This window comes from Muntiacus reevesi, chromosome 18 (genome assembly GCF_963930625.1).
Source record: "Muntiacus reevesi chromosome 18, mMunRee1.1, whole genome shotgun sequence".
NCBI classification, from domain to species: Eukaryota; Metazoa; Chordata; class Mammalia; order Artiodactyla; family Cervidae; genus Muntiacus; species Muntiacus reevesi.
The window spans coordinates 25,312,725-25,455,054 of NC_089266.1; the positions used below are offsets into that span (position 1 = coordinate 25,312,725).

At 43.6% G+C, this 142,330-nt stretch overlaps 3 protein-coding genes and 1 non-coding gene across 7 annotated transcripts; 1 reads left to right on the top strand and 3 right to left on the bottom strand.

The window, feature by feature from the left end:
* Positions 1 to 19,030: 19,030 nt before the first annotated feature.
* NXPH3 (neurexophilin 3) lies at positions 19,031 to 23,225 on the top strand. The gene is made up of 2 exons (XM_065909719.1): positions 19,031 to 19,204; positions 21,559 to 23,225. Exons 1-2 carry the CDS (start codon positions 19,151 to 19,153, stop codon positions 22,261 to 22,263), a joined length of 759 nt encoding a protein of 252 aa, XP_065765791.1. The 5' UTR covers positions 19,031 to 19,150; the 3' UTR covers positions 22,264 to 23,225.
* A 16,918-nt stretch (positions 23,226 to 40,143) lies between these two features.
* SPOP (speckle type BTB/POZ protein) lies at positions 40,144 to 116,681 on the bottom strand. 4 transcript variants are annotated; one of them, XM_065909480.1, is made up of 12 exons: positions 116,513 to 116,681; positions 76,468 to 76,513; positions 61,815 to 61,885; positions 61,370 to 61,513; positions 60,636 to 60,757; positions 58,431 to 58,582; positions 58,184 to 58,311; positions 50,489 to 50,666; positions 47,538 to 47,593; positions 46,909 to 47,031; positions 43,094 to 43,236; positions 40,144 to 41,793 (listed from the first exon to the last, which is right to left on the bottom strand). In XM_065909480.1, the coding sequence occupies exons 4-12, from the start codon at positions 61,445 to 61,447 to the stop codon at positions 41,649 to 41,651; spliced, it is 1,125 nt and encodes a 374-aa protein (XP_065765552.1). In that variant the 5' UTR covers positions 61,448 to 61,513; positions 61,815 to 61,885; positions 76,468 to 76,513; positions 116,513 to 116,681; the 3' UTR covers positions 40,144 to 41,648. The 4 variants fall into 4 exon arrangements, with proteins under 4 accessions (XP_065765552.1, XP_065765553.1, XP_065765550.1 ...); XM_065909481.1 differs by lacking the exon at positions 61,815 to 61,885 and adding an exon at positions 76,301 to 76,334; XM_065909478.1 differs by lacking the exon at positions 61,815 to 61,885.
* Positions 116,682 to 133,720: 17,039 nt separating this feature from the next.
* Positions 133,721 to 140,530, bottom strand: SLC35B1 (solute carrier family 35 member B1). The gene is made up of 9 exons (XM_065910503.1): positions 140,303 to 140,530; positions 139,470 to 139,573; positions 138,767 to 138,897; positions 138,445 to 138,475; positions 137,702 to 137,859; positions 135,792 to 135,918; positions 134,914 to 135,020; positions 134,614 to 134,767; positions 133,721 to 133,964 (listed from the first exon to the last, which is right to left on the bottom strand). The coding sequence occupies exons 1-9, from the start codon at positions 140,503 to 140,505 to the stop codon at positions 133,912 to 133,914; spliced, it is 1,068 nt and encodes a 355-aa protein (XP_065766575.1). The 5' UTR covers positions 140,506 to 140,530; the 3' UTR covers positions 133,721 to 133,911.
* On the bottom strand, positions 137,212 to 137,346 carry LOC136150416 (small nucleolar RNA SNORA70). Its single transcript, XR_010659843.1, has one exon. It is a non-coding gene; the product is annotated as a small nucleolar RNA SNORA70 (small nucleolar RNA).
* Positions 140,531 to 142,330: the final 1,800 nt, after the last annotated feature.

Below are 142,330 nucleotides of genomic sequence, written 5' to 3' on the forward strand. Positions count from 1 at the left end.
GATGTTCAGGCCTGGGAGAGGGGCGTGCTGGCCTCTCAGTCCTCCGTGCTGGTGAGCGTGCTGCACGCAGAGGATGCACGAGGCATCGGTGAGGGTGTGACGTGCAGGTATGTGCACTGCTGGTGCAATGCGTGTGGGTGAGCCAGGATGCAGCCCACAAGGGGAGCAGGGAGGCGGGGCCAGTGTCTGCCCCATGAGGTTCGTGCTGGGTAATCTGTCCCCTGCTCCCTGGACCCCAAGGCCCTTGCACACAGGGAGGGGTCAGCAGACGTCTGTGCAGGCCTCCCCAGCTCTATTAGTCTGTGCTCTGAGCACCCGCACCAGGGGAAGCTCCAGGGGCCCTGCCCGACAAGCCTTCTGTCTCCCCTTGATCCCTCGTCTTGGCGCCCCAACAACTGTGCCTGACCAGCAAATGCAGACTGAACCAGCTGTCACTGTGACATCCATTCTCCTCGGTGGGCCTGGGCACTCCCACCCAGCTCCCCTAGGTTCTCTCACCCTTCTCCCTCCCTGCTACACCCACATCTGGGAATTAGGCAGGGTGACACCTAAAAGCCTCCAGTGGCCATGGAATCTCATGGGGTTCTGAGCCTTAATCCACGAGCTGGGAGAGACCAAGGTAACAAGAAGTTCTGCTCCCAGCATCCTCAGAGCCCCACTTTCTCTGCCCCAGGGCTCTGGGAGGATTCCTAGGGCACCAGCCCAGAACAGGAAAAAGCCTTCTTATTTGCATATCACTTTCATCTGATTTGCATGTGTCTCCTGGTTTGGCCATTTCTAAGCAACCCTAGAATTTGGATCTCATAGGATGCTGAGCTGTTTCTAGGAGCTTGCTTCTCTCCATCTCCCATGACCCAGGTGCCTCCTAAAGGACAGTCACATGAGCGTCCCTGCAAATAATTCACCTGCCAATGCAGGAGATGCAGGTTTGATCCCTAGTTCGGGAAGATCCCCTGAAGAAGGAAATGGCAGCCTACTTCAGTATTCTTGCCTAGGAAATCCCATGGACAGAAGAGCCTAGTGGGCTATAGTCCATGGGATCGCAAAGAGTCGGACACAACTTAGTGACTAAAACAACATCAAAGGACAGTCACATGCACAGAACTCTCCCTCCACTCAGCGCACTTGTACACAGGCAAAAGAGTATACCAGCCTCCACCTACATGCAAAAATGCGGAGTCCTGTGTCCCAGCCCTTTGCCTCCTCACCCTTGGCCCATGGAATATATACTGAATATACACTCACAAGTGCAACTGCACACTTCTGTCTTCACATGCACTCAAAACTCACACACATTTGTCTACACACATGCTCCCACAGCTTCAAGGCACAAGCAAACACAACTCAGCTTCACATAGGAGTTGGGTGGGTTACACACAGTCTCTGTGCCCACCTGCCAGTGAGGTGCCCTAAGCAACAGATGCCACCCAGCCCCTGAGATGGCAGGACTGGCAAGGGCACTGTTGTGTGACCGGCTGGGAGGAGACAGCACAGCTCAGGAAGCTATTTTTAGTGGTTTTACCACCAGCAGGTCCCTAGGATACACAGTCAATGTAGCACTCCTTTAGTCAGAGTTTTGTCTTCCCTGAAATATGGTTTCATCCTGCATTTTCTAAACCACTTCTGGTCCCCCAACCCCAGGCCTCCTGCCCTTATTGGTCCCCAAACAGCTTCCTTGGGTGGCCCTGCCTACTGACTTTATTCACCCTACTCCCTACCAAGAACACCTCTCTGCCTTCCTCCAACATGAACACTCAACACCTTCACTCGTGCCCTCTTCCTGGGTGGGCTTCCTTCCCTGTCCTCTCATCACTTCTATATATCCTTCAGGTCCCACCTTGAACGTCACCTCTTGGGTGAATCCTTCTCGTCTCATCAGGCAGAAGTAATCTCGCTCCTCACTCTGTAAATCCAGAGGCAGAGCAGTGGGTAGAAAGACACAGTTGGCCCTGAATATCTGTGTAGAGGATGTTTAGGGGTTTGGAGTCTTTATTTGTAAGGAAGGGCAAAGGACTTTTCAGAAAAACATAATTACATGGTGAGTGTTTGGGTTTAAATTATATTTTTTGTTTATTTTCGGTGGAAGAGCATAGGCACCAGAATCAGACAATGCTGCTTCTACCATTTCTGCTGTTTACCTTTTGGTGAGTATTGTAGCCTCTCGGGCCTCAGTTTCCTTATCTGTAAAATAGGCTCATGGAGGACCCCTTTAGAGCTTAAATATTTATGGCCTAAATTCTCATTTCATTGAACAGTACAGACTAATTTGGCTCAGAGGATATTTGCTCACTTCTCTGTCTCCCCACTGGACTAAAAGTTCCTTTACAGCAAGGGTTATATCTCCATCTACAAAATGGGGATAATAATAGGACAGACCTCATCTGCTTATTGATCTTGTTCAGTCATGAAGTCGTGTCCGACTCTTTGCGACCCCATGAACTGTAGCACTCCAGGCTTCCCTGTCTTTCACTGTCTCCCTGAGTTTGCTCACTCATGTCCATTGAGTCAGTGATGCCATCCAACCATCTCATTCTCTGTCACTCGATTCTCCTCTTGCCCTCAATCTTTCCAGCATCAGAGTCTTTTCCAAAGAGTTGGCTCTTTGCATCAGGTGGCCAAAGTATTGGAGCTTCAGCTTCAGCAACAGTCCTTCCAGTGAATATTCAGGGTTGATTTCCCTTAGGATTGACCACTTTGATCTCCTTGCTGTCCAAGGGACTCTCAAGAGTCTTCTCCAGCACCACAGTTTGAAAGCATTAATTCTTCTGCACTCGGCCTTCTTTATGGTCCAACTCTCATATCCGTACATGACTATTGGAAAAACCATAGCTTTGACTAGATAGGCCTTTGTCAGCAAAGTGATGTCTCTGCTTTTTAATATTGTTGTCCAGGTTTTTCATAGCTTTTCATCTGCTTATAGTGAGGATTAAACAAATCAATTCAAGCAATACGATTAGAAGAGTTTCCTGGCACTACTCAATATTTACTATTATGATTATTACTACATACCTGATTTAACTCCTACAACAATCTTGTGGTGTTGGAGATACTGGCTTTCCACTTTAGAAGTGGAAAGTGGACTTAGAACATTTAGGGGCTTCCCAGGTGGCACTATTAGGGGCTTCCTTGCCAAGGTCACACAAGTATCAGAATCTAGATTTTAATCTGGATTTGGCAAAGCGTTAATCATGGGTCAGGATGTGACAGTTCTGGGCAGACAGATCAAATGTCCAGCCTAAGACTTCCTGATACAGTTTATTTGCGTAAGTCCACACCCCTTACTGTGTGGCCCATAGGCCTGTTTTTAATCTGGACTCAGCAACTGATGATAGCGTGGGGTCCAGGCTCAGAGAACCAGATACTCGAGTTCTGTGGACACTAGTGTGGCCAGGGCTGTAGAGGGGAAGATCTAGTTGATGGGGAGGCAGTGATCCGCGGGGCACACCCCAAACCTCAGCTTCAGCAAACCGCTCGGGGTACGGCGATGCCGCAGCGCCCTCTGTTGGCCAGAGGGTGTGGATGTGGCCGTCTAGAGCGCTGCGATGGTGAGGGGGAGAGATCGCTTGCAGGACTCTTGTTGTCCAGTCGCTAAACCTTGTCCGACTCTTTGCGACCCCGTGGAGTGTTGCACACCAGGCTTCCCCGTCCTTCACTATCTCCTTGAGTTTGCTCAAACTCATGTCCATTGAGTCAGTGATACCATCCAATCATCTCATCCTCTGTCACTCCCTTCTCCTGCCCTCAATCTTTCCCAGCATCAGGGTCTTTTCCAATGAGTCAGTTCTTCACATCAGGTGGCCAAAGTGTTGGAGCTTCAGCTTCAACATCAGTCCTTCCAATGAATATTCAGGACTGATTCCCTTTAGGATGGACTGGTTGGATCTCCTTGCAGCCCAAGGGACTCTCAAGGACTCTGGCCCAAAGCAAGTTTCCTAGGGCCCCAGGAGTCTGTACCCATTGAAGTGGTCATCTGAGCTGGGAAAACTTTAGTGACTCCTGCATCAATCCCTATTTTGTTGCTGGGAAAACTGAAGCCAAGAGAGGGGAGATGATTGACCCCCAAAAGTGGCTGAGGCCAGGGACTGGATTGTGAGGCCGGCTACATCCCAGTGGTGGTGTCATGGAATGACCTAGTCACCCCCACCACTCAGGCTCCCCACCAACCACCCCAGCTCAACCTACATCCAGACAACTCCAGACCTCCTAGCTCTGCCTCTTCCTCCCACCCCTTCTACCCAGTCCCCTCTTATAAGAATTCTAGAACCTCCTTGTCTTGTCACTCTGCCACCATATTCTCCAGTCCTCTTCAGCAACCCGTCTCAGGAGACTACCTGTGCTCTCTCAAAACCAATTTCTCATGTAAAACCTTCTGCTTTTTTCTTATTTTCCCCCACAGGAAATGAAAACTTTAATTTCTTTCTTTTCTTTTTTTATTAACTTTATTGGATTTTCTTTTTAATTACAAACCACCATACACATGTTCTTTGTAACAACTAAACAAACCAGAGGTATCTAAAGAAAAACTTGATAAATTCCTCCCTCCCTTTCCAGCCCATACCCCTGAGATCACTCACGTGGTTGAAGGAGCATTGTCTTGTCTTATTGTTCTAAGGCTGTTCATCAAAGCAGGTAGGAAGAATTGAAACCCACTATGTGCTGAGCCCTGTGCTAAACCTGGGCTACGGGAAAACAAGACAACAACCACGATGCCCATTGCCCTCATGGGGCTTACATTCTAGTGAGGGGGGAGACAATAGACAGTGAACATTTCAGATAGTGATGCAATCTCTGGGCGGGGGTTGGGGGGGAATGGTGGGGTGATGGGCCGGGAGTGATGGGTTCTGGGGCAGAGACCAGGCTGGTTTGGAACCGCAGGGGAAGGCTCTTCAAGGAGGGACGTTTGAGTTGATGCCCAATAGAGGGCGCTGTAGACCACTGTTTGAATATTATTCTAAGGGCACCAGAAAGCCACTGAGCATAGGAAGGGATTGCGCAGAGACCCCTTGGAAGAATGGATTGAGACTGAGCCAGTATGGCTGTCAGGAGACAGAGGGAGAGAGAGATATTTCTTCTTTCAGATATTCCTTCTTTTTATATAAAATGGGCTTAGACTATATACATTTGCTCTTCTCTTTTTCCTTCCAGTGCTTTAGTCAGAAAAAGGAATTCCAGGTCCAAAGCGACAGCAGTTCACATTCTGAGCAGCCAGCACCCCACAGGTGCCACAGCCCTGGTTGTTAATCAGTCTTTTAATTTTTCCAATCCAAAGGGTAAAAAATACATGACAGGGATTTGAACAACAAAATTAATAAGGTAGTATTGGATTACAACCCAAAGCATAAAATAAATTTATGCGAGTCCACAGTGGTTTTAATAAATGATTGAATAAGTTAATAAATGGGGAAAGAAGAATTTCAAGTAAATGATGCTGTCAATTCATCCTAAAAGAGGGGCATATAGTCCCTCCTTCCTTAACTGTGGGCTGTACAAAACGATATCCTTTTAAAGCTTTAAAGAGCATGAAAATAAATAAATAAAGAGTAGAGCATGGAAGAGGCAGGCTAGGGAGTGAGGGATAACTACAGGGAAAAAGCCTGACAAACACTACTGTAACCAGGTAAGCCAGGTCAACATCAACTGTCATAAGGTACATTGACATTATTTGTTTCTGAGTCCAAACTGGCTCAGTCTGTCCACTGTACAACAGGCCAGTAAATCAATGGGTTGTTGGGGCAAGTAACAGCAGCTTTACCTGGAAAGCCAGGAGACCGAGATGGTAGACTAGTGTCCCAAAGAACTGCCTGGCCCAGGTATGGATGCTAGTTCCTTTTATTGAACAGAGACGGGAGGGTGAGGAGGTAAAAACAGGAATAAGTTGCTCCAAATAATTCCTGGTTCTAGCCAGATCCTGGAGAGGATGTGTTAATTTCTTCTTTCCATCAGCCACTCACAGATAGACCTGATCAGGAATACTACCTGAGAGCTAAACAAGGTATTTTAGCTTCATGCTCAGGCCTGGGAGGCAGGGTTCCCAGAGATGAGCCATTATGTATATTTTAAGTTATAGGCAACATCGTTTCAGGGATTAACTTGTAGAAAAAACAATAGAATACAGAGGTATAAAGTAAAAGAAAGATATCCAATATGGAGTCAAATTTGTTCTTCCCTATTATATACGTGGGCTTACCCAGTGGCTCAGTGGTAAAGAATCTACCTGTCAATGCAGGAGACGTGGGTTCAGTCCCTGGATTGGGAAGACTCCCTGGAGAAGGAAATGGCACTCCACTCCAGTATTCTTGCCTGGGAAATCCCATGGACAAGGGAGCCTGGCAGGTAACGGTCCATTGGGTCTCAAAAGAGTTGGACACAACTTAGCGACTAAACAATTACATACGTATCCTTGATATGATGTGATGAGAATGGCACTTCACTTCTGTGGTCAACCTCCCCAAAATGCATAGGCCCGGTCTATGAGAAAAAGATCAGCCAAATTCCAGCAAAAGGGTATTCTACAAAAAAAACCTGACCGTACTCCTCAATCAAGTCATCAAAAATAAGAACAGTCTGAGACTAAATGCAATGAGGTATCCTAAATGGGATCCTGGCAAAACATGGTACAAAGTAGGAAAATCTGAATACAAGTGTGGACTTTAGTTAACAATAATATATCACTATAGGTGACTCAGACGGTAAGTAATCCACCTGCAAAGCAGGAGACCTGGGTTCAATCCTTGGGTTGGGAAGATTCCCTGGAGAAGGGAATGGCTTCCCACTCCAGTATTCTTGTCTGGAGAATTCCATGGACAGAGGAGCCTGGTGGGCTACAGTCCCTGGGGGCACAAAGAGTCGGACAGGACCGAGTGAATAACATTTGTGTGTAACAATAGTATATCACTATTGGTATCTTTAGTTGCAGCATGTGGGATCTAGTTCCCTGACCAGGCATCAAACCTGGGCCTCCTGCATTGGGAGCAGAGAATCTTAGCCGCTGGACCACCAGGTAAATCTTACTATTGTTTCTTTAATTGGAAGAGATGTACCATGCTAATATAAGTTGTTAATATCAGGGGACACTGTGTATGGGGAGCAAGGGATATCTATGGGAACTCTCTGTACTATTTAATTTTTTTCTGTAAATCTAAAACTGTTCTCATGCAACTGACAAGGGCTTAATTTCCAAATATACAAACAGTTCGTGCAACTCGCAACAACAAAAAACATGAGCAACCCAATCAAAAAATGGGCAGAAGACCTAAAGAGATACTTCTCCAAAGAAGACATATAGATGGCCAACAGTCACATGAAAAGATACTCAGTCTTGCTAATTATTAGAGAAATGCAAATCAAAACTACAATGAGGTGCCACTTCACACTGGTCAGAATGGTCATCATTAAAAAATCTACAAATAACAAATGCTGGGGAGGATTTGGCGTAAAGAGTACCCTCCTACATTGCTGGTGTGAATGTAAACTGGTGCAGCCACTATGGAAAACTGTATGGATGTTCCTCAAAAAACTATAAATAGAGCTACCATATGATCCAGCAATCCCATTCCTGGGCATGTATCCTGACTAAACTATGCTCAAGGAGAAACATACATCCCTATGTTCACAGCAGCACCATTCACAATAGGCAAGACATGGAAACAACCCAGAGAAGGAAATGGCAACCCACTCCAGTGTTCTTGCCTGGAGAATCCCGTGGACAGAGGAGTCTGGTGGACTGCTCTCCATAGGGTAGCACAGAGTTGGACACGACTGAAGTGACTTAGCAGAAGCAGCAGGAAAGAACCTAAATGTCTATCAACAGATGAATGGATAAAGAAGATGGAATACCACTCAGACAGAAAAAAGAATGAAATAATGCCATTTGTAGCAACATGGATGGACCTAGAGATTATCATACGAAGTCATAAAGACAAATAACATATGATATCACTTATATGTAAAATCTATAAAGAAAGCTGAGCGCCAAAGAATTGATGCTTTTGAACTCTGGTGTTGGAGAAGACTCTTGAGAGTCCCTTGGACTGCAAGGAGATCCCACCAGTCAATCCTAAAGGAGATCAGTCCTGAATGTTCATTGGAAGGACTGATGCTGAAGCTCCAGCTCCAATACTTTGGCCACCTGATGCGAAAGACTGACTCATGGAAAAGACCCTGATGTTGGGAAAGATTGAAGGCGGGAGGAGAAGGGGATGACAGAGGATGAGATGGTTGGATGGCATCACCGACTTGATGGGCATGAGTTTGAGCAAGCTCCGGGAATTGGTGATGAACAGGGAAACCTGGCGTGCTGCAGTCCGTGGGGTCGCAAAGAGTCGGACACGAACTGAGCGAATGAACTGCACTGGTATGTAAAATCTAAAATATGACACAAACTTATCAACAAAACAGAAACAAACTCACAAACATCGAGAACATTGTGGTTGCCAAGAGGGTGGGGGAGAGATGAATTGGGAATTTGGGATTTGCAGATGCAAACTATTAAATATAGAATGGATAAACAACAAGGTCCTTATTGTATAGCACAGAGAACTATGGTCAATATCCTGTGATAAACCATTATGAAAAAGAATATGAAAAAGACTGTATATATATTATTTATACGCGTAGAGCTGAATCACTTTGCTCTACAGCAGAAATTAACACAACATTGTAAATCAACTATATTTTAATAAAATAAATTTTAAAAATATCTGTCTTGTTGTTTTAAATTGTAGTTCCCTGACGCCTCCTGAGGCTAAATCTCTTTTCACATACATTTTCTGTCAACTGCTTATTTCTACTTCTGCCCACTCTTCTATTTCTTGCTTTTTCTTATCAGCTTATAAATTTTTTTCATAGTAAGGATATTAACCTTTGTCTGTTACACATGTGTGGCAACAGTAGTTTTTCTTTTGGCTGTGCCAACAGTATTTTTTTAAGTCTGTTGTTGGCCTTTCTGTTTATGGAAACATATGTCACCCAGAAAAATGTTCTTCTGTAAAAAAAAAATCTTTCTCTTTTGTAAGACTTCTGGGTCTTCTGTCCCTGCAAAGTTAAAAAAACTATTCTTCTAATTTTTCTCCTAAAATTTTTAGCTTTTATTTTTCACTCTAAGACTTTAACCCATCAGGGATCTATTTGGCAGGTGGTGTCAGGTGAGAGGGGAGGATGTGGCTTTATTTTCTTCCAGATGGACCATCAATATGGCAGCATCATTTATTAAATACACAGACTTTCCCACTAACTTGCCATTCCTCTTTAACAGAATATAAGTTGCCATACAGAGCCTTAGATCTGTGTCTGGGAGACTGTTCTCCAAGCTGCCATCAACATCCAGCTCAATAACCCTCACCCAGCTTCTCCTTAAAAACTATAACCCCCTGCCCCACTCCTCCCAGCTGGACTCACCCTTATCCCCACTTGACCTCCCTTAGCCCCCACCTGACCTCCTATGGAAATCATTCATTCAAACCATACACTCATATATCGCACTCCTCCTGAGTGTTAGGCACTGGACCAAAGAAGACTGCCCCTGTCATCTAGAAATTCACAGTCTGGGAAAAGAAGGGAGAATAAAGTGAGGCCAAGTAACTCTGGGGGAATATTGATGGGAGAGGTGTCAATTCCATTTCAGAAATCTACAAGAAGGGAATGACACTGAGGTGGGTGAAGGGTCCAATGGTGAGCAGGCAGTCAGGGAGGAAGGAGCTGCCAGGTGGCATGAAGAGCGTGTACAGAGGCACCGAGGCAAGGCAAAGCTTGGCATGTTTGGGGAGATGCAAATGGTTCAGAGGCCCCAGAAAGGGGGTGCTGGTAGAGAAGAGAAAGCAAGGGGCAGGCTGGCATGGTAAGTGTGAGACAGCCTGGGACCTAGGACCTGGGACCCTTTACTGCAATGCTTGCACCTGGACAAAATACAGATGCTGTAAGGGACAAAAAATAACTGCGTGCATGCATAGTTGGGACAAATTTTGGACAAAACATGAAAAGACCAAAAAACCCAATTGCCACTGTTGAAGAGCCCAGAGCAAGGACAAAAGCAGGGTACTATGCATGCCCCTTGCACACACCACCAAAGGGGCAAGCAAGGCACCGAAGCCACCCCTCAGGTCTGACCCCTGGACACACTCCTACCCTCACCGCATGTAAGGAACCAGCTTACCCTTCCTAGATGAGCAAGCAAGCAGGGGGACCCCATACTTGTTCTCATTCCCCCCTGCTGCAGCAGGGCCCCAGTAAAGCCTAGCCTGAATTTCTTGTCTGGCCTCTGGTCAATTTCTATTGATTAAGGAGGTCAAGAACCCTTGTCGGTAACAAGCGGGGCCAGAGTGCTCACAAGTGTGCTGCAGCGTGTCTGCCCTTTCTCCTGAGAAGCACAGTGGGGCAGCAAGTGCGCCGACTCTCATATCCCACCTCCACATTCTACCTGGTCTGTCATATACTTACTAGTTTGCTTTCAGTTGGGCTTCCCTTGTAGCTTAGCTGGTAAAGAATCTGCCTGCAAAGCAGGAGACTCCAGTTTGATTCCTGGGTCGGGAAGATCCCTTGGAGAAGGGATAGGCTACCCACTCCAGTATTCTTAGGCTTTCCTGGTGGCTCAGATGGTAAAGAATCTGCCTGCAATGCAGGACATCTGGGTTCAATCCCTGGGTTGGGAAGATCCTTTGGAGAAGGGAATGGCTACCCACCCCAGTATTCTGGCCTGGAAAATTCCATGGACTGTATATCCATGGGGTCAAAAAGAGCCTTCTGAGTGACTTTCACTTTTGCTTTCAGCTAGCTAATCTTTTTCCCTAAAATAAACTCATTTTAAAGAGTCACTTTGTATCACCTCCATAAATGGGAAACCAGTATCCCTTGCTATAAATAAAATAAAATAGAAGAAAAAGCCTTAAAAGGAAACATATTTCTATGAAAACTAAAATTGTTCATCTGTACTATTAAAAAAAAAAAGGAATATCCCAGCCAACACAACAAATACTTCACATTAGGACACACTGCTGGGCTGAGTAAAAGAATGGGCTGCCTGGGTCCAAATCGCAGCTCTGAAGAGTATTAGCTATGGATCTCTGGGGAAGCCACCTTATCTCCTGCAGTCTCTGTTTTCCCATCTGTAAAATGTGGTGATAATAGAACCTACCCCACTAGGTTGTACGATTAAATGAGAGAAATAGGGTACCATTTTGGGTACCATTTTGGGTACCATTCATGAGTGTTCTCAATATGCCTTGGCTAGTTTGAGGCTGTAGGAAGTCCTCCAAGCATATGAAACAGAAGATCACCTGGTTTGCATCTTTCCTTTGACTGTGGGGTAGGTAAGGAATGACTGGGAGAGACCCCTCCAGGCTGCTGTGGTCCCAGTGAGCAGGGATGGAGTCCTGAAGCCTCCAGTGGGCTGGAGGAGATGCAACTGGACATCAGGAAGAGAGACTGGGGGTAAGGCTGGCACCAAGATTCGAATGAGGTAGATGGTGGTGCCCTTCAAGGAAGGGGGGACACAGGAGGCAAGACCATGGTCCAGGGTGTGAAGAGCATGATTCTGTATACTTGGAGTTGGCAGTCTGTGAAACCCACATCCAGAGTTGGCTGATTCAGGGCCTGACATTCAAGGGTGAGTAGGTGATGCCTTTGGGCCGAGGTCAGTCCCCACCCTCCAAGTCTGAAAGGCAGCGGAGTCTCCCTAGTCAGGTGTGGGCGCTAAGGAAACACCTCCACCGCGTCCTTCTGCCTCTTCACGGCGGCACTGACCTCTCCTGGGAGTTGCCCGACTAAGGTCCCTTTCAGGCTGTGGCCAGTCCCAGACTCATCTCCCCATGTACCTCCCTACATTGAAATCTGGGAAGGGCTGGGACCCTGGAAGGGAACAGTGATGACCCCCAATGGGGTGGAAAGAGAATACTACGGAAGTCTTCCTCCTGAATTCTCTGGGGCCCATTTGGCTCCCACTCCAACCCTGCCCCTTCCTGAGGGCCCCTGGACCACCTCTGCCCCACATTTAATCGGGTTAGGAAATGGAAGGTTTGGATCCCATCTCCACAACAGAAACCCAGGTCAGCGCTGCTCTGGGAACCCTTCACCTCTGGGATCACCCTGATAGTGTCTGCTCCCCATCTCACTGTCCCCCCCCCCCCCGCCCCCCGCCCCACAACACTGCCGGCCACTCTCCCGCGCCCCCACCTAGGGGTGCCCAAGAGTTTAGATAGTTCCTTGAATGGAGGGGAGGGCCCGGTAGTCCTTCCTTCCACCGCCAGGCGTCACCATCGGCCTGGAAATGGAAGGCGCAGCCAGGCCCTCTGGACGCCTGGTGGACAGCGGGCCCGCCAGCCCTATGCGGGGTGCCAGGGACCTTGCAGGAAGGACGCCGAGACCTCCAGAGGGCTGCCTTGGGTGCTCTGGACCCAGTGTCCGTCGGGGGTCCAGAGGGGCACGTGTCCCGGAATTCTGGCCGCTATGACCAGGAGTGGAGGCGAACTGGAGGGCCAGGGTGCGTGTCAGCGTTGGAACCTGGGGCGCTCCGCCTCTCCGCCCACCCTGCGCCCCTTCAGTGAAAAGAAAGTGGGAATTGTTCACTTACGGATATTATGTGAAAGGGTTATGCTGACCCTTTCACAGATAAAGAACTCGAAGCTCCCTTTCTGTGCCCAGGTGGACGACCCCTCTCCCTGACTCAGTCAGGACCGTTTCTACCGCAGAGCGGCCTCCCTGCAAAGCCCCTGATCCGACAGCGACGTGAACACCTAAGGTTGAATGAGTAACCTAATGCAAATATAGGACAGGTGGCACTTACTGAGCACTTTCTATGTGCCAGACGCTGCTCCCAACAAGCTTATACGTGCATACTGTTAACGCTCCCCATGAAGAGGCTGGGCACAGAGAGGTGAAGGCATTTACCCAAGACAGTGGCAAATGAAGGATTGGGATCCAGGCAATCTGGCTCGAGAGCTCCATTGCTCAACAACGCCTCCGAGCCGGACAGGCCCTCCCTTGGCTTCAGGAGCTTCCACCAAGCGCTTGGGTGCCAGGCACCGGCGAGAGAGAGACAGACAGACAAGAGACAGAGAGAGCAGCGCAGCGGGCGGGTGCGGCGTCATCTTCCTGGCCGAGCAAAGCGCCCCCAGGCGGCGCCCCAAGTGACCACCAGGCGGCGCGCTGACCCCACTCGCGGCCCACTCGACACGCCCGCGCGGTCTCCGCTTCCTCCCGGTGGGAGCTGGCGCTGACCACGGCGACGGGGGTCCAGCCGACAGGTGGAGAGCAGGTGACCTGGTGCCAGGTGTGGGGTCCCTGCCAGGTGCCCTGCAGTCTAGCAGCCCAGGGCCTGTTTTCTTTCCCCTTGCTTCTCACCTCCAAATATACTGGTTTGTACCATGAAAGGAGCACAGGCAGACTCCTTATATTCAAGTGCTTCACTGTTTACAAAGCTCTTTCCATCAGCTCAGTGCAGACAAAAGACCAAGGTACTATGTGCCCACTGGGAGCCAGATGTTCTCACCCTCACAGTCCTCACCGGAGGGAGGGGCAGGGCCAGCTCCGTAGACAGGCAGTGCCAGCCCCCCTAGAAGACAAGATGTTCTTCCAAGATCACCCACACAGCCAATCTCAGGGCCAGGCCCTAATCCAGGGATCCTGGACCCCACATTCTTACCCTTTCCTCTCAAGAGAGCACACGTGGGAGGTGTACAGCCCTCCTGGGTGGAGAGTCCCATGAGAGGCAGGGGCACAAACAAATGACCCCTCAAAGAGGCAGGCACAGTGTGGGGTGTTAGTGGGCAGCTCCCTTCAGGCCTCTGGGGCCAGGGGATTCCCGCCTGCTTCCTGGCTCCCCTGTTCCCGCGCTGGGATCACTCCTCCCTACAAGACAGGCCCTGGCAGCCCATTGTGTACCGTCACTGTCTGTCCTTTGAGAGTCCCTCACACTCTCACCTCTGATAACTCTCAAGGTTTGCACACCTCCCAGTCTGAACCTTCCAGTGGGACCTCCACCCTGCACCCAGCTCTTCGCTGCACCTGAGCATCTGAAGCACTTAATACCACCTGTCCAGGGCAGAGCACTGCACCCTCCCGCAAACCTGCCCTTCATCCTGTGTCCCTGGGCTAGAAAGCTGGGGGCATCTCTGACCCCTCAACCACTGTCCTAGAGCCTAACTCCTCTTCATCCCACTACTTAAATGTCTTTCAGGCCCATCCCCTCCTCTCCATCCCCAGGGGATCTGCCCTAACTCAGGCCACCAGCAGCTCCTAGCTCCTAGTGTCATCCTCTCTCTTAAATCTACTGCCAGCAGAGTGATCTTTCTAGTGATCATTCTAAAGTGTAAGTCTGCTCCCTGTTTAAAACTTGTAAATTAAAAATGTGTAATACAAAACATCTTAATCATATGGCAAAGCCCAAACCTTTCACTGACCTATAAAGCCCTGGGCCCATCCAGGCCCTGCCCATCTCTCTGCCCTCTTCTCACTCCCCACCCCTTCACTGCTTCAGCTCCTCCAAAGCACCAAACTCTTCCTAGGCTCTGAGTCTTAGCATGCGCTGTTCCCTCTGCCTGGAAGGCCCCTCCCTAGCCTGAGAGCTGGCGCGGTCTCCTCACCCTTCCGATTCCAGCTGAAACGTCACATCTCACAGAGGCGCCCCTGACCAATTCCAGGGAAAGTGGGACCCCTCCTTGGTTTCTCTCTCACTCAGAACTTGCTGGTCTTCTTCCTTCACACCATTTGCCAGCATCTCAGAGCTTGTGTTTTCATATGCTTAGCTATTTAATCTGTCTCTCTCAGAGCTCAAATTCTCCATTTGAAGGACTGCCATCTCTCAATCACAGCTGTACCCCCACACCCAGCCCAGGACCCAACATAAAAGTAGACATCCGATAACTATTTGTGGAACAAATGAGGCTTTCATCTTGTCCTCATCAGAACCCCATTCCCAGCCTTTCTTTCATCTCTGGCCTTTGCATGAGTTGCTTCCTCTGCCTGGAAGGTTCTTTCCTTCTCCCACCTCAGCTGATCCACATAAGACTAGTTTCTCTAGGATTTGTCCTTGGCCCCCTCATTAGAATTAGGGTTTCCCTCTGGGCTCCCCTGGTTTCCTCTAACAGCATTCTATCATAACACTCAAAAATTGCAAATTTCCAGGTAAACAGGAGAGACTGTTAGCAACAATGATCTACTCCTGCCTCTCCCGTGACCTCTCCGCTCCAGCTGGCTCAAGGGCATCCATTCTCTGCCTTTCAAACCATCAGGAGCCCCATTTCCTATTCATTCAATAAGCACTGATCGGGCACCCCTGTGTTTTTTTTTTTCTTTATTGCAGCACTGGAGTGGCAGAGAGGAGGGGAGGGATACAGACAGGATTCTTCCAAAGGTGAGACTGAAGCAAGTGAAAGCATCCGAAGTGCTGAGCAAATGCCCAGCCAACCCACATCCAGGGTGCAAGAAGGCACCAAGGAGGCTGGGGGCCAAGGGGCAGGACTAGCACATTGAGTTCTGCCCCCTTCATTGAGCCTCTGCTGTGTGCAGGGTGTGGTGGGTGAGAGGGTTAGGGCTACGGAGAGGTGACCCTGAATGGCAGACACATCTGGGGTCACCTCCAGCACAGCTGTGCAGAGTTCACTGAATCTGTGGTCTGTCTTCCCATCCTGGGAGCAGCTGGAAGAAACAGTGTTGGTCCAGTTCTCAGAGGACCCTCTGACAAACCCCATAGTCTCTTTTATGCCAGGCTGCTCTGCTCCTGTGAGCTGCTGCTCATACCCTCTTTCTTGACACTCCCCACACACCAGTTTATCAAAGTCCAGAGGCCATTACCTGGGAAAGGGGCAAAAATGCATGGTCCTGAGCTCCCATCTGTTGACCCTGGGGTGGGACCTGGCATCTGCGTGTGTTCAGTTACCTCAGCTTGGGACACTCGTGTGAGAGCCCCACTGCTTCTGTGGCTTCTGGGATCAGCCCACAAACCCTCCTTGCCCCTGGCTACCAGCTTCTGCCTGGGGTCTTTTGGGAGCTGCTCCTCCTCTATGCACCCCTTAAGCCCATCCAAGCCCCTTGTTCTACTTGCACATCCACACTCCCAGTACCCCAGGCGAAACTCTGTTCTGCCTTTGGTTGGCTAACAGCATCCAGACTTGACTTGACCAAAGCCAACCCCCATCCCCCTGGAACTGACCTGCCTCCCCACCGCTAGCAGTGCCCACCTCGGAGGGCATCCTGTCTATTGCCCAAGCCAGAGACTTGGGTATCAGACTTGACTCCCTGTCTCCCTTCCTCCCTTATTTCAGCAACAACTCAATCTTGATCTGCCTCCCCAGCATGTTTCCAGTCTCCCCGTCTCTCTCACCCCAGATTGCATTTATCCCCTAACTGGTTCCCTCCAGAGCTCTAGTCTTTCCTCTTTCCTGTGAATTCTCCAAAATGTTCTAAAATGCAAATCTGACTATAATTACCAGCCCCCCTTAAAACCCTTCAAAGTGTTTTCAAGGTCCTAACCCCCTTGACCCACAGGAAAGACCTTGGGTCAGCTGGTCCCAGCTTCCTGCTCCAACTTCCTCTCCTCCCCTCTGAGCTCCAATAACTGCAAACTGCTTCCGGTTCTAGCCTGCAGATCTTAGACCATTCATTTGTCCTTTGGCACCACCTCCTCCAGGAAGCCAACCCTCTCCACCCACACCCACACGGTCCTCGGTGTATCGGTACTGACTGCTGGAAGGATCTTTCTACTCACCACACTGAGTTATAATCATTGATTTTTCATGTCTCAGTTCAACACCAGCCAGTGAGATCCTTGAGGGCAGGGATGGAGTTCCATTCATCTGTGTATCCCAACCCCTGGCCTGGTGCCTGGGACCAAGGACAGGCTTGGCCAGTGGTTGATGGATGAATGCGGAGTGGAAACTTGAAGGAAGTGAGAGGCAGGAAGGGCTAAGAGGGCAGTGAGGGCAAGCCCGGCAGGAGGCTCAGCCAGAGCAAATGTGTGGGCAGTAGGAAAGAGCTTCCCTTTATTGCACGCCATGACTGCCCGCCAGCCATTGTGCCTGTGCTTTGCTTGCACATTCTGTCTCATTTAGTTCTTGGAACAACAGATCAGGAAACTAGCTTCAGAGAACCAAAGCAACCTGCCCAAGGTCACACAGCCAGGCCTGGAATGGAATCCAGGACTGTCTGGCCTGAAAATCTGTGCTCTTTCTGCTGGGTCACACTGCTCTCCTGGGGATAGGACCTTCTGGAGATGGACAAGGAGTGGGCCCAGCTACGCCTCTGCCTAGCTGAGTGCCGGAACCAGCTGCCCACGCTCAGGCCGACAGCTTCTTCCTCCCAGCCGGACCAGAGGCTCAGAGGCCAGACAAAGATTTATCTGTTCCTTCCTCCCCTGGCTTTGGTGGGGTGGGGGGGTGGTCTTTGATTAGACCTGCACACACACACCCCCCGCCACCACCAGAGAGGGGCTGCTGTCTCCTGTACTGCCCAGGGTGCCTGGGGAATGCAGGGGGCCCTGTGACGCTGTCTGGGTTCTGCAGAATCTGTCTCCCTCATCGCACTTGGCCCAGGCTGATATTAAGATTCATCTGCATTCCCCATGCACCCGCCTGGCAGATGGTGGGGGAGGAGGCTGGGTGCGTGCTGGGGGCTGCAGCCAGAGACCAAGCTGGGCCTCGAGGGCCACAGCAGAGTGCCCACCCACCCTGCCCCATGGGCCAAGCCCAGGCTGGGGCCACTCCAAATGCTGGGGTACCTCCTCAGCCTCACAGCCTCTGAGAAGTGCTGGATGCTGGGACTTGACCTTTGATTTTTCTAAGGACTAAAGGGGCCCTGCAATTCCAGGAAGACAATGTGGAGATGTGGGGTGATGGGGGATGGGCCCCACTTTGCAATCTCGAATGAGGGTCTTTTTCTTCCTTCTTGCCCTGGAGGTTTACCGAAACCAGAGACAGAGACCCTGCTAGCATAGGAGCCCCACATCCCAGCCTGTGACTCCCTGGATCACAGGAAGGGCAGAGTGAAGAATGGAGGTACAGCCTCCAGGGGCCTTGCTCACCTCACTCCTCAGCTTCTCGGGAGGCTTACCCCAGAAATCCAGCCTGGCCCCTAGCTGCCTTTTCATTACAGGACTCCAGTCAAGTTTCCTGTCACAGCGACTGGACTGAGAGGTACTGGGGGGAGGTGGGAAGGATTATCCCAGCCCCTCTGAGTAAAGCAGAGGAGGATAGGAATCGATATTATAACCAAAGGAGTACAGGCTAGACACTCAGAAGAACTTCCCCCGGCACAAAAGCAAGTCTTGCAGAGAGAAGTGGACTTTGGGACGTGGAGACAGGTTACAATAAGGAAGACCTTCTTTTCTGAATCTCTTGTAATGGGGTTTGGGGAAAATAATCTTTTCAAATTCCAAGTCTCTTGGGATTCAGGGAGGGCAGCAGATTCTCAGGGCTCCCTACCAGAAACAGAGGCCCTGCTCAGGGTTAGAATTAGTAGGGTCCCTACCCCCGAGGTCACCACCCTCTCCCGGCCTCGCGAGTAAACTCCGCCTCCAAATCCTGCCCCCTGCGTCCTAAATCCCTGGGTTGCGGGCCGGCAGGGGAGGAGTTAACTCCGGAGGTACCGGCTGGGCTCACAGTACCTGCCGCCGCCGCCGCCGCCGCCGGTGGTGGGAGGGACGAGGAAGCGGGAGCCGCCTGGGCGCCAGGAGCGCTCCAGTCTGGCGGGAGGCAGCGCGGGGAGCGGCGGCGGGGCTTGGCGCGGCCAGGGGCGTCCGCCAGGGGGCGCGCCGCGACGGGGCGGGAGGGGCCATCTGGCCTGGGGAATTAGCTCTGGGGCGAGCGCGCGCGCGGGTCCCCAACACATCTGGGCGAGAGCGGCGCCGCTGGAACCGAGGGGGCATATCTGGAGCCGCGGGGCCACCGCGCAGCTGGGGCCCTTCGAGGCGCTCGGGGCGCACATCTGGGGCCGCGAGAGGGGGCCGCGCTGCGCGCAGCTGGACCAGGGGAGGGGGGCGGCGGCTGCACAGCTGGACCGAAGGGGGCGGGGTCGGTCCTGGGCGGCTGGCCGCGCGGAGGGCCGCCAGGGGCCGGGGGACAGGAGCATGGGACGGCGCGCCTGAAAGAGCGAGCGGGGGTGAGGAAGGGCCTGGGACCCTGAAGGGAACAGACGCGAGAAAGGGGCACGAGAGCAAAGGAGGAAGATGCAACTGACTCGCTGCTGCTTCGTGTTCCTAGTGCAGGGCAGCCTCTATCTGGTGAGTGATCCGCGGGGAGCGGCGCGGAGGGGCGGGGGCCGGGAGGATTGGGGGAGAGCGCGGGAAGCTTCCGAGCCCGAAAACTTTCTCCCTTCCCCCCAACATCCCGGGGATGGAGGAGAAGCCTCGAGGCTAGGGGAGAGGGCGGGTCCGAGGCCGGAGACTGTACAGGAAGGGTTAATAGGGGCGGGGAGAGGGTGCTGGGCTGGCCCACCTACTCGGCCGCAGGTGGCGAGAGGTGCGACGGGCCCGAGGGGAAATGCCCGCAGACGTCGCCAAGGGTCACTCGACCTCTTCCCGGGCCCCGGGCCGTGCGGAAGGGCAGTGGAGGGTGGCTGTGGAGCTGATGACCTGCCAGGGTAGGGGGGTAATGGCTCTTCCCTGACCTCGGGGAGGCGGAGGGGCCCGGAGGGCCCCGCACTCTGGGGCCCCCAGCGCACTAGCTGGCCCAGGCGGGGGGTGGCCCCGCGTCCCTCGCTCCCGCCTTCCCTCCTGCTCCCTCCCTCCTCGCCTGTTGTTTTCCTCTCCTCTCCCGGCTGCGCGCAGCCCGAGCCCCACAGGACCTGGGCAGGCGGCTCCCGCCCCGGGCGCTCGCGGCAGCTGAGCGGAGCGCCCGAAGCCCGCTCCCCGTGCGCTCGCTCGCGCCTTTCTGGCGGCCCCGGACGCGGGGAATCCACACCAGACCCCAGCTCAGGGCGCGAATCCCCTCCGACCGACCGCCACCTACCAATCCTGTCGTGGAGAAGCCTCAGACCCACATCTGGGTCTGCCCGTCTCCTCAAAACAATAATCCCCTTTGCCATTGTGTGGAAGAACCCTTCCCTTCTCACATCTCCCCCTAGGGCCCTTCTCTTCATCCTCCAGCCATTCAGCTGTGACCCCCACCCCCAGGGCTCAGCACGCGCACACGTCTTCTGCCTTGACCCCAGCCCCGCGGCCCTCCCCTCCTGCTGTCCCTCTGCCCCACCCTTGGGTCCCAGGGACACCGCGCACAACCGCAGACGTGGCCAGGGTCAGAACAGGGGACATGAAGACCCCGAACCCCTTTGTAGCCGTGCATATGACAGCCTCAGGCGTTCCACATCCTTATCCCAGGTCCCAGCAAGTCCAGATGCTGCCCAGTTGTGAGCTGGTACACCTGGTGTTGGTTATGAGACACAGAGGGTCTTTCTTGAAAAGCTGAGCATACCCACACCAGGCAGCTATCCTCAGGGAACCTGGTCCATTCCCTGGTGCCCTCCTGAGCTGTCCTGTGTTTGAGCTTGTCGGGCTGTCCTGCTGGCCCTCCCCACAGCTCCTTCAAGAAGCCTCCCCAGATGTTGCTTGTCAGTAGAGCGGATGCAGCAGAGGCCAATTGAACCTCCGCAGAGCTTTCCAGAGATCCCAGATGAGGGTAGGGTTTGGATAAAACCCCCATAGAAGGACCCATCTGGTCTGAGAGCCTGGGAGTATGGTGGATTAGGACGACTCACCCTGAAGGGCTTAGTCTTGTAGTGATGTAAACTGTGAGTCTGGTGTCCCCATCTGTGAAATGGGAATAATAAGAACTCCTTCCTCCTAGAATTTCATGTGGAATTTGGTCATCCTGGTTATGGAACTCACCCAGGTCTCCCTCAAAGCCTGCCATTAAAACCTAAACCACATTTGTACTCGAGAGAGAACTTTACTGGGTTCTGTTTTCTTTTCCATCATCTGTTGGTTCTCTTTGCCTCTGAGGGTAGAAACTCTCCCAGTGTAGGAATGGTGTCTCATTCAACAGACTAGAAAGTTCCCAAAGGCAAGGGCTGTACCTCCCCTGTCAAATGAGGGGCTCTCTCAGCAGAGAGATGGAGCACCCCTACCTGACTTGGGACTCTTTGAAGGCAGACAGTGTACCGCCTCCGTAGCCTGGGAATATCACAGAGGCGGAAACTGTATCTCTCCTAGACAACAACTACTCTGTCAACAGAGGGGTGTACTTCTGTGGTCTGATGAAGGTTCTCCCAAGATCAGGAGCTGGGCCTCCCCCATCAGACTTGGAGCTCTCTTAAGAGTAGAAGCTGTGTACCTCTGCTGGTCCCTGGAGAGAATTCTCCACCATCTCTTCAGACTTCGAATAGTGGCCAGAGGCAGCACAGTGGGGAGAGGAGCTAGGGGTGACCTGAGTGTCAGAACATGAGAGGGAACCATGACACAGGCCCAGAATGCACACCCAACCCCCAATGTAAGAGAGCAATGTGCCGGGGCCCCTTGGCCCCAAGTCAGAGTGGAAGGGAGGGGCAGGGAGATGGTCCTGGTGGTGGGGAGTGGGGGACCGGAACTCCTGAGTCTTCTGAGGGCCCAGATGCTCACTCTCCTCCCAACTGCCTCCGCAGGTCATCTGCGGCCAGGATGATGGTCCGCCAGGCTCAGAGGACCCTGAGCATGATGACGCTGAGAGCCAGGCCCGGCCGCGGATGCCTCGAAAGCGGGGCCACATGTCCCCTAAGTCCCGCCACATGGCCAACTCTACTCTGCTAGGACTGCTGGCTCCACCTGGGGAGGCATGGGGGGTCCTTGGCCAGCCCCCCAGCCGCCCAAACCACAGCCCCCCACCAGCAACCAAAGTGAAGAAAATCTTTGGCTGGGGTGATTTCTACTCCAACATCAAGACGGTAGCCTTGAACCTGCTGGTCACAGGGAAGATCGTGGACCACGGCAACGGGACCTTCAGTGTCCACTTCCGACACAATGCCACGGGCCAGGGCAATATCTCCATCAGCCTTGTGCCCCCGAGTAAAGCTGTAGAGTTTCATCAGGAGCAGCAGATCTTTATTGAAGCCAAGGCTTCCAAAATCTTCAACTGCCGGATGGAGTGGGAGAAGGTGGAACGGGGCCGCCGCATCTCGCTCTGCACCCATGACCCCGCCAAGACCTGCTCCCGAGACCACGCTCAGAGCTCGGCCACCTGGAGCTGCTCCCAGCCCTTCAAAGTCGTCTGCGTCTACATCGCCTTCTACAGCACAGACTACAGGCTAGTCCAGAAGGTGTGTCCGGATTACAACTACCACAGCGATACCCCCTACTACCCCTCTGGGTGACCCCTGGGCAGGCCACAAAGGGAAGGCCAGGGCTGGAAGGACAGGCCTGCCCACACAGGAAGCCATCCGTCTGGATACTGGGCAGGGAAGGGAAGGGGCCTCGGGCAGGGAGCTCCGGGGTGGAGAGGAGGAGAGGCCAAGTGTGGCCAGAACCGGGTTTCAGGTGGTGGGGAAGGGGTCACAGGTGCTGGCCCCAACCTGAGGCTGTGGGGTGAGCAGGACACAGGAGCACTGGCCGAGGAGTGGGTTCTCTGGGTGGCCTCACAGGGCCTCCCCACTGAGCCACAGAAAGATGCCGGGTCCAGGAGGCCCCTGGGGCAGGCAGACCAATACAGTTCCTGAGAGGAGCCTGAAATCTTGGCTCTCTCCTTGCCATCCTGAGAAAGAACAGCAACGAGGAGAGGATTATTTCATCAGTGTGGTCACCGAGTGAGCACTGCAGGATGGTCGAGCTGGGGCTTCCTGGCAGCCAGCAGCAGGAACTCTGCAGCCCCACCCAGGAGGCAGCCCTGAGCCCTCATCCTGGACTGTGGTCTGAGCTCGGCTTGAGGCGGAAGTGGTGACCCTTGGAGTCTGTGATGTCTTGGCAGAGAGACCAGCTGCCCCTAGCCAGGCCTCCCCTTTCCAAAATCACTTCTCTAGCCACTGCTCCCCACCCCAGCCTTGAGCTGAAGTACCCCTCTGTCCGAAAGCTGAGACGAGGACAACTGCGATTCTCCCAGCACCAAGGCCACAGGTGAAGCCACCCGTGAGCCGCGTGTTCCTCCCCCATCCTGCCCCTGCTGGCTCCTCTGGGAGTGAGCTTATCCAGCAAGTGAGCCTTCCACAGCCAGCCTTGCCCATCAGCCCAGGGCTCGCCTGGATAAAGATGCTGCCTCCCTCGTGGGCTGTGGGGCCGTCAGCAGCTCGGGGGGGCGAGGTCACACTGTGGTGGGTGCGCTGGACCTGTCTCGTAGTGTCTGTCTGTGGGGGTGGGGGCGGGGGGCGGGGTTTGTGAACTCATCTGATGGTCAACTTGTGTGTGCAGACTCTTGTTCACGGAGCAGGGAATAAAGCTTTCCTGGATATTGGACTCCGAGTTGTTGGGGACAGGGGGGTGGGGGGAGGGCCCCAGGGGCCCGGTGTCCGGCCGGCGTCTCTCAGATGACAGCAGGACATTTCCTGAGGCCGGAGCTGCGGGGCTCCAACAGCTGCCGGAGCTGATGCTCCAGGGCTTCCCTCCCCGCCCCTGTCTAGCCCCGGAAGCTGGGCCGATGCCGTGTGGGCCTGGTAGCGGGTGGGCCTGGCAGCTGCCGAGCACCTGGGGAGGAAGAACTGGTAGGCGGGTGGGCCACATAGGGTGGGTGATCCTGGTCACCTTCCTGGGTCGCCGTGTGGGTGGGCCCACTAGGGTAACAATGCTCGGTCAATATTTGCTCTGTGGCCTTGGCAAGTCCATTGTCCTCTCTGGTTCTCTTTTCATTTTTCGCTATAAATTTAATGAGGAGTTTGCCCAGCCCAGAGTTTCTCAAATGTGAGTGGGCTTCTGAACCAAGAGGGTTGTTAAAGCACAGATTTCTGAGTTCTACCCCAGAGTTTCTAATTCAGCAGGTCTGAAGCGCCACCCCCGGATTTGCCTTTCTAACAAGTAGCGAGTGCCCAGGTAGACACTGATGCTCCCGGCCCAGGGGCCACACTTTAAGGGCCACACACGTGTCCTCTGAGTCCCTTTCTGGCACTGGCTCCCTGAGATGAGACACTGCTAAGGCTCTCTCCTAGTTGTGATTTCCAGCGGCTCCTCCTGCGGAAGTCTGGGAGGGGTCCCATCAGAGAACCAGGGGTATTGGGTTTTCAGTCTAACACGCTTGGGGAGGAACAGGCTGGGGCGTGGGGGGAGGACCATAGGGGCTTGGAAGCGGCCATCCCCGTGCTCCAGCCCACAGGAGGGCACCTCATCTGGGAGTCAGCTGGGCCCTTTGGGGCTCCATGAGGGGAAGGTAGGAACCAAGATCGTGGTGCCCTGTCTGGAGGCCACTCGAGGTCTGCTCTCCTGGGAGGGCAGCACGCACGCCCCCTGCATCCCTTGCGGCCAGGTAGCCGGAATGAGGAGAGTCCTAGGTTGCTCTGGCCACCCCTAACCTATGCAGTTGCCCAGCAGCACTCAGCATGGACAAGTGCCCTCACAGCACAGAACAGAGCTTGTGGGGCCATAGAAGCCACCTTGCTGTCGCCCCAGGTTGTAGGAAGTAAGTGACCCAGGAAGGGCAAGTGACTGGAGCCCACGCTCCCATCCCAGGCTCCCATCCCAGCCTCTTCCCAACCCACCCACCACACTGTGCTTCCCAGGGCATCTCGCCTCAGCAGAGATTTGAGAGCTCCTCCATGCCTCCCACTCCCTTCCCACCCTGGGGACAGGGGCCCGGCCTTGCCTTTGGGGGTCTGGGCTTGCTGGATTCTGGTGCATGTCCCCCCTCTGGACACACACTGGACACCGACCCTGACAGCTCCCTCAGCCCTGAGGCTGTGCTGGGCTCCTCCCCCGTCCAACCTGGCTGAACTGTCAGCAGGGCTGGGGGCACTCTGACCCAGCCCCTCCGGCTCCTCTCCTCCTGCGGAGAGCCAGATGCTGCCGACAGCTGGAGGGCTGGCCTGCCTGGCACACATTCCGCCTGCGCAGGGGTGGGTTCATTTTAATAACTTCATTTCACCCGTGCGCACACTCTGCTGCTGCATCCCTCCTTTTCCACCTTCCCAGTAACTGGTGGCTCCTCTCAGTTAAGATCTTGCTAACAAATTTCCTCCTGAATCATAATTCTTTTGAAATAGTCCTTGCGCCCTACTGGTCTTGCTATCACCAGACACTTCTGCGCCCCCACCCCATCCCCAAAAAGGGTAGGACATTAAGCATCTGGCTATGAAGGTACCAACCTTTGCCCCCTTGATGAGCAATGCCTAGGGCATCTGCCAAGGAGAGGAAATGGACCCCCAGTTCACAGCAAGTGCTTGGACCATCATGCCATTCAAAACTCACAGGAGAGCAAATTCTTCAGGAACAGACCTGTCTCCTGTCCCAGAGAGAAGCTCCTGGTGCCTATCTTTGCCTACACCCTGCCGCTGCTGCCTGCTGTCCTTGCAGCCCTGCTCTCCAATCTGTTCAGCTTGGCTGGGGAGCCGGCCAAAGGCAGGGGCCTTATCTCCTCCATTTGAGTGGAGCCTCTGGGACAAGCCCTCCAGACTGGGGGCTCTTCGGGGACATGACTTGTAAATCCCCACCAGCCTGGGGAGCCCCTGGGGCCAGGGTCTGTACCTCCCAGGTCAGAATGAAGAGCTTCTGACGCCAGGATCTGTGCCTCCCTCATCAGACTGGAGTCTCTCTGAGAGCAAGAAATGCAGGATCGATACAGCAGGGAAAGCTTGTTCTTTTCTAAGTATTGGAATAGCTGGAGGTAGCCTCTGCCCTCATCCTGGTGCACATCTGGGCAAGCATCCCCTCCTGGGCCTCAGCATCCCCATCTCTAATGGGGTGAATCTTCCCAGTGGTCTGTGAAGCTAATAAGAGAGAATACATGTCAACTGGCAGTGATGGTGAGTCTTCCTTTTGGTGAAGCTTAAGGCAAAAGCAAATGGGTGCCTGGGTCCCTCCTCCCTCCTCTCTCCACCCTCCCTCCTTACCCTCTTCCCAGGGATGAGCAAGCAGGAACTGAGTCACTCTCTTCCCCATCCTTGGCAGGAATGCTGGTGACCTTGCATATGGCAGACTTCTGTGGTGAGGCCCATTGCTCAGAGATGAATGAGGTGGTAGGTGGGTAGGGAATCTGGGGAAAGGTGTGTTTGGGGGTGGAATGACCAAGGTTCTGGATTATCAAGTGGGTATGTGTAGGGGGTTGTGGGACACAATGGACCAGTTCCTCTGTGCTGGGAAGTGATCCAATGTCAAGGGTGGGAATAGGAGAGAGAAATGCTACTTCCATAGGCTCTGAGTCCTCTGGTACTGCCAGGAAACCAGGGACTGGGTGACGAGTGAGGAGAGGGACCACCAGCCCCGCTAGTTGGAGCCAAGATTGGCTGCGGGCAGCACTTGCCCATTATACCAAAGTCCTGGAGAGGCAGCTGCCACGGTTTCCAAGGCACAATGCCACAGGAGACTGGCACTCAGCTGGGGGCTTGGTTCTGGTTCCACAGGAGCCTGGTTTCCTGTTGGTCTGCCAAACTCAAAGGCTGACCTGATAACAAGCCAAGCCAAGGTGTCTCGTTCAGAGCCTCTCAGTTCATCTCAGAGCCACTTGGCTAGATGGTCCCAAGGGAACAAACTAGCCCCTCCTGAACCACAGAGGCTACCAATGAACTGCCAACAAGACAGTTGAAGAAAGATGTATCTGGCCCCCAATTCTGAGTCTGTAATTTACTAGCTGGGTGTGATGGACAAATGATATCATCTCCCAGAGCCTCCTTAGGTGAATATCTAGGGGTCTACCTTCCTTGGAACATTGTTGGGAAGATTAAATGAGTTGCTCAACAAATGTTACTTTCTCCTGTTTGTTTCTGGATATGGGTTTGTGTTCACTTCAGCCTTACTCCTAGTGTGGAGAAGTGAAGAGGTCCCAGGCTGGAGGTAGGAGACTTGGGTACCCATAATGCATGTGGCAGAGACCACTAATATCTATTTCCCCTTTCTACATATTATTAGTAATGGAATTCATTTTTAGCTGGGCAGTTGAAGGCCTGGAAAAAGAAAAAACAACAACTTCATTTCACTGCCTCTCTTGCACCTAGATGTGGCCATGTGACTTAGATCTAGCAAGTGACATGTAAGCCAGTTATTTGGCAAATTCCAGAAATCTTAAGACTTTGCCCCTTCTTATTTCATCCTCTGTCCTGCTGCCTGGAATATATATGTGATTGCTGGAACTCTAACTGTCATCTTAGACCAAGAGGGATAAGAGCCATACCCTAGAAGTGGCAGACCCATGAGCTGGAAGAAGATGCTGACTCCTGAAAATTTTGTGGAATAGAAATATCATATCAGGGGCTTCTCTAATGGCTCAGAGCTAGAGACTGCCCATCAATTCAGGAGACACAGGTTCGATCCCTGGTCCAGGAAGATCCCACATGCCCCAGAGCAGAGCAACTAAGCCCATGTGCCACAACTACTTAGCCTGTGCTCTAGAGACCACATGCTGCAACTCCTGAAGCCTGCATGCCCTAGAGCCTGTGCTCCACAACAAGCCACTGCAACCAGAAGCCCACTCACTGTAACTAGAGAGGAGCCCCAGCTCACCGCAACTAGAGAAAAGCCTACCCAGCAATGACAATCCAGAGCAGTCAAATAAATAAATAATTTTTAAAAGGAAATATCATACCAGTCCTAGGCTCCTACCTTCAGACTTTTATGTAAGAGAAAAATCAAAATTTTATCTCACTGGGTCTCCATTTCTAGCAGTTAGGTCTAGCTCCACTTGATTCACTGGATGTGGTTGAATGCTTCACTTCTGTGGACCTCCTCTGTAGAAATGAGAAAATGCTCACATATCTTTCCACTCCTCCAAGAGGTTTTATCAACTCACAGGCAAGAAGGAACTTGGGAAAGTTCTGGTATTCTGCCCCCTCTCTGGCACTGAGGGGCACAGTCACCATTTGGCGGGTGTAACAAGTTGCTGCCATGTGGCAGGGGGCCCCAGAGAAGCCCAGAAGGATCCTGTATCCCTGTCTGAAAGGCCCCTCATCCCCAAATTTAGTCCCCATGCATCTGAGTCCCTGTCCACACTCTGAGGTTGGTGACATACAATCGTCGTTAAGGGGCTGACTGGTCTCAGCCAGATGGGATCCTAATTTAATTAAAACCCTTTAATTACCTGCAACAACACAGCTCTGGAAGTCCAATGCAGAAGGGGGCATGTAATGGGAGGGGGATTGTTGACAGAGTAGGGGCTGCCCTTACATCACTCTGGGGACCTGGGCTTGTAGAGCGTTTCTCCCACAAGGGTGGGCACAAACTGTATGGAGCAGCCTGGGCATCCCATGCTCCTGGCGTGGTGAGTTGACTGCCAAGTGGGGAGTGAGGCAAACCAGGTCCTTGGGGACAGAGTACCAGGCTCCTGAACCTGAAGCTGTCAGTGTTGGTTTTCTGTTTATACTGAGACCAGCCCAGGCTGGATAAGCTCAGGTTTGAGCTCCCCAAACCAGTCTGGGTAGGAGCACCCATGGTTCTGACTTCTCCTGAATCGGCCTGGCTTAAGAAACAGGGGCACTTCAACTTCCACCCAGGAAAAGCAAAGCCCCTGTGAACTCCAGAGGTGTTATCCACCTGGAGAGGGAGATGAAAGGGGGTGACTTAGGTAGGCTGCAGAGGGACCATGTGATTTCTTGGGGTCTAGCAAGGAGCCCCTTGCCCCCAACTTGGTGCTGGCCCTCAGCTGGCTTCTCCCTGTGAAGGCAGAAGGCACTGGCCCAGGCCAGGCCGAAACCTGCCAAGCCTTGGCGGGGCAAACACAGAAACCTAGACTCCATGAGTTGTGCTATTTTTAAGCCTTGTGGATATAATACATTAATACCCTTCTGTTCTCCTTAGTATTTATTCATTCAACAAATATTGTTTAATAAAGCCTCTGAAAGTTCCAGCTGGTCTCCATGGGGCCAGATCATCAGGGGAAGAGGTTTCAGTTCACAGTTGAACCAGAGCCTTAAAGGACATATTCTCCTGTGGTCAGCGTGATGTCAATGGCTAGGATTGAAGCAAGAAACCTCAAGAAGAGGAAAAAACTCAAGGAAAAAAGTAGGAGCCATGAGTCCCCACCACTCCATAACCAAAAGTTCTCCTTTTGAAGCTGAAGCCAAGAGCACTGTCGTTGAACATGTTCCCCAGTACCCAGGCTCTGGCCTTCCCATCTTCCTCCTCCTGTGCAGCATCCAGCCTCAACTCTCCATTCCACCTTAATTCCTCTGTTATCCCCCGGCATCCATGGTCCTCTCAAAAGAGCCTACCTTTGACTCAGGTTGAGTCTGGAGTGCTAGGTAACTGCCAACTTGGGGACTGTCCCAGGAGGAAAGTGGGTGTTGCCCCAGATTAACTGGAAACTGGACATAGGAGCTGTCGTTCCCCATCAGACTGGAGACTCGTGAGGGCAGGTGCTGTGTCCCTGTCCGCCTGGCCTGGAGGATCCCCAGAGGCAGAAAGGCCTTCCTTTGAGGCATATCTGCTCAAAAGTGTCCTACACACATCCTCTCCCTGGGGGGCCACCCCTGATGGGCCTCATTGGACGGTGCGCTGAGGCGTGATCACAGCCTTCGCTCTGCCAGCTCGGGAGAGGAAGAGCCAACAGGGGGACAAGCTGCCGCACTGTTTCCACTCCAGCACCTAGGTCCTCCTGGCTGGGGGAGAGGGTATGCCGGAAGGGGGACGGCAGCGTGTCAGTGCTGGCGCACCCCGCCTCCCTCCTGTCCCATTAGCGTGTGTTGTCTTCTCTAGGACGGTCTTCAGAGACCTGGGTTAGCTCCGGGGACTCAGTGAGGGGCATTGGGCGTCACAGGAAAAGCCAGGGTCTTTCAGCTCTTAACCCAGTACCTGCTCTTTCCTGATACCAGACTTCCCCACCCCTGATCCCCTTCGTGACTTGAGGAGTGGTCCCATCTGGGGAAGGATGGCCTGTCCAGCCCCAGGGAGACTGGGCTCCCCCACCTTGGGGTCAGAGCAAGGCCATTCCCCAGTCAGGATGTGATTGGCTTGGTTGCCATGTGACCTTGTTCCTTGGCCCTCTGGGCCTGGATGGCTGTTCTTTCCCCCACCTGCTCACAAGGTTCAAGGAGCAGCTCTGGTGCCGTCGATCTGGTCCATGTAGGACTATTGCCATCTGGCTGGGCTCACAGGCATGGGGGAGAGGGCTGATTTTTCGCTCTGTCCAGGGAAGGCTGTGGAGGGCAGCACCTGAGCACACCAATGCTGGAACCAAGTTGCCTGGATTCAAGTCCTTGCTCTGCCACTTCCTAATTGTAGAATTTTGGCAAGTTATTGGACATCATTGTGCCTCCTTTCCCCATCTGTAAAATGGGGGTGATCTTTACCTGTCAGAGGGCTGCTGTGAGCTGGAAGATGTAAAGCAGTTGAACTATGTTTGGCATAGCTGCCCTGAGCACAGTCCTAACCTGTAGCCCCCTTTGAGCCTGGCCAAGCCTGGGTACGAGGGAGGGAGAAGAATGGCCATGGGCAGGAATGTGCAGGAAGGAAGACCCACAGGGAAGGTCAGAAGTCTGTCATGTCTACAAAAGATGATACACACAGAGGAATCTACTTTTGATTCTGGTTGAAAAGCTGAGCTCTTGGTTGCGTTCCTACTGCTCCTTGGGCCCCAAATCCCACTTCCATACTCCAGAAGCCCTGGGCTATGCCCCCTGGGACTTTGATTGGTAGGCACAAGGCTTGGGGAATGCAGGTGGCCAAAGGGTCTTTATTTAGAAGCAGAGTTAAACTCCCAGAGCAGTCAGTCAAGCGTGCTCCCAGGGCAGAGGCAGCCTCCAGGGGCCTCCCTCTCCCACCTTACTTTGCCTCACCCCCATCTCATCTGTCTTTATCACCTTCACCCAGTGGATCAATTTCTCATCAACTTGGATGGTCTGTGGTCCCTTGCTGGTACTCCCGGGAACTGGGTGTGTGAAAATTGCCCATTTCGGACGGTACCCCTGAGGGTGAGTCCCTGAGGACTGGGTCTGTGTGACCCATTTCTTGCATACTTTGAGAAGGTCCAAGGGCATGGGGTAGACATGGGGCCTGGCAGTAAATCTTGTGACTCACAGCTCTGAACTCTATCATGGGAGTCTTTCATAGGAACAGAGAGGAGGAGAAGGGAAGACAGGTCAAGAGGCAGCTGAAACCCTGCCGGGTGGCATCTGCAATAAATGAGAAGGATGCTGTTTGGGGAAATCAGGGGTAGATGGAGGATACTAGAGTGTGGAAAGGTATATAAATGCCCCATTTACCAGTCTTGGCAGCTCCCAGGCCAGGGGTAGGAGGGAGCCTGCTCTGCTCAGTCAAGCTCTGCCATCTGCCACATCTCAGCGGAGATCCGCACTGGAGGGCTTGTTGTAGGCAGAGTTTCTTTTTTTTTAATGCGACAGGATCAGGCTCAAGATGTCACTCTAGTGAGTGGTACTGGAGACAGGGGAGAGAAATGTCTAGGAAAACAGGGGAGAAATAATAGAAGCTTCCATGCTCCAGGAGGAGGGAAGGTCAGGGAGCAGAAAAGGAAGGAAAAAAGAAAAGAAGCCAAAATGGAAAACTGTGTTTTAAAAAAAAAAAAAAAAAGCGGGATTGGATTAGCAGGTATGCATCATCCCTCATTCCCTGGGCCCTCACGAGGCAGCAGCCATCCAAGACCAGGCCCCAGGGCCCCCAGGTTACTGACATCCTCTCCCCAAGCCCTGTTTTCACACCTCCAAGCTGAAGTGCTTCTGTCCTGCCTCTTATCTTCCTCTCTGGAATGCCCAATGTCAAGCACTCCTAGCTTTTGGCAATTATAACAGTGACAGTGGTGACTGTAAATGAAGAATGGAAGAGCTGATCCAGGTGACTGAAAGACTGGTGCTGGCAGATTCTTCCTGGGACGCCCCCTGTTACAGCAGGTGAGGGCCTCAGAACTTGCAGGACGTGGGGCTGGCCAGTCCATGCAGGATGCTCTTCCCACAGGTAATTCTCCCTCAGAAGATACCCACACTCTCAAAAGTGCCCATTTCAGGGTCTCACTGCAGATTGACATTCCATTCCAGGAAATCCTAAAAAGCAACGGACTCAAAAGGCTACATAAGGCTTAAGGTAGGACCAACCTGAGTACCCAGCAATAACAACGACATCAGCAGCAGTTTACCTTTCTGGAGCCCATGAATGGCAGTCACCATGTTAAGGACTTGATATGTATTACTCATTAATTTCCCATGGAAACTCTATGAAATATACACATTTCACAGATTAAAAAGAAAACTAAGGCTTATACTTACAGGCGCTTTGGCCAAGATCATGAGTGGTGGCAGATCAGAACCAGGCTCCTGAACACCAACCTTGGCTGGACCCCCAGTGCTGCCTGGACTCTCACCAACTCCTTCCTAGCAACTAGTTCCAATCACACCCTGAACCCCTTCCCAGGAATTCTCCACCACTGACCTTATCTCCTACTTAATACCAAATGACAAGGTGTAAGTCACCAGATACAACCTTGCTCAACTTCCCACTATGAGACAAACCCTCTTTCTGCAGGACTCTCCTCCCACCCAGAGAGGGTGCCCCTAGTCTTCCTCCCTGCGCCCACCAGCCTGCTTCTCCTCCCAGCTCTCTTGGATTTCCCTGCCCAGATGATCCTTTCTCTGCTGGATCACAAAGCTTGAACTGCTTCCTCTCTACTGGATCCCTCCTGGCGACTTGAAACATGCTTCTGTCTCTCTTCCACACAATAGGAAAAATGGAACTCCTCCCTCTACTAATTTTCCTCTTCCAGTTTTGCCCCAACTTCTTCTTTCCATCACAGCCATACCTTGAAGATTTGCCTATACTCTCAACTCCTCATGACCCACAACTCCTCACCTCGCCCGTTAGGTCCCTTCACTGAAATGGACCTGGCTAAAGTCACTGACTTTCCTGTTGCTAGCTCCAATGGGCAATTTTGTTCTTATTCTATAGCATTCGACACTTTAAGTTTTGTATTTGTCCCCTGACATGTATTTCAATCTCTATAGTTAATTCTTCTCCTCCTTTGTGGCATATCTTTTTTTTTTTAACCAGCCCTAAAATATAAGCGCTTCTTAGAGTTTACTCCTGGACCCCCTTCTCTCTTCACTCTATACTCCTTGATGATCCAACACACCAAGGGCTTCACAACTACACCTCTAAACCAGTATACTCCAGAAACTTCTCTCCTCTGAATCCTAGCTTTGTAAATTCAATAGCCGGCAAGATACCTCTATCTGGATTTCTCAAGGCATCTCATGTGAAAGTCGGGCTTCCCTGATAGCTCAGTTGGTGAAGAATCCGCCTGCAAAGCATGAGACCCCAGTTTGATTCCTGGGTTGGAAAGATCTGCTGGAGAAGGTATAGGCTACATGCTCCAGTATTCTGTAGCTTCCCTTGTGGTAAAGAATTTGCCTGTAATGCGGGAGACCTCGGTGTCCAGAAACTTCTCTCCTAAAAGATGTCCTTTTCATTATAGGGGACTGGAATGCAAAGCAGGAAGTCAAGAAACACCTGGAGTAACAGGCAAACCTGGCCTTGGAATCCTAGGCTCATAAATTCAATAGCCTGCATGACACCTCCATTTGGACTTCTCAAGGAATCTCATAATCAAGTAAAATGAACTTGATTATCCAGTTTCCCTGCTTATCTTCCCACTGGTCTCTATTTGGGTAACCTATTCACCTTTGTCCTTTCTCTATCCAATCATCAAGTTCTGACAGATCTGTCCGCTAACCTCTCTTGAAATTATCTCTTCTCCAGCTCTGCCACCTTCGTGGTTCAAGTGCTATTTCTTGCCTTCCTTCATCCCCAGTCACACTGTTCACTTTTCTACACTCAAGCCAAAGATCTACTAAAATGAAAATCTTGTCATTCCCTCCTCCTTAATAAAGTGCTTCTAAGATTTCCCCACTGTTCTTGGTATAAACACCCAGACTCTGAATGTGACCTATGAAGGTCCTGCCCAGGTCTGGCTTCTAACTTGCTGTCATACTTCTCCATATTCCAGCCACTCAGTCTTCCCTGGGTTCCCAGAATGCAAGCACCGTGCTCCCTCCTGACTCTGGGCTTCATGCAGGTGACTTCTTGTGTGTGCAATGTGACTCTCCAACTTTACCAAGTCAACAGCTCTTCATTCTGCAGCTCTCACTTCAAAAGCAGTCAGAGGGAAGTCTTTCTGGATCCTCCAGAAAAGATTAACTGCTTACTCCAGGCTCTCACGGTACCTATACATTTCTTTCAGAGCACTCACCATGGCTTGGTATTATGTATTTGTGAGATTATTAAGGGCATTCTCTCTCCATTAGACTGTCAGGTCAATGAGGGCAGGGAGCAAGGGAGCAGTTAGTTTTACTTACTGTTTATCCCTAGAAACTAGCATAGCTTGTGGTACATCACGTATCAAATTTTTAGCAAAGGAAACAAAAAGGGCTCTACACATTAATTTTTAAAAGGCCAAACCAATGCAAGGTTCTAAATTTTGGTGGGTGTAGAAGACCCTGGGAACTAGCCATTGTATGCTGACCATGCTCAAATGCCTCTTTAACTTTTGTTCAGAGGTAATGGAGACATGAAGGACACCGAGTGGAGACCACATCCCTGGATTACACTGGATACTTTATTGGGAGGGGTATGTGTGCCTATTTTCCATTAGTGTGTCAATAAACACTTTTAATACCTCTGAGAGAGAGAAATAAAAATATTTATTTACCCAGAGAGATTAAAATGTGTAATATGACTATTGGTTCATGTATCAATGTCAATCTATGTATAAATTTCCAAAAAGGCAGTACTTCATTTTACCATTAAACTAGTAAGTGCATTCTAGAGTGCTGCAAGATAACAGGAAATAACAAAGCACATAGGAGTGGGAAAACAAGCTTGAATCCACACCAGCGGTGTGCTGGGAGCTGGTTCACGCTGGCTCCATAGAGCCAATTGTCGGGGGCTGGTTGTTAAATGGTCAACTAAAAATCAAATTGTATTAATGTACAACTAACAGCAAAAGTAGTGAATACTCAAAATTCATCTCTTATTTATCTTACACTTTACCATTGCCTATGTATTGAGGAGGAAGCACAAGCTGGAATCAAGATTGCCTGGAGAAATATCAGTAACCTCAGATATGCAGATGATACCATCCTTATGGCAGAAAGTGAAAAAGAACTAAAGAGCCTCTTGATGAAAGTGAAAGAGGAGAGTGAAAAAGTTGGCTTAAAGCTCAACATTCAGAAAACTAAGATCATGGCATCCAGTCCCATCACTTCATGGCAAATAGATGGGGAAACAGTGGCTGATTTTATTTTGGGGGGCTCCAAAATCACTGCAGATGGTGACTGCAGCCATGAAATTAAAAGAAGGAAAGTTACGACCAACCTAGACAGTATATTAAAAAGCAGAGATGTTACTTTGCCAACAAAGGTCCATCTAGTCAAGGCTATGGTTTTTCCAGTGGTCGTGTATGGATGTGAGAGTCGGACTGTAAAGGAAGCGGAGCGCCGAAGAATTGATGCTTTTGAACTGTGGTGTTGGAGAAGACTCTTGAGAGTCCCTTGGACTGCGGAGATCCAACCAGTCCATCCTAAAGGAGATCAGTCCTGGGTGTTGATTGGAAGGACTGATGTTGAAGCTGAAACTCCAATCCTTTGGCCACCTGATGCGAAGGACTGACTCATTTGAAAAGACCCTGATGCTGGGAAAGATTGAGGGCAGGAGAAGAAGGGGACGGCAGAGGATGAGATGGTTGGATGGCATCACCGACTCAATAGACATGGGTTTGGGTAGACTTTGGAACTTGGTGATGGACAGGGAGGCCTGGCATGCTGCGGTTCATGGGGTCACAGAGTTGGACATGACTAACTGAACTGAACTGATGGATTGAGGTTATATACATCTACTGTTATCTGTATGGTGGCAGTAATGGATAACAGGGAGCTGCACTTCCCCTTCCAAGTCAGCATCCAGCAGTATCACTCTGAAGCTTGAAATGGCCACAGTGGGAGTATTTACACCGTGGAAACTGGCAAGTGCTACCAACCAGGGCCTGTATTTTGGGTAAGTAAATGTTATACTTTTAGCAGCATACCACTGAACCAAATCACTACTCACAGAAACATTTTAAGGGTCTATAATAAATGTGAAGCCAACTTTTACTTGGAGGATGGACAGGATAAAGCATAGAAACATGTCTGTCTTCAGGAAGTCATTCTTATAACTGTGGACTTCCCTGATAGCTCAGTCGGTAAAGAAACAGCCTGCAATGCAGGAGACACTGGTTTGATTCCTGGATTGGGATGATCCACTGAAGAAGGGATAGGCTTCCCACTCCAGTATTCTTGGCCTTCCCCCTGGTGGCTCAGCTGGTAAAGAATCTGCCCGCAATGCAGGAGGCCTGGGTTTGATCCCTGCGTTGGGAAGATGCCCTGGAGAAGGGAACGGCTACCCACACCAGTATTCTGGTCTGGAGAATTCCATGGACTATAGTCCATGGGGTCACAGAGTCAGACACTACTGAGCAACTTTCACTTTTCTCAAAACTGTGTAAGGGTTGAAGGTAATTGTTTTCACAATTTGAGGCTGTAATTATTCTACAGACATGACTTTTGTTATAAGCCATCAGCCACTAAAGCGTCTGTAATTTTATGTACACCACTACTTCTAGACAAAAGTACTGACTAAATTGAGGCATAAGTTCTTAAGAGTGAGTGGGAGAGATTCCCTTCCTCTCTCCCTGTGAAACTTCTAGAAAGAGTAGCTTATACTCAAGCCACGTTTGCTTACCTTCTCATCAGTCTTGGTTTCTGCTTCCACCACTTGACAGAAACTGCTCTAAGGGAACCGCTGACCTTATTGCTAAATTCAATAGCTTTTCAGTCCTCGGTGCTTTGACTTTCCGGCTTTGTTCTGTGGGCCACTTCCCTCTCTCCTCCGTTAGACTGGATTACTGGAGTGAAAACCCTACTTGCCCGAAAGCAGAGCCTAGCACAGTGTTTGGCACTTTCTAGATGCTTAGGCATCATTTGTTCAGTCAGTGGTCTCAGTATCTCACTTCTCTGGGTATGTTTTCTCACACATGAAAAGATGATGAGTTATGTGGGGGCCCCTTTTATCCTGGCAGTTTGTTAAGAGCTCATCTTTTAGGGTCTTGAGCAGGCTAAAGCTCACCCCATTTCAACTGGGCCTTATGAGCTGGTGTGTCCACTTAGGCAAATTCTTAGATTTTTCACTTTTTCTTTTGCAGGCCTATGCCCCAAAGCTATTCCTTTGCCTTCTGTTGCTTCTTGCCAAAAGCCAGGCTGAATGACCTTGCAGATGTTACATTATCACCTTGGGATAAATGGGAGCTGCACAAGACAACTCCCAAGACACGACGGCAAGTGCTCAGAACGCCGCTATTCCCATACTTGAGTGTTTCCACCCCCCGAGGTGATCCCCTTCAACTCCTTAGTCATTTCTGTTGCTTGTACTGAATTCACTCAAGTCTCAGATTCTCTCTTCCTAGAGCTGCAGGAATCAGAACCAAACAATATTTCAGAAGCCACTTTCCACTCCAGCATTACAGGATTTACAGAGGGGGAGTGATTATCTTGCTAATGGCTTAGCAGCATAAAGATCCCATCAGTCAACATTATTCAAGTTTCTGCTCTCATCTGGAGGTGAAAGTTGCTCATTCTCCCAAATACTGATCATCCTACATTTGCTTCCATGCTCACTGTCTCCAGGAGGTGTCCACCTATTGGGTCAAAGGGTCTAATGTGGCACAGTCATTTCTAAAATCAAAAGAGGGAAAACACATCCACTTTGTGCATAAACATTCATAAAGAGCAATCTAACAACACTCACCTGAATGCTGGATTAGTCAGCAAGTCATTAGAAATGAATCTAAATGATGTAGGGCAGAGTTCAGGGAAAAGTCATGAGATAAAGGAAACACACAGGCCCAAGCTGATTAAAAAGATAATTAGTTGTGGAAAATAAGGTTGAGTTCCAGCCAAGAATTTGTCTTTGACAACGATAACCCAAAGGATCTAATATAGTCGTGTTGGGGGGGATTTAGCTGCTGCTCTTTTATAGGAGTTGAACAGCCAGAACAAAGCAACAGTCAGTTTCAAAGTGCAGCTCAACTCCCCCCCCCAACCCCTGCCAGTTTGTTGTTTTGCTCATAAACATACAAGCTGTTTCCTTTCATCTGCACAGGTTCATACAATATGGAGAACCCACAATAGGTTTAAGCCAGAATTATAAATGACTGTGCAGAGTGCTGGTCAAACCAAGGATCCTTTGGCCTAAGAAAGAATCTTGATGTCCCTGGCTGGAATCTAAAAGAGAAAAGACAGAGAGAGAGGAACCTTTTAAAGACCTAAATAGGCCAGCAGACAAGTGATAAGGAAAAGTGAAACATCTCTTACCTAAATTATTAAATGCCATAAAGGTACCTGAGATGCTTAATAATCAACACAGTATTTAATCTTCACTTAAGGAATAAGAAAAATGTTTCGTGAATGGCCAGTTAGAGGGGGCTGACAACAAGGAAGGAGGGGAGCTGGGGAATGATGCCATATAGTATTTGGACCTGAAACTGCAACTCGAAAGGTTCTGTGAAACTATGTGCTTGAAATATTGTTTTGATAAATAAGCCATATCCTAGTGGAATTGAAATCTCCAACTGTTCCACTGGCACGGACATCTCTGCAGTGACAGCACATGCCCCAGATTGTGGAGTTAACTTGAATTAAATTTCAGATGTGGGGGAGCTAAAGGAGAGGGTGGTGGCAGTGGGAGGTTTACAAACAGTATGCTGGGGCTCTGATGTTGTCATAACCAGATGGCTTCAACTGTATCATTTAAACAAAAACAAACACGTCCAGAAAGAATGATGATGGCAGAAGCATCAAACCGCTTCACCTGTACCCGAAATCCTAACCACTCTGTTTCCATAGTAAAGCCCATAGTGGAAATCCCATAAATATTGGGAAATCTCAGAAAAGATCTTTATCTTGCCAGGAGCCTGGTGCCCGAATTGCTAATCGCTACCCTCCTGAAGACACAGTCCCTGATCCCACCAACTCCCAATCCACAGCTTTCTGTGAATGAAGAAAAGCAAATCTGAACCCTGGTTTGTCTTCCAGGATCCTCTGAGTAACAGGCCAGCTGAGGCACCTTTATAGAGCTTTTGCTCTTGCTACTCCCACACGGAGAAGCTTTACCTCAGATTTCAGATATGGAACTTCCTCTAGTTAGATAATCTTTTCAGGGTATCATATTAGAAGAACTCTTATTCAAGTTGTGTGACCTTAGGCATGTCCCCCTCAGGGCTTCAATTTCTCTCATCTATAAAATGGGAAGATGCTATCTCTCACTTGTCCTACCAAACCCATCAAGTTGTTGGGAAGTTCAAATGAGGTTATAGGAAGGTTTGTTGAAACCTGAGCAGTGTTGAGCCAGTGCAGTTACCTGAGAGACAATGTGGGTGGAGGAGATCCTGGGTACACCTCAGCCCCCAGCTCCGTGTGCTCATCTGGAAAATGAGAACTCAGGAGGCACAAGAAGGCAGCCAGGACATTGAGAACTGGGCACTTGCTCACACAGGCGACACTTAGGAGGAAACCAAGAAGTGCAGAGGAGTGGTTTCTAATGAACAAATCCTGCCTTTGATTATACTGATAATGTGATGTGAAGTGAAGTGAGGTCGCTCAGTCGTATCCAACTCTTTGTGACCCTGTGGACTGTAGCCTACCAGGCTTCTCCATCCATGAGATTTTCCAAGCAAGAGTACTGGAGTGGGTTGCCATTTCCTTCTCCAGGGGATCTTCCCAACCCAGGGATCGAACCCAGGTCTCCCGCATTGTAGGAAAGACGCTTTACCGTCTGAGCCACTGAGGAAATGATACACTGGTAATAGTCGTTATCTATTTCATTCCAGGAGGGGCAAGATAAAATGAAAATTAGAAAGTTTGTGAAGGCTAAAGTCACTGGAGAACAATGGAAGGTGAAATGCTTTGAGTCTCCATCTAAGGTCAAATAATACACACCTCGGCCCAATGGCTAATGATTCTCCAGTGTACCCCACTGTCCTATCCAACACAGCCATATGAAAGCAGAGGGGGAGCTCCAGAGCATTCCTGTGAGCTCACTGGGAATAGATACTAAGTTTTCTGAAAACACATCCAGTCAGTGACAGAACCAGTCAGAGATAAGAATTTCCCTTTATTAAATCTCCACATTCATGTCCCCTTGATATTTTATAGTTAGTTAAGGGAGATTGGGAGTTAGGTCTTAAAACACATAGGGTGCAGAAAAGCCCACTTCTATTACTTGCCTTGACAGTAGGAGCCTGATCCCTCATTAGGATGTGGACTCTGAGATACTCAGGAAGGACAAGGGACTGGCAGATGCTGGAAGCTCACAAAGGAAACTTGAGATTAGGGACACACAATGAATCCCTACTGCTTAGACATCTTGAGCGTAACCTCTGCAAGTTAAAGGATCAAACTAGGCCTTCAAAATCCCTTAAGGAATTCAGACCCACAAGACAAGCCAGGTGAGTGAAACAAAAGACCAGAGATACCACACAGTACAAAATAGTAATTATTTATATTTTCAAAAAGAAAAAAAAATTAACATTTGGAAGTTCTCCCCTGCAGGAAGAGGGGTGAATTGGAAGGAACAGGACTGGCTCCTATGCAGGCGGCAAGTCAGGTACAAACAGCTGAGCAATCTTGGGCTGGGAGGTTTTTCACACAGCATTAATAATAAAATTTCCTTTTCTTTTCTCTTCTTTTTGCTCTGTTATTGTTGTGTGTGTATTTGTTTGTTTTTTTAGAAAAAGGAGTGGGGGAGACGAAATAAAATCAGAGAAAAATGCCAAAAAACATTTTCCACAATATCTAAAAACAGAGAACCATAGTTCTTGTCAAGACAGTATGAATTCTGGATAAACTATTTTTTCCAGTTTTCAACACCAATAAAGATTTTTTTCCAAAAGCTACCACATCAGAACACTCATCTTCTAGATCAAATAATCTCCTTCTCCTTTCACCTCTGCTGGTCATTTTTCATCAAAGGGTAACAAGACATATTCTGTTCTTGCAAACAATAAGTGCTAACCACAAGAGAGCTCTTCTGATAACTTGCATGGTAGTGAGGAGTTTTCACAAATATCCGAGTTTTAGCACAGCTGGATGGACTAAAATCTCTCTCAACATAAATACTACTGGAATCCACAAACTGATTTTTTGAGAAATTCTGCAAAAATCCTTTCTTCTTTTCTTTTCCCTTCTCTTAAAACTAAATGTCCTTTTTAAGTTTTCTTTTTGCTCCAGGCACCTGACGATTTGCTCTGCTCAGTCAGATGCAGACAGGTTTCTCCAAAGTACCTCCGCGGGGATGTCCTCAGGGCCCGCGCCTAAGCTGAATCCCCACAGTATCAACCTTGGCCGGGCCAAAGGGGACACAGCGACGCAGCAACAGGGTTTTCATTAGGTCGAACAGCCCCGAGTCTTGGGCCCTTCCCTCCCCCCACCCCCATTTCCCCCAAGTTTATTTAGTGCTGTATTAAAAGTCTGGGGCCACGATGCAGTCTCTTCCCCCCACAACAGAGTAAAAGCTCCACAGATTGCGCTGTCTACCTGGTGGTCAGTGGCAGCCATGATGGCTGCTGCTTCTGGAAAATAAACGGAGTCTTACAACGGGCAGGATCTTAGGACTGCTTCAGGCGCTTGCGTGGGGGTCCCAGAAACGGGCACTGTGCTGAAGCCAGAGAGCGGTATGCCTCAGCCACCAAATGGGGATGTGACACCACCATTGACTTCCACCCGGAGGTCTCCAAGACATCCGAAGCATGGCTAGGAGAAATGTGAGAGATGGGTTACCAAAGGAGTACGTGAAGGATGAACTAAACAGCCACCTAGAGAGCCCCGTTTCCCAGGGTTTGCTGTCAATGCAAGACACACTCGGACAGAACCCTTAACATGCAAGAGAATTTGCTTGTTAAGACAATAGGTAGACAGGTGACCAGGTTATGGCTCTTGTAAGTCTGAAAACCAGAACTCTGAGCCATTATATTCTCAATTACAAAAGATGAAATGTTCTTCAGACTTTTCTCTAAATCATCAAGGCTCTTTATATTCCTTGGTGATGCTGATAAAGAGCAGGAGTTCTTTGGGTCAGACAGCTCTGAGTTTCCATCTGGCCTTGCCATTTACTAGTCCCATAACCACAAAGCAGATCACAGCCTGGGGCTTATTTGATTATTGAAAAAGAGAGGCCAGTTCCCACACTTCACTGAATGGTTAACATCTAAAAAGCACCAAGCAAGTGTCCAGTACAGAGTGAGCACTCAGGATAAGGAACATTTTGCCTCCATTGGTAACTCCTTCAAAATAGTCCTTCAGTCTTTTTTTTTTTTTTTTTTTTTTTTAGTCCTTCAGTCTTATAGAACATCTTTCCTTGTTTCAGGGCATTTTCTGTGTTAAATAATGTTTACTCATCTACCCTGCAACCTCTTAGACCTGTCTTACTCCAGTATGGCTATTGTGGGGGCTTCTCTTCTTGGGGTTTTTTTATTTTCCAACTTTTGCTCCCCATCAGGCAAAGCAGTAGAACATGTACCACTGAGAATTACTTCCCACTGAGAAAGTAATATGGCCAGGTCACTTGTCATTTAGGAAGAAGGAACAGATGTACTGGAATGGATACTTCTTTCTCAAAACAGTATTCCACGACCTCATCTCCTAATTATGTTTTCTCTTTTCCCCATTCTGCAGTCAACCACTGGACACTCTTACTAACTCACAAAAATCCACTTCCATTCTCCCAGAGATCTGCAAGTCTTTTTGTAATAAACTGGTGAGTGAGAAGTAAAGATGCTATTGCTTTGGGGGACAAAGGTTTTTCAGACCAGCGAGTTGTCATTTTCATCAATTCTCATCCTACAAGGTAGTAAAACACTTCACTCACCAATCAGATTAGACTGATGAAAGCAAAACCATTTTTCGCACTGTCAAGCTGAAGGAAAAGACAGACACTCTCTACTTACTCCTGAAAGCTTAAAGTTACTCATGTGTTTCACTCACCAATTCAAAGTCTTTTTCATTCGCTAGCTAACCCAACAATCCTGAAAGAACTTTGAAGATGGCAACTCACTAGTTGATGAAATCCACTGCCTGAGTTTTCAACTGATCTGCACTGTGGAGGTCAGCCAGGATGAGAATTTCTGCGGCGTTCTCCACGGAGAGATTACTGCAGAGGGCATCCTCACACATGACCTTTAAACGCTCCAAGGCGTACTGTAAAACACAAACGTGCTGTTGTCAGAACAGGAAAGGCTCTGGGCTGATTGCTACTGAAGTAGTTTTCTTCAACCATACCATCACGTAACTGGATACCTGAATAAAACTCCACAGACCATGAAAAGGCAATTATAAAACACAATCATACGCTGAAGGCTGAAATGAAGATGGCTAAAATAACTTGCAGAGCTGCCATTCAAGTTCTAAAGTCTATTAGAAAAATAGCAATATGGGTCTATGCAACAGGCCCACATCTTCAAGTTTTCCCTTACCCTGACTACGGATAAAGTCTCTCTTAAACAATCACCACCTACCCTTATAATGAGGCATTGCTCTGCTTCAAGTCAACAGGGACATTACATTTAAAATTTTTGCAATCTTTTTATTTAGAGCCAGACTAGGGTGCAGCAGAGCCCTTTCTACTTAAGTACTGTCACCAGCCCAGCAGGATATCGGGCTGTGAAAAGGAGCCCTGTGGTGCCTTTTACCAGCATCTCGGCCCATAGTTGTTCCTCCTTTTCAATAGAGAAGGATAAATGGAGCCCTATTTTATTGGGGTTGCGGTTAAGATTCTGAGGGTAGAAGAACAAAGCAACAGAGAACCTGGATCTAGTTTCAGTCTTAAAAACTTCCTATTTTCCAAGTAGAGGGTATAAATAAATGTTCTAGAAATGAAGGTCTAGGTTAATATTGAGCACATCTAATCTACCTGATTTGTTTTGATGCAATTGTACTACTTGCTCTCAAATATATCATGAACTTACTAAGGATTTCAGGGAAAAGAGGGAAGACGGGGAAAAAAGGAGGCACAAAATAAAATTGTCACTAATTAGTTCACAGGAGAATGATTTGGTCTAAGGGTATCCACAGTCTCTGTACAGGTCCCATTTTGAGGGCCTCAGAACTCAATGACACAATACTCCTCTGGGCTGAATCATGACAATCAAACCAGGACAATTTTATTTTTATGAGTTCTGGGTGAGGAGGCATATCTGCTGGCACTGTGATCTCCTGCAGCAAAAAGAGAGTTTTATTGGTTTTGGTGCAGCTCTAATTTTTTACATTTGAGTAACTGGAAAACAGTTTCCATGGAAAACAGGAATGACACTAGACAAGAAAGAAATTAGGTTGCCATTTTTGTTTTAGAAGACTGGAAAAAGTTGAGTAAATATTCAGTCTTCACTCAGTGCTGCAAAGAATATTCATCTTATCCTTTTTCTCAATATATGCTTTTAAAAGGACTTTTGCTGTGAATAGCTCTGATCCCTACTGCATAATTAGACAAAAGTAGCCATTTTTGTCCCTTGGGGACATTTTTTTTTCCTTAATTATGCTTCTGAAAAACCTGCCTAATGGCAGTACTTACCAGAGAGGGTGAAATTTTGTCTCCCAGGCCTGGGCAACGTGTTTTGTTTTGTTTTTGGTCTAATTACACATGTACCCAGGAGACTGGAAAAGCTCAGAAGAAGCTGTTTTAGTCTCTTGGGTAAATTCTAGATGTTTAGATCCTTCCGTGAAAATTTTCTTATTCTGTTTTCCTGAAGCTCATAAGAAGGTGTAAAGGTAAAAATGTTTTTAAATAAGCTTAGAGCAAAGATTATCTTATCTAATGTGAAATTCTGAAAGGAACTTGAAAAACCAACTCTTCAGTTACTTCTCATTCATAAACTTAAAGCACTGCTGTGATTCAACTGCTTTTCTTACACACTGCACTGAAAATACTACCCTTGGAATGTCAGTTCTGGCTGACCCCACGCTCTCTATACTTACAGTAGGTTCCCAGTAGGCTCTCTGGCTGAGGAACAGGAATGAAAGCCCAGGAACACAGCTGTCTAAACCTGGCTCTGAGAATGTACAACTCTTAGTACTTCTGTCTAAAAACTGGACCTTGTGATACTAGTCATCTTTACAGGAGATGGATAATGAGAGGGGTGAATGCCTGGTATGTATAAGCACAAGCGACCGCTTCACTGAAAATCAGAGGGCAGGGAATTCCTTGATGGTCCAGTGGCTAGGACTCCGAGCTCTCAGGATGTGCCCAGTATTAACCTAGATGTTCATTTCCAAAACATTTATACCCTCACCTAGAACTCTTCCTGAGGTTCTGGGTTCAAAATCTGATTGGGGAACTAAAATCCCACAAATGGAGTGGTATGGCCAAAACACTATTACAAGGCAAATCAGGCATAATCATTATAAACTCAGTTTATGAAAAGCAGCCATTTGGGCCACGTATTCTACTTCCTCAGACCTCACAGCGAATGTTTTCTTTCTGTTTCCACTGAAAGCCAAGTTTTCTCTGGTCAGAACTGAGCTAGACTGGAAGGGTACAGGATGTTTGCAAATGCCTAATCATACTTAAGAAAGTTTTGCAAGTTGATAAAACAATACAGTTATTATTCAATTCTCTACACTGAAGGTACTGATTGGGTTTATATGCCTCATCCTCTATAAACACAGCAAAAAGATGACCAGTAAAGATAAAACCACCACTGTAAACACACTTTCCTCAGGGGTGCAAAGGGAGGGGGAAGGAGATGACTCCCCTGAGTGAATCTTGGGAAGGCTCTAGTGCCTTCAGGTCAGAGACAGCTGGGACCCTCAGGCAGCTGCTGCAGCAGCAGGGCAAGAAAATCAGGCACTTCCAGCAGAGAACCATCTCTCTCAGTCTACTGCTGGCTGGGCTTATGCCCTTTAACACTCTTGCCTCAACTGCTCCCCAACAGAAGAAAAGTTTCCACAGGATAAATCGCAATTGTTTCCCCCACCCAATCCCCCCATTTCCTCAGACCACGGGGCCCTGGAGGAATAGGTCACTGCTCTCTCTGGTGTATCTACATAATGAAAGTCAGTTTCCTAAACTGTGTTTTGGGGAACACTAATCCCTGGAAGTGATCCTTGAGAAAAGTGATTTTGGTTAATGAATTGGAGAAATTTGTCCACTGTATTCTTTTATAGAAAATGCACACTAACATACTAAAGGTTCTGAGAAATCTGGTTGTAAAAGAGCAACACAAAAACCCCAGTTTGACTTAAGAGTTTCAATAACCTTTTCCCCCTCAATCTTGGGAATCACCTGCCTGTTGTTTTAGTAACCACTACAATTCATTAAGGCTAAGATCTACGTTATTATTTTCACACTTTAACATTTCTCAAATCAAAGTGTGTCTCACAATCAAAGTGTATGTTTATGGTAGAAGTATCTCTCTTACAATTTTGAATATGATATATTTCAATAACTTCTTAGGGAAAAGCTGCAAATGCCAGAACACTATGTAAAGGATATTCTCTTCCTGACAAAGTTTAAATAAAAGTTAATGAACTCAAGAACATTTCTGTAAACTACAAAGCCAAATTATAAATCCAAATGTTAATCTGAGTCTTTCAAATCACTGAGTTAAATTTGAGATGGGCAAGAGAAGAGAGGTAAACCTCACTTCTTTTCCATAGTGAGGGTGACCATATAATTTACCATTAAAAGGAAGACACTTTTGAAAATAAAAAGGGTGCTATGGATAACTGTGTTGGAACACAAGCATGAACCAGGATTGTTCTGACCAAACTAAGATATACACTCATCCTGCCCACAGCAACATAAAAGCCCAGTCATGAAGCTCAAGAGGTCACCAAAATCCTAGTCTTATTGTTATTTTCCTGTTCTTATCTCACCTTGTCAGCAGCTGCCAGCAAATCATCAGCCATTTTGTCGAGGTTCGGAGCCTTCCCCGTGTAAATGAAGCACATCATTTCCTTAAAAACTTCAGGCTCCACATCATTGATTTCAACCCGATTCTGTGCCAAAAAAATTAAAAATGAGAAACATTCCAACAGAAAAAAATTCCTAAACAGTCTTCATGATTTTAAGTTCTGAGAAAGAGAGGAGTTTGTATCATTTTAAATCTAACATCAATAGAAATCCCTCTTTGCTCTATCCGATTGTTAATAGCCTTTCCTGCCATCTTATGTACCACCTTTGCTTTCTCAATACACAGCAAGACAACTATATCTTTGATTTTTCATGTTTCTTTTCAAAACACACGCCTAATTCCCCAACTCAAGACTATTTGAATGATCTGCTTGGAACAGTGAGTCTGCTTTACCCGGAGTGCTTCCAGAGTGCTCTCTGCTTTTAGAAATTGTCTGTTCAGGGAACTGTACTCCATTTTAATCACATAATAAGAAATGAAAAAAATTTAAAAATTAAAAAAATAACAGCAAAGTAAATCTGCTTCCAAATTGGGAAATAATCTGATTCCAGCCACCTAGCTAAAAAGACATATTTCTATCCTGTTACATACCTTTTTGCTTTCCTCCATTTCATGTTCAAACATGGCACTAAAAACTGGAGAACGAGCTACAAAGTGAAACGAAAACAGACACAGATATGGTTATCACACCAAAATCTCTTGGTTCATCTGTTATGAAGAAGAGATCTTTTTTTTTTTTTTTTTTTTTGGCCATGCAAAGTGGCTTGCAGGATCTTAATTCCCCAACCAGGGACTGAACCCAGGCCACTGGACAGCCACAGAACTCCAGCAGAAGAGACCATTTTCTTTCCTATCCCCACTGGTACAGAAATGATCTTTTATATATTAATTATGCAGAACTATAAAATTCCTTTCTTTTTATATCAATGAGTGAATAATTATACACAGGGGAAAAAAATAATAATACATAGGGGAAAAAAAGAATCACTCCTTTCAAAGTAATTTATTAGCTCCACTTCAACTATGATATTTCAAGGAGATAACTCAAATTACCTCTGTTAGATGACAATGATATCCTCTGGGTAGATCTGGGGGTTCAAATAGAAGGTCCTTCACGGTCTAAGCAGGGTGCCCTGATACTACGTTTTTGTCTAGAACAGGGATACCTACTTTCTCCACTTCCAGAGTCCACATAGCAAGGAGGTCAAGAACAGGACTAAAAGGCATCCGTTAGCTACATGAAGTACAGACTTATTTATGGCTGCTCTTTAAAGCCATGCATTATCAATAGAGATTATCACCCAAAAAGGTGAAAACCGTCTCAGGTACCACAGTCATTTATGGCGCGTCAGATCTTAACCCAATAGGACAAAATCTTATTCCTTAAGGTCTCTTAATGCTTTCCTCAGGGGTGGGAATCACAAGGAAAGGTTCAGAAACAGTGTTCTAAACAGCGTGCACTGATCCTTCCAGACAGCTCTGCTTTGGACACTTCCTCTTTATTAAAGGCACCAGCCCTTTAGTCTTCAGCTTCTGTATGTATTTATACAGTGCTACACACACACACACACACACACACACACACACACACACACACAATTCCATGCCCATTTTAGTCTAATGAACACTATGAAAAATAAGTAAATGCAATTTCAACCATGAAAGTAATAAAGTGGCTGGGGAACTCAAATTTTATCATGTTGTCCAATAAATCAAGAATTTTGGTGAAAGTTGAGACTATCAATCTCTAAGAGAGAAGGAACAGATGAAATACAGGAGTTTCAGCTAACAGGTACCCAGAACTTTTACCTAATTTATGTCGGAAAAGATTAATTTTAAATTTGCCATTTTCTAACCATATAATCGTAACTCTCTGAACCTTAGTATTTTAATCTAACTCTGAAAGAATATCAATTCTCACTATTCTTATCTCTGAAAGGTTATAGAGTATATGGTACTATATAAATACATCACAGAAGCTGAAGACTAAGGGCTGGTGCTTTCTGGAAAGGTCCAAAGCCAAGAGATGCCTATAGGGATCAATGGATTGACAGAAGCTGATGTTAAATCACCTAGGGAGATTAAGTAGAGTGAAAAGAGAACTAAGGCAGACCCTTAGGGAATAACAATATTTAAAGGGTGGGTGAAGAGGAAGGTCACACATTAGAAGTAGCCAGAGAGCCAGCCAGAGAAACCAGGAGTCAAATAATACATAAACAGAAGAGTTCCTCAAACTTAGGAACTAGCAGGTCAATATAACTTTGGAAAACTGCTTTTGTGGCATGCAGGTGAACTGAGGATAAGTGGGAAGAAAGAGTCGAGAGAGGTAATATGCTAACTCAAGAAACTTAGCTCTGGAAAATAGAGAATAACTAGAAGGAGAAGCTTGAGCATGTTTTAGCCTGAGGGCAAACAGGCAATTGGAGAAAGAGATGACGAAGATATCAGATAACAAGGGTGTAAGTGGCAGAGTAAGGCTTCGGAGAAGGCAGTGTATGAGGCAGAACAGCAGTAGAAAGTACAGTTTGCTTTGGACACGAAGAATTCCTCCTCCACTGAGAAGGCAGAGAAAATGCAGGTAAGGTGAGAACCAAGAGCCAAGAGATACGGGCCTCAATTTTCTCCTGGAAGAAGTAGCAAGGTCATTTTTCAGGAGGTAGAGATTAAAGGAGAGTGGTAAGGTCTGAAGTGTCTATTGTTGAGAAAAAGAAAGGGAGCTGACTAATATCTGTAGAAAGAGGTCTTGGCAGTAATGAGGGTCTGGCTGAGTGTGGAGACACTAACATAAGCGTTAATGACTTCCTTTAGCAATTCTCAGTAACATTCAGTTGAGAGGGGGAGCAGTAGGATGGTTAGATTGAGCCAAACTGAGGTTTTGCCAGGTGTGCATTTTAGAATGACAAGGCTGGGGGTCGTGGTAAGAAATCTGTTGCCTGAAGGCTCACGTGATTTCCTCTCACATATTTTGGCCTGAATATAAGTTTGAAAACTATGCTTCCCTGTGAGGTAAAGGCCATCAGTCTGCTTTATCAATTCCCTCCTGGGAGACAGTCTTTCTGGTCTTAAAGACCAAGGGCCTATTATTAGAACAAGACCTGATCTTCCAAATCACTGGCAGCATCCTCGTTCTTCTGCTGTTTGTATGGAAGAGACGGCTAAAACCTCCAGGGCTGGGGACCTGGCTATGTGGTAGTTTAGTCCTGAGTCCAGAATCTTCTCCATTAATCCTAAGTTCCTGTCTAGGGGCTAATACTTGCTCTTAACCAGTGTTTGGACATCTTAACCTCGAGGTGCAAAGGTGTCTAATACACATCATCATCCATTCCTTGAAAATGGTGGTCTAAGTCCACTACAGAGAGAAAAGCGAGTACCATTTTTATGGAAAGTCTTTTTGGTTTTGACAACTGTCACCTCAATATAAAAATATGTTTAGCTGAAGTTTTTCTGTACTAGTTCAAAGTTTAAGCTATTCAAAAGGTGATTATGCAGTATACTGTTTTTCCCTGTTTAACCAAAACGAAACTCCATGAATAAATACCAACCTGCTAAGATAGCTTTGTGAGCCTGGAATTCCTGGCCAGCAACACACAAACAACAGTCTGTGAACCTGGAGTTCTCCCACAGTCCTCCTAACTCATCTGCCAGCCGGCACTCAGGAACCTTCACCATGTTCATGGTGTTCTGGCCAGAAATGTTGACGGAATCTTGCACCACACTCACCTGTGGAAGACAAGAAAACATAGTCCAAAGCTTTTGTTACCAGGAATCTTCGTCCCAGCAGGAGGAGAGATGACTTTCACCTTGCTGTTGCAGTACATTTAGGAACTAAATAAAAATTTGGTCACATTCTCTTTGGTTTTTAATCAAGGATTTATCCTCTTGAACAAGTAGTTCTAAACTGTCACAATCATACTATTCTACAACATCTCAGGACAATGAGGAGAGAGTCCCACAAACTTCTCTCTCTTCCAAACATCTCATAAGCTCTGCCTTCCCTGCCCTGAATGTGTATTAGTCGCTCAGTCGTATCCTACTCTTTGCAACTCCATGAACTGTACCCTGCCAGGCTTCTCTGTTCATGGGATTCTCCAGGCGAGAATACTGGAGTGGCTTGCCATTCCCTTCTCTAGGGAATCTTCCCAACCCAGGGATTGAACCCAGGTCTCCCGCTTTGCAAGTGGATTCTTTACCCTCTGAGCCAACAGGGAAGTACCTGAGCAAATGACCACAGGGAAAAAAACAGACAGAAACAAATGTTAAGCCTTAAATATTTACCTTATTTTCCCTAAGCAAAAGATTAAACACAAAGAACTCCTATAGAAACTCCCATTTAAATTAAACTCTCTAGAGAAAAGAAGCTTATAAGCCTAAAAGCACTTTACTTATTTCAGCTAGGTCTAGAACATAAACATAAAATACAGCTTCTATTTTTGTTGTTGTTCAGTTGCTAAGTTGTGTCTGAGTCTTTGCGACCCCAGGGACTGCAGCAAACCAGGCTCCTTTGTCCTCCACCATCTCCTCGAGTTTCCTCAAATTCATGTCTGTTGAGTCAATGATGTTATCTAACCATCTCATCCTCTGCTGCCTCGTTCTTCTTCTTCCTTCTATCTTTCCCAGTACCAGAGTCTTTTCCAGCGAGTGGGCTCTTTGCATCAGGTGGCCAAAGTATTGGTGCTTCAGCATCAGTCCTTCCAATGAATATTCAGGGTTGATTTCCTTTAGGATTGACTAGTTTGATATCCATGAAGTCCACAGGATTCTCAAGAGTCTTCTCCAGTACCACAAATCAAAAGTATCAATTCTTTGGTGCTCAGCCTTCTTTATGGTCCAACTCTCACACAGGACATAGTAAATAACTGGTACTTCCTCACCAATGTTAGTTTAATGAACCGGACCGAGCTTGGAAGATCTTGGGTAGTGATAACTGGGTAGGCATGCCACATCATTTACACGCCTACTCAGTCATTTGTGACAATGACATATAAGGTGATTGACTCCAGCTAGGCATGCTCTTACAGTTTTGGAACAGAATGATGACGAGTTTACAGAGAAATCCAACTGGCCACTTGGCTTCAGCAGCAGCCAATTTAACTATTTGGTCTAAAGAATCTAAAACCCTGGTACTTCTAGATAGGTCAATGAAACTCAGATAAATGTGTTAGAATACAAAATACAAGGACTGAGGCTTCCCTGATGGCCCAGTGGTTAAGAGTCCATCTTGCAATGCAGGGAAAGCAGGTTCAATCCCTGGTCAAGGAACTAAGATCCAACATGCCACAGAGCAACCAAGCCTGCACGCCACAACTACAGAGACCATGTGCCGCAATGAAAGATCCTGTGTGTCACAACTAAGGCTCCACAAAGTCAAATTAATTAATTAAAAAAAAATACAGGAATTTATAAACCATATAAAACATTATAAAATAAGTGTAAATTACCAAGCTGAAGATGAGACCCAACAGATCTGTCTTCTGCCTGACAACCTTAGCTATGCTTCCTCTCCTACATCATATTAGGTTAGAAATGTTAAAAAGAAAGTAGAATTCACAAACCTTGAGAATCAGCTCCCCACTCTTGCTATTCCTATGAGTTAGATGAGAAAGACAGCTAAGGAACATCCTAAATGACTCAAATTTCTTTAAACCTTCAAGATGCAAGTCATCCTTTAAATGCAATCATAAACCCAGAGATGGCTAACGCCCCATCCAAATGACTGGTGGCCCCTTCTGCATAGGAATGAGATGTTTACTCTCAGGTCAAGAAGTTTATTCATTTGTTTCAAACTAGCTGTTATAGTCCTGAACAATAAAGCAGCTGAGTTAATCAATTATGAATGTGCTCAGCATTAGTAGCACATTTATCAGAGCCAGAATACAATATTATTTTAACAGCCCAGGACCCAACACAAACCACCCCACAGAGATTGTCCCGTGTCAGATCTCTAATTTGGTTCAGCAACTTTCTCTTATTAATATCCTTACTTCTTTGATATAATATTAACACCAAAGTAAAAGCAGCCTATTTCCAGTTTTAGCTCCAAAATACTGCTGATTTAAAAATGAACAAACAAAACACCAAGGACACGCCCAATTAAATCCAACTTCCTCATGAGGAAAGGCAGGAATCTTATGGAATGGCCAATGAAAGGAACGGACAATACATTTGGCACCACGTTCCTAAGCTTGAATTAAACCAGTCTGACAGGAGCCCAAAGTCATCAACACTTGATGGCAATTTACTAGACTGGGTAAAATGAACTGGCAAGAGCTAAGCTGATTTTCAGACTATGGTTACCAGTGGTCTCTGTGCTGGTTACATGTGTACTTGGTAATGAGTGGGGCCCAAAGACAGTGACTCCTCTCACTGGGGTAATTCCTCTTTCTAGACACAGACAGGAACACAGCAGGAAGGAGAATGTACCTTTACTGCCTGAGCCAGACTTGTTCTGCAGATATATGGATGCCTGAAGTCTCCAGAGCTCTGAATGTCTGGCACCTCTTACCAACATTAAATACGCTTAATTAAAAATAAATTTTAAATGGCATTCACAAATGAGTCTTCAGAGCCCAAACTTTTAACTTAGAAAGGATTGTTTTCCTCTGCAAATGATGACACTAAAATGATACCATTTTGAGAAAAACTAAAGATTTTTTTTTAATGTTTATAAAGTTGACTATGGAGACTCATTCAGAATTGCAGCTGTGAAGATGACGTGACTGTGACATTTATGTCGTCTTAGACATAACTGCATGAAAATGTCTCAGGAAGGCTCTATAACCCTCTAAATTTCAAGTTGTAAAAGGGCCTCACTTTTAAAGTCAATTCTTTTCCTTAAAAAAGAAAATTTCATGAAAGATTATGTCATTTCTTGTATATTTTGTCCAAACATAGAAAGTCAAGGTAAAAAATACTGGAAATATATTTTTAACTCCCATATAATTAAAACAAATCTAGAAAAATAAACTGACTGTATATAGATTGTTTATAGCAGCAGCTGACCCTTTGCCAACAAAGGTTCATATAATCAAAGTTATGGTTTTTCCAACAGTCACATATGGATGTGAGAGTCGGATCATACAGAAGGCTAAGCACCAAAGAACTGATGTTTTCAAACTGTGGTGCTGGAGAAGACTCTTGAGAGTCCCTTGGACAGCAAGGAGACCAAGCCATTCAATCCTTAAGAAAATGAACTCTGAATATTCATTGGAAGGACTGATACAATAACTGAAGCTTCAATACTTTGGCAACCTGATGTAAAGAGCCAACTCATTGGAAAAGACCATGATTCTGGGAAAGATTGAGGTCAGGAGGAGAAGGGGGTGACAGAGGATGGGATGGTTGGATGGCATCACCAACTAAATAGACATGAGTCTGAAAAAACCCAGGAGATAGTGAAGGACAGGAAAGCCTGGTGTGCTACAGTCCACGGGGTCACAGAGGGCCGGACACGACTCAGGGACTGACAACACTGCAGCAGCACTACTTCTGATCAAAGACTAGCAGCAACCTAAACGCCTATCAGTAAGAGAGAAAAAACAGACCATCAGCTGGTGAGTGAGCACACAACCAAACACTGCACAGCATCAAAGTCAATGAACTACAGTTATATCCACAATGTAAGTAAACCTCAGAAACACAATGTGAAAACAATGGGTCCTAGATGACTACATATATCCTGAGACCATCTTCATGAAGCTCAAAAACAAGCAAACCTAAACAATATATTGTTCAGGCATACAAATAATAAACAACGGAATGATTAATTCAAAAGAGCTATTTATTATTATTGTCTGCGTAGGGAGACAACAGGTCTAAGGGATAAGGAGGAAGCATATATAGGTCGGTTCTAAGTTACTGGCGGTAATGTTGGGTTGGGTAGTAGATTTACTATATTATCATGTTTTATAACCTATAATGATAGTACACATTAAAGCACCATTTTTGTAGGTTAAGAACAATCAATTATTATTCACATTTTCTTTCAACTAATATATACAAATAATCCATTAACAAATAGTAAAAGAAAAAATAGACCAACATATTTAAATTTGGAAAAAATACATATTCTTGGGCTTTGAAGTGATATTGTTTGTTAAGGAAAGAGATGTTTTAATAATTAACTAGTATCTAGGTATTTCATATGGTATTTAGTATTTCAACTTTAATTACAACATTACAAACAGGCACTGGAATCTTCTGTCAGAGGCATATACAGTGAAGATGGAATACATGGATTTTTACTGCTAACCAGCTACTTGTTTTCAGTATAAATAAAGAGGATCAACAAAAGTGAAGCATTTCAAGTAGATTTTCTGTGGTCCAAATTATTAAAGAGAAAATTAAAAGTGTAAAGTTTTCATGATTCTTTCATTACCAAAGAAAACTTGGTAGAGCCCATGTTTCCTAGGGTGAATGGTGCTCAGTTCCACTTTAGTGTAGCACAGCAGACTAGAGATGGAAAGTGGAGAGCTGCTACCAATTTGCTGCACAATGTCAGGAAAAATTACCTAACCTCCCTAGGCACTGCTTCTCCCCTCAATAACATAACATGAATCGAAAAGAACCAACCCAGCTCAAACGACTGTGATAAAAGACAATTGAGGGAATGAGTTAACTAAGCAGTATCAACTTGGAAAAATCAACGCATTTCCTAAGAGTCAGAAAGAAAGGTCAATAAGAACCGGAAGTGAACCCAGAGGCACATTACAAACAAGACTGCCCATTCAGCATTTTCAGTTTCATTAACGGTTACACAGTTATACTGAAATATAGCCCAAACACACAAATGTGTGATTCTCAGTCTTTCACCTTAGGATTCCCTCTTATGATCTCTGGGAACAGACCAAAATATGCACAAAACAACTGTACTTATTACATCAGGACAAGACAGAAGTACCTGGGCCAAAAACTGGGTAAGGAATACAACAGTGGAGTCCTCATAATCTAAATTTGTATGTGGACATCAACTTCATAAAGGCCTCTAAATTTTAAGAAAATATAACTAAACCAATAATAAATAAAATATAAATATGAACAAAATAGACTTGTTTACAAATATTCCATTGATAGAAGGGAGCAAAGGTCAAAGTGACAGAATTTTCACCAAAGGGTGATCTAGCTCTGAAATGCACTAAGAACTTAGATGAGCTGCAGACATTTTTAAAACCCACACATCCAACACACACCCCTACGCAACTGTCTTGCAACGCTGAACGCTACTAAGTCCACAGAGAGTCTTGGAACAGAAACGAGTCTCACTAGGCACAAGCCCAAGAACGAGAAGCAACACTCAGCACCTGTGGCCAACAGAGAAGTGTGAGAGGAACAGATGGCACACCTGGTCCGATGGTAAGAAACCGATGGCATCAGCAGAACCCAGCCAGACGTTTCCCTGTTCAACATCTCCTCATTTCCAAAGTGTTATCTCACTTCCCTTCTAAGTCAGTAAGGCATTTCTAAACTTAACCACAGAATTTCTCCTAAGAGAATTTCATATGGGGAAGCAGAGAGAGAGTGCCTCAGACTCAACCACAGGATGAGAAATTGCCAAGTGAGGGCAGGTCAACTGGTTTCCAAATCAAGAAAGTCAATACAAGGGCTGAAGCAGATGGAATGGATCTGGGTGGGGTGAGGTGCGGGGGACAGCATGTAAAGAAAACGCTGGACGCACTGTAGACTTAAAAATGGGGCAATAAAGGCTCTGGTATTGCCTAAGACACCAGATGCATTATTTAGAGGTGATTTTCTTCAGAGAATAGTTCAAAGATTGACTTTCATTTCCAACAGAAATTAAGAATCCACTATTTTATTTTTTTCCTGAAATACAGGATCTCTAAGGTGGGTGAATATTCAATTGATAGTTTGTTTATATAACATTCAATCTCACACAAAACCACCCAATTGTTCTTGCTCTCATTTCTCCACATGGGCAATTGAGTATGATCTGTAACTACTTGGATTTATGTAGAACTGAAATTCCAAGATAAAAAATAACTGCAACATTTTATGTATTTTTACAGACACCTTCACTCTAGTATTTTCTTATTTCCTTTTTTCTCTTAGCAATTAAAAAGGAGAAAAGGTAGCTATTATGCAAACTATATTTTATGTATTCAGTGTAGTATTTTAATAAACTATACCTCCCAGGTTTACTAATCATCAGCAACTCTATGAAAATATTCAATGAGCTGTGACTTGGAAAAGAAGCCAGCGACTGCTGGCCAGGCCTCTTCTACAACAGGGCAAGACTCCTAAGGGACACCTTCCCTGCTGTGCAGGTGGTGACATGGCATGCCTTTGGAGCTATTGTTAATGTTAACTCGCAATGTGGGCCTATTATTTGACAAAGTACACTGTTAGTTGGGAAACTTGACTGTACCCTCCCTATGAAAGCACAGGAGACATTCTCTTGGTGATGTTGATCAGGAATCAGGTCCTTGACCACACAATGTACAAGGAACACCAACATCCCAGCTGACTAGAGGTTTTCTTAGTTTCTTACACTGTAAGCTTATTAGTATTTATAAATGCATTAATAACAGCATGAAACAACTAATTAGTATATACTCATTAAAGAAACCATTTTCCAACTCACTCTCATGGAATTTTATTTCTAGGCTTCTCCTATAAACCTGAAAAAGGCTCTTTAGGTCATTGGGGATCTTAGAAGGCTTCTCCTAAATGACTACAGGTAACCCTCTTCACTAACAATGACTTAGCTCTACATAACCTCCTCTTTAAAAAAATGGTTCTTACCTTCCTATTTCACAACTCCCTCAGCAAGACAAACCAGAGACACTCAACAACCGATAAAAGTCATCTTGTTCAAAGAGCAGAAAAGAGAGTGCTCTATCAAACCCATGTGGACCTCATATTCAAGGAGGAGCCAGAGAGCTCAAGGAACAAATACACTTATCCAGCTGCTTGTCATTCTCCTCAGTGTAAAGGAACAGTCCTTCCAAATGCCTTCTGAAAAATTTTGCAATGAAAACCCAGAATCATGACCCAAGATAGTACATACACGATCTTTGTTTTTAAACAAATAGTAACAAGTGGAAAACTGAGCTGCCCAACAACCTTGAAAACATGGCACAACTTTCAGTCAGTCATGTAAACAGCATCTGTGCAGCACCACTCCACTCGGGGATTTTCTCCCTCTCCATCCTTGACACAATACATCTACCGATACCCATCAGGCCTGGGAACTGCTACTCTCACAGCAGGGTAAAAGGACTCACCTCACAGAAGAGGGTAAGCTTGTCATCAGGAAGAAGCCCATTGGCCTCATCCAAGAGAAAATCTCTACGGATGAATTTTTTGAATCCCCAGTCTTTCCCCTGCACAAACCTATATGCCCGTTGACTCTCTGGAGTGAAAAAAAAAAAAGTTATATTTAGGGTTACTCAAAAAAAGATCAAATCCACAACTTGTCAATGTATAAAGTTGCTGGATGTGAAAACAGAGTTGAACAAAGATAACATTTACCCATAGCTTTGGTTTCTTCACCCTTGGCATTTAGGATGGAGAATTTGAATTTTGCTCGAACTTCACTCTTTGGACAGCTGACGAGTAACAGGTAAAGTGACAGGTAATCTTTGCTTTCTTCATCTAGTCCTTTTGGGTTTACCCGCAAACACCTGCCCAAAACAGAAGGAAAAAAAAGTCAAAAGCATCCACGTTTGTAGGCTCATGAAGTGATAGGAGGCAACGAGAACATAAGAATCAACAGGAGATGTTAAAAAACAAACCGAGGCCCCATAGCAGGATATTCTGACTCAGTTAAATGACTACTTACAAATCACTCTTCTAGAGCAACCTGAGGCACCTTTTAAAAAGTAAACAATAAAGGGGCATCTTAGAATCCGACAACACATCCCTTGCATCTCTGCCTCTTTCCTCATAATCTCCCAAATCACTTTTTCCCCCTAAAATACTTCAAAATTCAGTTGAATCTCCATCTGTTTTAATTCTCGATCTCAGGAAAATTCAGCCCCTTATTTTTTGGGGACTGTAGTGAAACCAGGAGAAAAAAAGTCAGTGAGCCTTTCAACACCAATTTGGGAGAGAAAAAGAACTCTAGAGAAATAAGTAATCTTTTACAGATATTTTACCAATCTGGCGATAATACTCTAAGATTAAAATAAGAGGCAATATGGAGGAAGCACAGACAAAGGTTAACTCCCATTATGCGGGGCAGAGTTCCAAGTCAGACTTCTAAGTAGAGTTATCAATGCCAATCTGTTACCAATGGATCAAAACAAAATTCAGACAGAATTTAACAGGTTCAACTCAGTTAACTTGTAAATGTCATTAGCTGAACTGCATGTGGTTCAGACACTGTTTTACCACGTATAATACATAGGCCATATGCATCCTTAGGTCTTGCCAGTATTATGACACCTTTCTCAAACAGGTGGCCCAATTCACTGCTTCTCTGGGAAGTGCATACACCACAGACATCACAACACATTGTGCTAAAGATGTGGATTTAAATACAATGCCTAAGAATTCTCTCAGCACCTAGTAATTCACTACTTAATGTACATGGCCAACAAATACTAAATGAATGGAAAGTCACTGAACTTTTCAGTGGGTTAACAGAGGTCAAAATGGTGGTTCATAGATATGTACTCTGGGCTTTGTAGGGAGAACATGGTTGTAAACATAACAGCCTGCAGCTCCTCAAGAGAAGACACGGTTTGGAAGGGACAGACCCACCCTCCCAGATCCTATTTCCCTTGCCACAGGGATCAACTGAAGGAACCTAGATCTAAACCAATCAGTGCACTCTGACACCTTCTTGGCCACACAGTTCAGAGAAAGTTTAAAGACTTGGTTGGTAGTGGAAGATGCCCATTGCTACTGCCAGTCAACTTTCAACCACAAGGGAAGCTAATCTTGAGATGTCAAACTGTGTGGAGAGCAGGGCAGAGCAGAGAGTGATGGGTCCTTAATCTAACCATTGGCCTGGCTCTGGGATCAAATTACTTTAAAAGATATCCTATACCCTGGGCATTCCAGTTACAAGTAAATAAACCTCCTTTGTTTAAAAACAGGCAATCCTGGAGAAGGAAAAATGGCAATCCACTCCAGTATTCTTGCCTGGAAAAATCCATGGACAGAGGAGTCTGGTGGACTGAAGTCCATGGGATTACATGACTGAGCATGTGTGCACGAGGGTGGAGGGAGATGGGTTGGTAGCAATAAACTGGTAGAACTAAAAAAAAACAAACAAAAAAAAAAACAGGCAATCTAAAAATCAAGAGCTATTACATTATAAAAGCTAGATTTTCTGTTTTTCTTGAAAAATCAAAGAATCTGGCAATGGTCAAACCTTATTCACATGTGGCTATAGTCAGGGGGAGCTGTAGCCACCACTTCTTTTAGGACACTAACTAGTTTGCAAAGTGGTCAACATTCACACCAGGTACGGATATTATTTACAATACTGGCCCTCTTAACTCAATGACTTTACTCTACAGCCATTTGAGCTTGCTGACCCCGAAACACTCACCGAACTAATTCAACAAACATACAGTGAGCATCTGTTATGTATCAGACACTGGGGAATAAAGAACAAAACAAAGTCCCTGCCATTAAGGATCTTACGTTCCAGACAGTCTTCCATGAAGCCAAGCAAAACAGGCAACTTTTAGAAAAATTTTTACAGCTAAATGTATTCTTCCTCACCATTTCAGTTTATCATTGGCTCCTGATGAAAAGGTTGAACTTTTAATGACTTCACCCATTTCCTCCCGGCAAAAGCTAAAGTTATTGATGGTCCACATGTAGGAGAATTTCACTACCTTGATCTGTTGATAGAAAACCAGGAAGTAATTATATAGGAAGTGAGCAACCTGAAAAACAGGCTGGAGATCAGATAATTTCCCCCTCCCTCCCTTTGCATAATCCCATAAGAAGATAGCACTGTTCAGCCAGCATACAGGCTCATCCTTTTCCATCCCTCATCTACATTTTAAGAAATCTCATAGTGATCAACTGCTTCCACTGCTTTTCTTTTCAGTTTCTGAGAAATATTGGATGGAAAGTGAGAAAAGCACAGACAATGTTGGGAAAGCATGTGATTAAGCCACACCTAAAATGAACCTCTGCTCAGAGCGGTGTTTAATGATTTAGATATTGACACCACTGCCTGGGGTTGCAAATCTCAAACCTAGTTTCCCCTTGAGTAGCTCAACAGAGTCACACATTACCATCAAGGAAGATGTAGAGACTAGGTGTAGTTTCAAAGATTTCTCTCCTTCAACCTCCTGTGAAAAACAGCGGCCTAGGCCATTCAGATTCCTCGTAGAAAACCAAGGAACGGAAAGATGACATGTATGACTCAGAGAAAGCAGGAAAGTCAACATAGAAAAGAAACCTGATTCCTTTTGTCCACCAAAATCCTCCCAAGAAGCACCTACCTGTGTGTAGCACCAGCTCTCAGCTACAGGGCCACTCGACATTTCTGCCGGAGGTGGAGGACTTGGAACCCTTGACATCGCCAGTTTGAAGGTTAAACAAGATTTCCGAAGTCAGGGGACAAAAACTTCTACTGTTTCTTCACCCTGGTTGATGCAAGAAGCAAGAGAATTTTATTAGCATACTATCCTACTACTTCCATTTGACCTTTCAGAGACTGGAAACTTTGTCTCCTGCCTGGAATGCATTGCCGTTATCATTCAAATGACTGCTTAGCATTCAATGTTAACCTCAGAGAAGATCACCTAACCTAAGGCAGTCTCCTCACATAACCTAAGGCAGTCTCCTCATCACAAAGATAAAATTCTGTTTTAATTTTCTGCACAAAACTAATTATTTATATAACATATAATTTATATAATTATAAGATAATTAATATTATCTTACCAATTGAGTACCCTTTACTCAAAGGGTACTTAAAGTAGGGGCTTCCTTGATGGCTCAACAGGTAAATATGCCTGCAATGCAGGAGACACTGAAGACACGGAAGGAAATGGCAACCCACTCCAGTATTTTTGCCTAGAAAATTCCATGGACAGAGGAGCCTGGTGGGCTACAGACCATGGGGTCACAAAGAGTCGGACATGACTGAGCAACTTCCTAAAGAGAAGACAGCATGGTGAACATCACATACAGGTTTGCTACTGGCTCCTTCCCTTGGGGGTACAAATACAAATACTCCTAAAGGAAAATAACCTTGTTACCTTTCCAACTACTGTCTTATCTTCTACACTTCAGTGCAAACTTATTAATAAGAATAGTCCTTGGGAGGGAGGTTCACGATGAGGGGACCTATGTATACCTATGGCTGATTTATGTTGATATGTGACAGAAACCAACACAGTATTGTCAAGAAATTATCCTCCAATTAAAAATAAATTTAAAAAGAATAGTCCTCTATTTCTTAACCCATTGTTAGCTGCTCTCTTGAAGGGCAACATTCACCCCTCTCTTAGTTGTGTTCCTTTCTATGTAGCATTAACAATCTCTCTTGTTACACTTCACCAATGTCTGATTTTGCAGATTCTTCTCCTTGCCTTCTCTGTTTTCTGATCATTCATCAATATCTTTTATTAGATTCTCTTACTTCACTGTTGCTCCCATGGTTTAATCTTGAATCATTTTCTCAAACTACATTCTCTTTTGTGGTAATTTTATCCACAACAGTGTCAAATTTCTGTCTTTATATAAATGCTTCCCACATCTCCAACTCTGACCTCTTTCATAAGTCTCAGACCATTCCTAAATAATCGCTACATATCTCAACAGGGTGTCCCAGTAGCAAACCAAATCCAACTCAAAATTCTCCCCTCCAGGGTCTTTCTAAACATAAAAACATTAAAAACAGCAGTGAATACAATTTTTAAGTACTATGAACAAAGCAAAAAACAAACTAAGCTTACAATACATGGCAAAGAGTTAGCTGTATAAGAAGTAATACATAAACTGTTTCTACAAAATAAATAAGAAAAAGACCAACTATCCTATAAAAATACCAGCCACAAAAAGTAAATAAAATAGCTGTTACTAAACACTGTATACCTATCAGGTTTGGAATAGGTCCAAGAATTTCTATTTCTAACAAGTCTGGACATGGAACAACAGACTAGTTCCAAAGAGGGGAAGGAACTTGACAAGTATGTCAAGACTGTATATTGTCAGCTTGCTTATTTAACTTATATGCAGAGTACATCATGAGAAACGCTGGACTGGATGAAGCACAAGCTGAAATCAAGACTGTAGGAAGAAATATCAATAACCTCAGATATGCAGATGATACCACCCTTATGGTAGAAAGTGAAGAAGAACTAGAGAGCCTCTTGATGAAAGTGAAAGAGGAGAGTGAAAAAGTTGGCTTAAAGCTCAACATTCAGAAAACTAAGATCATGGCATCCAGTCCCATCACTTCATGGCAAATAGATGGGGAAACAGTGGAAACAGTGGCAGACTTACTTTTCTTGGGCTCCAAAATCACTGCCAATGGTAAGTGCAGCCATTAAATTAAAAGATGCTTACTCCTTGGAGAAGGAAATGGCAAACCACTCCAGTATTCTTGCCTGGAAAATTCCATGGACGGTGGAACTTGGTAGGCTACAGTCCATGGGGTTGCAAAGAGTCGGACACGACTGAGCGACTTCACTTTCACTTTCACTTTACTCCGTGGAAAGATTATGACCAACCTAGATAGCATATTAAAAAGCAGAGACATTACTATGCCAATAAAGGTCCATCTAGTCAAAGCTATGGTTTTTCTAGTAGTCATGTATGGATGTGAGAGTTGGACTATAAAGAAAGCTGAGCACCGAAGAATTGATGCTTTTGAACTGTGGTGTTGGAGAAGACTCTTGAGAGTTCCTTGGACTGCAAGGAGATCCAACTAGTCCATCTTAAAGGAGATCAGTCCTGAGTGTTCATTGGAAGGACTGATGTTGAAGCTGAAACTCCAATCCTTTGGCCACATGATGCTCAAGATTGACTCATTTGAAAAGACCCTGATGCTGGGAAAGATTGAGGGCAGGAGGAGAAGGGGACGACAGAGGATGAGATGGTTGGATGGCATCACCGACTCAACGGACATGAGTTTGGGTAAACCCCAGGAGTTGGTGATGGACAGGGAGGCCTGGCGTGCTGTGATCCATGGGGTCGCAAAGAGTCGGACACGACTGAGCGACTGAACTGAACTGAACTGAACCAGTTCCCAGGTGACCCTGATGTGCTGGTCCTGGATCGTTTTGAGAACCACTGCCCTAGAAAAACTGCACATAGGCACAAAAAGACACGGACAAGGTCGTTCAATGTGGTAGTTATAAACAAACTAAAAATCCAGTAGGAGGGAAATAGGTAACTAAATTGGGTTATTTCCATACAATGGAAAACTATTTCAGGATTTAAAGGCAATGAACTGCACCATGGAGATGAGATCAAACACAATACTAATGAAAAAAGAGTTTTGGAATGTCTTGTGCAGTACATTATTTACACAGATTTAAGATCTATATATTATTTACAGATATTTGCATACAGTTCAGTTCAGTCGCTCAGTTGTGTCTTGACTCTTTGAGACCCCATGGACTGCAGCACGCCAGGGTTCTCTGTCCGTCACCAACTCCCGGAGCTTGCTCAAACTCATGTGCATTGGGTTGGTGATGTCATCCAACCATCTCCTCTTCTGTCATCCTCTTCTCCTTCTGCCTTCAATCTTTCCCAGAATCATGGTATTTTCAAATGAGTCAGTTCTTTGCATCAAGTGGCCAAAGGACTGGAGTTTCAGCTTGAGCATCAAACTGTCCAATGAATATCCAGGACTGATCTCCTTTAGGATGGACTGGTTGGATCTCCCTGCAGTCCAAGGGACTCAAGAGTCTTCTCCAACACCACAGTTCAAGAGCACCAATTCTTCAGTGTTCAGCTTTCTTTATGGTCCAACTCACATCCATACATGACTACTGAAAAAACCACAACTTTGACTAGATGGACCTTTATCAGTAATGTCTCTGCTTTTTAATATACAATCCCATGGATGGAGGAGCCTGGTAGGCTTCAGTTCATAGGGTCACAAAGAGCTGGACACGACTGAGTGACTTCACTTCACTTCACTAGGTTGGTCATAACTTTCCCTCCAAGGAGCAAGCGTCTTTTAATTTCATGGCTCCAGTCACCATCTGCAGTGATTTTGGAGGCCAAGAAAATAAAGTCTGTCCTTGTTTCCCCATCTATTTGCCACGAAGTGATGGGACCGGATGCCATTATCTTAGTTTTTTGAACGTTGAGTTTTAATGCATACAGTAGAAGTGAAAAAAAATCAATGACAAGCTATGTAGCAGATTCAGGATGGGGGAACAAGAAAGAATGAAGCTGGGAAAAGAATGCAAGACATATCAAGTTGATCTCTCATGTTTCTTTTAAAATTAGGACAACCTAAGGCAAATATGACAATACAAATGTCATTTAATTTGGGATGACAGCTACTGTTGTGTATAATATCCTTTGTACTGTTCTACTTTATCTTCAAAATATATTAATTGTAGGAACAGCATTAAAAGGATATATTTATTTCATTATATCATACATTGTCTAGTTTACAATATACAAGGGAGAAATTTCTTTCCCAAACTCCTGGTTTATTTTCAGTTAGGGACAGACAACACGAATCTTCTAAATGACTGTGTTATCCTCTGTGCTTGACTACTATGAAGCTCTGAGACAAATTTGTCTTGAAACTATAGGCTCACATGGCTCATTCTATATAGCTCATATTATTACTGTACTATGGCTTTATTATTTTCTTAACACTGTTACTAATTTTGCTATAAGTCATTAAACTGTTTATTTTAAATATTTAAATATGTTAAGTATTTCCGGAAACTGCCTCAAATCCTTCATAGAAAGAGGTATAAATGAATAACTTTCCCCTGCCCCCAAATTACTCAACTCATACGCATTCAGTAGCTACTTAGTAATAACCATGGAAGAGTATTAACAAGATATAGGGCACCCTCACAGAGTAATACCACTAGTATTACCAGAGTCCCTACTGGTTTTAACACTATCCTACATGTGTTTATAATTAAAATATCCCATGTAATCGCAGATGAAGTTAAGATTTATACACATGATGTGTTATTTTACTTAAGCCAGCAAACTAAACACTGCAATGGTCTTTGGGCCTCCCTGGTTTATGCAATTCAAGATTTCATGATAATATCAAGAAAAGAGACCTGTGATCAAGATAGGCTTGCATTTGATGGAAAACACAGTCTCACCCCATGGACTGCAGTCTGCCAGGCTTCTCAGTCCAGGAAATTCTCCAGGCAAGAATATTGGAATGGGTGGCCATTCCCTTCTTCAAAGGATCCTCCTGGATCCAGGGATGGAACTGGGGTATCTTCTGCATTGCAGGTAGATTCTTTACCATCCGAGTCACCAGGGAAGCCCATTTATTTATCTAGTAGTAAATGCACCTTAGGCAGTTTTATAAATCCAGTTACCATTACTGCCAGTAGGAACCAGAATGGAATTTCAAAATTCCCAATTAAAACTATCTTTTGGGCAGGCTGGCAATGAAGATGTGAATTTTACATGTTAGTTAAGAGCATAAAACTTGGCTCTGTGGGTGTGAGGTGCAGGCTTAGCTCTATATTGATGGATCAAAAAATACTAATTTGAGCTTACTGTTAAAGTTTAAAAAATACTTCAAACTTATCTAACAATTAATAATTTAGGAATTCTCTAAGCCTAAGAAAAAAACAAGTTTAAAAGCCAGCTTATTTTAATGGATTAACTGTTGCTACAGAGCTATGGTCCACTATTATAACCAGAAAATAAAGTACAACTTGTCTTGGCCATTTTTTCCTATCTTTTTTGTTTCTCATTTATTCTGTACATAAGTCTTTGTGTGTTGTTTTTTTTTAAAATAATATCACCCACCCATCTTCCAATTGTTTAAAAATGTCCAACCCAGCAGTCACTAGAACTAGAGAATCAGTTTTAGACTCTAAGGAGCTCTAACCACACAACCAGCTGGGAGGGAAATTGACTAGGATAGCACAAGTCTAATTAATTTCACTCAGAGTAGGCACCATGTGCAAACACATGTTCATCAGCAAAGTAGCCTGGTGGTACATGAACTCTTCAGCACTACAAGCCAATTTCCACAGACGCCCAGCAGAAAAACAATTTTAGAAAAGAGGAGGTCTATTTGAGGGTCATGGTTTGAGAATCTTTAAGAGAGAGACAACAAGCGTCAACATATACTGTTCCTGGCTTCAAACAAGTTGAAACAAGACTTCCCAAGTTCTCTAACGAGAAACTTATTTTCCAAAGCTTAGCAAACTTCCCCGTATGCTGACAACTCGGAGGCTGAACGTATCTGTTATATGCGTGCTTAGTCGCTTCAGTCTGTGATCCTATGGACTGGAGCCTACCAGGCTCCTCTGTCTATGGATTTTCCAGGCAAGAATACTGGAGTGGGTTGCCATTTCCTTCTCCCAGGGGATTTTCCCGACCCAGGGTTCCAACTCCTGCATTGGCAGCCACGTTCTTTACCACTAGAGCCAACTGGGAAGCCCTATCTGTAATATACCACCATTTATTTTCCTGTTCACTCTATTAAATCCTGACCTATGAGTCTACACCTCTTCTGAGAGTATCTTCATTCTATAAGATGAAAAAGATTGGTTATTTTTCCCTTCATTGTGAAACCATAAATCAGTAATTCGAACTGAACTCTTATGTAATCAGGATACTTCCAGGAGAGAAGATGAATTCCCTGTACAAGAGAAACATCCCAACAGTTTAATCTGTGGCACACGCCAGAGCCAGGCCAGACGTGCTCTGCAAAATGCTACATGGACGGCTTGTGCAGCTTGCTTTCTGTCTTCCTTCTTAGTGGAAAAGGGATTCAACCCTTAAGGATTTTTTAAAAAACTTTTTATTTTGTATTGGGGTTTAGCTGATTAACAAACAATGCTAATAATTGATAATTTCAGGGGAAATTATCAATGCTAATAATTGATAATTTCAGGTGAACAGCGAAGGGAATCACCCATACATATACACATATCCATTCTCCTGACAGCTTGTGCAGTTTTTAAATCTTTTATTCCTAATAAGTATTCTTCCATCTTCAATCTGATCCCTTCTTCCAGAGAATTTTTTTAAAAAACAAACAATTAATACAGGCATATCACATATATGGTATCTTTATATCCATCAGTCTTAAAATTACAGGATAAAATTATACAGATACTAGACTGAATCATTGTTTTTGTAGGCCAAAGATAGTCAAAAATTGGCAATTTCATATGGTTTAATACATAAACATGCACAAGCTAGAAGGCTGGGAATATGGCTTCTTGCCAAAGCATAGTTTTTTAGGGACTTTTTAAAAACCTGTAACTTTTTTTTTCATGGTTTAAAGCCTGGTACAGTTTCCAAGTAAGGAAAAATCCCAATGTCGTTAACTATTTTAAACTTGAGAGACGTCTGCATTTTCCAAAACAGAAGATGCCAAAAAGACTGTTGACACACACACACAAAACTACAGAAAGACTTGGGTATATTCATTTTTAAGAAACTTTTGAGACCTCAAAGGAGTGTCTGTATTTCTTCTGTTACATATCCTCAATCATGTACAGCCCAGGAGGTAGTATCTTCTTTCTCATTACCCTATGAATTACAGGTCATACTGATTTCCTCTGCTGCAAGGTTTGAATGACTTTTGAATATTTGTTATGAGTAAACTTTCTGCAGTTCAGTCTAGTTGGTGCCGTGCTTAGTCATTCAGTCGTGTCTGACTCTTTGAGACCCTGTGGACTGTAGCCAGTCAGGCTCCTCTGTCCACAGGGATTCTCCAGGCAAGAATACTGGAGTGGGTTGCCATGCCCTCCTAGAGCGAATCTTCCCAGCTCAGGGATCAAGCCCAAGTCTCTTGCATTGCAGGTGGATTCTCTACCATCTGAGCCACCAGGGAAGCCCTCAATGTAGCCTAACAAAACACTAAATGCACTTTTTATTTTTATTTATTTTAAATGCACTTTAAAAAAAAAAATTTAGAGACACTTCTTAGGGGCAATCAAGAGAGATTTCAATTAGCAAAGGAAGATGGGTTTCTCATGTTTCACGTCAGGTACACGCTTCCTAAAATTTACAAGTTAAAGATGACTGCTTCTTTAACAAAACTGAGATATAACTGACATGTAACACTGTATTTTTTTTCTCCTTTTTTTTTTTTCATTTATTTTTATTAGTTGGAGGCTAATTTCTTTACAATATTGTAGTGGTTTTTTTTTTTTTTAATTCTATAACACAGGGATTTAGAATTGAGTGACTCTAAAGAGCAAAAAGAAAAAAATCAACAGCCTAACAGAAAAATAGGCAAAGAACAGCCAATGGTTTACAGACAAGTAAATATCAATGGCTCTTAAATATGTGAAAACAATTTCAACTCTCATTTATAATGGATAAATGCAGAGTAAACCACACGTTAATTCACCCAGTGACTCTGCAAAGATTAAAATGTTTGATAACACCTGCCTAGGGTAAGGAGAGCATTTCTGATTGGAGTATAGACTGTTATAAACTCCACGAAGGGAAATATATATCAAAATGAATTAGAAATACAAATACCCTTTGATCGAACAGTTCCACATATAGAAATTTATCCTGATATATTTAATATGACAAATATAAAAGGTTTTTCAATGTGGCACTATTTGCAATCACAACAACTTAAAAAAAGGAAATAACCTGAAAGTCCATCAGCAGGGGATTGGTTAAATAAATTATGGTATAGACAATGTAATAATAATATTTATTTTAAAAAGGAATGGGGAAGCTCCTTCTATCTAAACACACAAAAATATTTAGTGTGTGTGTATAAAATATCTCTGTAAAGCTATACAAGACTCTAGGGACACTGGCTACTTCCAAGGAAGGAAACTGGCACTTGCATGGGAAGGAGAATTTCCATTATGTTCCCTTTTGTACTTACTGAATTTCGAGCCATGTGACTATATTACCTTTTCAAATAGTGAATAAAAAAATTTTTAAGAGAATTAGCAGACTTTACAATTAATTCCTCTAAGGTATAAGAGGGCTTAGAAATCAGACCCTTGCGACAAACAAGACGAATTATTCAGTGGCTTCCACTGTTATCCAAATAAAATCTGCCTTTTGTCATGACGGCCAAAGCTTCAGTATATCTCTTGACCTCACCTAACACTTATTCTTCTCAGTCATCAGGCTTTAGTTACTCAGGCCTTTAGTTCTATCTGGTGAACACATCAGGCTCTTTCCTCAGCCTGGAAAGCTCTTTTTTCCCTCATATTTTTTCACAGCTGGCTTCTTCTTATCATTTAGGTGTCCTGTCAAATGTAGTATCCACAGACAGGTCATCCCTGACCACAGAAGCAGTCCTTACTTATAGCCTCTTTCATCACATTACCCTGTTTACATTTCTTTTTTATTTTTTTAACTTTAAAGTTTTTATTTTGTATTGGGGATACTGTCAATTAACAACATTGTGGCAGTACCATACATATACATGCATCCATTCACCCTCCAAATCCCCTTCCATCCAGGCTGGCACATAACATTGAGCAGAGTTGCATGTGTTATACAATAGCTTTTGTTAGTTATCCATTTTAAGTACAGCAGTGTGTAGATGACCCTCCCAAAGTCCCTAACTATCCCTTCCCCTGGCAACCATGAGTTCAATCAGACAGAGGAGAAATATCCTATGACACCCCTTACATGTGGAATCTAAAAAGAAATGATACAAATGAACTTACTTTACAAACAAGGAAGACTCACAAATTCAGTAAACAAACTTACATTTTTTTAGTACCACTATCTGAAATCGCCTTGTTTTTATCTTTTCACTTGTCTACTGTCTCTCCCACTAAGAAGTTAAAGCACAATGAGAGAACAGCATTCCCCTATGCCTAAAATGGTATCATAATAGGTATTCAATAAATATTTGTTCAATGAAATAGCTACTAACTAGACTACTGTCTTTTGGGATCATATTTTTCTTTAATGAGCTCAAATTAATAGGAGTTGCTGAATAAATAACAGCTACAGGAATCCAAGCATACTTTTAAAACAAAATATTTTAGGGACTTCCCTGGTGGTCCAGTGGTTAAGAATCTGCCTTCCAAAGCAGGGGATGAGGGTTCCCTCCCTGATGGGGAACTAAGATTCCATATGTCACAGTGCAACTAAGCCTGGGCATATACTCTGAGAAAACCATAATTTAAAATGACACATGTAAAAAATATACATATGCACATGTACTCCACCAAATGGCCCATGTACCCCAATGTTCACTGCAGCACTATTTATAACAGCCAGGACACGGTGACTCAGATGGTCAAGAATCCGCCTGCAATGTGGGAGACCCAGGTTCAATCTCTGGGTCGGGAAGATCCCCTAGAGAAGGAACAGCAACCTACTCCATACCCCTGCCTGGAGAATCCCATGGACAGAGGAGACTGATGGACTACAGCCCATGGGGTCGCAAAGAGTCAGCCGCGACTAACATTTTCACTTTCAGGATATGGAAACAACCTAGATGTCCATCTACAACAGAACGGATGAAGAAGATGAGGCACATATATGCAATGGAATACTACTCAGTCATAAAAAGGAACACAACTGGGTGGCTGGAAGAAATGTGGATGGACCCAGAGTCTGTCATATAAGGTGAAATAAATCAGAAAAAGAAAAACATCATGTATTAATGCATGTATGTGGAATCCAGAAACATGGTACTGATGAACCTATTTCCAGGGCAGGACCAGAGGCACAGACATAGAGACTGGACACGTGGACACACGGAGGTAAGAGGAGGATGAGACGCATTGGGGGATGAAGACTGACACATACACGCTGCCACGTGTAGAACAGCTGTGGGAGCTGCGGCCCAGCACAGGCAGTCAGCTCAGTGCTCAGCGATGGCCTAGGAGTAAGCGGAGGGGGGCGGGAGGGAGGTCCAGGAGGGAAGGGATACATGGATACACACAGCTGACTCATTTCATTGTGCTACAGACACTAACACAGCAGTGTAAAGCAATCACATTACAAAAAACAAAACAAAACTAATGGTTCATCCTCAGTGTTAAAGAACTGATTTAATACATTCCAAAACTACATTCTTCTTTGATTAAAAAAAAAAATCCAAGAAAAGTTGAGAAAAAAGAGAAATGTGCAGGGCTAAATGGGAAGTTCCTGAACCCACAACAGTTAAGATAAACAAATCTTCCAGTATAAGTTAATCCTGAAAGTATCATTATAGCAGCTGTCAGAAACTCATGCTAGACCTCTCAGATATTCCAAGTTAAATTCTATACAATAAAATTCCCATATATGGATAAAAATGAGGTAGATTATTAGCATTTACTTAGAATTGATCTATAATTTTCATGTCTGACATAGCATTTGATTCCCTTAAAACTGACATGTAGAGAAATGATAATTAACATTAAATATATGCATGTGCAAATATGTGTATAGAAACAAACATACAGAGAGAGACACAGAGATAGACACATCCACCTTTAAAACATGTCCAGACATATTACTAAGTTTTTTCTATACCAGACTATGATGCAGAACCTATTTTCTACCATAGTCAAATATTTATCTAACCAAGAGGTCAACTGTTTGTATATTTGTTGCATATAAGGAAAACTCAGAAACAAGTATAGTATTACATATGCATGTCAATACCATTAAGGTTTTCCCAGTTTACAGATCTCTTAGGCAAGCATGGACTCTGAAATGACTGTGAGGGTTAGGTATGCTTTTGAACATAAAAAGGCTATTTTTCCCTTCTGGTCAATGTGTTATGAGATAAAACTTTTACAGAAATAGCCTGGCTAGTAAGGCTCATCCAAAGTCAAAATGAAGATGAACAAGAAGATACATGAAAGAATTTCAAGTCATTGAAAGCAAAGGAATAAACAATAGACTGCTCCCACTGACTCCCAACCTCAGCATGTGCTGGCTGTTTACAGTCTTACTGCACTTCTCTATAGGTTATAAATAACTACAAAGTGTCCTTGTCCCCAAGGAGACCTCGGCAGCCAGCTCAAAGGTTAAAATACAGAATAATTCTCAATCTGGATGCAACTTTTCCAGTTAGAAAAAAAAATCAAAGAGCAGAAAAACTGATTGCCAATTTAAGTTAAGGGCTAGGGAATCATTCCCTCTACCCAAAAACTATTCATTATGTAAGAGAAGTTGATATAGACATATTAGTATAATCCCCTACCTGAAAAATATGTCCAGGGGGAGCATGTGCGTGGTGCATGCTAAGTTGCTTCAGTCATATCGGACTCTTCAACCCTATGGACCCATCAGGTTCCTCTGTCCACAGGATTCTCCAGGTAAGAATACTGGAGTGGGCTGCCATGCCCTCCTCCAGGAGATCTTCCCCACCCAGGGATCGAACCCACATCTCTAATGTCTCCTGAATTGGTAAGTGAGTTCTTTACCACTAGTGTCACCTGGGAAGCCTCCCAGGGAGGGCATGCTCTGCTCCAAATGCAGAGGTCTGCCCTGGAAAGAGGTAGGTGACACTCAACAGTCTTGCAGGACTTCATCTCCTTAGAACTTAAAAAGAGTTCTCGGGTTTTCGTTTTGCTTTTTAATTCAGGCACAAATAACTACATCTACATAACAACGTAAAAGAAAAAAAAAAAATTCCTGTCTCCACTTGAATGGAGGATCCTGCAGAATAAACCAGGAGTGCAACAAGCACAGGTTTCACAAAGTCTGGGTTCTTTCATCAGGTGATGTGCTGGTGTTGTTAATTACTAAACCCCTGCTAGGATAAAATACAAAACAAACAAACAAAAAAGCCGACTTCCTCCAACTGCTTTAAAAGAAAAAGGCAGATAGTGTTCATCAGATTAAGCTTCTCCACACATCACTTTCAAAATCCATTATTTGGGAGATGGCTAAAATAGAAAGATATGAATTCAAATCAGCAAACAAATCTGAACTATAAAGGGGCTATATTTCACTTCAAAGCGGATCTCGGCTCCAAAGGAAAACACCTTTAGAAATGAAGTTAGATAGGCAGAACCAAACAATCAGCAACTTTTCTCTTTTCACAAATAATAATAATAATAATGTGTTGATTCCACTGAATGGCTTGGGCAAAAATCTCTAGGGCCACAAAGAGTAAACTTAGGAAAAATGAAGATTTTAACACAACCCACATGTTATCAAAGACTTCTAGGTTGAGAAAATTTATTCTAAAACAAGAGCTGGAACAGAATTTTAAAAAAGAAGAAGGAAGAGGAAGAAGAGGTACAAAACCTTATGGTTAAGAGACTATTATATAATTATATGCCCAAAGCTTTTTTGAGATTTGAGAAGTTACAGTTTTTCACCTTCTCCCCTCAACTACAACTATGAAGACTCTTATAAAATCAAACAGCAAATAGATGAGTGGCTTGGCCTTAATACAATTTAAGCATGTCCTATCTGTAATGAATTCAAAAACTAAAGAGTCATTTTATGAAACAAATAGGCAGAGGTTGCATAACCTCACAGGGTCCTCTGGCTTTTATAGAAGCCAAATTCAACAAGCAGTTCTCTTTGCCCACCAATGTTTTAGTCAAAACATTTAAAAATATTTCTTGGTAACACAATCTGGCTAGAGAAGGGGCCAAAGAATGCACACCAAAGAAGAAATTCTAAACTGCCCTTAGGGTATACAATTTGGGATAACTTCATTAATTCAGAAGCTGAAAAGACCCACCTGCTCCAGAGGATTTGGTCTACTACAAGGACAACCAATTCTCTTCAGCATTTACTACTACATACTATCTAGCACTGCAGACGGTGACCGCAGTCATGAAATTAAAGGATACTTGCTCTTTGGGAGGACAGCTATGACAAACCTACACAGTGTATTAAAAAACAGAGACATCACTTTGCCAACAAACATCCACATAGCAAAGCTATTTAGTCATGTACAGATGTGAGAGTTGGACCATAAAGAAGGCTGAACACCAAAGAATTGATGCTTCGGAACTGTGCTGCCAGAGAAGACTCTTGAGAGTCCCTTGATGTCCCCCCAAGGACATCAAACCAGCCAATCCTAAAGGAAATCAACTCTCAATATTCATTGGAAGGACTGATGCTGACACTAATACTTTGGCCACCTGATGCAACGAGCCAACTTCTTGGAAAAGATTCTGATGTTGAGAAAGATTTAAGGAAAAAGGAGAAGGGATGGCAGAGAACATGATGGTTAAATAGCCATCACCAACTCAATGGACATGAATCTGAACAAACTCCACGAGACAACAAAGGACAAGCAAGCCTGGTGTACTACATACAGTCCATGAGTTTGCAGAGTTGGACACAACTTAGCAACTGAACAACTACTATCTAGTAGTATAGAATTCAGTATTCTCTGGAAACTTTTTATGAGAGACATGTAGACCTCTCTGTAACTACAAAAGAGATACTGAGGTATAAGTATGCTTCAATTTTCTTCAAGTGTGGTATTAAGTAGAGAAATCTGATGGATCCATGTTCCCTACCTAAAACCACCTGCAAAAAATAAATTCTCCTTTCCAAAGTTCTTAAAAATAAGCCAATTTCTGTGGTAATGGTAAGGTTTTAACTAAACTAAATAGGACAAAGGATGAGCAGGAAGTTCTCGGTTTTAAGTGTTCATTCCAAAATTCATGACGCAAGGAAAAAGTAAAACCACACAGGCAGACAAAACAGGTCAAAGTTAAAATGTCTGTCTTAACACAATTTCCTGGCTCCTGATGATTTGGCAGAATCAAAAAGATTAAAATGCAATAACACCTATTTTATCCAATAAAACTGTATAAAAACATACATAAGCATCTGAGGTAAGAATCTCGTGCCACAAGCAAAACTTTCAAGATGGTCGCTAGAATGGTAGAAATATCTAAGTTACACATAGAGAGATGAGTTCTAAAGTACATAGACAAAGACAATTTGCTCAAAATCAAACTTCTTATATATAGAGTAAAACGAAGCCTTTAAGGTATGTTTTGCTTTAAGGTATCTCCCTTTTATAAGCTATAATTCAAATTTCTCTGAAGATCTTTTCTAGGGAGAAAAATAATCTTACTCTAAAAATGTCCAGATCATGTATTATCAACCATTAATTAAAATTTTAAATCCAAACATCTTTTCTCATCTCCATAATTAGTGTAAAACCTTATCCTATATATAGCAGTTACCAGAGAAGACCTGAATAAATAACTCTGGTTTACTCCAGGAAAGAATATTTAGAATAAAACCTCTTTTGAAACCAGTTATGAAAAATGTTTAACACTTACTCTAATGCTCATTAAAAAAAAAACTTACATGCTCACCTTGTATGACTTCCACCTTTACATACTATTTGCACTGAAATGAGATAGTAGATTGCACTCAAGATGTGTATCTTTTACAGTCATGATAAATACTTCTATGCATTTCATTCCACTTTTGTCCCCATGATCTTAAACTATGTTTAAAATAAAACTATGTAAAAACTCACCAAGTCAGTAGGAAGACTCTAATTTGTCTTGTCTAACAGGAAATCTCTGTGGGAAATAGAGATGATGAATCAGACCTATGATTCTGAATCTCATACAAGTCTTTACTTACTTAGGCTATTCGGAAAAGAGAAAATTTTACAAAAACAAGTGATACATTAGCTAGGATTTACTAGTCAAAGATTATCATTCTTGTATCTCATCACTAGTTCTGAGTGCTCTAGCTTCTAGTCATCTCTCAAAAAGATTATACTTAGAAATTAAAGTCAGAAAAATTCAAGTTAATTCTTCTAATGAACTGGCCTATGAATACAGCAATAATGAAATAAGTGGCTTGCCCCACGTCAACATTTATAAGAGGAGAGCAATTATTTTTGCCAACAACTTCACAAACTGCTGAAAGAATTACTATCAAGTTTTTATGTAAAATACCCTTTATAAAAAGTGCTCTGTGGATCAATTACACTGAAGCAAGATGCATTTAAACAAAGCTATGGGAAAAAAAAGAATAAAAACAATAAAACAAAAAAAATAAAAATAACCAAAGCTATGCATCCTATGGTTTTAGTAAACAGCTGCCACACTGAGGTTGCTATTGAAGACCGGTGAGATATCTTAGCTAACCACCACCACCACCACCCTAAATAATCTACCATATCCTACAAAGTCACTCAAAAACAGGGATAAAAATGGTTCCTAGGCTTCTGGGAACATAAGCAAGGCAGAAAATTCTGGTGCTATCTTCCTTTTTATGAGAAAAGGAAATATTGCATACATTGTGGGTGATTCCTAAAAAACAGAATCTTTTCCTGAAAATGTAAATGTTATCTTTAACTGCTACCCTGGTACAAACAAGCTCCTCTTATTTTGGTTAACCAAGTCTAGTTACTATCAGCAGTTGATTTGAGCCCTCACCAAAAACCATACTAAACTACTGAATCTAAAAGAGGACAAGTCATGACTAGAAGATTTAAAATAGCAAGAGTCAGGTCAAATTCATCTAGCAGATATTTACTGAACACCAACTGTGTTTAAGGTTTTGGTTTCTCATTAATTAGAATGCACACTTTTAGGCCTAGTGGACAGGCAAAATTTAAGAGTCTGACAATAGTGATAAGGACTAGAAGGAACAGGAACACTTTCATCCTGTTCTGTGTGTAAAAAGACAAATTAGTACAACCATTTTAGAAATCAAGTTTATTCTTGCGCCACCTGGGAAGCCCCTAACTAAAGATCCAACAATTCCACCCCCAAATACGGCCCAGAGAAGGTCCTGCACATGTCCATCAGCACATATAAATGAGAACACTCACAGCAGCAATGCTACTAACAATTAAAAATATCAACAGAACAGTGCACAAACTGATATGTTCATGACAGCAATATATATGGCAATTAAATTATAGTTCTACATAACAACATAGACGAACTTTACAAACATACAGTTAGGTTCTGAAAGAAGACATAAAAGAACACATGTGGTATTATTCCATTTAATTATATAAAGTTCAAAAACAGACAAAACTAAGTTATATTGGTCTGCAATGAATTGTACTTGGTGAAATCACAAAGAAGAATCTACTACTACAAATATCAGATCAGTGATACCTCTGAGCAGTGGTAGGGGCTAGGATCTAGATGGGGCTATGATCTACAACACAACAAGCTTCTTCTGGGTGCCAGCAAAGGTATTTATAGGTATAAACGGTGGTTATACAAGGCATTAAAATAAAATAAGAGTACATATGGTATGCATATATCTTCTCCAAAGTCTAAGGGTGAATACACGGTCTTCCACAGAATACATCCTTGACTTTTTTTGCAAGACAACTCAGGATAAGAACTCGGTAATAAAGCAGGGCCACCCAGGAATGAATATCTATAGACAGGCTTTCCTATTATACTTCCTTTCTCTGAATTTAAATGTAATACTTAAGATTTGTATTTCTGGGAGATTTTCAGCACTGGCACAAATGTTTAAATTTTTGTATGACTGCTCACCAGAAGTCATTAGCTAATACCTGAATTATAAGAAACAAACAAAAACTTTTGAACCTAAGTATTTTTTGCCATTACCTTTTTAGTTTAATCATGGATGAAACTTCCAATGATTTCCATCTCACTCTGAGTAAAAGCCAAAGTCGTTACAATAACTGCAAAGGCCCTGCACAATCTGGACCTCATTACCTCTCTTGCCTCATCTCCAATTATGTCCTCTGGAGCTCTCTGTGTTCCAGCCACATTGCTCTTCTCTGCTGCTGTTTCTCAGACAGAATACGCCCGTTCCTGCCTTCGGGCTTTGTACTTGCCCTTTATCCTACCTGGATAACTCTTTCCCCAGATATTCTCTTGGCACACAACCTCACCATTGTGGGGCTTTCCCTAATAATCACCAGCTCTGTGAGGCCTTCCCTGACACCTTTAAACATGTCATCCCCTGCCCCCACAGCCACAGTCTTATTTTTCCTTCATTTTTTTCTATAGCACAGAAAGTCATCTACTATACTTTACCTGAGATGTAAGAACGCAGGTATCTGTTTTGTTGCTATACCCAGACAGTGTCTGGCACATGGAAAATCAGAAATACTTATTTAATAAATGATGGAATTAATCTGCTCTTCTTTTAGATTTCTATCCTTGAAAGATTAGACAGTAACATTACACATTTGAAAAAAAGGTGGTTTCCCCTCTCTATAAATCAAATTTATTAACAAAGTTTTACTAACAAGATTCAGATTTCTGCTCTTATCACTACTGACTCACAGATAAATAAAAAGTCAATATGAACGAAATTGTATCTTCCCCTAAAACAAATGTTCATGGCAAGTTTTAATGATGACAATGCTGGCAAAGCCCAGAGAGATAAGAGCTCCCCTGTACTGCTGGTGCAGAAAGAAGTCGCCGTAACCACTAAGGGAACTGCTCAACCAGATGTGGCATGAAGACTGAGGGATTGCTTCCTTTAGTTATACTTTCTACTATTTTAAAGTTGTTGCTGTTTTTTTTTTTTAGTGAGCATATTTTCATAAAATCAAGAAAAAAGGTGTTTTAAATAAGAATTATGCAAACAAAATATAATTCAAGAAGAAGATTCTTTATATTTTGATGCCTACAGAAACAGTAAAGTCTTCTATTACGGATCCAGATGAACTATCCCAAGTTGGTAACTACAGTTAAAAGAAAAAATTATTTTTGACTGCCTACTGGGTGATCATACAGATATTTCTGAACATACAGATAGAGCTTATACTTTCAGTGGAACACTTCACCTACAATAAAGTCAGAATAAGCCTAGATCCAAAGGTTACTTTCCGACCACAACAACTTGTGACTTGAACTATTTCTTAAGGACATAAACAAATCTGGAAGAAAATACACAGGAACCTGATATTCTAGTTATATTTATTACTAACATTTCCATTTTAAGGTCTTATCAACTGCTTTTAAACATACTTAAAGACATATATTGTGTCTTAAAGACATACATTATGTCTTAAAAGACATAAAGTTGATATATTCAAGAAAGGAAGTCCTACTCAAACACTTCAGCAGGTGGTAGGGGTCGGGGGTGTATTAGTAGAGAAGAGAACCGGTTTTCCTTTATAACACTTTAGCATTCCAAGTGCTCAAAGCTCTGAACAGGAATCCACCTTTTAAAGGGGGGGGGGGGGGTGGGGAACATGCAACATAAAAATTAAAAATACACCCAACCTCACAATAATGACTAAAGTATAGTGGATTAAGGAGAAGGAAATGGCAACCCACTCCAGTATTCTTGCCTGGGAAATTCCACGGACAGAGGAGTCTAGCGGGCTACAGGCCATGTGGACACGACTGAGCATGCACCCCATAGTGGATTAAAGATTCCAGAAAAAGATACAAGTGAAACACTGGTCACTGAATCATATGATCCCTAAACAAAATCTACCTGTAATAGTTCTAAGGTAAAGGCTTACACTTTTAAAATGTTTACTTTGGCTAAGAATGCTACAAGAAACTCTTTTAGTATCAGCTACATTTGGATCATGCTGAATTTATAAGACAATACAAGAATTGCACGAACTGGATTGGAGATCACTAACTACTACATTTAATGGGTGAGACGTATTCTACTAGTCCTACATGTAATGGGTGAGACATATTCTAGGAGTTAAAAAGTAATAAAACATATAATGGAGAAAGGGAAAAGGTAAGTAGTCACTGATGTATATGAAAATCAGCTACTGGATATGAAACAATAAAAATACAAAACATTAAATGCAAAGGTTGCCATATTTATCAGAGTCCAGAGAGAATCCATAGGAAAAGAACATTTCAGAGCCTCTGGTCTTAGTAAAAGAAAACTGGCAAAATGGGAGAATTAAAATAAGACATTTTGGACAAAAATCAAACCAAAAAAGCAGTAACAAGGAAGGAGGAGGAAAAAACCATGTTCAATGAAGTTTTGTCTGTAATGGCAAAAAGAAAAATGGAAACGATTTAAATATCCATCATGGAGGTTTGGGGATTTGGTAAACTGAAATATTCATACGGAAGGGTAAAAAGCTAAAACGAGGGACCTAGATCTATGTGGATCCACGTAGATCTTGAAAAAACAGAATAAATGAAAAAAGTGGCTGTGACAGAATTTATTCATTCACACACACACCCTTTATTGGATGGTCACGAAATTCATGGGCAGAGATTAGAGACTGTCTCTTGGGAGTGAGGTGGAGAAAAGAAACTGAGAAAGTCAACCAGGAGGACTTCAACTGAAGGTGTCACAATCTCTCTACTTCTTGTTAGGCTTTAAAAAAAATTTTTTTTCAAAAACAATGAATTCAGAGGGAACAGTAGGTTAAAAAAGCTTTTTTTATTCTTTAATCAACATAAAAAAAAAATCAACATCAGAACAATATATTAAATACACAATAACACAGTCTGAACCAAACCAAAAAAGCCAATGAATTCAATCCAGATCTTCTCAATAATAAAAAACTTAGCTCTTGCTTAAATACTGCCCCCAGTTAATGGGAACAGAGCACCAGGGTTACTTATGCAGAGGGAGTAAAGGCACTGACTTCATACTTCAGTAAGAATAACACGCACAGTAACCCAGCACATGCTCAGTCAGTTCTCACGTTTCCACAGAGCACTTTCTCCTTCCTCTTCATCACCTACCTCTAACCTCCTGAAAACCTGTCCTCCATCTTTCCCTTTCACTCACTCTTCTCTAAGACCAACCCATTCTTCAATCACCTCAAAGAATAGTACCTGAACTCAAAGACTGATTTTTAAAAAGAAAACTTGAGCCTTTTGGAAAATGATTTAAATGCTTTTTCTTGAGCACTCCTTCAAATCTGTTTTTCCTCCCTCTTGCTTTACATTTTCCATTCCCCAACCTGTTTTTCCCCCCCAAGCTTTTGTCTTGCTGACCAACAGCTGCTTTCAACTGCCAGCAAGCTTCTGGCATGTTTACACTTCTCCTTTCTTAAGAAAAAGATACTCCAAGTAAACCAAACAAAAGCCCACTCCATAGCCCAAAGAGCAAATAAAGGGGGAAAATTTTAAGTAAAAAATGCTAACCACATTTTGCTGCCTTTCATTTTCATTATGGCAAGGAATAAAATTCTAACTACCAAATAAGAGAGCAAAACCAAACTTACATTAAATCATCCTCATCACATTAATCTGAGGTTCTCTGTTTCACAAGTCATTCTGGTTAAGAATTACAAAACCACATAGAATAGGTCTATAAATTGAGTACTACTACAGTTTAATGGAAATCATAACCTCAAGATTCACAGTGGAGATACAGCCTGAACACTCCCATCCCTACCTTCCCTGTCTTTTTTTCGGGGGAGGGGTATGCTAATTCTCTGCATCGCTGTATTGTTCAAATTTGAGTATTTGTGCTACCAAAGCAAGCACTTCTCCGTCATCTTTAAAAGGACTTCTGAGGTCCTTTTGTGTTCAGGGCTTTAAGCTATGTAACCATTCCCTTACAAGCAGCAGTCAGAGCTTCACTGTCTTCAAAGTACTTTCACATTCATGACTTTATTTGGGATTTTTTTAACAGAACTGTGAGGCGTGCAAGGCAAGTATTTTACAAATAAGGCAACAAACAAACAAACAAAGACAATACAAATAAGGAAACAGAAGTTAAGAGGTTACAATCTATCATGGTTACATGACTATTAATAAAGTGGACTGAGTTCAGAACTCCAAGTCTTTCAGCTTCTAATCCAATACTTTAATTCCTGTGACCAGATGATTCTTAGATCAGGAATTATTCAACATGGAAGAACTGGATAAACACCCGATAGAAGATACCTAACTGTGTATCATAACTTTCAATTCTGATTTCATTTTCAAGCGGTAACTCTATTGAAAATTATGCTCTTTTGTTCTAACAAATTCTGAGCACAATTATTAATGACACCTGGGCAAACCGTTGATAGGCGCAGGCCTACTTTCAAGACTAGAACCTGGGGAAAAAAATCCTATGTCCTAACACTTTTTAAATAACTTTCTATATTTTAGCACCTAATCATCATTAGTTTTTTTTAAATGAAAGCTCTACCATTCTAATTAATGTCAGTTTTCCGAGTTTACCAAAAACAAACAAACACTGTCTTTTCCAGAAGAGATCCCTCTCCTTTGCCAAAAGCTTACAGAATTAAAAAGCACAATTTCTAACATTCCTTAATTACATTCATTTGAGAAGTCTAACATGACTAAAATACTAAATGGCACCATCTTCTATCCGGTTACTCAAGCCAAAACCCCTATCTTTCCATATCCCATCTATCAACAAGTCTTGTCAGCTTACTGCTTCCCTAATGTATTCCACATTAATCCATTTCAAAGTTCATCCATTTTGGGGCAGTTTTCTCTCACCGGAACCTGTGTTAACTCATTTCTAATTGATCTTCCAGCTTTCGCTGTAGGATAATCTACTGGCCACAGAGCAGCCACAATGAACTTTTAAAAAGTAAACCAGTGTTAACAATCCACCTTGCAATGCAAGGGACATAGGTTCGATCCCTGATTGGGGAACTAAGATCTCACATGCCGTGGAGCAGCTAAGCTCATGCGCTACAACTAGAGTCCTTCCACGGCAAACAAGATCCTGAATGATGCAACGAGGATCCCATGTGCTGCACCTAAGACCTGACACAGTCAAATAAATAAATACATATATTTTTTAAAGCAAATCAAATCATGTCACTCTTCCATTTATCTACACTTAAAGTAAAATTCTGTCTCGTTTACCTGACCCTGAGTTCAGTTTAGTTCAATCAGTCAGTCATGCCTGACTCTTTGCGACTCCATGGACTGCAGCACGCCAGGCCTCCCTGTCCATCACCAACTCCCGGAGTTTACTCAATCTCATGTCCATTGAGTCAGTGATGCCATCCAACCATCTCATCCTCTGTCGTCCCCTTCTCCTCCTGCCTTTAATCTTTCCCAGCATCAGGGTCTTTTCAAATGAGTCAGCTCTTTGCATCAGGTGGCCAAAGTATTAGAGTTTCAGCTTGAGCATCAGTCCTTCCAATGAATATTCAGGACTGATTTCCTTTAGGATGGACTGGCTGGATCTCCTTGCAGTCCAAGGGACTCTCAAGAGCCTTCTCCAACATCATAGTTCAAAAGGATCAATTATTTGGTGCTCAGCTTTCTTTATAGTCCAACTCTCACATCTATACATGACTACTGGAAAAACCATAGCTTTGACTCGACGGACCTTTGTTGGCAAAGTAACATCTCTGCTTTTTAATATGCTGTCTAGGTTGGTCGTAGTTTTTCTTCCAAGGAGCAAGCGTCTTTTAATCTCATGGCTGCAGTTACCATCTGCAGTGATTTTGGAGCCCTACAGGGTCCTAATAGAAACTGGCCCATTATGCCAAATTCATCACCTACCCCTTACTCCAAACACACTGGCCTTCTTTCTATAAATAAGTCAAGCCTGTTTTCCATCTCAGAACCTTAGCATTATCTTCCCTCAGCTTGGAAGACACTTCTAGATATTCATATTGCTTGCTTCTTGCTATTTACATTTAGCTCAACAGTCATCTCTTTTTAAAAAGGCATTCAGTGACCAAAATCAAAGTAGCAGCCCCATCCTTATTTGTCCATGGATTTGTTTCTTGTGAATTAATTTTCTACACTGTCTACAGTTTATATAGCCTGATCATCTTCTGAATGCACCTGTAATACTGACATTCTGGTCCTGCAAATCTGAAACCAGAAACTAAACAGTGGGAGCTCTGGGGAGATAACACCCAGTTCAAAGTCAGAAGCACTCCCCTTGTCTTTCTCTTGCTTGTGTCCAAAAGAAACAATTAAACCTTCTTTTTCTTTTGGGTGTAAAAATGTTTAACAAAACCATCCTTGATCTTTGAAAATCATCTTATTGCATCCACTTAGGCTTCTCTTTTTAAAAATTATAATATCAAGCCTGGATTCTATCTTGCCTAAAATAAATTACTAGTTTTTCTGACCACTAAGAAGGCTTCATAGTACACAGTTTATTTTCTACCAGTTAAGGAAAACAGCTGATCATAACTGGACTGACTGGGAGCTGAGATCTGTTTTTCCTGAGATGGGAAATTGGCTTACAAGTAATAAAAGGTACACTTAAAAGCATTTTTGGAGATGTAGAAATAAATAATAACAAAAACGGTAACAAATCCCTTTTGGGTGATAGTAAAAAAAACAAGAAAACTTGCTAATACTAGTTGATTCAAGGGAGCTCTTTGCTATCAGCCTGAATACTCTTTGAGGGCACGGGACATGCACCCAGAGAATCCTGTATTGTGCCTGGCACACAGAAAGTGCTTCACAGACATCTGCTGAATAAAGGAATTAGGAAAATATTCTAGAGATAGAAAAGGATGTAATGAATATCCAGTAAAATGACTGTTTTCCAGTCATACCTAATTCAACTGTTTAAATTAAGTCAACTGTCAGGCTACCCAATTCCACAGGTCAGTCTGCGTTTACAACACAATTAAAGTGGCTACAGAAACTGGATTTCTCCCCAAGGATGTGAGGTTACAAAAATAAATTAGTAACTCTTTGTCCCTGGCCCTCTATAACCTTTTCTTCCTTTCAATTCAACCAAACCTTAACTGATTAAAACTGCACAGATATTTGACTCTGATCCTCAAGATGTAAGAAGACGCCTTGATTTCTTGAAAGCCCTTTCCTTTCAAACAACATGTCATCTTAGTGGCCAAATCAAATTATTATCAAATAGAGATCCCATTTGGGAGAGATCTATGGAGTATTTAACTTCTGGAAGACTATTTTTCCCACCTATACAACTAGTAAGAGTCACAGCAAAAACAGATTTTACTCGACGTCCAGCAACTACCCTTAGCATTAATAAATGTGTTTCCTGGAGAAGGAAATGGCAACCCACTTCAGCATTCTTGCCTGGGGAATCCCAAGGAGAGAAGAGCCTAGGGACATGACTTAGTGACAAAACATTGTTTGAACTTAGTGACAAAACAAAAAACCACTGCTTGAATGCTAAAGTCAATCAATCATAAAAAATATTCATTGACTGCAGTCTGGATGTCCAGTCCCAAGCTAAACCACCACTCTCAGCACTGTCAATTTCTTTGCTTGGTTTGAATTAAGAGAAAATGTTTCTGGCCCTGAAGAGTCAGGAAAAGACTCAACTTATAGTTAAAAGAAGAACTCATATTTTAAAGAACTGAGAATCCACCTTCAATATATAAAATTTCCTCCATTAAACAATTTCCCTATCATCTTTTTCAGTATACTTGATCTTTAAATAGCAAGCCACTGAGAAGACACAAAAACTATTTCTCCATCTATTCACTCCTGAAAATTAGGTGGAACAAAAACTCAGTAAAATTGTTTAAAAAATCTAGATAGTCAGCTAGTACTCATATAAAAAAGAGAAGGTTTGAACTCATTTCAAATATTAAAAACTTACAGAACTCATAAATAAGCTTGCTTTTAAGGATAAGTTACAAATGTAGGTAAGAGTTAACATTACCACTTTACCTTTACTACCAGAGGCAGTTACATTAAGATCTGTCTTAACAAAGGTCAACATTTTACTGTGTCTTTCAAAATCAATTCTTCACAATGAGAAATGGACATCAGTTAAATGAACTGTCAGAGTAAGAAGAGAACACACCAATATATTCATAAGCTCTTGAAGTCCTTGGGATCCGAATTCTAGCATAGGCATTGCTGATACTTTCCTAAATCTAAGTTTTCCTATATTTAAATTGAGGGCAACTATCCAAGGCTCTCTAAGGTCCCTGCCAGAGTTAAAGTTCTATGACCCTTTGGAAAAACTTAAAATTACATCTGCCTCTCTTCATATGTGCTTTTTAAAAACAAAAAGCAACATGTATTCAGTATAAATAATTTGAAAGTTATAGGAAACTAAAATTGAACAGTAAAAATTATCTTCCAGACACCCAAATCCTCTTTCTAAGCCTAAAGACACCAAAGTTTTCTTTTGGATCCTCAGAAACAAGCAAAAAACACACAAAACCAAAAAAGAAAGCATGTGCCAGCAAACACACATACACACACTCACTCTCTCTCTCTCTCTCCTTGGAAGAAAACATGTACCTTAATCTTTCTAAAGGTTGCAAAGTATTCCACTGTACCCTGATGAGTGGTTTCTGGGTTTTTGCTACTGCAATGTAGCACACAGGTGTATCTGAACATAAATGCAAGCAACCTCAAGTCTAAGTACTGTTTCTTTTGAGAGATAATGCCAAATTGCTCAACGAAATATTGTACCAGTATATACTCCCCACATGACTGACTGCTCGATTCTCTTTGAGTACAAGGAAGCACAAAGAGTAGGTGAGCAACTAGTACTGCAGATCTATGAATCACAAGGAGACCCAAGTTCTATCTTAGATCAAGAGGTGGATTTAATAGCATGTATGGTTAAATTCTTCCACATATAATCTAGCTACTTTCTTTTTTTTTTTTTTTTTCATTTATTTTTATTAGTTGGAGGCTAATTACTTTACAATATTGTAGTGGTTTTTGCCATACATTGACATGAATCAGCCATGGATTTACATGTGTTCCCCATCCAGATCCCCCCTCCCACCTCCCTCTCTACCCGATCCCTCTGGGTCTTCCCAGTGCACCAGCCCCGAGCACTTGTCTCATGCATCCAACCTGGGCTGGTGATCTGTTTCACACTTGATAATATACATGTTTCAATGCTATTCTCTCAGATCATCCCACTCTCGCCTTCTCCCAGGGAGTCCAAAAGTCTGTTCTATACATCTGTGTCTCTTTTTCTGTCCTGCATATAGGGCTATCGTTACCATCTTTTTAAATTCCATATATATGCGTTAGTATACTGTATTGGTGTTTATCTTTCTGGCTTACTTTACTCTGTATAATAGGCTCCAGTTTCATCCATCTCATTAGAACTGATTCAAATGCATTCTTTTTAATGGCTGAATAATATTCCATTGTGTATATGTACCATAGCTTTCTTATCCATTCATCTGCTGATGGGCATCCAGGTTGCTTCCATGTCCTGGCTATTGTAAACAGTGCTGCAATGAACAATGGGGTACACGTGTCTCCTTTTTCCTCGGTGTGTATGGCCAGGAGTGGGATTGCTGGGTCATATGGCAGTTCTATTTCCAGTTTTTTAAGGAATCTCCATACTGTTCTCCATAATCTAGCTACTTTTACCCAAAGACTGTTATCAGTACACTGAGAATCAATTTAGTTCCTTATCATTTTGCACTGCCAAAGAATCCCTATTAATTCAGTTGTTTATCCCTAAATTAAATGAGGTAGTACATGATCTCAGAGTTGATAAAAGTGTTAACAGAGCACACAGAAGTAACTCTTTGAGTATTTTTAAACTTTTTAAAAAATTATTAAATAATTGGTACAATGTCTAGCATGGAGTAGATACTCAATAAAGTATCTGTTAATTAAGTTAATGAGTGTCATTCACTTTGAAGTTATCGTCTTAGTTCAATAAGAAGTATTTACAAAGGACCAGGTAAATGTCCAATTTTCTGTTAATGGGCAGGGCTGCGTTCCCTCCCTATTGTTTGACCTGAGACCAAACTATGGTGGAGGTAATGAAGAAAAATAGCAACCTCCTTCAAAAGGTCCCGAGCACACACTGCTGCACTCAGCGTCCCCAACCCTGCAGCAGACCATTGCCAACCCACACCTCCGCCAGAGACTCCTGGACACTCACAGGAAAGTTTGGGTCAGTCTTTTGCGGGGTCACTGCTTCTTTCTCCTGGGTCCTGGTGCACAAGATTTTGTTTGTGCCCTCCAAGAGTCTGTTTGCCCAGTCCTGTGTAAATTCTGTAATCAAATCCCACTGCCTCTAAAGTCAAATTCCCTGGGATTCTCAGTTCCTTTGCCAGATCTCCAGGTTGGGAAATCTGTTTTGTGATCAAGACCATCCTCAAGAAAAAGAAAGGCAAAAAGGTCATTTGAGGAGGCCTTAACAAATAGCTGAGAAAAGAAGAGACGCTAAAGGCAAAGGAGAAAAGGAAAGATATAGCTATTCGAATGCAGAGTTCCAAAGACGCAAGGGGAGATAAGAAAGCCTTCCTCAGTGATCAGTGCAAAGAAATAGAGGAAGACAAAAGAATATGAAAGACTAGAAATCTCTTCAAGAAAATTAGATACCAAGGGAACATTTCAGGCAAAGATGAGCACAATAAAGGACAGAAATTATATGGACCTAACAGAAGCAGAAGATATTAAGAAGAGGTGGCAAGAACACACAGAAGAACTATACAAAAAAGATCTTCATGACCCAGATAACCACGATGGTATGATCACTCACCTAGAGCCAGACATCCTGGAGTCCAAAGTCAAGTGGGCCTTAGGAAGCATCACTACAAACAAAACTAGTGGAGGTGATAGAATTCCAGCTGAGCTATTTCAAATCTTAAAGGATGATGCTGTGAAAGTGCTGTACTCAATATGCCAGCAAATTTGGAAAACTTAGCAGTGGCCACAGGACTAGAAAACATCAGTTTCATTCCAATCCCAAAGAAAGGCAATGCCAAAGAATGTTCAAACTACTGCACAATTGCACTCTTCTCACACACTAGCAAAGTAATGCTCAAAATTCTCCAAGCCATGCTTCAACAATACATGAACTGTGAACTTCCAGATGTTCAAGCTGGATTTAGAAAAGGCAGAGGAACCAGATATCAAATTGCCAACATGCACTGGATCACCAAAAAAGCAAGAGAGTCCCAGAAAAGCATCTATTTCTGCTTTATTGACTACACCAAAGCCTTTGACTATGTGGATCACTACAAACTGGAACATTACTTCAAGAGATGGGAATACCAGACCACCTTATCTGCCTCCTGAGAAATCTGTATGCAGGTCAGGAAGCAACAGTTAGAATCGGCCATGGAACAACAGACTGGTTCCAAATAGGGAAAGGACTACGTCAAGGCTGTATATTGTCACCCTGCTTATTTAACTTATAGAGTACATCACGCGAAATGCCAGGCTGGATGAAGCACAAGCTGGAATCAAGATTGCCTGGAGAAATATCAGTAACCTCAGATTTGCAGATGACACAACCCTTATGGCAGAAAGTGAAGAAGAACTAGAGAGCCTCTTGATGAAAGTGAAAGAAGAGAGTGAAAAAGTTGGCTTAAAGCTCAACATTCAGAAAACTAAGGTCAAGGCATCCGGTCCTATCACTTCATGGCAAATAGATGGGGAAACAGTGGAAACAGTGTCAGACTTTATTTTCTTGGGCTCCAAAATCACTGCAGATGGTGACGGCAGCCATGAAATTAAAAGACACTTGCTCCTTGGAAGAAAAGCTATGACCAACCTAGACAGCATATTAAAAAGCAGAGACATTACTTTGCCAACAAAGGTCCGTCTAGTCAAGGCTACGATTTTTCCAGTAGTCATGTATGGATGTGAGAGTTGGACTACAGAGAAGGCTGAGTGCAGAAGAATTGATCCTTTTGAACTGTGGTGTTGGAGAAGACTCTTGAGGGTCCCTTGGACAGCAAGAAGATCAAACCAGTCAATCCTAAAGGAAATCAGTCCTAAATGTTCATTGGAAGGACTGATGTTGAAGCTGAAGCTCCAATACTTTGGCTACCTGATGAGAAGAACTGACTTATTGGAAAAGACCCTGATGCTAAGAAAGACTGAAGGCAAGAGAAGGGGATGACAGAGGATGAGATGGTTGGATGGCATCACCGACTCAATGGACATGAGTTTGAGCAAGTTCTGGGAGTTGGTAATGGACAGGGAAGCCTGGTGTGCTGCAGTCCATGGGGTTGTGAAGAATCAGATACAACTGAGGAACTGAACTGAACTGATGTAAACATCAGCGAACTCCAGGAGGAACACGAGTTTCTAAAAACAAACATATATAAAAGTTTACTTTTCTATAATGTGCTATTTTAAATACTTATTACATCTGCAGTTGTAGTATGCTATCCCATAGAGGGAGGAATAACTTGGGTCTTTCGCTGAAATGTGGAAAAAAAATTTTTTAAATTTTAGAACCAGGGAAATGAGGTATATCTAATCCAGTCTGTTTGTTTTCAACAGAAGCTCCCTCTAATTTTATAAGAAATGTGGGAAAACAATTCAGGAACACACACTATGAGATTACTCCCGACACATTTTTTCCTTTCCTCACCCAAGTAAATCAACCACACCCAATGTTAAATCTCTTAAGAAAACTGCCACCAGTTTCTTCTTTTATCAGGGGATCTCTAAAATATAAAAAAGCATCAACAGGAAGCATTCAAATCAAAGCCAACCTTACATACACCTACACGTAAAACTCACCAAACACAGCAAGTCCCACACTAGGGCCAGAAGCATCTTTGAAAATGAGAAAAGTCATCTCAGCACTTGCTCTGACTATACCACAAATTATCAGTGGGGCCCAACTTCAGACTCTGGGTTCAGAGCAGATAATCTAGGTATCCAACAAAGCACCAACTGGGAAAGGAAGGAGCAGCTGAACTAAATGGGACATGAAGTCAAATATAAGGGTTACCTGGCAAGGATCCTGCCCATGCTATTATTAAAAAAATCACTTGAGAAGTCCCCAAGTTCCATCACTAACAATAACAATAAAAAATAAAAATAAAAAAACCCCTTACATATAGGCCCTTTAAGACTGACTGCAGCTGAAAAAAAAATTAGTCTTTCAGGTGCTAGCAAAGTCTACCTATTGGAGTTCATGTTCCATTTATGAGAATGAACTCCATGAATTAGTAGATACAAATTTTAGGTTTAACAGTTTTCAAATAAAAACTATAAACCACAGAAAAAAACAAATATTACAATCACATAATCAAAGAGGCAGGTCTCAGGTATTTCCAAGACACTTAAGAACCTGTTTCTTGGACTTGAGATTGGTATTAAGTGGCAATGGATCAAGAAGAGAAAAATGACTACTTGAAACTAAACCAAAAATCAAACCCAAAGACACTCAAACACTGAGCTTGCACATACTGTCAAGAACAAACTAAAGCAATCATTAGTTGGGTTGCTACATTAAACGGCAAACAGCTATGATGTAAAAGAAAATAATGGCTTAAAACTGGCGGTAGACAATCTGACAACCAAAGTGTATATTTATTGGTTACTGTCCATACTTGCCAAAAAAATTTATCCAATCAGATAATGTAATGCAAAGTACTTCCAAAAGTAAGCAGTAATTTATTTCTTTCCCCCATCATATACGTTTTAAACAAGCATGTACTCTATACAAGGCAACACTGTCAAGGCACAGTCCAATGCAGAAAGGGAGGTGTCTGAGCTTTCCATTGCTGCACAAGTTGTTAAAAGCTGAAACTACATGTGCAATGTCTTTAGGACTCCAACCTAATTTATAATCAACTCAATTATTCCTATAAATATCTCATGTCTATAAACTTTGACTTTCCCAACTGACATTACATTAGCTAATTCAAAATATTTTTATGAGAGGGGCCTGGCAGAGTCGGACACAACTTAGTGACTAAACAACAACAACAACAAATCCTCATTCTTTATTCTAGAATGAAATTATAACTTTATTTGAATTCCTACCATACCTGAAAGGAGCAGAAAATATTCAAAAAGAAAATTTTAAAAATACTGTAGATACTGTAAAAAGTTTAAAAACTTTTAAAAATACAGTGAAAAATCATTCACAATTTTTTGGTGGGGAAAATGGCTAAGTACAATCTGTAGACTCTTTAGATCCTTTCTTGCCTTCTGTGTTCAAGAATCAATAAACAATGTAGGAGAAGGATAGATACATTTAAATATACTCATTTTCTTATTTGTCAGCTAAGTCAAAGAATCGGTGAGAAACATTAGAGAAATCTGTTAATATGAGATTCTGGCATTATGAAAAGTTCTCAATAGATTCCATTAAAAGGACAGAAAAGTATCCACATAATTCTGGAATAAACTCAGGATGCATTTACTTATTTAGCAATTTTTAATACAATAAAATTTACCTTTTTGTGGATAAAATTTTTGACAAAATTGACGTGTAACCACCACCACAATCAAAATACAACCGTTTTTGTGTGCATTTTAATATAACCACAAAAAAGTTACTAAAGCACTTAATCAAAAGACAAGTCAAAGTTTCTATAAGTCAAAAGCAGACAAAAAAGGACCTAAAAATTTAAACAAGGATTTACTGAAAACAGAATAATAATGGCCCCTCTTTTTTTTTTTGCCCCTGCCTTTTAGACAATCAAAATCACTACAATCACCCCCATTTCATTAATTTCTATGGCTTTATAGTTTCCACAGACTCTCCCTAGCTCTTCTGCAATGCAAACCAACTTCCTGCCATGAGACATAACATGGCTATCTGGTTGGCATCTCAAACTAAGTAAGTCCAAAATGGAGGTCCATCCTTCCTCAAAAAATCTGACTGTCTTCCAGCGATCCTACCATTCATCTAAATACTCAGCCTATAAACACTAGACTAGCTTCAACTTCCTACTCTCCCTCACTGCCCCACCTTCCCCTCAATTTAGTTAATCATCATGTCTTATCAATTTTACCTCAGAAATACATCCCAAGCTTGTCTGTTTCTCTTGATCTCCAGGAACAACAACCAGTTTAATTAATTCAGAACATTAGTATACTGCAATATTACCTTAATTGCAAGATTTTATTTCATTCCTGCTGAATAAGCTGTTTTGACCATACCATCTCTGCATTAAGGTTTCCTCTACCTAAAATGCCTTTCTTTCTTCTTTGGAGAGGTAAACAGCTACTCTAATCTTTCCAAGCAGAATTAAATGTTTCCTTCCTAGTCACACTCGAAGTGTAGATCTCTTGCTACTTAAATTATATGTCTTTCCCACTAGACTGAGTGTCCCAGGAGGGCACTTAACTGTGTTATATTCACCTTAGTAAGCCAAGTGTCTAGGCAGTGCATGGTTAATAGTAGGTGCTTAGTAAATGTTGAAAAAGGAATGAGTGAATAGATAATGATCCAGATAGAATGGTTTCAAAGATTTTTACTTCTCTTTACTAAGATTCATGCTTACCAAGTGATCTTTTGTTTAGAACACAGTAGTTACTAGTTATATGATCTCAGGCAAGTTACTAAAAAAAAAAAAAAAAAAAGCCTCTCTATACCTCCTCACCTATAAAATACAGATAAGAATACCTCCCTCAAAAGGTTATTGTGAAAATTAAATGAGCTAAATACAAGTAAAATGGGCTTCCTCAGTGGCTCAACAGTAAAGAATCCACCTGTAAAGCAGAAGACATGGTTTTGATCCCTGGGTTGGGAAGATCCCCTGGATAAGGAAATGGCAACCTACTCCAGTATTATTGTCTGGGAAATCCCATGGACAGAGGAGCCCCGCCGGCTACAGTCCATGGGGTGGCAAAAGAATAGGACACGACTTAGCAACTAAACAACAAGTAAAATGCCTAAAACAGAAGCTGACACATATTAAGTGCTCAGTAAACATTAGCTATTATTACTATTTTTAAAAATACTGTGACACTAGGAGGGGAAAGGACTGAGCAGACACATATTTTCTAGGTCATGGAAAGGACTGCCCCTCAATGTACCTGAAGAAAACCTTCACCATGTACCTTAATAAAATGGCATTCTGGGGCCTTCCCAGGTGGTCCAGCAGTTAAGAATCTGCCTGTGAGTGCAGGGGACATAGGTTCAATCCCTGATTTGGGAAGATTCCACATGCTGCAGGGCAAATAAGACCATGTACCCCAACTACTGAAGCCTAGGGCCTAGAGCCAGTGATCTGCAACAAAAGGAGCCACTGCAATGAGAAACATGCACACAGCTAGAAAGTAACCCTAGTTCACCACAACTAGAGAAAGCCTCTGTGTAAGGATGAAGACACAGAGCAGCCATAAATAAATACATCAGTTCAGTTCAGTCACTCAGTCTTGCTTGACTCTGCGACCCGATGGACTGCAGCGCACCAGGGCTCCCTGTCCATCACCAACTCCCGGAGTTTACTCAAACTCATGTCCATTGAGTCAGTGATGCCATCCAACCATCTCATCCTCTGTCCTCTCCTTCTCCTCCCGCCTTCAATCTTTCCCAGCATCAGGGTCTTTTCAAATGAGTCAGCTCTTTGCATCAGGTGGCCAAAGGATTGGAGTTTCAGCTTCAACATCAGTCCTTCCAATGAACACTCAGGACTGATCTCCTTTAAGATGGACTAGTTGGATCTCCTTGCAGTCCAAGGGACTCTCAAGAGTCTTCTCCAACACCACAGTTCAAAAGCATCAATTCTTCAGTGCTCAGCTTTCTTTATAGTCCAACTCTCACATCCATACATGACTACTGGAAAAACCGTAGCTTTGACTAGATGGACCTTTGTTGGCAAAGTAATGTCTCTGCTTTTTAACATGCTGTCTTAGTTGGTCATAGCTTTTCTTCCAAGGAGCAAGTGTCTTTTAATTTCATGGCTGCCGTCACCATCTGCAGTGATTTTGGAGCCCAAGAAAATAAAGTCTGACACTGTTTCCCCATCTATTTGCCATGAAGTGATGGGACCGGATGCCTTGATCTTAGTTTTCTGAATGTTGAGCTTTAAGTCAACTTTTTCACTCTCTTCTTTCACTTTCACCAAGAGGCTCTCTAGTTCTTCACTTTCTGCCACAAGGGTCATGTCATCTGCGAATATGAGGTTACTGATATTTCTCCAGGCATTCTTGATTCCAGCTTGTGCTTCATCCACCCCAGCGCTTCTCATGATGTACTCTGCATATAAGTTAAATAAGCAGGGTGACAATATACAGCCTTGACGTAGTCCTTTCCCTATTTGGAACCAGTCTGTTGTTCCATGGCCGGTTCTAACTGTTGCTTCCTGACCTGCATACAGATTTCTCAAGAGGCAGATCAGGTGGTCTGGTATTCCCATCTCTTGAAGAATTTTCCACAGTTTGTTGTGATCCACACAGTCAAAGGCTTTGGCATAGTCAATAAAGCAGAAATAGATGTTTTTGTAGAACTCTCTTGCTTTTTCGATGATCCAGCGGATGTTGGCAATTCGATATCTGGTTCCTCTGCCTTTTCTAAATCCAGCTTGAACATCTGGAAATTCATGGTTCATGTATTCTTGAAGTCTGGCTTGGAGAATTTTGAGCATTACTTTACTAGCGTGTCAAGTGAATGCAGTTGTGTGGTAGTTTGAGCATTCTTTGGCATTGTCTTTCTTTGGGACTGGAATGAAAACGGACCTTTTCCAGTCCTGTGGCCACTGCTGAGTTTTCCAAATTTGCTGGCATACTTGAGAGCAGAACTTTTACAGCAGCATCTTTTAGGATTTGAAATAGCTCACCTGGAATTCCATCACCTCCACTAGCTTTGTTCGTAGTGATGCTTCCTAAGGTCCACTTTTCTTTGGACTCCAGGATGTCTGGCTCTAGGTGAGTGACCACACCATTGTGATTATCTGGGTCATGACGATCTTTTTTGTCTAGTTCTTCTGTGTATTCTTGCCACCTCTTCTTAATATCTCCTGCTTCTGTTAGGTCCTACCATTCCTGTCCTTTATTGAGCCCATCTTTGCATGCAATGTTTCCTTGGTATCTCTAATTTTCTTGAAGAGATCTCTAGTCTTTCATATTCTTTTGTTTTCCTCTATTTCTTTGCACTGATCACTGAAGAAGGCTTTCTTATCTCTCCTTGCTATTCTTTGGAACTGTAAATACATAATTAAAAAAAAAAAAAAAGGCATTCTGGTTTATCCCTCAGCCCAATGTCAGCTTGGCTAGCCACTTTTCTGTGAGACCAATCAACTTTGGTGCACCGAAAAAACAAGTGTACTTGAAAAACTAAGGAATGGATCCTAAATCCTGAAAACCCCACCAAGTTAACAGCATCCTGATAAGGCCTGTCAAAAGAGCTACATAGTCAAACTTACAACCTTGGTTCCATCTAAAAGGCAACACTGGTCAGAAATGATTCAGTGAAAAGAATGTGATGCTTTGCAGGAGATACTTAAAGTATACCACAAATTAGTTTTAACATGATTATATACTTTAAAGAGAAAATCTTAGCTTTAAGAAGCACTAGTCAGGGGCTTTCCTGGTGGTCTAGTGGTTAAGAATCCGCCTTGCAACACTGGGACATCAGTTCAATCCCTGGTCTGGGAAGATTCCACATGCTGTGGGGCAACTAGGCCCCTATGTCACAATGACTGAGCCTGTGCTCTGGAGCCTATATGCAGCAACCACTGAAGCCCTGAGCCACCCTAGCGCCTGTACTCCGCAACAAAAGAAGTCACCACAATGAGAAGCCCATGCGAACAGTAGCCCTGGCTCTTTGAAACGACAGAAAGTCTGCGCACAGCAACAAACATCCAGTGCAGCCAAAAATTAAATAAAAAAATTTTTTTTTTTTAAATAAAAATTTTTTATAACTACTAGTCAGTTCTCAATTATCTACACTAAAGGAGGTGAAAAGTGGTGTAAATAAGTCAAAACAGACAGTAAAAGAAGAAATCCTTAACATTTCACTTTGGAATGTATTATGTACTTTTTCCTATAGATGTATAACCAAAATTGCATATGGGCTGGACTAATAATAAAGTGTATTTACACAGCTTGGCCATATATTAAATACATCATGGAAGTGAATTCAGAATAAAAGAAAGCCAGCATGAGATAAATTCCTATAGATAATTTACATGAGGATAATTTAAAACTATTATTATGTAATAGTTCTTCTCAACCTCACAGCATCCTCTAGAGGCTCAATCTTAGGCCACAGATTCTTTCAAATGAAAATCTGTAATTGTCATTTAGAAATACAAGGTGAGAAAAACTGAGTTGCCAAAAGTGAATGAAGCTAGACCTGGGGAGCCATGAGACAATCATGCAACTGAGAGGTTTTGCTCCCACAAACATGTAGGTGCATTATTGTGCCTACGGAGGTGGAAGTGGGTATTAACCTAATCGCAGGCCAATTTATTTCATAAAATCAAGGTATTCTTGAAAGTTTATGTAACAATTTCAAGTGCCAGAAAGGACTTCAGCAATCACCCTGTTTAAACCCTTTGATTTTACAGAAGAAACTGAGATACACAAAAGCTGCAACATGTCTGTCAAGCTATATAATAAAGTGAATATTTAAGTATCACTTTTTTATTGAGATATAACATATAACACTGTGTTAGTTTTAGCTGCACAACATAATAATTTGATACACACATTTATAATGAAATGATCACCACGATAAGTTTAGTTAATATCCATCATCACAGAGTCACACAATTGCGTGTGATAATAACTTTTAAGATCTACAGGAAGTTCATTATTTAAATAATTCACTTATTTAAATAAATAACCTATATTTCTTGTAAAAAGAGACTTTTTTTTGCTTAAATTGGACCACATTATCTGCTTTATCTTAAAGTTCCCTACTGTACAACTTCAGATGTACCAAAAATAAAAGCAGTCCTCTGGAATAGAACGTTACTCCCATAAAGCCCCTCCACTACAGCACAGCAGGAATCCTCCTTTCCAATTAGTCTAACGACCTACTCTAGACTATTTGTCAGCTCATACACACGTTCCTCAAATTTGTTATTCCATTCTGAAGACTAGGAACGTTCTCCTACCTCGTATGTGAATACCACTCTTCTGGATACCAGGTCAGACTTCACCTTGCCTTGAAGTGTTTCCTAATCACTTCAGTTCACTCTGAATTCCCATCATGTTTATTATCACTTTCTTGGCAGTTAACAAATGTTACTTAGAATCCCTTACCTGATCATTAATATAGGATGCCCAGAACTGTGTGTGTTTTTCCCTACCCTCAATTATCTTTTGGTAGGTGTAGTGAGAACTTGGAACAGGCACATAAAAACTGAAACAAAAACAGTTGGCAAAAAGGTAAAATTGATTTTTCCCCCTTTACTAAAATGTCCTTTAATGTTGTTTATTTTTTCAACCATTAAGATACTAAAAGAATAATTAGGGGAAATGGAATATTATATAACTTTCAACACAGCAATTCCACTTCCACTCTAAGAATCCATCCTAAGGAATTAATCTGATCAGTGTATAAAAAGATTCATTACAGCATAATTTATAAGCAAAAACTGGAGAAAAAAGAAGTTCATAAGTAGGGAATTCACCACATAAAATATGATGCACCCATATAACATTATTTTTATGTAGTTACTTTAAAAGCTTATTTTTAATGACATGAAAATTTTAAAGTTTTTTCTATTTTTCTCTCCACGATTTAATAACTAGAAAAAAGCAAATCTTCTCACTCTGGAAAATATAGAGGATAGATTTGAAATAACATACAACTCTTTATCACTTAAGAAGTAAAACACTAGCTTAGGAAGATAAATAGTCCCTAACAATGTATCAAAGTCAAAATATAATTATTTTCATAATTAACATGTTGCTTCTTCATGCCAGAAGTTTCTGAAATAATTACCCACAACTTTCTCTGAAGGAAATGTTCACCTATTCAGAGGACACCTCTGTAAATGGTGACAGGGCAGCAATGAGTCATCAAGTCAAGTCAACAACGACCACCACTATCATCCCATCATCAGACCAAGGAGGCAGAGGGGAAATCCACTTATTTAGCACCTCTGATCAACAGATTTGAACACTGAAGTACACAAAGACCAAGACGGTACTCGGCTGTCTTTTGTTGACTGGACTTCAAAGGCTCCCACAGCCATTCCATTTCAAGTCCTCATTTACACTCTCATCCATTAGCAAGGACCTCCTGGAATTGTTTCTACTTTCCAGATGCTAACTTCTGAATTTTTCTCTCTGAACTTCTATTCAGTTTACCAAGAGGAAGGGAAGACTCACGATGAGAAAGCAAGTACAAAAGCCCTGAAGGAGAATCTAGCTGGGCATGCTGGAGGAACAGAAGGAAAGCCTGGGCAGTTTGAACATGGTGCACAAAGGAAAACATCACAAAAAATAGACAGGGACCATATCACAGAGGGCCTAACAGGTCATAATAAAGACTTTGGATGCTGTATTTTCAAAATTTTTTACACTCCCATGGTGAACTAATTTTAAGTAAATAAAACACAGGTCTATGTTGCAAAGCTCACCTGCTCTTCCAACAGATTAAATTGCTTGCCTGCTAAGCAGCCTCTCTTAAATGTCAATACATGCAAAGCCAAACACTTTATTTATATCTGCTAATAGACTGGGCTTCCCAGGTGGCTCAGTGGTAAAGAATCTGTCTGCCACGCAAGAGTCATAGGTTCGATCCCTGGGTCAGGAAGGTCCCCTGGAGAAGCAAACAGCAACCCGCTCCAGTATTCCTGCCTAGAAAATCCCATGGACAGAGGACCCTGGGGGGCTACACAACTTAGTGACTAGGCAACAACAACAGACCATTACCCACGCTTGACATCTCAAAGCTAATTTTCATTCCTTGTCTACTGTCCGTCCCCACTACCTAGGGGTTTCACAGGTTTCCGAATCTCCGACCTACTCTTTCTTTTCTAGTCCCAATGCCACCGTCCGAGTTCACACTAGCATCATTTCTTGTTCAGATTACTGGAACAGGCTAGCCACTTTCCAGACTTTCAGTTCCTTCCACATCAAATGTATCCTATATGATGTCATTTAGATACTTTTAAGACCATCAGCAAGCAGGTTATATACAAATTTATTAACTGAAATCCTGACTTTACTTCAAGCTCCACTCACATTCCTGCCTCCTTAATATTTTATACTCAGCCTCATTCACATCTCAAGATTTTAACAGGTCTAAAATTGAAGATTCTGACTTCTGATCTTCCTTCCAAACCCTCACCTGCTCCTCCCACTCCTATCTCCTGCTTCCATCTCAGTAAGTGGTACCTCTACCCACCCATGTACTTGAGACAGAAATCTGGAAATCATCCTTGACATTTTCTTCCCCCAAACCCCCACATTCACTCTAAAATTTGATAGATTCTCTGACCTACTTCTCAAATACGTCTCTCCATCACCTCTGCCACTGAGTTCTACCTGTAAAGATTCTTATTTAGGTGTTATAAGGTGCAGCTGGGCTTCAGGAACTTCAAAAGCTCCCCAGGTGATTCTAACATGCAGTTAAGGACTCACCCACTGCTCTACAGGTCCCAGACTCCTACTAACCTCTCCAAGTTTATTTCTACCACTTTCTCCCTTGTTTACCTAACTCCAGCCACCCTGGCCTCCTTGCTCATTTCTTGCAAATGCCAGGCACATATATTCCTCCTGGCTTTTGCCCTTGCTACTCCCTCTGCCTGGCGCTTCTGGTTTACTCTTCCACTTTCTACTTCTACAGATATTACTCAAATATTACCTTTGTAGTGATTTAATGAGACATTCCTTGGCCATTTTATCTAAACTTGCAATACCCAACTCCACTCAAACACTCAGTATCTCTTTCTCCAGCTTTATTTCTCTCCTTGGGACTTACCACCTTCTAACATAACCATGTATTTTATTTATCTTGTTTACTGCCTGAATATGCACTTCATGAGAGCAGAGATTTTCATCTGTTTTGTTCCTTCACTATATCCCCAGCACCTAGAACATCATCTGGCACAAGGCAAGTACTCCATTAAAAATTTAACTCCTCAGCAAGGCCTTCCCAGATTCCTAAATTAAACTTAATTTCCCCATTTGCCCCCCCCCCCATGTAGTAATTTATTCCCTTCCTTCATAACAACATTTACAGTAATTTGTAATTATATTTTATTTGTTGAAGTTCCTTTCCTAGAGTGGAAATTCTCAAATATGGGTTTTCTGTTTGGTTCACCATTATATACAGCATTCCTCATGCTTAAGTGGCACAGAGCAACTATTTAAAATTTTTTTGATGAATGAACTAATAAATGATTGAGGCCAAATAAATTTTCTGAAAGCACACTCTGATCATATTATTTTTTCAAAAAACGTCAAAGTCTCTCTATCACTTACCACATTAAACCCTAACTGCCTGGTCCTGGTAGAAGACCTCCCAGATTCTGAGCCAATTTCCTTTCCTTCCTTATCTCCTAGTTTCCCGTGTGTCTTTTCCTTCAGCTACACTACAGTGCTCATTATTTCCAGTACACACCCTATACTAACAACGCATCTCCCCACCTCCACATTTTTGCTCTTGACATTCCTTCTGCCTGAACTGACTTTTTATTTCTGCCTATTGAAATTCCAGCCTTCAAAATACCTACCCTTCAAAGCCCAGTTCAAATGCAACCTTTACAAAGACAGTCTTTCCACCCTAACTTTCCCAACTGAATGGTGTCTTCCTTTTGGGTTTTTTTGGCTGCACCACGCAGCCTGGGGGACCGTAATTTCCTGGCCATGGATCAAACCCGTGCCCCTGTAGCGGAAGCACTAAGTCTGAACCGCTGGACAGCCAGGGAAGTCCCTCATTCTCTTCTAAACACCACAATACTGGGTTGACCAAAAAGGTCATTCAGGTTTTTCCATAACATCTTACAGAAAAACTTGAACGACTTTATACAGTACTTTATATAATACCACAACCCAATATATAATACTGGTTTAATTCCCCACTCATTTCAGAACATACCTTTTACCAAACCTTTTGTTTACAGTCACTCAATAGGTGTCTGCTGAAGTCAGCTAACACCACCAGTCCTGTCTCTGTCATAAAATATATTTAAATTTGGGGGGAGGAGTGTCTTCTTTCACAAGACTCTTAAATGACCAAAAGATTTAAAGCTGCAATAGCAGATTCCTAGCCTTAACGTTCCCTCCTATGCCTTTTCTGAAAAGGCAAGATCGTCCCAAAAGCAGTTTTTGCAGCTCAGATTTTTTAAATTTTTATTTAAATTTATTTATTTTTCACTGGAGGGTAATTGCTTTACAATATCGTGTTGGTTTCTGTCACGTATCAACACGAATCAGCCACAGAGTATACGGATACCCCCTCCCTCTTAAACTTCCCTCCCACCCCACCCTACCCCTCTAGGTTGTCACACAGCACCAGATTTGGCAGCTCAGATTTTTTTAATGTATTCAACTGCTTGAAAAAAAGTGTTAAGCTACACGTGCTACTATGTGACTAACGTCCATAAAGTGAAAAACTGAAAGTGAAAGTCACTCAGTTATGTCTGACTCTTTTCGACCCCATGGACTATACAGTCCATGGAATTTCCCAGGCCAGAATACAGGAGTGGGTAGCCTTTCCCTTCTCCAGGGGATCTTCCCAACCCAGGGGTAGAACCCAGGTCTCCCTAATTACAGGCAGATTCTTCACCAGCTGAGCCACAAGGGAAATTCTGTAAGCCATATTAAAATGGGTTACCCTACGATTATGACATGTTTGAAGGACTAGCTGAAAATCTGAATGCCTTAAATTCTGCTGTTTGAAAACAATAATTACTAGGAAAGTATTTCTGTTCAATAAAAAATCTGAAACTTTTTATAATCTTTTAAGTATCCCATTACTTTGCCAACAAAGGTCCGTCTAGTCAAGGCTATGGTTTTTCCAGTGGTCATGTATGGATGTGAGAGTTGGACTGTGAAGAAAGCTGAGCACCGAAGAATTGATCCTTTGAACTGTGGTGTTGGAGAAGACTCTTGAGAGTCCCCTGGACTGCAAGGAGATCCAACCAGTCCATCCTAAAGGAAATCAGTCCTGGATGTTCATTGGAAGGACTGATGCTGAAGCTGAAACTCCAATACTTTGGCAACCTGATGTGAAGAACTGACTCATTTGAAAAGACCCTGATGCTGGGAAAGATTGAAGACAGGAGAAGGGGACGACAGAGGATGAGATGGTTGGATGGCACCACCAACTCAATGAACATGAGTTTGAGCAAACTCCGGGAGTTGGTGATGGACAGGGAGGCCTGACGTGCTGCAGTCCATGGGGTCACAAAGAGTCGGACAGGACTGAGCGACTGAACTGAACTGAAGTATCCCTTCATTTCTCCATCACATTAAATATTGTTAAGTAACAGCACTAGCAATCCAGTAAAATTCTACCATGAAACACTTGTTGTACCTCAAAAAATAGATCTTTGTTACCTTACCCACTGTGGTTTCCAAAGTGTGGTTCATAAATCCTTGAAAGTCCCTTTCATTGAGTTTGTTTAAACTATTTTCACAGTATTAAGAAATTTCTGCCTTTTTCATTGTCTTGGCATTTGCACAGGTATACAAAATCGATGCATTACTATAAAGAAAGGTAATGGCATCAAACAGTACTAGAGTCATGTGTGTCTCTTACCATCATGGACTAGTATTCTTTTTAAAAAGTCAATTTCACTGAAATTATTCCTGAGGAAGCAGTATTAATTTTATCAAATCTGAGCCCTTGTATGGGTCTTTTAAATATTCTGCCTGATGAAATGGGAAGTATGTAAATAGCACTTCTATAGGATACTCCAGTACATTGGCAGTCTCCAGAAAAACCTCTTGTACTCTTGATTTGTGAGCTAAACTAAGTGCTATTTCCATGGAATACTACTTTTACTTGGAACAACGGGCAAACTGTGGTTATTCAGACATGAATATTTAGCAGACGTTTTCTTGAAAATGAAGTGATTCTGTCACTTCAAGGAAGACAACTGACAGTATTTGTAACTAATGGCAAAATCAAAGCTTTTAATCAAAAATTAAAATCTTGGAAATGTTGTAGCTGCATAGATTCCCAATACTTAAAATTTTTTTTGATAAGGAGAATGATATTAGTTAATCTGGTCTTTTTGGTATCATATTATAAAATGTGTCATTTGGAAGATGTTTAACTCAATGAACCAACATTTCCAAACAACCAATGCACGATATCATAAAACCAAGTATCAGTTAAAGATCTATTTAAAGTACAAGAAAGACCAATGAATTTTAATATACAACATGATTTCAGATTCCATACTGCAACGTAACTTATGAAGAAACCACTGATTATCAAGTTTTGGTGTAGTATCAGAGAATATGCACAGCTGTCTGAAAATGCTGCTCCCTTTCCCAACTACAAGTACTCTGAGGACACATTTTCTTCATATATTTCAATCAAAACAATCTATCACATCAGGTTGAATATAGAAGCAGATATGATAGTCTAGCTGTCTTCTATTAAGCTGAATATTTAAGAGATCTGCAAAAATCTAAAAATACCACTTCTAATTTTTTAGTCTTTTTTTCCAAAAAATATATTATTTCTGTTAATATGATATTTAAAGTAATTGATTATTTTTAAATGCTTTATGTTTTAATTTCTAATTTAGTAACTATGAATAGATATAAACTACACAAAGAAAAACTCAAAACTCAATTTTTAAGAGTGTAAAGAGTCCTGAGACCAAAAGTTTTGAGAACCACTGCTTAAGAGAACTTGCCTCTGATTCCAGCCACCCTCACAACTGCTTTTTGAATCCACAACCAGAGTGGAACCTGGGGCAGATATCTGTCCAGGGGAAGTCAAGCCTTAGACCAACAAAATCAAATGTTGCTCAGGAATCTGAATTAAGCTTCATGGATACTAAGGTCTCTATGTGGTGGAACACTAGAATCTATTAACTGCTAAAATATCTGAACTGTTTCAGTGCCAGCCCTTTCTGAAGCCCTGGTCAGCTTTTCCTTGGATTCTATAACAGCTATTTCCTTTTGATAAATAACTTTTATATGAGCTATTTTATTTTATTTATTTTTTATATGAGCAATTTTAAATAGGCTTATTTTCTTTATGATCAAGAAAGTCTTAATACCATAGAACCTCAATGTCATTACAAAAACAGTTTAATTTGGGTCTTTATATGAGACAACCAATTATAACAAGGTTCCCCTCCATTTGAAGGCAATATTCCTATATAAAAGTAAATATCACTCCAACAAAATTAAAAACTGAATGGAAATTATTGGTTCATTCAGAATAACAGACAAACTTAATAACCAGCTGTTACATAAGAGAGGTTTGATCATTTTCTTTCTCTTGGAAAAGACCCTTATATATCATGTCAATATAATTTAGACCCACACCAATCTGACAGGGTTTTTCACAGAGGTTGATGAACAGAAAAAGAACAAGGTCGTGAGACCTGCCCTACCAGGCAGAACAACTATTATAAAGCTATGACAATGAAGACAGTGTAGTATCAGCACAAAATACGCAAACAGGCCAATGGTACAGAATATAGAGAACACAAACACAAACCCTCATATATTTGGAAACACGTTAAGTGGTACCATGGCATCCAGTCCCATCACTTCGTGGCATTACTAAGATCATGGTATCAGATTCTATCACTTCATGGTAAATAGATAGGAAAACAATGGAAACAGTGACAGACTTTATTTTCTTGGGCTCCAAAATCAATGCAGATGGTGACTGCAGCCATGAAATTAAAAGACACTTGCTCCTTGGAAGAAAAGCTATGACCAACCTAGACAGCATATTAAAAAGCAGACATCACTTTGCCGACAAATATAAGTCTAGTCAAAGCTATGGTTTTCCCAGCAGTTATGTATGGATGTGAGAGTTGGACTAGAAAGAAAGCTGAGTGCCGAAGAATTGATGCTTTTGAACTGTGGTGTTGGAGAAGACTCTTGAGAGACCCTTGGACTGCAAGGAGATCCAACCAGTCCATCCTAAAGGAAATCAGTCCTGAATATTCATTGGAAGGACTGATGCTGAAGCTCCAATACTTTGGCCACCTGATGTGAAGAACTGACTCACTGGAAAAGACCCAGATGCTGGGAAAGACTGAAGGCAGGAGAAGAGGACGACAGAGGATGAGATGGTTGGATGCCACCACGGACTCAATGGACAAGAGTATGAGCAAGCTCCAGGAGTGATGGTGATGGACAGGAAAGCCTGGCATGCTACAGTCCACAGAATCGCAAAGAGTCAGACATGACTGAACTAAACTGAACTGAAATGTTATCATAAAGTTGTAGTGGGCAAACATGACTATTCAACACATGATAGTGGTTTACCAGGTGATCCTTATGGAAAGAAAATTAACCCTGTTTTGGGTTATCCTAATGAAAAAAATTAGATCTCTATGTAACACCAAACATCAAAATAAATTCTAGGTGGATTAAAAACCTAAATGTGAAAAGTGTGACTTTAAAACTTGTAGAAGAAAACACAGGATGTAACTACTACCTCACAAAAAACATTCACCATAAAAGAAAAAAAAATTCTTTAAAGTTTAAACTTAGTTTCAGAAAAAGATAAAGCTAAAAAACACATTAAAACAAACCCATTAGGATGGTTACTATTTTTTTAAAAAAAAGCATAGGGATAACAAGTATTGCCAAAGACTCACATTAAACTGTGTGGAGGTTCCTCAAAAAAACATAAAAATAGAATCAACGTATGATTCAGCAATTCCACTTCTGGGTATAAACCCAAAAGAATTGAAACCAGAGTCTCAGATATTTGTCCACCTATGTTCAGAGCAGCATTATTCACAACAGCAAAAGGTGGCAGCAACCCAAGTATCCATTGGTGGATGAATGGATAAACAAAATGTAATTGTATACAAACAAGGGAGTATTATGCAGTCTCTGAAAGGAAGGAAATTCTGACACATGCTACAGCATGGATGAACCTCCTGGATATCATGTTAGGTGAAATCAGCCAGATATAAAAGGACAAGTACTACATGATTCCACTCATATGAAGTATCTAAAGTAGTCAAAATCATAGAAACAGCAAGTAGTACCTGTTTTAAATACCAATAAAAGGACTACGTAAATCTCAAATCAAGGTGAATGATTACACATATATCTCTTTTTCCTTACAAATAAACAGATTGCTAGGAGGAATTAGAGGCCTTTAGAGAACTACTGCAAGTTCTTTGATATAGCTGGTGACTGAGTCTGAAGATTTATGCCAACAGCTTCTTAGAAAGCAACACTAAAGAATAAAGGTCTTTGAGAACTGCCCTGGTGGTCCACTGGTTAAGACTTCATGATTCCACTATAAGGGGTGCAGGTCTGATCCCTGGTTGGGAAACTAAGATCCCATATACCGCACGGCACAGTAAAAAAAAATTTTTTTAATTGTTAAAAAGAAAAAAGAATAAAGGTCTTCACAGTCAAGTAAGGGTTACTATCCAAATATATAATTCCCATTTTGAGGTCTGCATCCAGCATTCCCAAAGCTGCATGACCAACTTTGCCACACACAGCAACTGTACAACTCCTGCCAATTCTATTAAAACATGACCATAGTTGCAAAAATGAAGGCCCGAGTGTTTCCTAAAGAGGCTAAGCTTCAAAATCTTTTTAAAACTATAACAGAAGCTTGTCAAAAACAAAAGTAAAGGAAGCTACTGGAATGATTCACCATAACTGAAAACAAACACAAGAAACAGGTGTGCTTCCCTGAATACACAACCAAAATTTAATATGGAGCCAGTACTGTTATGAAACCAGGTTGAGAATAAGCTTATAAAATCTGAAAGTAAATATGACAAGATGGCAAAAAGAAAACTGAATTTCAGATAAATATCAGAATACTGTTACTGTCAGGCTTTGAGTAACCTGAAATCAGTAAGTTACTCAAAATATCACTAAATGGTTCAGAGTCTTATAAATCATTTTCTGCTAAGGCAGGAACATTTCAAGCAAAGATGGGAACAATAAAGGACAGAAATGGTATGGACCTAACAGAAGCATAAATTAAGAAGAGGTGGCAAGAATACATAGAAGAACTATACAAAGAAGATCTTCACGACCCAGATAATCGTGATGGTGTGATCACCAACCTAGAGCCAGACATTCTGGAATGCAAAGTCAAGTGGGCCTTAGAAAGCATCACTACGAACAAAGCTAGTGGAGGTGATGGAATTCCAGCTGAGCTATTTCAAATCCTGAAAGATGCTGCTGTAAAAGTGCTGCACTCAGTATGCCAGCAAATTTGGAAAACTCAGCAGTAGCCACAGGACTGGAAAAGGTCCGTTTCATTCCAATCCCAAAGAAAGGCAATGCCAAAGAATGCTCAAACTACCGCACAACTGCACTCATTTGACATGCTAGTAAAGTAGTGCTCAAAATTCTCCAAGCCAGACTTCAAGAATACATGAACCATGAATTTCCAGATGTTCAAGCTGGATTTAGAAAAGGCAGAGGAACCAGATATCGAATTGCCAACATCCGCTGGATCATCGAAAAAGCAAGAGAGTTCTATAAAAATATCTACTTCTGCTTTATTGACTATGCCAAAGTCTTTGACTGTGTGGATCACAACAAACTGTGGAAAATTCTTCAAGAGATGGGAATACCAGACCACCTGATCTGCCTCTTGAGAAATCTGTATGCAGGTCAGGAAGCAACAGTTAGAACTGGCCACAGAACAACAGACTGGTTTCAAACAGGGAAAGGACTACGTCAAGGCTGTATATTGTCACCCTGCTTATTTAACTTATATGCAGAGTACATCATGAGAAGCGCTGGGGTGGATGAAGCACAAGCTGGAATCAAGATTGCCTGCAGAAATATCAACAACCTCAGATATGCAGATGACACCACCCTTAAGGCCAAAAGCAAAGAAGAACTAAAGGGCCTCTTGATGAAAGTGAAAGAAGAGAGTGAAAAAGCTGGCTTAAAGCTCAACATTCAGAAAACTAAGATCATGGCATCTGGTCCCATTGCTTCATGGCAAATAGATGGGGAAACAAGGCAAACAGAGACAGACTATTTTCTTGGGCTCCAAAATCACCACAGATGGTGACTGCAGCCATGAAATTAAAAGATGCTTGCTCCCTGAAAGAAAAGTTATGACCAACCTAGACTGTGTATTAAAAATCAGAGATGTTACTTTGCCAACAAAGGTCCATCTAGTCAAAGCTATAGCTTTTCCAGTAGTCAAGTATGGATGTGAGTTGGACTATAAAGAAAGCTGAGCACTGAAGAATTGATGCTTTTGAACTGTGGTGTTGGAGAAGACTCTTGAGAGTCCCTTGGACTGCAAAGAGATCCAACTAGTCCATCCTAAAGGAAATCAGTCCTGAATATTCATTGGAAGGACTGATGCTGAAGCTGAAACTCCAATGCTTTGGCCACCTGATGTGAAGAACCGACTCATTGGAAAAGACCTTGATGCTGGGAAAGATTGAAGGCAGGAGGAGAAGGGGACGAGAGAAGATGACATGGTTGAATGGCATCACCGACTCAATGGACATGAGTGTGAGCAAACTCCGGGAGTTGGTGATGGACAGGGAGGCCTGGCATGCTGCAGTCCATGGGGTCGCAAAGAGTCGGACACAACCGAGCCACTGAACTCACTGACTGAGCAATTAGTTTAGACCCTAAAACAGGTTTAGAATATAGTTCCATTGTATCTTTCCCTTGTATTAACTTTTATTAGTGTGATGGGTTTTCAGGAAACACTGAAGATGCATCAACATTTCTGCCGAAGCACCCAATAGAAATCCACAGGATTTAGTCCTGTTCCAGACCCTGTGTTAAGACAGCTAAATATTAGAGCTCATAGCCTATCTGAAAATTTTCCTTAATTATGAATAATTTGTCACTTTTTCATGATGAAATCTAGTGATAATGAAAAATGTATGTTATTACAGCATAATCTTACATAACACTCCAACTGTGTTGGAGAAACACTTGTAAATAAGGAAAAGGGCAGAAAGACAAACACACTTACACGTGTACACACAAAAGTACACAATGCTCAAAACCCCACATCTTGAAAATATTATATACAAACTATCAGTTTATAAATTTCATCTTGTATACCCTTCATCTCAGGAAAAAAGCAAGCTTACTCATGAGGAAAGAAATGCCCCAGTCTCTTCTATGCCGTGCTGTGCTCAGTCACTCAGTCATGTCGGGCTCTTTGCGACCCCATGGACTGTAGCCCGCCAGGCACCTCTGTCCATGGGAATTCTCCAGGCAAGAATACTGGGAGTGGGTAGCCATGCTCTCCTCCTGGGGATCTTCCTAACCCAGGGATTGAACCCAGGTCTCCCGCATTGCAGGTGGATTCTTTTACTGTCTGAGCCACCACGGAAGTCCAGTCTCTTCTATAGCTAACCTCATATTAATGATGTGGGGCTGGGAAGTAATGCTCTCTTGAGAGATACTAGCTGTTTTTCACAAAGACTATTCAAGATAAGAAATCTGTGAGGTCTAAGATTCAGAATCCAACAATGCCAGTGACACAGAAATGAATCAAACACTAGGTGCACTGTGTTAAAAGAAAGGCACCTTTAGCTGTTAGAATTTGGGGCCAGAAGCTCCATATGGAGATGAACAACATAGTTTATTAAAACAGAAGGAAGTGTAATATAGATATATAAGCACACAGAGGTGAGGTGAGGGGACATCTGAGACAAGAAAGATACAGTGATCCAGGGACTTCCTCTACTAGAAGCTCATACACCAAGTGTAAAAGGCTCCCAAAGGTCAAATATGGGACATTTTGAGCATCAAAAAAAAAGTCTGTAATTACTGGTAAAACACAGAGTAAATTAAAATCCATGAGTTTATAAAGATACCAAAACATAGCAAAAAAAAAAAAAAATTCATTTGCTATCATTAGAGGTACACCAACTTCTTACTCAGAAAACTGCTAAAGGATTCTGAGTAAATTAAGAATTTACCTGAACTTTTGGGAAGAAATTATAATCTATTCCTAACTGATGAGAGATATCTTTACAGATATCTCTCTGTATCTGATGGAAGGCTAATCAATGTAAAAGGAATGCTAGAATTAGAAAATTATCATTTTGTAATAACCAAAGAAATAGTTGATTCAGGCAAAGATCATTATCAATAGGTGATAAAGGTTGCTGAAGAAGCATAAGAGTATTGTGTCAAAGTGTTACTACTCTACAGATTACCTGCTAATTACAAAGTCTTTACAATGAAGAGATCTGGTATTTATCATCTTGAACAAACAAATTCATCACCATTAACAGTCAGACATTTTGACATGATGTTTCTCTTATTGTGATGTGACATGAGGTACAGAGCATCATCTATCAAGTATTATTACCAAAAATGTTTAACTGAATCTAACCAAGACCTCACTGACAGTTTGTAAAGAAATATAGGGATAAAGGAACAAATTAAATGAAACTGAAAGGAAACTCCAGTTTCTCAGAAAACTCCAGAAGTGATATATTATACAAGACAAATGGCCTGGTCTCTTCAAAAAGGCAATACTGCCTCGCTCCTAAATAAAGTGTTCTAGATTTAAAAAGTGACTAAGAAAAACATTTTTGGAGAAAAAATACCAATAGCTAAAAAGTGTTGTGTTGGAGACAACTGGAAAAACCTGAACATGAACTAGATATTAGATGGTACTGGGAAAGTATTGTTAATTGCCTCCACTGTGACAATGTATTATAAGATCAATGAACTAAAACAATGTCTATTTTAAAGAGATGTACTGAAGTATTTAAAGTATTAACATGTCATGACGTCTACAATGTAAAGATTTATATATAAACACATATGCACATATAGAGTGGCTTCCCCAGTGGCTCAGCAGTAAAGAATCTGCCAGCAATGCAGGAGACCCGGGTTTGTTCCCTGAGTTGGGAAGATCCCCTGAAGGAGGGCACAGCAACCCACTCCATTATTCTTGCCTGGAGAATCCCATGGACAGAGAAGTCTGGTGGGCCACAGTCCGCAGGGCCACAAAGAGTCGGACACAACCAAAGTGACTGAGTACGCACGCGTGCACATATATAGATAAAACAAATACAGTAAAACATGAAAAACTGTTGGAATCTAGGGAGTAATTGGTATAAAGATGACAACTGTACTATTCTTTCAATTTTTCTGTATGTTTACAACTTTGTACCTAGACAGCTCAAAATGCACTTCCTTTCCTCCAGGAAGGCCTCCCAAATGAATTCTCCTCTATTTTCTCACAATTCATAGTGAAGCACACATTCTGCAACTATCATTAAGAGTACTAGTAGCAATATTCTGTGCAGGCACTCAGAAAAGCATCTTAAATAACTGGCCTAGTCTTTTAACTTATCAACAGAGTAGCAGTTCACTTGTATCAAGAATCTTGAGTCACAGCTCTCAACGGGAGATCATCAAACATCACTTATGGGCTTACAGAATTTCCCATAGAGAAACATCAGCAAGAGTGATAGGGAGAAATTAGAATACAGGTTCCACATGTCTTCCTAGCATTGCTTTTAAGAAGCCATGTTATCCAGGCATATGACTTTATTTTCATTCTTCAATCCAACAATATCTTTCACCACCACCCCTGGTCTGCAAAACAGTATTATGCAAAATACTGTCTGATAAACAGTATTTATCCACAACTCCTGGGGATAATGAAGCTTAACAAGCTACATAATGAACTTTAAAATCTTACACAAAAAAGCGCACAAAGTTTTATTGTTTTTGTTATTGTTTTGTTTTTTTGGCTTAATTGTGGGCCATGCAGGATCTTACTTCCCTGACCAGGGATCAAACCCATGCCCACTGTACTGGAAGCATGGATTTTCCACATTGGACTGCAGGGAAGTCTCCTGCAGGAAGATTTAAAAAATCACATAGTACAGTGTTGGTGAGGAAAGAGCCAGACTCACACTGCTGGCAGGAATATAAATTAATACAACTTTTATGAAAAGCAATTTAGCAATATTTAACAACATTAAAAATCCATATAGCTTTCCACCAGGAATTAATCCAACAGACACCGATGTACATAAAAAGTACATAGGAGGAATTAATTGTAGCACTGGAAACAACCTAACTATCCAATAAAAGCTGGGTGAGTAATGGCACTCTATACCGTGGAATATCTGCCAGCTTTCAAAAAGGAAGAGGTACTCTACGTACTGTATGAAATGACAGCCAAGACATACTAAGTGAAAAAAGCAAAGTGCAGAATAGTAGGTATAGAATCTTACCATTTGTATAAACAAGAAATAAAAACAAAAACACCAAAGAATATAGAGTTGTATATGCATGTAAAAGCCTTATCTATGGAAATGTAAACAAGGTAGAGATAACAATTTCCTTTGAGGGAGGTATCTAGAAGGATGAAAGAAGGACAGAAGAGGAACGGAAGACACACTCTATATAGTTTCCAATTTTTATATCATATGTATGTACATGTGTTACCAATTAAAAAAATTTTTTAAACAATTTAAACAAGGCTCTACACCAATTTAGGGCTTCCCAGGTGGCACTAGTGGTAAAGAATTCATCTACCAACGCAGAAGACATAACAGATGCTGGTTCAATCCCTGGGTCAGGAAGATCCCCTGGAGTAGGAAACTGCAACATGCTCCAGTGTTCTTACCTGGAAAATTCCATGGACAGAGGAGCTACAGCTTATGGGGCGGCAAAGAGTTAGACAGAACTGAGCGACTGAACACACTGCACCAATCTGAATTATTTAATTAATACTTATCTTAACCTAAAAGCATTTCATGTCTTCACACTATACAACTTTTTTATGAGACTTCAGTAAATTCAACCAGATAAAAACAAAGCACCCTGTATGACAGAAGTCTACTGAGAAGAAAAATGGACATTTATTACCTCCATTTTACTTCCAAATTTTACCAGACTAGGGGACTTCCCTGGTGGTCCAGCGGTTACGGCTGTGCTTCCACTGCAGGTGGCCCAGGGTTCAATCCCTGCTCAGGGAACTAAGATCCTGCATGCTGCATGCATGGCCAAAAATTTTTTAAAATTAAAGAAATAAAAAAGATTTTACCAAACTACCTGACAGAAGTCTGGACACAGGCAACGTTAAACATCTCCAAGCACTAAACTAACCACCATGAAGAGCTCTAAAAGGATAAGTCCCAAAGTATCAAATGGACATCAACCACCCACAGCCTAAGCACGAGGTGGTCACAATAACTTAAACTTCTCAGCCTTCACACAAGAAAAAAGATGAATTCCAGCTCTTTCAAAGGATGCAAGAAGATATATGCCCCCCAAATTCTTGTGCTTCCTGTGTCATTGCTTGGCTCCAGCTGTAACCATGACAACAGAAAACAGCACAAAAGACAGCTGAACCATGCAAAGGACAGAGTAAAATGAGGAAGTAAAATATATATATATATATACTTTAAAGCCCAAGAACATAAGGCCCTAGAGTTAAGAATGACAGCCCATTCTCCCCAAAAAAGCCTTCAGAGATGAGTATCAAAGAAAGAACACAAAGGAAAGAAAAGAGAAAGTAAGGCTTCCTAATAATATGTCCCATTCCTAAGTTATCCAGACAGGAAGCAAGGTTGGCATAGACAACTAAAAGAACACAGAAAATGTGCACCACCACCACCACCCCAACAATTTAACTATTCACTTCAGTGCTATTCGGCAAAACTTAACCTTTTGTTTGCAAGAGTTTATCATCTCTTCACCCTGTTCTGATGGCAGCAAGTATTCAAGAGTGGCAACACAGGAGCAAATTAAGGGACCGTGTATAATCTGCCAACTGAAAACACAGGTTCTAGATCACTGAGATATTACCGCACCTTAAAGTTCATTTTAAAAATTGCTCTTTGTTATTTGCAAATGTGAAAGAAACACCATTCTTCTACTTAAAACTTCCACTGGCCAAGTTATTGTTCACCAGTAGTTTCAGATTGCTTTTTTCATGTGCTATTCAAAACATCAATAATGTACAGCTAAAAATGAAAGCACTAAAGAAGATGTTTTACCAAAAAAGAGGCAAATAGGTCACACCGAGGAGAGCTAGAGATCAGAGAACACAGATGTCTTGATTTACAGTTACTACTCTAAGCCTGATACTCTTTGCTCTTTACTTTATCTGGTTCTGTGAGAATAATAAATAATTTTACTAAAAGGAATCCCCCCTTACTTTCTTTTTTATGGCCCTAGTCCTCCTTAGAAAGGCCAGCAAAATCCCTTGCCAGAACAATTGCCACCTACTCCTAAATTTAGAGGAGGTTTGCACTAGCGATGCAACGTGACGATGGAAGAATCCGAGAAAAGAAAAGTAATACTAGAACTAGAAGTTCCAATGACAGTTTCCAAAGAAGGGTCAGCGTGGGGAATGCTGGCTCTCGGAGGCGTTTGTAGCCTGGGAGTCCTTATGACAACACAAGACGCGAACGGTGCTTTGTCATAAATTTCCTCAAATAATTTAAATGCTCCCTTTTGGAGAGAAGCAACAGGCCCACTATCTGGCACCAAGTCTAGCCCACCGCCTGGGAAGAAGGCGGGCGCGCGGTCAAGAGGCTCTTTATCCCGCAGGTCCCTGCAACACAGCGATGCGCATGCGCCCCGAGGGCAGCGACCAAGCACCCCTAGCTCGTTCACACTCGAGCATGCGCAGTCACCCATCTCGCCGCAGGCGACAGCTCACTATTTGGCAAGGGGGATGGGACTGGGAAAATTATGGGGGGGGGGGCGAAGGCAGGGGGCGCGTTTGTGTCTCCGGAATGCTTGGGATTAGGAGAAGGCACGACTGCTGGCATTCGCGGGCCATAATCCGGGATGTGGGAAATGGGGCAGAAAAGAGACTGTGTGCAGCGCGGGGTGGTGGGGGGAGAGTGGGGGGTCAGTCACCTCTTAAGGGAGACACCCCCCCACTCAGACAGGACAACCCTTTCCCTCGACTCTCCTCCCCCCACTCACCTGAGAGCGGCGGCGACAGCTGCTGGTCCCCGTCCCCCTGCGCTCGCTTCATACTGTCCGCAACATCCGGGACCTGCGGGACCGCCGATACACAAATACACACACACTCGGAGCGCGCACACTCACACACACACACACACCGAAACACACCGGCCGGGGCGTCATGGCGTCAGCACGTCGACGCAGCGAGCGCGTACCCGCCGGGCCCCACCCCGCGCGGCCTCCGCCCCCTCTACACCGCTCCCCTCCCCTTTTTAGGTTCTCCGGCTCCTCCTCCCTCTGCCTCAAGACTCCGCCTACCTTCCCTAGTGCGCATGCGTCCCGAGTGTCGCCGGGGCCCGAAGATTTGAAGGGAAGGAGGAGCTTGATAAAAAAGAGGCGGGAACTCGCAGAGGGTCGCGTGTAGGGCGCGGCGGGCTGCGCAGAGGTGCGAGGACGAAACAGCGGCTCACCAAGATTGGGAGTTGGGGTGAGCGTAACAATAAAAAGGCATTTAACACCAGCACCTTATATTCGCTAGCAGCTTGTGGATTACTAAGGACGTTTACATATATTACCTCATTTTTCTAACCAGTTCTGTGTCAGTATAATATTTTGAACTTTTTGATGATGTTAGAGACTTTTAAGTAACTTAAAAAATTGACCTTTCGGAAACAAAAACAAAAAGGTCCTTTCTTTTGCGTTAAGGTGGGCATGTAGGTGGCTTAACTGTTAGAAAGCTGATTCAGGGACAATTTATTTCTTGGACACCTGGGTCCCCAGTTGGTCTCACATCCTGTCTCGTAAGGACTATCATTGATTGCTGAGTTGAGTAAAAGAACTATATCTCAGGGATTTCCCTGGTAGCCCAACAGTTAAGAAAGATTCTGTATTTCTGCTGCAGGAGGCACTGGTTTGATCCCTGGTCAGGGACCTAAGATTCTGCCTGCCTGCTACATAGTGCAGTTAAAAAAAAGTTAAAAAAAAAAAGAGGTCTCAGAGCATCTCGGCCTTGGGAGAAAGAAGTTACCTTCACCAGTGATGGAATGTTCGATTTATTATTGCTACAATTCTTGCCTAAGCTTAAACTTTAAAAATTTTATTCTTACTGAATCGAGCCAAATAATCTGAAACAGGCATTGTCTCTTTTCCATACTGAGATTGTATCATTATGTAGACACACACACACAAACGTGCGAGGAAGCATCTTATCCAAAAAAGCAACTAGATAAACCTGTGGGTCATGGGGTGACTTAAGTATGAACCCTGCCTTGGGGATAGCTACTGGAAGCTCTGCTTCTGTGGGACTGTCTCCAGGACACGGTGCTCACTATGTCCTGCCACATGTGTCCTGGGGCCCCTTGGCTGGTGAGTCTGTTCAGCAGGGACAGCTGGAAGTACATGAGCCAAACCACATGGGAGGCTGTGACAGTGCCAGGCTGTTGTCCGCTTTCAAATACACAAGCAGACCCTACGAAATATCCTTGGAATGACAGACAAAACACTCCTAAAGCTTGCCCAACTCATATTTTAGCCAAAATGATCAAAAAATGGAGATCCTAGACTTCCCCGGTGGTGCATGGATAGGAATCCACCTGCCAATGCAGGAGATATGGGTTCAACCCCTGGTCCAGGAAGATTCTACGTGCCTGGGATCAACTAAGGCTGTGCGCCACAAGTACTGAAGCCTGTGCTCCTAAAGTCTTGTGCTCCACAAGAGAAAGCCACCACAATGAGAAGCCTGCACGCCCCAACAAAGAGTAGCCCCCACTCACTACAGCTAGAGAAAGCCCATGCAAAGCAACAAAGAGCCAGCATAGCCGGAAAAAATGTATATTAAATGGAGATCCGAAATTCAACAATGATGTGGCTATTATCCCTGCACTACTTAAAACAAGAAGTGCTTTCGTCACCTGTTAGGCTGATGCTTGAAACTTTCCAACTAGATCTCACTCATCATAATCATCAACAAACATTTCATTCCATTATCTGAAAGCATCAAGGGTTTTGGTCCTTGAATAAATGTAGAGTGCCCCACAGGCAACCCAGTAACCAGTTACAAAGAACCAATTCGTAGTGTCACTGAAGCTGTTAATTTCCTGTTCTCTTGACTTCAGATTTCACAGGATGGCAGGGAAGAAAGAAAAAGTGTACCATTCTTTTGATGGAGAAGTATGGAAGTGGGGAAGGGGTGTTCAGAGGGTAACAAATCTGCCTGCAATGTAGGAGACCTGGGTTCAACCCCTGGGTTGGGAAGATCCCCTGGAGAAGGAAATGGCAACCCACTCCAGTATTCTGGCCTGGAGAATCCCATGGACAGAAGAGCCTGGTGAGCTACAGTCCATGGGATTGCAAAGAGTCGGACACAACTGAGTGACTAACACTTTCACTTCTTTTCACTCTCACTCCTTGGAGGGAGAAGCATGGAGGTGGGGAAGGGGTGCAGAAGGATAGAACTAGAGGCATGGTCAACATACTTCAGCTACCTCACAATTGGGGCTAATCATTACAGTTTAGTGAGATTCTGCCTGGGACCTGGGAAGTGACTCCTCAGAGCTGGTGAGTCTGCACCAGCAGCTTGTCCCAGCTGGCCCCGAATCTCTAGAGATCTGGAAGGACGTAAGAGTCCTATGCCCATCTGTAGCCTGGTGTGATGAGGCTCCCATTCTTCTGTGTGGACCATACCGCCCACCTGAGACGTGATCCCACCAGCCTCTGTACAAAGCGCTTTGATTTGGTGTGGATCTGATTAAATGACTGTAGATGTCCTTGGAAGCACTATGTGGAAGAATTTTAAACAGCTTTTCCTTTTTAATATGCACTTCCTCTTCGGTTTTAATTATTTTGTTCCTACATTTTCCCTTTCAATTTACTAAAATCTAGAAATGTAATTAGAGCAGAGGCTGGGCTCAGAGAAAGCTGCCAGGATTTCTACAGCATGATTAAATATACTAGGCATCCCTTTAGTGTGGGACTGAAAAATAGGATTCTCATTATCATCTTTGCTTATCCAGGAAAGAATCAGCACCACGTACAGATATGGATTTATTGAAAATGCAGCACTAATTAAAAACTCACCCAGTCTCTTCTTGACGAGGATTGGTTGGGGCAGGGGGAGTGCAGTTATTTAATTATTTCCTCCATTGACTGTTTTGTTGTTGTAACCACAAGCAAGAAACACCCCCCTGCATTCCTCTGTCCTCAAAATAAAATTCTCTTCCTCATGAGGGACTTAATGAGGCTTTTATCTATGCCACAACAATCAAGCTTACAGTGGCACCAATTCAATTCACTGCTCTTTGTGATGGTAGGAAACACTCAGAACTCGTTTTCTTAATCCAAAACACAAATGACAAAGTGTTCTTTGGCCATCATGAGCCAGGTCTGGGCAAGGAATCTGTCCCAAAGACCCCTAAGATGTCTGGTATTTATTCTGCCAACGAGGATCTTCAGTTCCATTTTACAGTCCAACAAACAAAGGCATGGTTTCTCTTGAAGGTGTAGGGGAGGTAGAGGCAGGCAAGAATGCCCAGAAGATGAGTAGAGGTATAGGAGAGGGAAATGCAGGAAGGAAGATCCTTAGTAGCAGCATGTGTGTGTGCTCAGTCTCTCAGTTGTGTCTGACTCTTTGTGACCCCATGGACCAGGCTCGTCTGTCCATGGAATTTTCCAGGCAAGAAGACCGGAGTGGGTTGCCAGCATGATTCTGTCTAAAGAGGCAGATGACACCCCCTGAGATACAGGTGTAAGATTACCTACACTCAAGGAAGCCTACCAACAAGAACACACTGATTAGGTCGTGCTAGGGCTGTGATGGGGTTAATAGAAAATTGACAGCGACAAAATATTTATTGATTAAATTTCATAGTGGAACAGCTGTGGCTTAATGAATGAGCTCCAGGCACCTCGCCTGGAGACTCAAGTTCAAACCCAGCACTAAAACTTACTAAATATAAACTTGGACAAACCTCATTGAGCCTCAGTTTTTCCATATAAGCAAAGGAGAAAATAATGTCCACCATATCATGTTGTTGTGAGAATTAACTGAAATCATATTTGAACATAGCACAATCCCTATACACAGACTAGGATAGACCCCGTTTATTTTTGGATGTGTGACTGAATGTGGATTTGGGATAAGTGTTCACATGCCTTCTGGTCTTCAAGCCTCACTCTAATTGGTGTGTCATCCTTGCTCGTTTCTGCTACGCCCTTCTTTAGGTTTGTTCAGGAAGCATGGGACCAAGGAAGCAGCATGGGCTTCTTGGCCAGAACACTGACACTTGCTAGGTGGGGCCCCTGACAAGCTTCTTGGAGTCTGTTTCCTCAGAGATAGTCAGGTTTCTTGCTGCAAGAACTGCCCAAATGCTGGCACATCAGCCCCAGCTGGAATTTACTGAAGACATATCTCTGGCTCCAGAATTGTCAGGACTAGAAGAATCCCTGCTGCTGCTATTGCAAAGGACATCTAACCTTCTTTCCATCTGTGTGCCTCAGGCTGCAAACCCAAAGCCCAGGCGGCAGCACCCGTTGACTAACCCTAGACCACATCCCAGGCCCTGACCAGCTTGGTGGTGGTGGTGTTGGGGGAGGGGGATGGGAAATGAAAAAGGTGGCCCTGCCACAGTGTCCATGGTGTCACCTTCAGCACTCCTCTCTGATGCTGTCCACAGCAGGGTACTCATCCCAAGCAGAAAGAGTCAGACGCTGGCCCACCAACCCTGCCACCTCACCTGTGACATGGGCATTCATCATAGCACAATAAGCAGCATTGAATGACATGTTTGTTCAGAAATGCTTGGCATATAAAAGACATTCTGTTACTTTACTTCCCTCTTTTATAAAACAAAAGACTTGAAATGGTATACTTATCTGAGCATTTGATCAATCAGCTTATAGGTATTGAAGTTCTGAGTTTTTAACCTGGAGAAATGGTTAGGAAAGATGTCTGAACAGTGAAGGATCAAGCAGAGCAGGTGCAGTGGGAAAGAGAGGAGAGGAAATGGCAAATTTCAGTCCAGCCTGTCTTTGATTTTTGTCCTGGACTGGCCATACAGCTCCATCTCCATCTTGTTCATCTTTTTTTATTTATTATAGGCCATGTGGCATGTAAGGATCTTATCCCTGACCAGGGTTCTAACCCATGGCCCCTTCATTAGGAGCATGGAGTCTTAATAACTGGACCACCATGAAAGGCCCTCCTTCATCTTTAAAATGGCTCTAAGATTTACCTAGTCGTTGTTTCAAAAGAAGTTTTGAAGCGTCAATATTTGTTTTCAACAGAGACTATATTAATAAAATATAGGTTATATTCAGTGTTATTAATTATTTTCAATGATTTCTTGGTTCTATTCTGAACGGGCTTGATCCATTACCTGATGTTATTTGCCCTAAAATAACATTTACCTAAATGTAGATAATTTGTTTAGCAAAAACAATTTTTTCTCTGTCTCCACTCAAATAGAAGTTACTTCTGATTTTGTAATTTTAGATTATCCTTGGCATGGCTCTACTTTAGCAAGGTGAAGTGACTTCAATTGAAAGTTTATTCTACATTAGAATCCTATTTTAAAAGGGGAATTTAATCTAAAATTCAATTATGGAAGGTCTGTGCCCAAATGAGCAGTCAACTAGCACTTACTGAATGCTCCCCAGGTACGGAGCTCTACCAAGGTAAGTACAGGAGAAGTCAAAAGCATAGAAATATTGTCCCTATTCACAAAGAGTTTTCAGTTTAGAATTTTAAAATTTCAAAACTAGAAGGGACCATACTGAGAGTCTCCAGACCAGTGGTTTCTCAACAGTGTTTGCTTCTCAAGCTCTGGGTTTCTGAAGATTTGCCTCAGGGTTTCCAGGGAGAGGGGAGCAGCAAAGGGGGCTGGGGCAGTCCAAGCCAAGCCAACCTGGTTCTCTTTTCACTCATTCAGGCCAAAAATTGAGCATCATCCTTGAATCCTCTTCAAAAGAGGACTTGAGTCCTCTTTAATACCTCTGTAATACCTCATGTAAACCATCAAGGGTCCCCTTTAATTCTAGTTTCAAAGTATCTCTTGAATCTGTCCACCTCTCTCCATCTCCCCAGTCCCATTCAAGTTCTAGCCAACATCCTCTTTTGCCTTAACCACAGAGATAGGGTCCTAATTGGTCTTCTTAACTCTTTGCTTGTCCTTCGATCTATTCTTCACTCTGCAACTAGGGCAATCTAACTAAAACTTGTCAGATCATGCTGCCCCCCTGTTTAAAAACCTTGAATAACTTCCCTTTGTACCCAGACTGTGTACCACCGCCTTTAAGAGTCTCATGTTCAACTATGTGTCCTGTTTGCTTTTCTCGCCTGTCTTCATTTTAGCCATACTGGCCATCTATCAGTTTCTAGAGCCCATCAAGCTCTTTCCCTCCCTGAGCGTTTGTGGTTACTATTCCCCCTCCCTTGAACGCTTTTCCCCTAACTCTTCGCATTAGCTGGTTCTGCCTCTTATTTCAGGTCTCAGTTTAATGTTCACATCCTCAGAGAACCTTTTCTGATGACCAGCCTCAGTGGTCAGGACCTTCTTGGTATCTTGGTACTAAGTTTACTTCCTTTACTGCACTAACCATAACTTGTATTTGTGTGTTTACTTTTTTACCATCAGCCTCCTCTAATCAGTTGTTGGTTCCAGCCTGTTTGTTTTGCTCTCTGTAATGTCCCAGAATTCAACACAGCACTGACACGTAGACAGAAGGTGCTCAGTATGTCCTGAATGAGTGAACGTACAACAGAAAACCCTAGACTTGTATGGAATGTCAAAGAAGTTTGAAAGTTTGTAAGGCAGTTTAGTAGGCAAAGAGTGTGCAGAAGGGGAATGAGGAAGGAAAGCAGACCAACCAGATAAAGATCCTAAGGCCAGAAAAAGCATGGAGTTTTTTAGAAACTCAAGGAAAATTTGTGTGGCTGGAATACAGAGAGCAAGTGGGAGGGCTGTGGGGAGGGGGTCAGGTGGGTAAGGAAGAGCCACCCAGCATGTCTCCCCTATAATCCAAACCGTGGCTCTGAGAACAGGGTAGGAGTGAATTCCCCAAAAGAAATTCATGGCTCTCTTGGCAGAAGAAAGAAATGAACCCTGGAGGCCAACGACAGAAGACTGTTACTCCTGGTTTTCCTTCTTTCTTGCTGGCTACTTCTTCTCAGCCTCTTTATAGGCTCTGCTTTTGACCATCCTTTGAACATCAGCTTTCCCTGGATTGTGTTCAGTTCCTCTCCTCTTCACATTGTCCTCACTTGCCTTGAGATGGCTCCTTTTTTTCCCCTCACAGCTCCATTGCTATCCATCTGCTAAAGAATATTCCAAATCTATCTTGAGCCAGGACTTTTTTGAGCTCCAGACTTACATATCCAACCATCAGCCTGATACCTTCAGTTGAATGGACCATAGGCACATAATATCCAGCAGATGTAAAAGCTGCTTCTCCTTCAGCGTTTTCTCATCTCACCAAGTAGCTCAAGCCTAGGAGCTGGAAAGTATCCTTGATGTCTCAAGTCCATTTCTAATTCAGCACCAAGTTCTGAGAGTTTTATCCTTTAGGTATCTCCCAGTTCTGCCTACTTCCTTCTATCTTCTCTGACACTCCCCTCATCCTTCCCAGGATCACAACAGCCTCCTCCCTGGGCTCCCAACCTCTGGTCTTCACCTTTCCAGTTATTCTCTGCTCTGCAGCCAGACTGAGAGTTCTAAAAAACCAATATGATCAAGTAATTTCTTTGCATTCCACCCTTCATTGCCCTCAATATAAAAAGTTTAACAGAGGTGAGAGGCTCTTTAGCAGTGACCTATGCCTCCGTCTCCAGGCTGTGTCTTATGTTTCCCACTGTTCCCAGCAACTAAGTTTCCTGTCATACAAAGAACTGCTTTCATCTCTGAAGAAACCAAGTTCTCTCATTTTGCACATACTATTACTTCTTCCCAGAACAGTCTTCTCCACACCTTTCCCTGGTCTAACCCCATCTCCTCCTGGTTAATTCTCTGCTGATTCTCCAGCTTCAGTTCATCTATCTATTCCTCCAGAAAGCTGTGCATGTTACCTAGCCCTGAGCTAGGCCTTCCCATATTTCTCTTCTCACTACAACCCCTGTATTGCTGTTGCCTGATTCCTTTTCTGTTCCTCACTAGATGATAAGCTCTTTGGGGGCAAGAATTTCCATTTTTTTTCTCTATTGTGTTTCCAATACAGGGAACATTCCTAGCACATAGGTGAGTATTCAGATAAGTGCTTGTGTGATGAATAAATGAATGAACTAGAGGAACAAACATTCCTTTCAGGAACTTGAATCCTATAGTTTCAGGTACAGAAGCCTCCATCAGCTTCCTCTTCCTGCATCCACTGTTTGGCCACAGGCTGGTCAGAAGCCTGTAAAAACTCTGAACATATGCAAGAGCGGCTCCTTGACTCACACCATCCACTGGGAGCCCAGTCTTCCCTTAAAAGGCCACCTTATCAGAAAGTGCCTGGGATGGCATTTATGAGCTCTATTTTTATCTATGTTGGAAAGTCTCAAAGTTAATTCCCAAGCCAATGACATTAAACTCAGGAACGTGGATGAGCAAGAAAGCATCTACGTGATGCCTTTGAGTCACAGCTTTGTCTTCCGTGGCAAGGCTTGCAGTTGTCCCAGTCACTGGGCCCTTGTTTTTCAGGACAGCTGACTCTAAAAAGCTTTTGATCTCCCATTCATTAAAACTAGATCCTGGAGTCCTTAATGGTTGAAGAAAGGGTGTTCTCTTCCTTAAAGTTCTCTTAACTCTGCTGGGGCCCTCAATGAAGAACAAAGGATAGATTGCTAAACACATCCCAGGTTATTCAAACCAACTTTCTACCCCCATTCCCAAATGGAAATGAATCACAGGTGATAGCATTGCTAGCAGCAGGAAGGAAGGAGGCAGCATGGCCAGAGGAGAGGGCTCCCGATGAGCTTGGCCAGAGAGCTAATTGGACAGAAGCTACAGAAATGAGACGAGTAACCCAGCAGGGCTGGCAAGCAAGCCGAGGGTCTGTGCCAGGGAAAAGATTCACTGTCAGAACTGGGGGAGAGTGAGAAAGAGAGAGAAGGAAAGAGATGGGGAGAGGAAAATGACATGAAGGACTGAAGGGGGAGGTGGCAGGAGGGTGGTAGGCAGCGGCAGAGATGGGAGGACTCCTAGGCAGCTCGTAAAGAAAGTGAAGAGAACTGAGGGAGCACACGTTTCCCTTTAATCCAAATGGGGTCCTTTGGGGAAAGGGGATGTTGGAGAGTCAAATGGAGGCCCCAGAGAGATGGTCAGTCACCCGCGACCCCGGGCAGATTACAAATGAGACAAGGAATGGTCTCACTTCCAGAGTAAAGATATTAAATTTGCCATCATCCCTACCCCTGGGAATTGAGGAGATAGTTTTTGTCAAAGGATGCTGGAACCCAGAGGACTCAAGCCACTATTTGAGTCTCCCTCCTCTTTTCCTTAACAAAAGCTTAAGCAATTTAGGGTTCAAAGTTAGGGTGCAATTTAGTCTTGCACCCCCATTCCCCCTTCTAGGCAGCATCACACAACCCAGGATCGTAGCCCCCTGTGCACCTCTGCTCCTTCTGGCTACTCTGGGCCAGGGACCAGCCTGAGAACTTGGAGTCTGGGCTGAGTCAGCACTGCCTGTGGGAGAAATTGCTTCCTGGAAGGCCTTGCTTCAAAGCTTCTGACTGGCCAAGCTCTGGTAGGGTGCAAAAGGCACACTGGAGGCTGGATAGATCTTTGGCTTTCAAGATACTTCTCACCAGAGAGAGAAACATGGGGCAAAATTTCCATAATCCAGCTTAAAGAGTGACTCCAATGTACTTCAGGCTGCCCCTCCACCCTCCATGATTCAGAAAACTAGTTTTTTAGGTCCCAGAAGAGATTTCAGGGCCAAGATGGAAGTTCTGATTCCTGATTGATCTAGTTACTTCTTCTGTAAGCCAGACAAAATATACTTTCTGAGCCTCAGATTTCTGTTTTCTGAAGATAAGTCCTTATTCATTGGGGCAGCAAGAATGCTCCCTTGCGTGGGCACAAGGCATTATCCTCTCTTGATAAAAAGGACAGCATACCATTAGCAGAATCAGCAGACTGCTCCAGGGGTCAAGCTTCCTCTCCGTCTCTGGAGGCTGCGATGGGGAGTCGAAGCCATCCTCACCCTTCTCTTTAAGTTGGGAGTTTTGATCCCCCAATGTAGGATGAGAGGTCATTTTGATGATCTCACTTTGGACAAGTGAGAAGAGAAAGTGTTTTACTTTGACCCCCACAACTGCTTGCTATGCAGTGGGCACTCTAGCGGGCAAGCAGTGGGTGGCAGCAGCTGCCAGACACCTTCCCCCGAGGATGTATCAGTTTGTGCCAAAAACCTCTATAAGCTCTTTCTGATCTCCGTGCCAGTGACTACAGGTCCTGGAAGGAAGCCAGGAGTCCATCCTGAGCCCTGCATTCTTCTCCTCCCCCTCATCCGCCAAGAATGGGGAAAGATGGCTTGGGAGCTCACTGAGAAAGGAGCTGATGGTTCTTAGACATATTTTCCAGCTATCACACCTGCTAACGTGGGAACTCACACTCATGAGCACACACATACTCAGCAATAAATTGTTTCAGGTTTTCTTGTTCCATCTGTCCCATGCCTAAAGCAGTGGGACTAAGAATTTCCATCAACAAACTTATTCCTAGTTTGTCTCCTTCCTCCCTTCTTTCTCCCAGAATTTCCAATAGACATTTATTGATGTTTGACTGGCACCTACCCTGAGTCAGTTACTATGCGTTAGGGAATAAAGACACAAGGACACAGTCTTCCGGGAGAAAATTCATATAAATACTAGCCAGATGTAAGACAGTGATATAGTGTTGCAATAAGGGAGGTGGCAAACTGGTGGCCACAGGCCAAATCTGACTTGTAGGCACGTTTAGTTTAGCAGGCAAAGAATTTTAAAAACTGTCAGAGTTCACATAAAAATCAATATTGCCATCTTTTTTTTGAAATAACCAATCTGGCTACAATCCAGAGGAGGTGAAAAGCCACTGCCCCCTGAAGGTGGGATGCACTCTCAGTGCTCTCATAGGCCACATGTCCACCCACCATATCCACCCACCTCATCCGCCTCCCTGTTGAGTTAAACTTGTTCTTTTCATTCATCCATGTTCATCCGCACGATTGGGCAGAATTTGGGACCCTTAAACTGAAAGGCATCAGAGGACCCAAAGCAGTTATCCCTCAAGCTAAGCCTGAGTACATTGTTGATTTGGTTGTTTGTGTGTTGTTTTTCCCCTGCCCCCATCATGAGATATTTAAGGGAAAGGCTCCAGTCAGCTGCTTCCCCCAAGTGTCTCCAGCCCACAGCAGAGTGCCTTGTACAGGACTGGTCTCAATCAATGCACACTTGTGAAATGTGTCGAATGAATGGAGTTGCTAGAAGCATCAAGTGGAAAAGCGAATTCCAAGCGGAGGGAACTGTGAGTACAAAGGCATGACTGAATACTGTAGTGGGAAGCTGCAAACAGTTCATGGTGAATGGGGGTGGGGTGGGGGCGGGGTGGCAGAAGTGTGAGAGTGTGGGATCAGGTGGGGTGGAGGCTGCAGGAGATGAAGCAGGGAAAAGACTCCAGTGGGATCCCCAAGGGTTTTTTTTACAGTGTATTAGGAAGTTAATCATGGAATCTTGGAAGTGATTTAAGGAGTGAAGTGACAGGATCAGAGTCTTGTTTCACAGATAACTCTGGCAGGGTGGTGACGTGGGGAGAAGTGGGAAGCTCCAGAGGGAAGACAGAAGCCATCGAATCTTCAACAGTCCCCTTTCTAAGTCCCTGGAAATGCCACTGGGGATCTATTTTAAGAAAATGGTGCCCCCTGCTGACTAAGTCTGAGATTGCATCCCCCCTGGCCAAAAGGGAAATTACAAAATGTTAGGCTCTGAGCAAAAGTACCTGGAAGCCCTATGCACAGAATTGCAAGTGGTGATGCATCTGAGAGTATCTTCTTTTCTAGGAAAAGAGGGGCCCATGAGAACAGGTGACAGTGACTAATGCCACAGGCTGTGTTTCCAGATAGACACAGAACACCAGCTAAATCTGAATTTCAGATAAATAAGACACAATTGTTTGGTATAAATATGTCTCAACTATTGCATGGGACTTACTTATACTAAGAAGGCATGTGCTGTTTATCTGAAATTCAAATTTAGCTGAGCATCTTGTATTTTTATTTACTAAACCTCACAATTCTAGCTAAAGTGTGTTAGAGGGGCCTAGAGAAAGCTAGTGGAGAAGGAAATGGCAACCCACTCCAATAGTCTTGCCTGGAAAATTCCATGGATGGAGGAGCCTGGAGGGCTACAGTCCATGGGGTCACAAAGAGTCAGACACGACTGAGCAACTTCATTTCACTTTGGAGAAAGCTAGATGTGAAACTGGATATGTTACTCTTCTTGGGTTTCTCTGCAAACTTTATCCCAGCCCTCCATCTAAACAGAGCTGGAGATGATGCTTTCTCATATTCTGCAGTGGTGCCCAACTAGTTGGGAAATCAGTTTTCATTAAATGAGAGCATGATTACAGTGGAACCCTACGAGAATATGAGAGAGATATGGGCCCTTTTTACAGCAAAATCAACTTACTTGACATATGTGTGATCACTTGTCTTACACACACATATTTACATTAAAATTTCAGAGAGTTCTCAGCCTTCCTGAAAGAGTGACACATTCTCTCTAGGGCTACAGTATGAATGCGGCAATTTCAGGGTCCCAAGTAGGAGGAAATGGTGTCTAGTCAGACCCTAAGCTGAAACATGATGCTTCTACCAGCTCTGGCCACCCACACACCATGACAAAACAGGCAAGTGGGCAGGAAGTAATATTCTGTCCCTCCTCTTGGAGAATGTCCTTATGAACTTGCTCCTCAGGTGGAAGGCACTGGATGAAACCACTCCTCATTCCAAGACTCTCTTTTCTCTTCTTTCTCGCTTTCTTGCCATGGCAGGCATAGTCCTGCGGTTCCCAGTCTGAGGACTGTGCCTGTTGGAATTCAGCTCTCACCAGTAGGGGGAAAATTCTTCAAGAATCAATTCCGAGCTTCCTGAGCTGGGTGATGGAAACCATTGCCCCAACATCCTGGGAGCAGCAGACCTTGGAGCCGAGGTGCCAAGTCTGTCTCCCTCCCACAGCCCTTGTGGAAAGCCTTCTGGCACCCACGGCCTGCTCTCTTCCTGGCCCTGCCGAGGGAAGGCAAAAGTGGCTCAGGTCGGGAGGATGTTGTTCTTAGACTCTCTCAGAATGTTCTAGATGATGTAAAACCTCATTGCAGGTTGCTTCCATCTTTGTCAGCATGCTTCTGTGACATTCAGTTTCAATAGACCGCATTATGGAATACAAGCGCCAAACAGACTAGAGTGTTTCAGGCCAGCAGTCATAATGATGCACCTACAATGTATTGCCATAGGATATTTTATGTTGAACATTTTCTGAAATTAATCAATTTTCCTTATTACCTATATAGTGGTATGATTTCCAACTATCATTTCTGGAAGCATTCTTTATTCTGAGGTGGATACTCTTCCTAAAATTTCTGGACTTAAAAGTGTCCTTCTGTAAACCATATGACATTAAAATTTTTTTTTTTAAGTCCTTACTTGAAAATATTAAAAAACCAGTATACCTATTATCAACACCCCCTCCCAAATTATTTGAAAATACTATTGGATCAGGAAATCCAAAAAGCTAGGAACCACTGATTCAGCTCATTGACCTCTGACATGTGCTGAGTGGAGGCTCACTTGGGCCCTGTCCTCCCATGGAGTCGTGTCACCCTCAGCTGATGCACTTCAGTGGATTTGGGGCTCTCTGTTCTGGGTATGGGGAGACTTGTTTCTGGCTTAAACTCTCCCCAGGAGTGTTGTAAGGATAAAATGTCATGAACTGAAGAGCTTTGGGAAAGGAGGAGCTCAATAAATATGAGATTGCTGTTCCTAAAGACAGCTGGTGTGTTTTCAGTGGGAAGGGCTGAATGATCCCGCAGAGATCCAGGACAATTTCTCTGCCAGGACATCTGGGGAGAGTGACCAGCACCACTTATAAAATGTGCAAACTGTTCCACCACCAAGTGGGAGCAGACAGCAGAAGCAATGGGTCTCCTGAGGAGGTTGGCTTCTGCCCTTCTGAGGGCACAGGTCCAAGATGCAACTATAACTGAGGGAAACTTGAGTTCTCCTTAATCTCCCTGGGACACACTCAGGGACCCAATGCAACTTGCCCCCTTCCCTAACTTGCTTTTCCATTTCCAAAAGATGCAAATGCCTGCTTAGTCCTCTTTATAAGGGTTTACAGGGCTGAGGAAACACATCACCTAATGCTAAAGAACCCACTTTAAAGATTATCCACACTGCTCCTTTAAGTCATTTGAAAAACAACTTACAATTTTTCTCCCTCATGATGATTAATTCCAGAATAGCTTTCCCTATGGTTTTTACCCCCAAATCACATTTGCGTCACTCCCCTTACCCTAGACTAAGAGGTATACAGGAAGTGGAAAAACCACTCTACCACGAGCCTGAGTACAAACAGCTAAAGAGGCAAGCCTGATAGGTGGACCAAAACAGAAGTACAATACACCCTATATGAAAAAGAGTGCTTGGGAAAATGTGTGTGCTGGTTCCCTCCCTTCTACATAGAGCTGAGAATTAACTGCAGATGAAAGCCCTTTGATGTTTAGAAACGTGAAGCATCAGGCTGCCCAGGGTTAGTGATCAACAATACTTGTGTTTGAACTTGCCTGGTATTTCACGTTTATCAGTACCATAATAACCTAGCAGAGTGTTACTGATGAGAGTCTGACTTGGCACTCTCAGTTCCTGTGATCCTGTAGGTGAGTACACCACCCCGAACAAGCTGGCAGCTTACACAACATTTTAAAATATCTTCCAGTTGAGCTGAAATGATGCCACACTGCAGAGCCACTCACCTGCTCCTGTGTTCTCACTTGAACTGATCAGAAGCAGGAGCAAGGGGGGAAAGGACAGTTAGGGAGTTTGATATGGTTATATACACAGCACGGTATTAAAATGGGTAAACAACAGGACCTATTGTATAGAACATGGAACCCTACTAATGTTATTGTATAGCTCATGGAATTCTGCTAACAGCCCAGATGGGAGGGGGGTTTGGGGGAAATTGGATACATGTGTGGCTGAGTGGCTATACCACTATATAAAATTAAAAGTTTGTAAGACAAAAAGAAACAGGAACATGGGAAGAAGCCAGGCAGTTTAAAAGGCGAAAGATTTATACGATCTGAAGAGAAACCAGAGTATGCCAGGCAGTTTAAAACCCTATTTCCCACTTGGCAGTAGAGCCAAAGCTCCCTTTTCACTTCTTTCATCTTCCCACACGCTCCAGCTCAAGCCTCACCTTGCCCAGACACCTTTCTTCGTTGTTATCTCTGCATTTCTGAGATGCAATGATTTATCTATCCGACTCCCTGTTAGACCCTAGAGGGTAAGTACCGCTCCTAGTCAACTTTGAACTCCCAGCATGTCCACAGGATGTGGCACACAGGATTAGAATAGGTGAAGAACTGAATGAATATACCAGAACTGGGCTCCTGGCTCACCAAGGATACAACAAGCTTGCTCTAGTATCAGGTGAGAACCATGCTGAGCTGCTGGAAATCCTTCTTGCTCTTCGTGACTAGTATGAGGTGTGCCTGAGACCCCTGGTTGGGTAAGGCAGGGGCAGAGGTGGAGGGGACTGGCCTGATAACTGGGAAAATGTCTCTTGTTAAAACACCAGGCCCAGGGACTTCCCTTGTGGTTCAGTGGCTAAGACTCCATGCTCCCAATGCAGAGGGTCTGGGTTTGAATCCTGGTCAGGGAACTAGATCTCACATGCTGCAACTAAAAGTCTGCATGCTGCAACTAAAGATCCTGTATGCCACTGCTAAGATCCAGCACAGCCAAATAAATAACTATTTTTTTAAAAACCCAAAACAAAAAAAACACCAGGCCTCACGTAAGGACTGCTAATAGGACCCTGGCCCTGGTAACATGCTCTCACTGCCTAACTAATCCACAGAAGAGAGTTTGGAAGAACTATCAGTCCAGTAGGTAAGGAGCTAACTGATGCAAATTTCAGGATGAGAAACACAGAAAAAAGAAAGGGGTGGAGAAAGGAAGGAAGTTCAGCCAGATGCATTTAAAACCTCTCTTCTCAAGGAGGAGTTCAAAATGAGAGGGGGCCTTTCAGGGCAGAGCTGCAGTGACACCCAGGGCCCCAGGAGAATGAGACGAGTGCAAGTGAGCCAGGCTTGAAAGGTTGGGTGCAGGGGGTGGGAAGGCAGCGGCGCAGGAAGGAGGCTGGGCGCCCATCTGGAGAGCCAAGGGGCTGGGGCTGCTGAACAGATGGAGTGAAAGTTGCAGCTGGTGGAAATGCACTTTCATGTGTAAAGTTTGGTCCACGGAGGATAGCGATTTCCAACTCCGAAGGCAGCAGTGGGCAGGTGGCTCTGCTCCATGCTCCGCCTTCTCCCCCCACTGCCACCCAGAAAACTCAACAGCGGCTCTATGCCAGGACTCAGCCACTGAGCCTTCCGCCAGCATCCCTTTCAACAGGCAGGAGCTGGCATGGGAATACCAGGGCACCGCCAGGATGGCAGAGGCCCACGAGGCTTCAGCAGCTGAAGGGGACAGGGAGGATTAATCCAGCGTCCCCAGGAGGGGACCGAGAGGACCGAGAACAGACACGGAGGTAGAGGGAGGGAATAAGACCTTCCAAAGCTGTTCACGACATGCACACTGGGTCTCTGCTCTCGTTTCGGTTGAGCTTTGGTTGAACGGGAGGAAACGGGGAAATGTCAGAACGCAGCAGACTCTGAGGCTCTGGGCTCATTTTATCTCAATCTCAAGAGAAGTTTCTTGAGGAGAGACTATATTTGCAGTTTTTTAAGAAATATTTGCCCACCAGAGCTTTAAGAGATAAAGTGCTTTTTACATTCTCTAGCTCTCACAGACAGCTACCTGTTCTAGCACATTTAGACCTTCGCCTGTGGGAATAGAGGCCATAAGTTCTTGGGGGAACTGACCCCCCCAGCCAGGTTAACCACACCCACGTGGGAGCAGTTTGGGTCATGAACACCAAGCTCTGCCTCTTCTCTTTCTCTCCTTTTTTGTGCGAGGCTATACTCCTGGTCATCAAGCACAGAAATGGCCAACTCTCTCTTGTTAAAATCCAAATGCTTTTTTTAGAGTATGTGATTTTGCTTCTTTAAAAAACAACAACAACAACAAAAACAAAAAATACCCAGACTGAAACCTAGTCCTTTATCTCTATTGTGTCCGTTTTCCCAAGAGATGTTACTGTTGGAGAAAATAACTTAAATATTCTTGGAGTGGAGGTAGTCTCTCTCTTCCTAGTGGGATGTCTTCTTGGCTCCCTTCCCAAACTTGGCATCAAGACCAAGACCTATGGAAAGAGAGAACATGGGTTTACCTTTATCGGGAGAAATGAAGTCTACAAATTATTTGGGGGTGAGAAGTGGGGTGTGCCTTGGTCTCCAAAATTGGAGCTTTAAATAAAACTATAATTTTCAAACATTAGTTTTATAAAACCTCCTCAGAGAAAAGAGATTAGTATCAAATGAAAAAAATCACCCAGATACTGATAAATTACACGTGTATATAAAATACAGCAGGGATTTTCCTGGCAGTCCAGTGGTTAAGACTCCTTGCTTCCACTACAGGGGGCACTGGTTCAATCCCTGGTGGGGGAACTAAGATCCTGCGTGCTCCATGGTGCAGCCAAAAATAAAAAAACAAAAAACCAGCAAGACTGAATGAAACTTAAAGAGTCAAACTTCTAGTTCTTTCAGCTCACCCACAGCAGTGCCAATTAGTAGGGAGTAAGTATAATAATTTTACCCTGCTCAGTGTCTGGGGAAAAAAGAATCATTGAAAAGAAATCATTTAAATGAAATGTTCCTTAGGAAGGCTGGATTACAGGTAATGCTTCCTTTTCTTTTTTAAAAAAATCTGCTCTAAAATAACACATTACACAAATAAAAAATTAAGTTCCTTTGTATGGCCTAGAGCTGCATGCTCTGGACGTAACTTACCCAAGAACACCAGCACAGTGCCCACCCACTGCATGGGGCTGATGGGGTTGGCGAAGAGGATCACAGACGCCAAAATGGTGAAGAACTTTCGAGTTGTGGTGATGATGGAGCAGGTCAGAGGACCAAAATACACAACTGTCATGAAGATGAAGCTCTAGAGAAAGACCGAAAGACAAAGTCAGGCTGGTTCCTGGGTATCTACCAAGAAAAGTCTGTAACAGGACATCACAGCTGATCTTGCCACCCTCTTCTCCCAGCCTCTCTTGGGGAAGCCAAGCCATCACCCATCAAGGCACTCACCTGGCCCAGGGCACTAGTCAGGCCAAAGAGGAGGATGTTATAGATGACTGCAGGGTACCTTTCGGCAAAGCTTAAGAACTCCCAGAGCTCCCCGGTGAACAGGATTCCTAGAAAGAAACATCCAAAGATGAATGGTGCATCCTATGTGCCCATACTCACACACATACACCTGCAGAGGCCTGCATAAGCGCTCTGAAGCGGGGGAGGGCAAGGGAAAACGTATAGCGTGAGTTTGTATTGTCCCATCAAGTATCTCCTATTTTTCTGATTAGAGAAACTAACTAAAGACTCTTCTAGGAAATACTTAGAAGTTAATGAGTTACTTCTGCCAAAGTGATGGAAAGAAGCAAACCTCAGATGCTGTGAAGATACTGATCCACACATCCCTAGCTCAAGGCAGCCCCAAGCACTGGTCGATTCCAGCCATCAGCAGCCTCCTCTGTTAACCCTAGTGTGTTGTATGAAAAATACTGACTGTGTGTGCCCAGACTTGAAAAAAAAAGTTAGAAAGCACTGATTTAAAAGCAAACACATTCATGTTTGAACAATCTTCAGTATTCACCACACAGCAATGTCTCATCTACATCAGAGGAGGGCGAGTTCCCAGGGCACCCCTGCATTTTACTACTGTGCGTCTTCCCATGATACCTCACACAGATCTATTCCTGATTGTGCCAGTACAAGCAACAAGCAGAGCTGACTGGTGAAAGTTTCTCCAAGAAGGCTTCTCAAGGGCTTGGACAATAAGGCATCTGGGAACGGAGGCTGACCTTTGGCCTGGGCAAAGGGCACAGCTGGCACCAGAGCTAGAGATTAAGTGGATGAAGGCAGTCTGCCCTCTGCTGATACATGGAAAGAACAGCAGAACCACTCCTTACCAGCTCCCAGCAGCAATGTCGACCAAAGGTTGATGTTCAGCATCATGTGGTTGGAGCCTGTTTGGTAGTGAGCTCGCATGTGGTCCTGGGAAACACCAGTCAGTCCATCCAGGGTTAGAGACAGGAGCTGGGAAAGAAAGAGTACAGCTTGCAGTAAGAAGGCCCCTGGGGCCCTCCCTAACTCAGGATACAGACCTCTCACTTTTCTGAGATCCCTCAGAGAGCCGCTGCCTTAAGACGGAGTCCTCAGAACAAAACACTGCCATTTGCCCACAAGCAGAGGATGACAAGAGACCATGTGAGCTCCCTCCTGCCCCCAGCCCCGGAAGGACAGGTGATCTCAGCCACACAGATGTAATGCGATCAGGGCAGGGCAGGAAGCCTACCACTGCTCAACGCAATGCTGTGAAGCCTGGCATGCAGGGGCCTAGAATAGGCTGTGGTGAGCCACACACATTCTTCCACTAAGGGTGGAGAGAGGAAATCTAACCCCAGTATGTTAGCCTCCTGGCTTGGGAGTCCCGTGTTCCAGAGACTGGATTCTGAGGTCATATTGCCAGATTAGAATCCAGGGAAATATTGGACATAATTTGTTCAGTCATGTCTGACTCCTTGGGACCCCATGGACTGTAGCCAGCCAGGCTCCTCTGTCCATGGGATTTCCCAGGCAAGAATACTGGAGTGGGTTGCCATTTCCTATTCCGGGGGATCTTTCCAACCCAGGGATCGAACCTGTGTCTGTTAGGTCTAACCTGCATTGGCAGGAGAGTTCTTTACCCCTAGCGCCACCTGGGAAGCCCATGTTAGCCACTAACTCTGCCAATTAACAGCCGTATGGCCATGAGCAAAGGATTTAACTTTTCTTTGCCTCATTTTCTTCATCTGTAAAATGGAGATTAATACTATCTTAGTTATAAAGTTATTGTAAAAATTAACTAGTTTTCATGTAGAACACTTGGAACAGTACCTAATACCTAGTAAGCAATAGCTACTATAGTATTATTATTTTTGACAGGAAAGTAGGATTTATTGGTGGGCGGGAGGAAGGAGGGGACAGCACCCTCATGGGTGCAGGGCCCGCCATTTGTCCAGAGGACTATGATTAGGGATGTATTTGACCCTACAGCCATCTGGGATGAGCCGCTTTTCTGCCACGACAGTTTCAAATTCATCTGCGTGAAATTTAGTAGATCCCTACTTCTTGGCAATGCGGATCTTCTGGTGGCCAAGAACTTGAACTTGGCCCTGTGGAGGGCCTCAATCATATGCCCCTTGTTCTGCAGCTTGGTGTGAATAGACATTTTAACTTGGCCAAAGCGGACTCTGGTCACTGCGCTGTGGGCTTTCCAAAGGCACCACGCGTACCTGTCTGGAGCCTAGATTGGGGACAGCATGCCAGGCATGAATGTCCACTGGCCAGAGTTATCTCCAAGGTCCCTTAGGGCAATCTATACAGGCAACAGGCTGCATACACTACCAAGGAGGCTGCTGTTTGCAGCCACTGCACACTGGGCCCCCATGGGGAAAAGAACACGGTTGGCTTAACTGGCTATATAGTATTATTTTTAACTCTGACTTCCAACTTTCTTGGAAAGCCACAGTGAGAGACATACTACTCCTTTCCTCTTTACTCTCAGGTCTCAGGGACCTCACATCAGCATTTAGACATGGGCCTCAGAGTTATCTCTTCCCCAGAAGGAGAGCTGAACTGTTGTGAAATATTCTAGGCTCCCCACTACAGCCTTAGCAGGGCCAAGGACCCTGCAGCAAGAGACAGAGACCAGAAACAGGGGGCAAGAAACATCACTTATCTCTCTCAAAACATATAACTGGCGTTCTGTATGTGCAGGGGGCGGATATTCCTGTTAAGATTACTGGAAAAGGCTTCCTTTCCCAACAGGATTACATACCAGGAGCAGCTCTCCATAGCCAATTGTGTGTTCTTCTATCCCGACTACTTTTTTGGGTTTGTACATGAAAAGGGCCACTCCAGCCACAATTAGCAACACACACAGGTACTTGGCCATTGGGTACTTCTTCTTCAAGAGGGTCACTCCAAGGAGCATGACTACAGGGAAGAAACAGGGTGGAAAATTCAGGCACCCACAGAGACTGTTGAGACCAATAATCTCCCAGGAGCCAAAGACTCGTGGGGAAAAAAGAATGTCTGAGAAGGAGAGCTGACAGAGGACAAAAAGAGGAGAGTGCAAGACTAGCACCTCCATAGAGATGATTGTGCAACAAGATTGAATGAAGAATATAAAGCAGAGAAAGGTAGAGAACAAAGACTCCAGGAAGGAACCTGGCAAAGGTGGGGCAGTAGGGAAGAGTGAGAAATTGAGAATAAGGAAACTGATGATCAAATGGGATTTAGGCTATCTAATGACAATGCAGGCCACCAAAACGACTGACCATGTGAAGCAGATGAGGTCAGCTTCTAGCTCACAGTGAGGATTACCAGCTAATGAACACCAAACACAACAGGAAGTGATACAGATGACAGGACGGGCAGGAGGAAGGGATGCAGGGAAGTCCCTACAGATAGCAATGGTGAGATGACAAAGCTCAGAGGAACAGAGCCCTAGCAGGGGAGGATCAAGCTCACTACAGGAAGACTGAGGATGGACGACAGCGACCATCTTCTTCTGCTTACCTGGGATGGGCTTGCACGATTTACCAAGGACCTGAAATTAAATTGAGCAAAAATAATTTCTGAGCGTCTTTGACATGCTAGGTACTGAACTGAGTGCTACATAAGATGCGTAAGTTAGCGTGGGGCCTGCACCAGAGACTGTAGCCTCAGAAAACGGCTCTATCATGGCCCACCCACCATCACTAAATGTCAGATCTGTGGTTTCTTCACACTCTTAGTTTCCCAGACACATTCTCCTTTTATTTAAGTCACAGACCTGAGGGAAGAATCTTTCACCCTTTTGAACTTCTGAGTCAACCCTCACCCCACCCTGAGGTGTCACCTGAGTTGGGTAGTTGACAAACTGTAGCGCCGAGTTGCTGGAGACCATAGCACCCAGATAGGAGACAGAACACGCAGCATAGAGCCAGCTCCGAGTGCGATCCACTCTGGCAGCGTCAAAAAACTGGATCACTAGGAGAAGACAAAAGAAACATCCAAGAGAAAGTTGGTGGGCCTAGGATGGACCACTGAGCAAAAGTCAAAGCCACATGAAAGGAATTTATCTGTCAAATAAGATGAGAAGTACTTAGACCGAACTATTTCTGTCCTCTTAGATTGGGAAATCTCTGAAGATTCTCCAACTCTCCAATACCATCTAAACCTAACACAAGACCTCATGCAGGGCAGCGGTGGGGGGTGGGGGGTGGATGTTCATTCAGATCAAGGGACTAGTCAGCCCTGCTGCTAGCCCCCAGGGAACAAAGAGAACTGACACAAAAAGGAAAACTAAAAAGACAAAAAAGTTTTAAATATTCTCATGGGGATCCGGAATACAGATCCATTCTCTGCACATTTCTGACTAAGAAATTGATTTAGTTAAAGGAAACAGAAGTACACCTTTTTCCAAAGCCACTAATTTTATAAGTCTAATAGAGAAGCTGTTGTTAGCACTAAAAGGGCTGAGGGTCTCCAGAGTTAGACCTAATGCCTAGGATACACAGGGAACGACGGGACACACAACAGATTATTATCTAAGTACTCACAGATCTTGGCAAACACAGCATTGACCACACATTGGATGAAGACCAAAGTTAAGGCAAAAGTGAAGGTCTCCTGCTTGGCTCCCTCCCCATACTTTCCTCTTGTTCTAAGAATAAAATGCATGAGAAAGAGACGAATTAATATACTTCCCTCAGGGTCCTCTAGTAATTCAGAGCCACTGAACGCTTTGAAATTGTTTTGCTTCTCTAGACTTAAGGAAAGTTTGGTAAGGATCGCGGGGCACATTTACAACAGGAGCCAATTTTATTGGAGCTAGAAATTAGATACTCCAGGCTGCTAATCAGAGAACCGAATGAAACAAACTGTGTGTGTGTGTACACACATATCCGTACAGGATGGTGAAGGAAACGTGAAAAATTGTGTGTGTACACATATCCGTACAGGATGGAGCTGAATGAAACGTGAAAAATTTGGTGAAACGACGTACACCGGGGCAGGGCCGAGGGCGAAGTAATCAGCAACCTGCAAGAATATAGGAGTTCCAAGGACAGCCCAGCACAGGAAACCTAAATCTGCAAAACCCAGTCCTTTAGAACCAACAGGAAAAACATCAATTAAGGGAAGAAAAATAAACACCTCCCGAGAATCTAGGAACCAACTTTGGCGTTTTGTATAACCCTTGGCGGGTTTAGCAGCAAAGGGGTCAGGATTCTGGGAGAGCAGAAGGGGCCAAAGGGAACACTGGGGCTAGGGGCGAGAGGACCGCGAGCCTGAACCTGACCAAAGGCTGGGAGACAAGGCAGGATTGAGCGGGCGGGCGGGGGAGGTGGTGCGGTGGTGAAGGTCTGCGTTCCCATCCTGGGGATCCGCTCACATCTTTTCCTGCAGGATCCCATAGTAGAAATAGCAGACAAAGACGCCGAGGAAGCAGAGCGGCAGACGCAGCCGGTCGGGCACCAGGGAGCTGCTAGCGGCCATGAGACGCCCGGAGGACCCAACCGGAGACCCGCTCACAGCCGGCAGCGGCGGCGGTGACAAGTCCAGCCGGACATCGCCGACCGGCGACAGGGGCCTCATAGGAGCTGCATGAGACCGCCGCTGAGGAGGGCCCCAGCAGCCACCGCCGGAACTGCCAGCTCAGGACCACCGAGGGGAAAACTCCTTAAAACCCAGAACCCGCTTCCAAAGAAAGGAGACCCACCCTGGGGCCTTGGCCTCGTCCCTGATGGCCAGGGGAGCCAGCTGAATGGAGGGCAACGCCTCGCCCTCGAGACTTTCCGATCAGGCAACTCCGAGGACAACTGCGACCCGGAGCGCGACGGGATGGCCTAGGCGATACGCGGACGTGGAATGATGACGTATGAGGATGTGGAGGTAACCAATTGGCTACTCTATGCAAAGACAGACAGGTGGGTGGGAAGGAGGAGTAAGCCGGCCGAGCAAATCGAATAGCCTTTTTCCCGGTCGGCTGTCAGGCTTCTGCTGGGTCCTAACTCACGGAAACTGTCAATGTAACCTTAGCGCCCCCTAGCGGGTCCCCAGCGTCCCCAACTCTACCCTCCTTATCAGAAGAGTGTTCAAGGCCTGTCTTTGGGGAGCCATCCTCCTCCTAGAGCACATCACAAGGCTCCCAAGGGCGGCAGGGCTCTTGTCTCAGCTCGGTCACTTAAAGGCAGGGTAACCTGTGCGTGTCACCTAAATGCCGAGCTACAATTTTCCTAATCTATATATATAGTCCATAGGAATTAGTAATAGCCACTTTGTCACCTCTCGACTCTTGAGGATCAAATGAGCTGAGCTTGGTGAAAGTGTTTTATAAACTGTAAAAGTGTACTATGCAAGTTTAAGGTATTTATTAGTCATGACTCGTTCTCAACTCTGATCTTATTTTCTCACATCTAGAGATGGAAATGGAAGCTTGCTGAAGTGGATTTTCTTCAGGGTCTTACAACTCACCAACAAGGGAGCAAACCCTCCTGCATTAATGAACTCCTATTGGGCCCCCACCTGATGACACCAGGAGCTAAAGCCGGACTAACCCCAGGGTTTGCCACTACCAGCCTCAAGCCCCACAGTAGTCACTGAACTCTGGGCTGCTCTCTGGGTAGAGGCTCCTTCTCCCCTTCCAGCAGCCTACTTCTCTGGCACAGCCTCAGGCAAAGGAAGGAAACTCGGGGCAGCACCACACCCATCCCTCTGGGCCTGACTCACTAAGACTTTGGGGGTAGGCCAAACATCTTTCAGGGGAGGGGCAAGAAGTAGAAGTAGGGTCTGTCCCCAACTCTGTCTCCTTTATATTAATTGGGGAGGGGGACCCCCACACTTTTGCTCTCTTACCCAGTGGCTTCCTCTACTGAATTAGCTGATGATTCCTGGGCACCAAGCGGGGGTTCCAGTCCCAGCTCTGCCTTTTTCCTAGCTGGGACTTCAAACAATTCATTTGACCTCTGAGTCAAGTTTCCTCAGTTGAAATTAATGGAAATATAACAACTGGGAGAGTACTGTGGTTAGAAGAATGGGCACTGGAATCAAATGATCTGGTTCCCAATCCTAGCTCCCCCATTTGTCCTTCCCTCATTAGTACAGTGGGATTTATCACATCAGATGGTTTATGATATTTCAATGACCTTTTAAGTAAAGCATTTTACAGTGTATCTGTTGCTTACCTAGCTAATTCACGGTAGTTGGGATAGCCTGGCTTATTTTGAGGTTTTATGAGATAGATGCAATTGTAATTATTATGACTGCCCTTAAGGTAGTCAACTTTTTACCCATACAATGGGGATAATGTCTTTGTGAAAGTGCTTTGTAAATTGCAAATCACTTACAGAATGGTGGGTTGGTTATTCTCATTTCCCCCACAAAGCTCTTACAGGTGGGGCACTATAAAGCTGATAGGCTG

What these genes read in the sequence shown, in the direction of transcription:
- SPOP (XM_065909479.1), bottom strand. Translation starts at nt 61,447, where the DNA reads ATGTCAAGGGTTCCAAGTCCTCCACCTCCGGCAGAAATGTCGAGTGGC. An exon ending in GCCAATGATAAACTGAAATG is followed by an intron (nt 58,583 to 60,635) that starts GTGAGGAAGAAT and finishes TGTTTTGGGCAG; the next exon opens with GTGTTTGCGGGTAAACCCAA. An exon ending in AAATGGAGGAAAGCAAAAAG is followed by an intron (nt 47,032 to 47,537) that starts GTATGTAACAGG and finishes TTTTTGGCACAG; the next exon opens with AATCGGGTTGAAATCAATGA.
- SLC35B1 (XM_065910503.1), bottom strand. Translation starts at nt 140,505, where the DNA reads ATGAGGCCCCTGTCGCCGGTCGGCGATGTCCGGCTGGACTTGTCACCG. An exon ending in TGCTGTGTTTGCCAAGATCT is followed by an intron (nt 138,898 to 139,469) that starts GTGAGTACTTAG and finishes GTCTTCTCCTAG; the next exon opens with TGATCCAGTTTTTTGACGCT. An exon ending in GCTATGGAGAGCTGCTCCTG is followed by an intron (nt 135,919 to 137,701) that starts GTATGTAATCCT and finishes TTTCTTTCCCAG; the next exon opens with CTCCTGTCTCTAACCCTGGA.
- NXPH3 (XM_065909719.1), top strand. Translation starts at nt 19,151, where the DNA reads ATGCAACTGACTCGCTGCTGCTTCGTGTTCCTAGTGCAGGGCAGCCTC. An exon ending in TGCAGGGCAGCCTCTATCTG is followed by an intron (nt 19,205 to 21,558) that starts GTGAGTGATCCG and finishes CTGCCTCCGCAG; the next exon opens with GTCATCTGCGGCCAGGATGA.